The 133911-nt window shown below is 42.6% G+C and overlaps 1 protein-coding gene across 2 annotated transcripts; it reads left to right on the top strand.

The window, feature by feature from the left end:
- The first annotated feature begins 73574 nt into the window (after positions 1-73574).
- Myb (MYB proto-oncogene, transcription factor) lies at positions 73575-110081 on the top strand. 2 transcript variants are annotated; one of them, XM_057761921.1, is made up of 16 exons: positions 73575-73713; positions 77891-78008; positions 79595-79666; positions 81226-81318; positions 81564-81784; positions 83785-84019; positions 85137-85217; positions 85565-85669; positions 87524-87778; positions 88820-89188; positions 90953-91089; positions 91983-92097; positions 92188-92313; positions 93365-93475; positions 94678-94785; positions 108769-110081. In XM_057761921.1, exons 1-16 carry the CDS (start codon positions 73691-73693, stop codon positions 108883-108885), a joined length of 2286 nt encoding a protein of 761 aa, XP_057617904.1. In that variant the 5' UTR covers positions 73575-73690; the 3' UTR covers positions 108886-110081. The 2 variants fall into 2 exon arrangements, with proteins under 2 accessions (XP_057617904.1, XP_057617903.1); XM_057761920.1 differs by lacking the exon at positions 88820-89188.
- The last annotated feature ends 23830 nt before the right edge of the window (positions 110082-133911 follow it).

The following is a 133911-nucleotide window of genomic DNA, read 5'->3' as shown; positions in this document are numbered from 1 at the left end:
GCAGGGAACCCTGACTGCTCCTCGAGCTGATGAGGGAGAGGGACTTGATTGGGGGAGGGGGATGGAAATGGGAGGCGGTGGAGGGGAGGAGGCAAAAATCTTTAATAAATAAATAAATAAACAAACAAATAAATAAAAGAAATATAATAATGAACTAAATTGGGGGAAGTGTGTATATATCCATGCATATTCAACACTCACATCTGACTTAGTAGATAGAAATTTTTACTTTGCCAAGAACATCATTACTTAATTAGTCAGCATTTCACAACCTAGCAGTAGATATTTCTCTAATTAATCAACATGTGCTTCCTCATTCGGGTTGTGCATCTGTGTGCGCGCTTAGTACTTCCTTACGAAACAAGACTGTGCTTTTTGACTTTATAAACATCTAAGGTACCCTTTGTCTCTGGGCAGGGACAGACGATCAGAACTTCCTGTGATGTCACAAAGTGATTAAAGTGCTAATACAGAGTGCTAATGTTGGGGCACACGAAAGTGACAGGACAACCATCTTAGAACACATCTATTGTCTCGTGTGACTGCACGTCTTTCTTAGGCACTGGTGAGCAGACTCGGAACCTTGCATATCCTAGTCTAGGGCTCTTCTGCTGGGCAAGTCATATACTTGAAAGAAACAGAGTTAAGATACTTAGAAGATCAAGTTTTAGAGTTATTTCCAGATTTGACTCTAGTTATTATGTGAGCCTTTTATTCTTTAATCTCTATTATAAAATGCTAATGAAACAAGTGGTGGAATAATAGAAAAATAGTCTTTTTAGTGTAAAAAGTTTCAATTATTTCCCGTCATTTAACTTATCCAATGCTGAGCAAGGTAATATTACTGATTCCATTTTCAGATTAATGTAAGTTAAGCAAAACACTGGGTGTTAAAACGTCCTAATTAGTTCAGTAGGTACACGGGGGCATTCCTCGGAGGTGTAGGCGTGGCTGAAAGGAACCGCACATAGACCGAATGTGAAGAAACAGAACAGCAGTGCTATCCGTTCCCACTGTCGATGTTAAGCAATTAGCTGTGCGTGTTGTTTGATGAGTGCACACGGCACTTAGGAAGTACTAGATGTACCGGAGAGATGTCTCAGTGGATAAGCATGCTGAGTGCTCTCACAAAGGACTCAACGCTCAGCTCCCAGCACCCACAGTAGGCAGCTCACGGCCTCCTTCAACTCCAAGTCCAAGGGATCCGATGCCCTCTGTCCTCTGAAGACACCTGTGGTGCACACGGACTCAGGCAAGCACAAACATATATGCATAATAAATAAACATTGAAAGTACCAAATACCGTTTTAAACACATTAAACACAGTCCTTTGTAACCCCCTTGATATGTTTTGAGGTAAGCTTTGTTTTTGTTCCATTACAGGTAAGGAAGCTAGAATCCAGAGAAGTTAAAGTCAATGTCCCCTCAGTTAGTACATGCAGGAGCTGGAATCTGGGCCCAGCGTTTTGGATGTTAAGTTTCTAAATTACCAAGATTATTTTCAACCACTACATATGCTTGCTATAATAAGTGCAGCACACTGTATTGTTCAGTAAACTGAAAGTTTGTTGAATAGGTTTATGGCAGGCAGGGCATTTGTTTGTTTGTTTTGGTAACTGGTACCAGTAAGTCATTACCTCCAAAATACACCCAAGATTTTTTTGTTTTCTGGGGCAGTCAGGGTTTCAGTGAACTAAACGAACCAGAAATGTCATTACGCCTCACTCCACAGCTTTGAAGCTAGGTAAACTTGGAGGGTTCAGTAGGCTCTCTGGACCTCAGTTTCTCCATCAATGAAATTGAGAGGGGAGGTGTTTAATAGCCTGAGAAAAGAAGTTATGAGGGGTGCGAATAATAAACCACCACAGAAAGCAATATATAGCCATCACGTGACTAATAATAACACTGGTAATTATGATTATGATTCTCATTAGCTCCAAAGCACACCTGTCGCGGAGGGAACAAATGGGGCCGGAACCTCGGTCTTCAGATCTCTAAGCCAGCCCATGCAGACAGCCACTGTTGTTCTCTGGCATAATTGGAGCAAATTAAGTAACTCCCATGCCCTTGGATAGCAGCAGCACACTGCCAGTGCACACCGTTTTTAAAGATCTGTTTGGAAGGTGCTTGTGAAACTCCCTTTTGCAATGTTGCAGGAGAACAAAGCAATTTGGTGTTTCTGATTAAGGGCACCCCTGACAGGGCATCAGGATTACATTCACCCTGGAAAGCAGATGTTGCTGTATCAAAACCACAGAATGTTATCAGGGCGGTTCCCCCTGAAGACACTTACTGGCAAAAACCTTCTGACAAGTACTATCATAAATTCAACATTTTTCTCATTTTAGGGGAGCTTATGGGAGAAATAAAATACAAAGGATAAAAAAGAACGAAGTGAAAGGCTCCCCAAATGGAGTCCCACTGTGTAGCCCTCACTGGTCTAGACCTCATTGTGTAGACCACGCTGGACTCAGACTCACAGTGATCGGCTTGCACTGCCTCTCCAGTGCTGGGATTAAAGGCACCAGCAGATATTCTCCTGTGACTCTGAAAAGCTATGTAGAATCCTCTTCTATGGAGATACATGAATTTACCTCACTAAGAACATAAGTGTTTGTGACCTTTTCACTATTTTTTTTTTTTTTTTTTTTTTTTTTTTTTTTTTTTTTGGTTTTTCGAGACAGGGTTTCTCTGTAGCTTTGGAGCCTGTCCTGGAAATCCCTTTGTAGACCAGGCTGGCCTCGAACTCACAGAGATCCGCCTGCCTCTGCCTCCCAAGTGCTGGGATTAAAGGCGTGTGCCACCACCGCCCGGCCCTTTTCACTATTATTAACAGTATTTCTATAAAGATTCCTGTGTAAAAAATGTAATGACAAATCTTGGGATAAATTCTGCAGGTGGGAGCACATGGTTTTAGCCATAAATTATCTTGCAACAGTAAATAGTCTTGCTAAAAGCAATCTCTTCCCAGTTGTTGTTTTTCTTTAATTGCTTTTAAATCCATAAAGTAGGGACTGAAGAGATGGCTCAGTGGTTAAGAGCACTGACTGTTTTTCCAAGGACCTGGGTTCAATTCCCAGCACCCACCTGGCAGTTCGCAACTGTCTATAACTCCAAGATCTGACACACTCACACAGACATGCAGGCAGGCAAAACACCAATGCACACAAAATAAAAATAAATAAATTTCTTAGAAATTCATAAAGTAAGAAGAGATAGTCAAGAAATGGTCTTCTGACAAATAATAGGTTTTAGAAAACCTGTATTTCCTTGGTTGTTTCTGATACTCTGTTTTTAGGGACATTTTTTATCTTTCTTTTTGCCTTCTTCTTTTGACATACTGGTTTCTAAATTCCATTGTTCTCGTACTGGACATCTTCTATTTTTCTAGATCCTTTATACAGTGATATTTGTACATACAACCATGTTTTCATCAGGCTCCCTCTTTTCCCACATGCTGGGAATCAAACCCAAGGCTATGTGTCTGATAGACAAGCACTCTACCACTAACCCACACCCCTGTCCTTCACTCTACCACTAACCCACATCCCTGTCCTTGGTTTTATTTGAGACAAGTTCTCAACATGTAGCTGCGATGTTGAATTTACTACATAACCCAAGCTGGCCTCCAACTGGTTATCCTCCTGCCTCTGCCTCTGGGTTATTGGGATTACAGATGTACACCAGCCTATTCCACCAGTCTTTTGTTTCTGTTTTTTAATTTTTGATGTTCTCCCACCACCACCCTCAAGGTTATAATTTTCATGTAATTTTTGTTACCTTTAGCATCAAACTTAGAAATTGTTATTCTATCCAAAGATTGTAAAAGGTATTAAGTTATTCTTTGACACAGCACTTTTACTTTTAGCATCAAAAAGCTTGTTGTCTGTTTGGTGGAACTGCTTGAAGCAGGTATACACACACGGGGAGACTCACAGGGTGCATAGGATATGAGTTTCAGATTCCTTTCCTCTAATGAACAGACATTCGTCATAACACTGAATTTCTCTTCTTGTTACTGATGGCTGCATGCAGCGCTCCATCCCTCTCTCTGCATCGGACTGTTTATAGACTTTTTGTGTTCGTGCTCGGCTCATTTCTATGTCAGTAGTGTGCAACTCTTTTAATTACTTATATTTCCTTGGAAACCTTCATTCGACAAACTCTCCTCTTGGTTTTCATTTTCTAACATTCCTTAGCATTCTTTTAAAAAAGAAAATTTTCTTCTAAGTGAATTTATAATATTCTTTGACTGACGTTTAGAGCTAAGGCTCCACAATTTGTACCTCTGTGCTTTCAAAAGATGCTGCTGTTCCACAGGCTGTGCACAGATCCTTAAAGATGTTTCCCATAATGTTTTTGAGAGAAACTTATCAGACTTGGCACCCAAATCAAGCTGCCAGACACTCACCCAGTTCAGTGTCCTCAGGGTACAGTGTACTGTCAGTACACACCCTAGCGATGTCTTCAGCCTTATGATCCCATGATTTTATTTTGTTTGCCCCAATACATTCCTACTTAATTAGTCATATTTTTTGTGGTAGAGTAGCATTGACTTTTACTTATTGTGACACTTATTTGATTTAAAATATTACAGCTCTCATAATTGGCCAGCACCACATTGTGGTGGTATAGGCCATGTAGAAATCTCTGCTTTTAAAGATTTCTGAGGAACATGTTGAAGAATAAGGCAGGTCACACTTCATGCAAATGACTTTACGCACACTAAAACAAGTGATTGTATCATTGTATTTGGACTATAAACTTCCAAAGCCAGTTTTGATGATGATGATGACGTTGATAATGATGTTGATGATGATGAGAGACAACAGCATTGTTGGAGCTTCTAGTTCTTTCCTGGATACCCAATAAGGAGATACAAGTCATATTTTTGTATGACCTAGAGATTTTGTAAGGCATTGTCTATTGATGGGTATCTGTGGATGGCTGTGGAAATAAGAGAAATTCAAGAGCAGAAGCAGCAGAAACTAATATAGACCCTTCGATGAGATAGAAAATTGTCTGTTCCCATCATTTTCCCATCTTATGCCCCAGGCGGTCCAGACAGCAGTGTTGGGCATATGATGAAGCCCATACACAGGGTAGTCTTGTTAAATGAGTGAACCATAGGTTAGGCCATTTGCACCTTCAAAAGACAATGAAGGGTGTTTCTCCACAAGGACTGCACTGCCCCAATTAAACACATATTTCTCACCGTTCAGCTTGTCAGTCTGTTGCAGGGGTGGGAAGCTAGAAAGGAAATAATAGCTAGGTCTCAGGGACATGGAAAGAAACCTAGAATATGCCTACCCTGCCTCACAGAAGGCAGTACTTGGACTAAGTCGAACGTAAGCAACACAGGAGGACTAAGCTCAGCACTGTGGCCGTTTTTGAGTGTAGGAGTCTGTGTCACTGGGTGCACCCAAGAGTGTCAGACAGAAACTTCCCATCTGCATAGCTTGTTCGCTCAGTTCCCCAGTCCCCTCTCCTTGACACCTCAGCAAACATGAACCTTTTTGTCTCTGTGAATTTGACTATTCCAAATTCCTCACATGAATGTTGATCCTACTGTGTTTGGCTTACTTTAGCATGCATAACATTTCCTGGGTTCATTCACAGAACAACTATTAATTTCATTCCATTTTAAGACGAAAGACTATTACCTTCTGTGTGTGTGTGTGTGTGTGTGTGTGTGGTGTATTTGCCCATTTATCTCTTGACAGGCATTTGAGCTTTTCTGTCTTTTGCTTATTATGAGTAACACAGCCAACAAACATTGTAACTGCATCTCAACTTCAATTATGGACGACGCATCTCTAGCATGAAATTGTTATGTACTACGGAGGGTTTGTTTAATTAATTGCTTTAGGAACTGCCGTGCTGTTTTTTAAAGTGACTATGCTCATTGATATTTCCAACCGAGATGTACAACTGTCCCATTTTCTCCACTTCCTTACTGATGTTTTGCCCACTTATTTCCTTGCCTGTAAGTTCTAATGGTCATGAGATGGCACCTCCTGGTTTCACTTGTTTTCCTGGTGACTAGCACTCTTTAGCATCCTTTTGGTGTTGTGTTTGGTCACTTGTGTTTCGTCATCAGAGAAGTGTCTGTTCATGTCTTCCATATGCATTTCTTCAAATAGCAAAGACGTTAGAAACACACATATGAATTTATCTGAAAGTATATGTATTTATTGGGTACCAAATTATATTTTGGTCACTATGTGCATTGTGGGATTTTTAAATTACATAGTTTCAGTTTATGTATCTCCTCAAATTTTAGCATTCCCTTCTAGCTTTTTGTAATGTAAGCCTTATTATAGTTATGGTCACTAGACGGCACAATATAACACTAGAATTTTTTAATCCTTATGAACCATAATTCAGCACATGCTATTCTAACTTCCCCCTCCCTCCTTCCTCCACACTTGCCCCAGTCTCTGCTAGCTACTGTTTTAAGCTTCTACTGGATCAATTCTTTGGAGTTTCTCATATACGTGTTTATTTGTATTTCCACGTGTGACTTATTTCAACTAAGATAACGTCCGTCAGTTCTGCGTGTAATTTTGCTGTTTTTAGTGGTAGATGTGACCCTCGTTGTGGTTTTGCGCCATGTTTTCTTTGCTCATCAGCCAGTGAACACTTAGGCATTCGCCTTTGCGGACAAGGTGAATAAAGCTGCATGCAGGGAGTGCGCATGTGTACACCGTGCAGGAGGCTGGCTGGAACTGCCCCCTGCTTTCTATCCAGCTGTATTAACTTACAGACCTACCAATGGTATGCAAGGGTTCCCTTCTTCCCGCAGCCTCCCCACAAACACTTTTTAGTCCCCTGTCTTATTGGGAACAGCCATTTGAACTGGAGTGATCAAATATCCCACTGCGGGTTTTAAATTTGTCTTTCCCACCATGCAGTGGTGGCGCACGCCTTTAATCCCAACACTCGGGAGGCAGAAATAGGCAGATCTCTGTGAGTTCGAGGCAGGCCTGGTCTAAAAGAGATAGTTCTGGGACAGGCTCCAAAGCTACAGAGAAACCCCGTCTCGGAAAAAAAAAATTGTATTTCACCAAAGCTGAGCATTTTTACATCCTAATTGCCCGCATCTATGTGTTCTGAGAACTGTCCACTGACATCTAGTAATTGAACTCTTGTTGTTTAGCTAGTTGAGTTGGATGCCTTACAAATCTTGAATAGTAACTCCTTACCAGTTCTATCACAAGTTAGCTTTCCAACCCTTACACAATACCTGGAGCAAATCAGGAAGAGGGAAGGTTTCCTTGGCTCCGTTCGGCGGTTTCTGACCATGGCTACCTGACGCTGTTGTTTTGACCATAGGAGGGTATCGGAAGAAGGTGCTCACCTCGTGGTGGCCAGGAAACAAAGAGAGAAATCAGGTGCTCGATTCCCAGCTCCTGCCTCCGCACTTTCCCTAGGGACTTGGCATCCTCCCACTAGGCCCATCTCCTCGTGATCCTGCACCTCCAAGAACCTTCGGAGCAGGCAGCAACCAAGCTATTTAACCCCGTGGCCTTTCCTAAACAGCCCCGATCCAAACTGCAGTTTATAGTTTGAAAGTAGCTTCTCTGTAGGTTGTCTCCTCTGGTCCCATTTCTTTGCAAAAACTGAAGTTTGACATAATCCCATTTGTCTACTTTGGGTTTTTCCCTATGCTTTAAAGGGTCTGATCCAAAATTCCTTGCCCATACTCCGTATCCTGGATATCCCGAAGCTTCTCACTTGTGTTTTCTTCTAGTAGTATCATAGTTTAGTGTCATATCTACATCTTCAATTCATTTTGAGTTTATTTTATACATGGAGAGAGATAGGGTTCCAGCCTCGTTCTTCTGCACATCGATCTCCCATTTTCCTAGCACCATTCTTAGACAGACAGTTCTGTCTCTTCTGGCTGTTCTCTGCTTTTGTCAATGAACTGTTGACTATAAATACACTGGTTCCCTTTCGGGTTCTCTATTTGTGTGTGTGTGTGTGCATATATGTGCACAAACATACATGCATATTTTGTTTTAGGGGAAATTGCTTATGTTACTTCGTTTTGAGATAAAGTCTCTTGTATTCCAGTGTGATCTTGAACTCAGTATGTACTCAAGATCGGCCTTGAACTCTTGATCTTTCTACAGCAGCCTCCTGTGTATAGAGATCACAGGCCCACACCACCAAGCCTAGCTTTTGCATACTTGATTTAATGCTTGCATCATGCTGTCTTCATGCCTATATCTTTGTGGCCTATTTTGGATTCTGGTAGCACAGAGCTTTCTGCTTCTTCTTTTCCTTCGCCCATGTTTGAAGTAGGTCTCCTTGGTGCTCCAGTTTAGTTCTTTACGCGGTCCAGAGGCTAATGGTGCCGATTCACACGCATTTTCTCCACCCTGTGGGTTGTCTTTCCACTGTGCTGGTTTTGTTCTTTGCTTCACAAAAGTTCTTACTTTGATGAAATCCGACTGAGCAGCTTGCGTTTTCGTAGCTTGTGCTTTGGTAGCATATCTCAAAGCATTGCAAGTCTACTCTCACACTGAAGGTTTAGCCAGGGATAGCGCAATGGGAACCTGGCTGTCTCCATGGGTGTGCCTTCATGACATAGTGACCCGGGCTGCCGTGGACCTGGTCTTCCCACTGCCCCTACCGTCACTTCCTGAAGGTTGCTCATGACATGCTTTTTCTTAAACAACTTGAGGCACCTGCCCTTTGAAGTGGTGTCAGCTGCAGATGAGACACGGCTGTCACATGACGTCTGTTTTTAGTGAGTGGAAAATGCTGTAATACTTCACTTATTTGCCTCCCTGCCCGGAAATCCACAGCTTCACAGTTTCTCACAGGGGATACTTTGGCTTCTCTCCAATAATTTTTTTTCTTTCTAATACTTAAATGCGTTGCTGTAAATCTTCGCAGTTTTAAAGGGAGATACACACAGTGGCATATTGGGAAATAGCATCGTGCATATCAGTTGTTAGTCAAACTGTATCCCAACTGGGCAGCCTGATGAATGTTCAATTAAAATGCCACCATCTGATGGCAATGCCCCAAAATAGAATATTACAAGTCAATTAAGATGACCAATCTGGCTTCTTTGGTAGTACTTCATCATAACTTTTCTAATCAGTAACAATTATACTTGTTTCCTAAATTAAACAAACTATAAACGGAGAATACCACATTCATCCAGAATGTTTTCCCAACTTCCACCAACGAATGCATATCGTGAAATATTACTAAATCCCCTGATCCATCTTCCAGCATGGCTGCCATGATCTGAAATGGGAAATAAGTGCTCTGAACACACTCTGGGAAGATCATTGAAAATTCACCAGTGGCTCTGTTTTATAACATTTCTCATCCCAAATTCTGTTCCTTTGCCTAAAGAAAAGAGGGGGACAGGACTAGAGTAAATCAGTGATTGACAGTTCCTCTGTGGCATTCAGCCCAGCGCACAGGGTGAGCATGGTTCATAAATGGTTCATCCTCTAGGGGTTCATGTGTTGCAGACTTGGTTCTCAGTGTAACAGTATTGTGTAGCAGAACTTTAAGAAAGGAACTCTAGGACTGGAGCAGTGTATCATTGTTTAATAGCTCTTCCTGGTCTTCTAGAGAACGCAAGTTCAGTTCCTACCACCAAGTCCAGCAGTTTACAACTACCTATAACTCTAGCTCTGGGGCATCTAACCTCTTCTGGCCCCCATGGACACACCCCACACGTTGAATTTACACACACACACACACACACACACACACACACACACACACACACCACAAAAGGAAAAGAAGAAAAAAACTCTGGTGATGGGAAGACCTCTGTCATTGGAGACATACCCTTGGACAAATGTAGGCAGCACCCCTCATGTTCCTAGGCTTCTTCTCACACATACTCCTCTCGACATGTTGATGTCCACTTCAGGAAGCAATACAGCCGGGATCCATTCATCTGCCCTTATTTGGACTTTCAACTTTCAAAGTTGTGAGTTAAATCAATCTCTTTTCTTTATAAGCTTCAGGTATTTGTTATAATAACAGAAAGCTGTTTAATACTGACAGGTAGACTAGCCCCTCTGCAGTTCCTGGAAAGCATCAAGATTCGGCTTGAGTTTGCCGGGGTACAGTTAAATGGCTACAATCCTAAGAACAAGAACAGTAACAGTAACCGCTTTGTTGTAAGCGCTGTTGTAAGCACTAAGAAGAGAGGTCATATGCACACCCAACCAAGCTCCTCAAATGTCTGTTCTTGGTGGAGCCAGATGGTGTGGCTTGATCTGTGATATATCCAAGCAAAATTGGTGGCCACCATGTTGTCTGTGCTCTTTGCCTACTAACAGGGATGTGTAACAGACGTCTGTAGGCCAAAGGCTGCTTCTTCTTTTTTTAATGTTATCTAAAATCGAACTTCAAAAGCAAACTACCAAAATAGTCAAGTAAACACATGGTCACCCATCCATTCACCCATACATCAAGGAAGCCCTCCGGGGGTGGATAATTCTGGCTGGCCGTCCCCCCAGTGCCATCTGGGACAAGTGCTGTGGGGCTGTGGCATCTAGGGAGTCAGTGCCTACGAAGGGGCATAGGACAGAGTAAAAAAGACAGACAAAGACACTGGCCAACCTGATAATGTGCGGTCAAGGGAACATTGACCTATGCTCAGATTAACTGAAGAACTACCGAGCATCAAAAACCAAGCCCCGCTTGATTTGAAGCAGCGCGCTGAGCCCGGGACCCAATCGTCAACAGGGTAACTCCTGCAAGCATGGAGTTTCCTTTGCATTTGCTGCCTCACAATTTTTTCTTACCACTGGGAAGGATTTCATCAAGAGAATCTTCTGTGACTTAATCGTGTTCAGAAACAGACTGACCTGCGTCTGGTTGGGCTAACTTCAACAAATGTTCTGTTTTGTCCAGAACACAGTTTGAGCATGTCTAGTTGTCAGACTGAGATTCTAAATGAGGATCAGATGGAAGGGCCGTCACTGGGTGAGATAGCAAGAGCATCTTTAGAGATTATGGTTAGAACACACATCAATGATGAGTTGTCCTCGGTGCATAGCTGTTGCCCCTGTCCTCACCGAAGGTGAGAGATGGGGCGGGAAAGGGACATCATGATGACAAATGAGCATTGGCTCATGTGTTAGCTTGTTTCCCATCGCAGTGTCAAAACACCTAGAAGAATCAAGCCAAATGGGGAAAGGTTGATTTGTGACTCATGGTTTTACAGGTTTCTTTCTGAGGCATCTGGCTCATTGCTTTGGAACACAGGGGAGGTATATCTTGGCAAAGAGAGCATGTGGCAGAGAGGGGAGGGGAGAGAGAGAGTGAGAGAGCACAAGCAGTCTTTTTTTTTCTGGGCCACCAACCAGCTCCCAAATCCTATCACAGAAATTTATTATTAGTTTTGAATGCTCGGCCTAGCATAAGCACATTTTTGGCTAGCTCTTTTAACTTCAACTAAACTGTTTTTCTTTATCTACCTTTTGCTTTGGGACTTTTCACTTTTTTTCTGTGTATCTTACTTTCACTGCTTCTTGTGTCTGCTGGCTGGCCCACGGTTGCCTGGATGACCCTGGATAACTCCCTCATTCTCTCCGCTCTTTTCTTCTCCTTCTTCTCTTTTTTTCTTTCTTTTTTCTTCTTCTGTTTATTGTCTCTGCCCATCCGCCCCGCCTGTCCTTTTTCTGCCTAGCTATTGGCTGCTCAGCTTTTTATTAGACCAACCAGGTGCCTTAGGCAGGCAAGGGGAAACAAATGCACTCCATCTTTCCATAGCTAATTACACATCTTTACATCACTAAACAAATGTAGCACAAACAATGTATCACACCTTTACCAGTTAAAATAACATTCTGCAGCATAAACAAATGTAAAATGTCTTTGACTAGTTAAAACAATATTCCATAACAGAGAGAAAGAGAGAGGGAGAAGAAAGAGGAGTATAATAATAGTCACTGAAGCTATTCAAGAGTTGGCAAGATGGGCCGGGCGGTGGTGGCGCACGCCTTTAATCCCAGCACTCGGGAAGCAGAGGCAGGGGAATCTCTGTGAGTTCGAGGCCAGCCTGGTCTACAAGAGCTAGTTCCAGGACAGGAACAAAAAAGCTACGGAGAAACCCTGTCTCAAAAATCAAAAAAAAGAAAAAAAAAAGAAAAAAAAGAAAAAAGAGTTGGCAAGATGGCTTAGAGAGTACAGGAGTAAAGGTACACTTGCTATGCAAGGCAAGTGACCTGAGTATGACCCTGGGGACCCACATGTTGGAAGGAGAGAAAAACTGTCTCACACAAGTTATCCTCTGACCTCAACATGCACCCACCCAAAATAAAATAAAATGCAATTTTAAAATAAAAAGAAATACTCAAGAGCTTTCACTTTCCAAGGTGCCGGTTTTTAAGATTAATTCACCGTCTGCAAATGCAGATGTGAAACAGAGCACTAAACTATGCTCAGATCACATGAGCTGTGGAGAAAGACATGACTCCCTCTGCCCTACACAGACTGCTACTTTAGTCTCTGAACCAGTAGCACTCAGCAAAACGAATGCTTTGTTTTTCTTATGTCTCTTCCAGTTCATAGAAAGCTCATTTTCTCTTCACTCTGAAGAAGGTGGTACCTTTAGGGCCTTGGTAAATATGTCCCAGGGGTTCTACTTAACTGCAACAAACATTGAGTGTCCCCCAGAAAGCATTAGGGTTATGTGAATAAGAATCCAACCACTTATGTGCTAGCCATGGGCACATAAACTATATGAAGCTCACACAGGGAACTCAATGAAATCCTAGAAAGCTCATCTTAATGGATTATTGTGGGCTGAACCATAAGTGACCAGGCATTCTTTGCAACATAAACAGTACACTAGAGACCTCTTCCCCTGAGAAATCCTTCAGAGACTAGAGCAAGGCAAAAGAAAACATGAATGATGAGAAAGGAACATATTTCTATAAACATATACCACTTCATTGAGTGAGACAATGAGAAAGTTAAGGGTCCTTAGTTATTTTTATTTGTGTACGTGTGTGTGTGTGTGCAGTCGCCTGTGTGGATGTGAGTGGAGGCCAGAGGTTGCCATCAGAATGTCTTCCTCAATCATTTCACCTCACATTTTGAGATAGGGTCTTTAACTAAGTCTGAGGATTGCCCTTTGAGGTAGACTAGCTATCAGGAAGCCCCTGGGATCTGCCAGGCCCCTCCCCAAGGGCTGGAGTTACAGACAGTTTCTGCAAAGGTTCTAGGGATCCAAAGCCAGGTCCTTATGTTTGGACAGCAAACACTTCACTCACTGAGCGATCTCTCAAGCCCTAATGGTTATTATTTATGAAGGGCTGATTGTGCACCACATTCATAAATATCCCATTTTAATTAGATAACTAGGCAAGGCAAAATCCATTTGAAGTGACCTTGAGTATTCTGTATCCTGACTTAAGTGCAGCTTATAGTCCATATGAAATTTGGTCATCACCATGTGTACAATTGAGGTAAAGTGCCTCGTTTTTCTTTTCCAAATATTTAATGAATTTCTTGATAATATTTATTACTCTTCTATAGTTTTTCTAAACAGTTAATTATTTATTTAGTTCAAGCATGGCTCACGGGTGGCTTGCACGTGTGGAAGTCAGAGGATAACTTGCAGGAGTCTGTAGTCTGTTCTCTCTACACCATGTGGGTTTCAGGGGTGGGAGTCAGGTTGTTAGACTCAGCAGCAGGCGCCCTGCACCGACTGAGCCATCTTATGGGCCTCTTCCTTTAGATTTAAATTACCTTATTTATCATATCCATGTATTAAGAGGGCTGATTTCTAGACTACATATTCTGGTTGATCTGTATGCTCTCTTCACTAATCACCTGCAATGAATCCCATCAAAGCTTTCTGATGTGATATCATGTCATACACAGTAATATTACTCACTATATATTGCATACATATTGTTTACTATGAGTACAGTAAGACATATTCTGATTGTGATTTCCTATAATCGTTTGCTAAAAACCTTTCACATGGTTTCCTTTTTAATTTTAGACTTACTGTTCTTAAAAATTCTAGCAGCATTTCAGTTTGGTTAATGTAAAGTTATATAATTACAACATAAAAGTGGTTTTTTATAACAGTTTTGAGTCCTCCCATTTTCTTTGTCAACCTGAGGAAAAGCTCTTGATCTTTCCCTTTACATGGGTGTTGTTTATAGTATTAAGTATTTTATAATCTTTTTGTTGTTGCCATTTTAAAAGAGGATTTTTTTCTTTTGTATTTTCTCTTTTCTTCTTCCTTCCTTCCTTCTTTTCTTCCTTCCTTCCTTCTTTTCTTCCTTCCTTCCTTCTTTTCTTCCTTCCTTCCTTCCTTCTTTTCTTCCTTCCTTCCTTCCTTCCTTCCTTCCTTCCTTCCTTCCTTCCTTCCTTCCTTCCTTCCTTCCATTCTTTCTTTCTTTTTCTTGTGGATTTTTGAGATAGGCTTTCTCTGTGTAGCCCTAACTGTCCTGGAACTCACTCTGTAGACCAGCCTGGCCTCGAACTTACAGAGATTCGCCTGCCTCTGCCTCCCGAGTGCTGGGATTGAAGGTGTGTGCACTTGCCGCCTGGCTCTTTTGTATTTTCTTATACATGACATAGAGAATACTTTTTTGATTTGAGTGTGTATGCGTATGTATGCGTGTGTGTCTGTGTGTGTGTGTGTGTGTGTGTGTTGGTGTTGAGGACTGAACCCCATAAACCCCAAGCCTTGGATATGCTAGGCAAATCCCTTACCACTGAAGTTTGTCTCCAGCCTCGTTTCTACACAGTGATCTTGTATGTTGTCACTTTAATGCACTCATGTCTCCGTGGTTGTAGCTCATCTATTGAGCCTTTTCCTAATCTGGGTAAGTTATCTACATGGGTATTCTTTAAAATTTGTATTCTTAACTTATTTTTCAGCATAGTTTTAGTACCTTCAGTATATGTTGAATGTTAGTGAGCAAAAATCTTAATTTTGTGGGAATTTTCTGATATTTTCCCTGTAAGAATGTTGGTTATAGGTTCTTGGTAAAAACCATATTTGTGTACATGTGATATATTATATATATATAAAATATACATATATATATATAAAATATATTCATGTATATAGTGTAAGTTTCTACTTATCAATAAGTACATTTTTTGCATTCATTGGGATAATTGCAGTATATTTTTGTTTTATATCCAGGTTGAATCTTACTGATGATCTAAGAAGTCATAACCATTATTTCCAGAAAAGTCTATGCTGACTTTTACCAGTTTCCACAGTCTTAATTTTTAAATTAGGGCATTATTGAAACAGGGCTATGTCGAGGTCACTGCGGGAAGGGTTCCCTACACTGAATTTGTCACATTGGTCAACACCATGACAGATAGTCTGGTTTCCTTTGCCTCTGTCGAGACAGACGATACAACCATCTCCAGTGTGTGCCCTTGCACCTTGACCCTGTAACTAGTGCAAAAGTAGCCAGCTGTGTGGCTGCAAGGCTGGCTTAAGGGTCAGTTGAACTCTCCAGGGTTCTCCCGTGACTGTGACCCTGTGGATGCACTATCTCCGGCAGCACATCTGCTGCAGCCTCTGTCTGTTGTTGGAGAAGGCTGCCAGCCTCTTCACTGTGCATCCTGATTGTGCTAACTTCCTTCTGTAGCGTCCCGATAAGGAAAAGTTCTTGATTTATCAAGTGTCTTTGTCTGGTCTTACAGCCATTTGGATATTATTAAGGACATTTATCAACATGGTGGGTGATGGATCTTTTAATCTAATGGCTGGTAAAATATTTTTTAATATAAAATGATTCTTTCATTGCTGGAATTTATCTATAGGTTATGTTATTTTAATTTTTAGGCCGACACTGGAACCAAATGTATTTAGAAATGACATAATGGAGTTTACTTCTCAGCCGAAAGTTCACTATGAAAAAGATTTCTTCAATAGGATATTTAAAAAATTAAACATTGGACATCTCTTTTACTTTTTACTTACAAATACACCAATGATTGAAGGCAAATTATGGTGTAAAAAGGGAAAGGTACAAGAACAAAATATCTCCTCATTCTTTACAAGTTTGGGAGGGAAAGAAGCCTTCTTAAAACCAAGTCCCAAACTCAGAAGCCAGTAATAGTTTGTTTAAGAAGAAGAAACAACATAAAACTGGAATGGGGGGACTCTACACACCCATCTAAAGCAAATGAGAAACTGGACTAATACATTTGCAGTTCATAGCGGATCGATACTCTAAAAGCCACTGATATAGTATCTCAAAGGCTCTGAGAAACTGAAGGGAGTTAGCAACCTGAAAAACACTAATATGGCACACAAGAGGGAACACGGAGGTCCCACCGTGTGCTGTGTGTCCCTCTTCACTCTCAGTGGGGAAAATGCACAGTGTGTTGCCCACTTAGAAGAGCTCCCCACAGCCTGGCTAGGGTCAGAGGACAAGTGGAGAGGGCTCCATGAAGGGAACTGGGAGGGGGTCTGGGGAAAGGGCAGTTTGCCTCCCATCTCTGAATTTTTGTACCATAAATGTATCTGCTTCTATATAAAATGCTATGCTTTCAAGATTATTATGTAACTGTCAATTATTTTAAAAGTGGATGGGATAGAGAGGGTTCAGATGTCTATCAAAGACAACTGCTAAAATGTAGTAAGTCCAGAAAGTGGAATAGCAGACTATTTTTTATTGCTTTATAAATAATACCAATCAAAATTCCCACTTCCCTCCCGCTTCCCCCCTACCTCTCCCCTCCAGTTCTAAAAGAGGGCAAGGCACCCTGCCCTGTGGGAAGTCCAAGGCCCTCCCCCCTAGATCCAGGCTTAGGAAGGTGTGTATCCAAATAGAATAGGATCCCCCAAAAAGCCAGTACATGCAGCAGTCAGTCCCATTCCAGCTGGCTTTGGTGAGCTCCCATTAGCTCATGCACACTGTCTCAGTGGGTGGACCAACCCCTCATGGTCCTGACTTCCTTGCTCATGTTCTCCCTCCTTCCACTCTTAACTGGACCTTGGGAGCTCAGTCCAGTGCTCCGATGTGGGTCTCTGCCTCTATCTCCATCCATCGCTGGATGAAGGTTCTATGGTGATATTCAAGATAGTCTTCAGTCTGACTATGGAACAAGGCCAGTTCAGGCACCCTCTCCTCCACAGCCCAGGGTCCTAGCTGGGGTCATCCCCATGGACTCCTGGGAGCCCCTCCAGAGCTAAGCCTCTTACCAATCCCAAAATGGCTCCCTCAATTAAGGTATCTCCTTCCCTGCTCCCATATCTGTCCTTCCTCCATCTCAACCACCCCGTTCCCCCAAGCTCTCCCCAACCCTCCCCCTTTCCCCTCTCTTTTCCCTTCTCCTCTTTCCTCTACACTCCTCCTGCCCCCATGCTCCCAACTTTTGCCTGGCCATCTTGCCTGCTTCCAATTTTTAGGAGGATCTTTGTATGTTTTCATTTGGGTTCACCTTATTACTTAGCTTCTCTAGGATCATGAACTATAGGCTCAATGCCCTTTGTTTGTGGCTAGAATCCACTAATGAGTGAGTACATACCATATTTGTATTTTTGGGTCTGGGTTACCTCACTCAGGATAGTGTTTTCTAATTCCATCCATTTGCATGCAAGATTCAAGATGTCATTGTTTTTTACCGCAGAGTAGTACTCTAATGTGTAGATGTGCCACACTTTCTCTTTCCATTCTTCCATCGGGGGGCACCTAGGTTGTTTCCAGGTTCTGAGTATTACAAATAATGCTGCTATGAACATAGTTGAACAAATGCTTTTGTAGCAGACTATTATGAAAAGAAACCAAAAATCTGTCTCTGTATTGGCATAGAAAGAGCTTCGGGATCATTGTGAACTGAAAAATGGGGCGAAGATGCAGGATACGACAATAGTCTTCTAATGCCATTGGGAGGGTCTCATTGTTGTAACCACCGTGGGTCCTGTGATCTGGAGACCTACCACTCTCTGGAATTAGGTTCAGGTCATTTTTCAAATACCATCAAAAATGTATTGGTCAATCTTGTCTACTTTCCAAACTATAGACACAGTAGTTAAAAAAAATTCCAGAATAAATATTGTTTTGGGTAGATTCAAAATGACTGTCTTAGTTACTTTTCTCATTGCTTTGACAAAATTCCTGGCAGAAGCAACTTAAGGGAGAGAAGAGTTCATTTTAGCCTACAATTCAGAGGGTACCATCCACCACCGTGCAGAGGAATGACAGCCAGGGAAACTCTGTGGTGGCAGGAGCTTGCAGTGTGACTCGTTCACATCTTGACGGATCAGAACACATAAAACAAAATCAGATATTATCTTCATGGCCCGCCCCACTCCTTCCTCAGTATTCCACTTAGGATAGCTAAGTCACACTGTTTCAATGGTTTCGCAGCCTCTTAAAACAGCCCCGCCACCTGGGGGGTGGGTATTCCAACACCCAAGCCTGTCAGGACTCTTTACTTCTAGTTCAAGGTCTCTGTCCTTTGTACGTGGGCCATCATGAACGGCATTTACGTCAAGCTGTGAAGAGATGAATAAGCACTGCCCAGCAGTCCAAGGAAACAGACCACAACTGCTGCCATTTCGAAGCTTCTCTCCAGAAAGAAGGTTACAAATATTAAAAAAAAAAAAGGAGGGGGGAGTCAAAACTGGTTCCATCATGTCAAAATAAAGACTTGCTCCCCCGCCCCCCTTCAGAGTTAAGACAGATAATAAATGTAAGATGTAGATAACATTAAAGGGTGAGGTGAGTGTTTTACTTATTTAACAAATAAATATAGACCTATAAAACACAGGTTTGTGGTCACTGTTAAATGTGGCCAGGCACCAGATGCTTGGTTACAAAGGAAATGGATGAATGACACTCAGGACAAAAGGAAAACATATGACATTTGCTGTTTATAAAGCTGCATAACTATTTCTGAACCATGGTCTCCCAGGCACACACACTGAGCTGTTTTTTTTCCTTTGCACAAGCTAACCACATTTTCATCTGAGATTCTCCATATGACTGATGAAGCATAAGTCTGAGGCTATGATTTAGGGGAATATCTGTGGCCCCAAAGGGCATGGTGTTGACTGGATCCACTCCCTACCACGAGCAAAAATGTGCTCTTGGGTAACTACTAACCAGCTCAGCCCCTCCCTCTTCCTTCCTTTTTTGGGGGCTGGTAGTGGTGGTATTTTGAGACAAGGTCCTGTTACATAGGGCTGCCTACCTGGGAACTTACTATGAAGGCCAGGCTAGACTTTAAATTCATGGCAATTCTCCTGCCTCTGCCTCCTGAGTGTTAGGGTTACAGGCCTCTGCCACCATACCTTATCCTGCCTTTACTTTTTCATAGGCAAGGACAGAGAGTGTTTCTGTGTGTACATGCTTGAGTATATTTGGAGAGAGTGAATGTGCACTCATATGTGCGTGTGTTTGCTCACATGTGGGTACAGGACAAAGGCCAGTCTGAGGTGTGACACTGAAAGGACTGTCCATATTTTTTTTTTGAGATAGGATCTCTTAATGGCTCAGAACTTGTCGAGTAGGCTAAGCTAGCTGTCACCAAGCCTCAGTGGTCTGCTTGTCTCCACCCTTCTAGCGCTGTTGTCACAGGTGCAAGGCCCTTGCTGGCTTTCTAAAGCTCCAGGGATCGGGTTCAGGTCCCTGTGCTCGCCAGGCAAACATTTTCGCAGCTGAACTATCTCCCCAGACCTGCTCTTCCTCTTTTAACGCACGGTTTAAGATTGTTTATTTAACTATAGTCATATGAAAAGTCACGTGTTTTTTTAAAAAAATATATCACAAATTAAAAAAACAAAAACCTAAGTCTTGTTACACTGATTTGTTGTTTTATGCCCTCACCCCACCTACCGTATCGATGTTTATTAAATCCTTGTAATAGCTCAGCCTGGAATGTCCTCCACAGGCTTGTCCTTCAAATATGTGGTCCCTAGTGGGCAGCAGGATTTTAGAATTTTTACTTTTGGATGTGGGAGCTAACAAAGATGTAGGTCATGGAGGGTGGGCTGTTGATAGTTATATCTGCCTTTGATTCCAATCAGCCTCTCTAATTCCCTGATAAGTCAAGGCAGAAAGGGCCTTCGTTCACATCTCTTCTAGTGTGGATGACGTCATTCTCTCCCTACAGTAATGGATCAAAACTGTCAGCCAAAATAAGCCATTCTCCCTTCAGTTTCTCTGTTAGGTTTTCTCTGTTGACAAACGAGAAAAATGATTAATATAATCTGATATAATAATTCTATCTCGTTACTAAGACATAACCTCCTAATTCTCGTATGTAGTTAATTCTTGCTGTCTTCATAGGTCACCTTCTCCAGCAAGCCTGCTGTTTTCCCTCTGTATCAGAGACCGATAGGGCAGCACATCATTGCATTCCCTTCAGGGGGCCCTTCCCTACAGATCAGTACGCTGAACAGGGAGAATGTTGGTACGCTGTGTGCGTATCAAGAACTGAAATGCAAACAGCTGCTCAGTGTTGCAGAGTGGTTCCACTGTTCTGGAAAGAATAAGATGGACAAATGTGTGTGAACTGCAGAGCACAACTGTGCAGTCTTGGTAACTCTGCCGCGGAAGGCAGAATTCTTTCATTGACCTGGAAGGTGGGTTGCGCACAAAAGGAAGGGAAGTGGCAGTATCTGTACCTATGCTTTCAAACTTGAATTTTTTTTCTTTCTTAGTATAGCATTCAAGAGGAAATTTAACAGGCCTCCAAAAGGAAAGAAAAGCCCTTGTGTTTAGGGTCTTTTGCTGCATTTCCCTTGCCTGCTTTTTGAAGAAGGAGTCCTACTGTCTTTTCATTTGGCACTGGGCCTCATGTACCACGTCACATTCTATAGAATGACACAATGACATCCTGAACGGTTCAATAACTATCTGAATGCCAGATGGATAGAAATGTGATACATAGGTTTATTGATTGATTAAAAGACGGTGATGATAAAGATAGATGATTCATAGATAGGAAAACAGACAGACAGACAGATTCATACATACATACAGAGAGACATAGACACATAGATAAAACAGACAGACAGACGGATAGACAGATACTGTTCACTCACTTTGCTAAATCCGTCACGAGGAAAGCGAGTCTGAGCTACATTAGCACATCGCGCCCTCTAATCTGCTCACCAGAACTCCCTGCCTTTACCGTGTTGTAGTCTTTGCTCTGGGGGGGGTTGCATGTTTTTCAGTACTGCGCCTGCGCTGGGCTTTCGGGACTCTGGGGGCATTTTCGTGAGCTCACAGGGTGCTCAATGACCTTTAAGGGAAGATCAGGTGGTTCCTCTGTTCTTCACACCTGGGAAGGAAAGACCTGCTTATGAAATGTAACAAATGTTTCCTGGGTCGAAGCCAATTTATTTTTGATCTTCATTTGATCTTTATTTTGACTAATCCTTTTCTCTTTGTGTGATTTCCTTTTGTTGATATGCCAAAATTCTGCCAACCTGTTTCCTTTCTCAAAGGAAAAAAAAAAGGGCCTCGTTTCTGTGCAGTTTAATTTAGTACTCGGTCCTGTTTGCCAAGAGTAAATTAAATTCCCTGTGCCCCAGAACCAACCCCTATTCAGGGCAGAAGCATATCTTGTAAACGCCTTGACAATGGCTCACCTATGTGCATGGTGCCTTTAGACTCTAAGAAGAGTCATATGTTGGCCTTGAGAGACAGGATTTTATTTCCAGTTATTCATTCTCACAAATAAGAGGTTGTTATGAATGACCTCATATTTTATGTCGCTGTGATTGACTGCCCAGGTAACGGGCCGCACATGCAACTTTACTTTGAACTGCGCCATTAGTCAGGATGCCTTTTGACCTAATTCAGGAGCACGGCGCAGGACTTGACTGGCTTACTCTGCCTGACAATCTGGCGTTGTTGGAATCTGTGCACTCTGCTAGGCAGAGGTGCACCACGAGCAAGTTCGAGGTCTGCAAAGTTTTCCTGAAGCGTCAAAGGAAACCTTTGCAGGTGCGATTCTCTTCAGAGGCTCGGGCAGGGCAGGCTGGGGTGCCAGGCAGCTCTGTCAGCTCAGCACTTTCGGCATGCAAGCGTTGCTCCCAAAAACCTCCCTTTGTGCCTGAGTTTGCAAGAGGTTCATATCTCCTGAGTTTCACTTTGAGTGTCAAGTTCAAACAGAACTAAAAAGAAACTCAAAGCAAAGCCTGCCTTGGACCCTCTGTGTTTCACCTGACTTCCCCCTGAAAGAGCTACCCACCCCCTTCCAGTGTTCTCTTGAAACATAGCCCAGGTTCGCATGCAGTTCAACTCAGATCTAGTTCAGCTGTGCAGAAAGGTTTACCAATCCCATGAGAGGGGCCGTGAATCTTTTATTCGTCTTTAGTAATCTAAGGATGACTTCCCAAGTGTCCGACAGACTTAAACAGGAGAGGTAGGACGTGGTGAAAAACCTAGGCTATTCTTGGAAGGTGTAAACTTTCTCCTGGAAACCTACAAAACACAGAAAATTTGCCTCAAGAGAACAGTTTTCCGTTTTGTATAGTTCTTTTTAATTTTTTAAATTAAAAGTCAATTACGTCATCTCCTCTTACAATTCTCACCATGTCCCACCATTCTCCTATTCTCCAATTTGTAGCCTCTTTTTCTTTAATTATTATTGTTGCATATATATGAATATGTATTGCAATATATAGGAATCGATAAACAAAGGGTCCATTTAGTGTTACTTGTATGCATATGTTTTAAGGTTGAACACTTAGTATGTTGGATAATCAGTTTGGGGTGCATCCCAAAGAAGGACTGATTCTGCTTTCTCAGCAGTTAGTGATTGCCTGTAGCTCTGTATCTAGGGGGTGGCGCTATGTGAGACTTCCTCCATTTTGTCAACACATCAACCAATACCGTCATTGTTTAGGTCTGGCTTCGGCAGCCATCTTGTTGAGATTTCATGAATGTAGCTTTCCTGCCATTTGTTGAAGACAAACTCTCACCAAGCCAAGGTTTCACCATGTAACTCTGCTGGTCTTGGACTCACTACATAGATCAGACTTGCCTCCAACTCAAAAAGACCCATCTACCTGCCTCCAGCAGCTGTGCTGTATTAAAGCTGTGTACCACATCCAGAACCGCTTTGTATAATCGTTATTTTTCATCTCTCCATATCCACTAAAGAGGAAAGATACACTAAAGAGAAAAGTTCCTGGGTGAAAAGACAAAGGGTTGGGGGCCTCTTATTACTTGCTGTTTTAACCTCACCGCAATATAAAATGAACTCCACAAGTTCTGGATCCTTATTGGGCATTCGCTAAAGAGTGACCCTGGGAAACCATCCATTTCTCATGGTAAACAGTTGAGATAATCCAGTATCTCTGCCCAGCACAATGGGTAGGAACAATCTGTCACAGTAGACAAACTTCCACTTCTTCTCATGAAGATAAAACTGCATGTATTCTCTTCTTCAGCTCTTGGGCAGTTTCTGCAGCTCTGTTCTCCATCTTTTCTCTCCACCCTCTCCTCTCACCACAAAGCCCTACTTGTTCTTGCTGATAATCTGCATCCATGCTGTGTTCTCTAACCACCCACCCTCTTCACCTTCTAGCCACTTCGCTCCTGTCTTCTGTACGGCTGGACTCCAGCCAGCAGCCCCCTCCCTGACTTCTCCATTGTCTTCCTTCTGTTCCCTCTAAGAATTGCAGAATGGGTCTCAGACTCCATTCTCCCTGTACTTTCTCAGTCCTGTACCCTTTGTTCTCCAAGATGATGTTCTGAGCCCCTCTCATGAGAGACAGTTATATTATAGCTGTCTTCAAGTCCTTAGAGAAAACACTGAAGCAACTGTGGATGACAGAGCCATTCTATTCCATCAACTTAGATACAAAAAATGCTGTGTGTGTGTGCATGTGTGTGCACGCGTGTGCATGGTGTGTGTCACACATGATATAGTAGGAGGGAAACATGGGTTGGGTGTCAACAGAATGCTTGACTACCATATCTGACTCTATGACCTTGGGTCAAATAGCTGTCCTAAAAACTTCTTGGAGCTTGGCTCTCTCATCAGTGGTAGACAATCATATCCATGAAAATGTTAAAGGAATAAATGAAACAATGATCATCATAGGGGTAAGTTTGTGTAGGTTTTTATTATACAAAAACTCATTAATATCCTGTATCTCCTATTGTAAGCTTAAAGCAAGACAGTTTAGTGGGAAATTCATAAACTGCTCATTTTTAACCCATTCAATTGCTTAGCATGATGAGGGATGTATTGTCTTTACACCAAAGTATAAAGGACACCAGACTCAAAGAGATCTCATTGTTTCCTCTGGGATGGACAATCTAAAATGCTCATTGTGCTGGAGCCAAAGTGTTTCATGCAAGCTACTTAGTTTAAGATAAACACTTATGAAATAAATGAGGGTTGCTACCAATGATATACCCATTGTCCACATCTAGATATTCCTTATATATAAATGTCATTAACTGTTATCTAAAAGGATAAAAAGTTAAAACTAAATTGTGTGTATAATAGTAAACATTTAATTTTGTTACAAACAACTTATAAATATTACAATTAGAAGACCTTAACTCAGTTTAGGGCTGAGATCACAAGCACTCAGCATTGTGCATTGTTTCACTGAGTCAACTGGAAAGCCATTCTCTTTGATTATCAAGGATCATATATTCTTCTCCATTCACTTCGTGTATACAGAGCTTGAAGGGTTATTTGTTATGAATATGTGCACTTTGAGATAAGGCAGATTGTTCCTGGAATTTACAGTATCTTTCATATGCCTTTTTTTGTAAATACATACTTTGCCCAAATAATAACCTGGAAAATGTACATATTACTAATTTTTTATTAGCATTAAATTCCTACTAAATATTAAAACCTTAGGTGAGGCTTCAGACTTAGGAAAGATCAAATTGACCAAATCAAAAACAAAGGACTTTGTCAACTATCTAGTTTGCTTTTGTTTAATTTTCTAAGGGGATTATATTTATTTACTTTGAGTTCTAGGGGCCAAATCGCAGGTCTTTCACATGCTAAGCATATACTTTTTGAAGACACTATACCTGCTGTCCAAAGGACGTTAGGAGGCAATGAAGTTAGGTAACCAAATGTGCAGCATATGGATTCTACCTGGATGTAAAAGGCCTATTGGTTTTATATTTGCCTGAAAAATCATTATCTAGTATGACTTTAAGGGAATTAGATAGATACCTAACACTGTTGGCTTTGTCAGATTCGATGGAACTCACAAACTTGCCAAAAGAGAAGTTAATAAATTAAAAAAGGTCTGTTGCCTTCCCTTCTACTGTCAAAGATAAAGCTTGATAAGTTTTTATTGAATGGATTAATCTGATTAATCGCTGAATTACTCATCCACAGAGACAAGCCTGGCCTAGCATTGGCAGGGAAGGAGTGGCCTAATGAAATGGCTGTGCCATCCTAAGCATTTTGGACAGGCACAGTGTAGGAGGAGCTACACAAGCGACCCAGCAGAGCAAACCCAAATTGGAGTCTACCCGGATGATCTGAGAGACTCAAAAACCACAAACTGATGCAAAGTCTAAGGAGGGAGACAAAGGAACAGTAAAGCGAAAGTAAATCAAGAGTTCAGAGCTGTGCTGGAACCAAATTGTGGAGGTCGGTGAAACAGCCAGGGCAGGAAGGTTCCCGGGTCAGTGTTTGAGCCCAGACCCTTTGTTTCATGAGTAATGGTTTGTATGGGTAGGTTTTCCTCAACTTCAGATGCAGTCACAGCTCAGCAAATCCATCTTAAGCTGAAACCTTCATAAGTCAAAAAACATTAACAATTCTAGGTCAGAGATAAAAAAACAATCAAAATCCAGAAGCTGACTTATGGTTCCAACTGAAGACTTCCACACCGTTGTAAAAACCTAAAAATCATGAACCGGCCTTCATAAAGTGACCGCTGTCTGTAGTTTGGACTTCCAAGCTCCCGTAAAATTGCCTAAAAGAAAGAAATGACGAAGGTCCCAGGTCAAAGTGGAATGGAGAGGAGAGGGAAAAAGTGGAGGAAGACAGTGTGGGGCGAAGGGAAGACACTGGAAAGGAAGCGGGGTGTGTGTATGTGTGTGTGTGTGCGTGCGTGCGTGTGTGTGTGTGTGTGCGTGTGCAAGGGCATGAGATAGGAAAGGAAGAGCTTCCCCAGGGGCTACACAGCCATCTTTGAAGTTTTATGGCTTTGGCACAGAAATGGCTTTAGTCTCATAAGATAGCTCAGAAATAAAATAAGGGGTGTTTCATTAAAACCACAAATCCGTAAGAGCAAAATTCAAAGAAAAGGGAAAATGAAAATAGTGTGTCTGGTTTTAAAAAGCTTGTCCTGAAGTCATTACCTACCCATGATTCATTTTACCCAGCAAGAAAAGTTAGGGGTACCCATATCGTGAGTCAAAATATTTTGCTTGTGAATTTCTTTGTTTTGAACATTTGTTTCTTGGTTTTTAAAAAAATATTAATGTTAAGTTACATAACCAGTGGCAATCAAGCTGATGTCATTGCCACAAAATAAGGTTAAATGCAGGGCCTTCAGCCCTTTAGGGAATATTTGATGGACATCATTAAAATTTTCATCTTCATGGTCAATACATTACTAAGGAGAGTCAAGTGCACTAAGTGCTTTGGTACCATTGCTGAACCGGAATTTGGCTGCAGACTTAGACTTGGTTCTCATTACATTTCCTGATATCACCTGGAATGTGTACTTGATGGAAGTATATTGTATTTCTATAGCACACAGTGAATGTAGGGACACTATCAGACCTAACAGAGGCTTGGGATAATACAAATGGGCTCCACGGGGAATTGATTAAAAATTGTCATGGCAAAGTCCAATATCAACAGGAGCATAGGTTGTCTCCCACAGCACAGTTCTCGGTACCTCCGTCTAAAACGCTATGCTAAGAGAATCATTTCTGCAGGCCACGAGTGCACCTATGAATGATGATAATGCTAATCAAAGCAATACTTGGCGTTGACTAAGCATTTACTGTGGTCTAGAAGCTTTTCAAAGATCTTTGCAAACTGATGGAGTCAATCTTGGGAACAACTCTGAGTGATACTTATAATCTATCCCCATATGAGGGTAAGCTTAGAATAGTCCATGGGAATAAAAAATTCAAATACAGGCTGGGCATGGTGGCACACACCTCTAATCCCAGCACTCAGGAGGCAGAGGCAGGCAGATCTCTGTGAGTTCAAAACCAACCTGGTGTACAGAACAAGTTCCAGGACAGCTAGGGCTTTTATACAAACAAACCCTGTCTCAAAAAAGGGAAAAAAGAGAAGAAAGAAAATAAGAAGAAAGAAAGAAAGAAAGAAAGAAAGAAAGAAAGAAAGAAAGAAAGAGCAAATTGCAACAGATAACAATAATGGTCACTATTGTTTATCTGGCATGGTGATAAAATGATATGATTATTGCATTACGAATCCTTTTTCTGTTTCATAAAAGTTGCTTCTAAGGTTCATAGCATAAACAAATAATAAAAATAAAAGGCAGATAGACAGAAAAGCAGAAAATAAACTAGGTGGTGAGAGGCAGAAGAGCAGCCAGAGCAGGAGGGAAGCAGGAGAGGGTAAAGGAACATAAATATAATAAGAATAAATTATATGTACTTATGAAAATTCCACATTGATATTCATTATTGCGTATGATCAACATATATTAATTAAAATATATAGTTTCACTCTGATAGAAAAAGGATTTATTAGACGATTTCAACAAGCAAAAAATAGATGTTCAAAAGACTCCATCAAAGTATTGTAAATACATTTGAGCATGCAGTCTCATAAGAATTCAATGGTTTATAATTGGATATCTACCTCACTAACTTTCTATAGCCACTGTGTGTTAGTTGGGTTCTTTTGTTTTATTGTTGCTTTGATAAAATGGCTTGGGGAGCACTGAAGGGAGAAAAAAAAAACACATTTTGACTCACCCTGGCTGATTCAGAGATTCCAGTCTGTGGTCACTTGGGTCTGCAGTGTCCCAGCTTCTGTGAGGCATGTAATGGAGACAGGCTGATCACCTAATGGTGGCATGAAGCAGACAGAGGGAGGGAGCAATGGGTCAGGGACAAAATACACCTTTTAGGAGCATGCCCCTAACGACCTATATCCTCCAACTGGGCCCTACCTCCTAGTTTTTCCCACTTCCCAAGCATGCCATCAAGTCACGAATCTATCAGTAGACGAGTCTGTGGGTGATGTCACAATCCTTGTGCTTCAATACTTCCCCAAAGTGACTGATGACCAAGCCTTCAGCATAGGCACTTTTGGGGACAGTCCATCATCATGTTGGCATAGGGCTTTATGTCTTGGTCTCTAAGGAATATGCTCCCTAATGCCAACAAACCTGCACTAGAGACCGGAGTGGACTCTGCTTCGACACCAGTGATGTTACCTTATGCATAAAAATACGGCACAAACTGCTTCCTTGCACCTACAACTTTTTGTGAAAATTAGTAACTCAATGCAAAATTACTTTATAAACCTTTATTATTTTCAGTAGTACTAAGTGTGAGCACAGCAGATGGTGGGAAAATGAAATGCTTAAGGGTGATGTAACCTTTGACTCCCATTTTTAGGACTTAGTCAGGTTCATCCTTGATAAATGAGATATCCCTTTGTCTTTTTCGATGATAACCATTGGATCCTGAGTTCTCACTAAAATATTGTGTATGTGTTAGGCAGCTTAGTGAACTTTAAATCAAATTTGTCTGTGTTCAAATCCAATTTCTACACCTAATAGCCATGTTACTCTAATCTCTCAGTGTCCATATCTGTAAAATGAGAATAATACTAATATCCATCATATAGAATTGCTGAATGACTAAATGAGTTAATATGGACACAAAGGACTTAGAGTAAATGTCCAACGTGCTAACCTCACTAAGGTCAGTGTTTGCTATTGTGATGAACTGTAGTATAAATTTAGATGAAAACAAATTCTACCGCTGTCTTTCTAACTTGCTCCACACGCATAATCAAGAATTTCAAAGGCAAAATGATGTATCCCTAATGAATCAGAGTTTTACATTGCTATTCACCTACTCTGTGTTAGACACTATAACTGCCAGCCACAACAACAACAACAAACCAATGCAATATGTTCTTAGGCCGTCATGGGTTTATAACCCAGTTGGTACTAAATTGGTACTCAAAGGAGTTCTTTGCTATCAAGACAAAAATACGCACTGGTTTTGAGGTGCAGGAGAAAGTCATTATAGATTTAGGGTGGTTATAGTAACACGATGAGAACGGTGTGTGGAAAAAGTTAATTTGGTGTTAGAATGCTCAGAGACCCCGATATCTTCCTTTTATGTTCCCAGACTGAGTTGAAGGTGATACCATGTACCAGATCACTCAGGCAGAATTCCAGAAGTCCAGTCAGTCCCTAAAGTCTGCCAACATAAGAGACAAGAGAGCTCCACAAAGCTTTTCTTGTTCAGAGCAACTTCCCTGTGTCCTACAGACTAGAACCATTGCTACCGCCCCCCACCCCACATACACACACTACCACAGATTTCCCTGTTCACTGAACGGGCTTCCTAACCTACTTAGTGTCTTTGAACCCCTCAAATCAAACTAACTCCCCACTACCTCTCTGAAGTTCACATCTGACCTTTTATCCACAAATGTTTATTTCAGGGTTACTCTCGAGGAGATAGAGTTCAAATGTGGAGGCAAAGCAAATACAGTCTGTAAACATCATAGAGACATTGCAGTGGCTCTCAAATTATTCTCATAACCAATACTGACTTTGGGTTAATGCTAACTATAAATTGAATGCAGTCTCAGTTTACCCATAATTGAATGATGTCAGACATTTCACAAGGTTGTTAGAAGGATGAAATAAGTTTATTGTTACGTGTGAGCAGGAGCACAGAAATCATAACTGAAGAGTAGGGAGTCATTGGGAAGGGGTAAGAGGAAAGAACGGGAGTGGATAACTCTGCAAAAGAGAGGCAGAGGAAAGTAGGGGGAACTGGGAAGTGATTGGGAAGGAGAAAGAGAAGCCATAAAGGAGACAGAATTTGTCAGAAAAAGGACAGAACAAAGGGACCTACTGCTACGTTACAGTCAGGAAAGTTTGTGTCTCCACTCCTTAGGAGTTGGTTTCCTCAATAGTCCTATACGCAATACCAAATGACTTTGTGGGAAAGATTTACAAGTTGTCCTGTGTTTTGCTTTTGTATATGCACCCTCACACAGCCAATAATAGTCCCCAGGTTTTAATGTGAAGGACAAAGATGTAAATGTCATAAATTGCTTAGAGAGATAATTACCTGTAGCTGGTCTACCAAGGCTTCTGATGTGGTTTGAATGTGAAATGTCCCCCCCATAGCCTCGTGTGTTTGAACCTCTAGGTCTCAAGTGTGGCTTTGTTTTTGGAGATTGTGGAACCTTTAGAATACAGAGCCTCACTGGAGGAAGTGGGTCATTGGGAGCAGACCTTGAGGTTGTATAGCCTGTTCCCACTTCCTGTCTAACTCTTTGCTTTCTGACTGTGAATGAATTGGGACTAGTGACCTGCCACATCAGATCCTGCAGCCATGCCCTTCCCTGCCGTGATGGTCTGTGTATCTACCCAGTCAAAATCAATTGTTCCTCCCTCCCTCCCTCCCTCCCTCCCTCCCTCCCTCCCTCCCTCCCTCAGTGCCTCCATCCTTGGTTTTTTGTCTGGTTGTTTTGGGGGTCAGTGTTCGATCACTGACACAAGGAGAGCATTTGGTACATCTCGCCTGCAAGTTCTCTGACTCAACTCAGACAAGATCAGGGGAAAACCAGGCTAAACAAAGACAATCTGCGAGTTCTCTGAAGGGTATTTTAATATTCTGTTTGTTTTGCATCTAGCTAATGACTTAGGTCCAAAGGAGTATTAATTAGCAAACAGGTCCTTCCCAAAGACACTTTCAAAAATACCAAGAAGTATTTTACTAATATGTAAAGTAGACTACATAACTAAGTGATAATCACACTGCCAACTGAAATCCATCTCATCACCCTGCTGTCTTTTATTACAATTACTACCTACTGGATTCATTGAGCAGAAACATTCCAAAGACAATCTTTATCACAGTCTTGTCTGAACCTTATTCTAAGGTAGGAAGGAAATCTCGGAAACATTACCATCAATATCCTCTGGATTTCATTGTTCTAAGAATTTATCCTAACTTCTTTCCAACTACCAAAAAATGCAAAATTGACCAACTAAGGGATTGAAGTTCTACCATACCGAGTGCTCAAGCTGTCTTGGCAATAGCCTTCTATTTAAAGTTCCACGGACAATTGAACAGTTTCTCCATAGTCCAAATTATTCGTGACCAATAAACCCTTTAACCAAGCAAGTGTGTTTGAATTTATGGATGATTTCTTCTGTAGTAAACATGATGTCTTTGTCTCAAAGGAGAAATCTGATGCATTTATCCCATCCTTCCTCCCCTCCTTGTCAGGACTCATCTGAAACTCTATGTTCAGTTCCGAACATCCATTTTAGGAGACACTGTAATTAAATGAAATCTTATTTGCAAAGAATAAAACTTGAAGCCATCTCATATGAGGGGCAGCTGGAAAATGGAGGTGACTGGATCTAGAGAAAATGATGACAAAGGAATAAGAGTACACAGGTGTGTGCTGAGGACATAAACCTTGTCATTTGGCTTCAGAGAAGTGAAATCTAGGGTGGTGGAGACACACACTGTCATTCAAAAGGCCCTGTGATGAGGAAGGGGGAGAAAGCTGCATTCCCACAGGAACCCTGGGTTGCAGGTACACAAAACACTTGCAAGCTCTGCCTCGCCATACAAAAAAGACCCAGAAGCCAAATAATACCAGGAGGCAGACTCCAGCTCGCTGTGTAAGAGAGGACCTTTCTAATCATTCTGAGGTAGAAAGATGTATCCCATGTGGTTGCATATTGCTAAGGTCCAGCCAGACCCCGGGTGACCACAACCGAGTTGCCATACGCATAGCTGGCTACTCAAAAGCCGAGGCCACTCCACATGCGTGGCTTACTCCCTGTGTGGATGTTTGAGACAGAGTCTTCGTATGTACATCTCAGGCTGGTCTGAGATTCTCTGCCTAGTAGTCCAGTCTGACCTTAAACCCCGAACCCTCCCATCTGAACCTCCTGTGAGCTGGGAACTGGGATAACAGGAGTGTGTTACGACTTCCAAACTCTGGGCATATTTATTTGTGTAGTGTTGCTAAAGATGTCAGCTCTGATCATTGTCCCTTACAAAGAAGTTACTTGGTAAGCGAGGCATAAAGGAAGCAGAAGGATTAAAGACCTCTGTTGATTTAGAGATCAGGAAAGTGACACGCCAATTACCTTTTTCCAGAAAACTCCTAAATTATCTTCAACAGTAATTATAAGGGAAAATTCTAGGACTCTTTAATCAATCATTCTTTCAGCTATCTTGGGACTTCTCAAACATGTAAAAAACTTGACATGTGTTGACCAAAGAGGATAAGAAACCATAAATGACACAAAAATCTGCAATACAGAGGTGAGATTGTGGTAGCCCAAGGGAGGGGCCGGGGTCACCGCACAAGTTCCCGGGAGAGAGGTGATGAGAAATGAAGAGACGAGACAAGAGCTGACGCAAAAAGCATCCCTTCAGATGTACGCCACTGCTTTCTCTTAAGCCAAACTCTGTAGCCAGCATTTATGTTCACTTTAGACAAGCATTCAAATTCAAAACTTGAATTGTGAGAAAGAAACAGGAAGAGAGATAACACCTTTTCATATCCTGGGTAAGCCAACTTTGACATTGACGAGGAGCAAGCAAATTCATAATAGGTCAGTTGTGATGGGAAGCCAATACTGAGACATTAGTTCCACTTGTGGTTTGGCTACGAGCTGCCAGGCTGAAGAGTGTGAGAACGAGATGTGGGGCCCCAGTTCACATCCTCTCCTTTCCTAACACAAAATGTCTTCATCTGTAGGGTGTCATGCACGCGTTTGAAAAGCGGGGATAAAGTTCAAGGGTCTGCATGTGCCTCTTCTTCTGCGCATGAGGGAGGGAGATTGTCTCAACCATCAGGACTTTCTAAGACTTGACATTCAAGTTGAACTTCAAGTGACCACAAGGAAATCTCAAAGTCAGGTATGACACATAGGATCAGGTAGGGTGAAAACAAATTCATGCCTCAAGCACAAAAGATTATGCTCCCGGCAAAACAGCGGCTGGTTTGTAAGTTGTGTGTGTTCAGAAGGATCCGTACTGTGGCAACAGGGCTTGCAATATTTCTGAGGCTACAAAGCATATCCTCAGTGTCCTCATGCTAGAGAAGGACTGAGCAGGAGAGGCCACTGGACCTGAGCATTAGCTGGATACACCTTGTATACTCTGACTGAGGCTAGAGCCCATAAGTGGACCTGTGGTTGGGTTATATTACAGGGGATGACTTCAACCGAAGAGAAAAAAGAAAGAGCTAGCAGATGAACTGCTTGCTTTTTCTCCACTAGGACCGTCCATGTTTCGATATGATCAGGCAGCCTCTTAGAGAGATCTTGTGAGATGGGCTGTGATGGTTACAATTCTCATTGTTATCTTGTCTAGGTTTAGAATCACACAGGAGATTGACTGGTAAGGCACACATCAGAGAGAACTAACTGAAGGAAAAACACCCATTTCGAGTGTGGGTGGCACCATCCCGTGGACTGAGACGGGGTGGAATGAAAGCAGGGAAAGGAGAAGGCTGGCTGAGCACCAGCAATTACTTTGCCATGCTCTCTGACTGCAGGCGAACTCTCATTCTCTGCCCTGCTCTGGCCACCACGATGCGGCAAATGTTCTGAAACCATGAGCCGAAACAAGCCTTTCCCCTTTCCAGTTACCACACCAGGTGATCAAGGAAGTGTGTGGTACAAAGAGCTCCACTTTCTCTTATCAAGTCTCTGCACTTCTGACCTACAAGGGTTTGACCGTGTCCCATTTTCAAATTCACATTTCGTTGCCTTGGGCAGTTTTCTAGCAAACTTGTTGTCAAGGTACATGAAATAATCCACTTCATCTTCAAAGGAATCTCGAGAGATGGGTACTCTTATGTTTCCCCTAATGTAAGGACCGAGCAAAGCAGCGCACATCTAAGTACTGTGGCTGACGGTGGTAAGAAGACCAGCCAAGTCCACCGGCTTCTAAGGGTCAGTCCCCAACTCAAGGTCACATAGACAGTCCTAGTTAAGTCCCGCGAGGAACTAACAAATCCACAGCTTGAAAGTGAGGGAAAGAGAGAGGGAATGTGGCTGGTAGGAGTGGGAGAGAAACCAGAGAGGGTGAGGAGGGGAGTCGTGGGAATACATCTTATATGAGTGTCCATTTGCAAAAGAACACAATTTACCAATAAAAACGCAGAACAGAGAAGGGAAGATGCTTCTGTGGATGCTTTTACAGGAATGAAGAGCCAGTTATTTACAGGGTAGTGGCCTTTTCTTCCCATCTCTCAGAAGAGGTCACGAAGCACATTTTTATGGCCTCTTAGTCAATGTTGTTGGAGTTGCTCTATTGGGGACATCTGGCCAAACTGTCCCCTAGTCAGCAGCAGCAGGATTCATCACTCACCCAACATTGGTTCCACACTGAGTTAGCAGGTCAAGCGGTCAGTCAGAGATAGACCAACAGAAACACAGCAATATAGGGATCTGGGGCCGGGAGGCACTTGCCTTAAGTACAAGATGAAGAGGGGTTCCAGTAGACTCAGTAGTCTTGAGAAATCATCAATACAGTGATCTGAAATATCTGAATCAATGTAGAAAACGCCATAGCAATTAGAAATGGTGGCATGCACCTGCAATCCCAGCACTAGGGAGGTGGTAGCAGGAGCATCTTCATTTCAAGGTCAGTGTCAGTTGAGAACAACCTGGGCCATGTGAGAGCTTGCCTATAAATGAATAAGTAAATAGTAAGCAAGTAAATAAAGTGATTGGCTGATGGCTCAGTCAGTGAAGTGCTTGTTGTGCAGACGTGAGGACCGAGTTCACTCCTGAGAGCCCATCAGAAAGACCCAGGTGTCATGGCCCACACTTGTAATCTCAGGCAAAAGTAGGCAGATCTGAGAGGCTAGTATAATGTAATTGTTAAGTCCCAGGCCAATGAGAGACCATGTCGAGAGAGAGAGAGAGAGAGAGAGAGAGAGAGAGAGAGAGAGCGGAAAAAGAAAGGAAAAAGTGGATGACAATTGGGCACACCTCCAGATGTTCACCTCTGGCCTATATGCACATTAGCACATACAAATGCATGTACTCTACATACATGTGCACACATACACATATATATGAACACACATAAAACTGTGGGGCAGGAGAGATGGTTTCATGATTGAGAGCCCTTGCTACTCTTGCAGAGAACCCAGAATCAATTCTGAGCATCCATGTTTTGGCTAGCGACCACCAATGTATCTTGTTCCAGAATATCCGTTGACATCCAAGGGCACCAGGCACACACATGATACACATAAGACATGCAGGGAAGCCACGAATATACATAAAATAAACCTTTAATAAAAAGTAAAAGTATGTATTGTGACACGATAAAGAAATACCAAAATTATATTCACAGATACAGTTGGTTTTGGTGCCCTACGAACCCTACTAAGCACATGTGTGTAGGTGTACATCATCTGTAAGTGGTAACACCAATCAATGCCTTGCTCAACTCTATCAAAGGAATAAATAATTTAAGATGCGTGTGCCCATTTCTTTGACCCTAGGGCTACACTATATTACAGAGCGGAACCAATATCACCTTACAAACACAGTTGCGTATTCTATCCTCGACTAACAGAGAGTGGACAGCTGTAGTGTGTGCCCAGCGATATATTTCCCTACAGGCATCTTTTGAACACAAAGTAATACTACTCAGAATTAAAATTATCTTTAATTGCAGCTATCTTTGAAAAGGGGGGAGGGGCGGGAATCCCCATGGTTTTCATAATAATGACTTTTTGAAATACTAGAGTCAAAAAGGAAATATAATCACAGGTGATAGAAAATGTTAGCCCTTAGTAATATTAGCAATGGCCAGTAAATAAGGAGCCTGAAAATAGGGTATGTTAATCAACCTTATATTTTATTGTGTTTTGCTAGAATAAAGGATAAAATACCTAATAATTTCAGCCATAAAATTATGAAACTAAATTTATAAGACTCATTTAAGATTGCCAAATTGCTCCGAGGCTGCAGTGGTAACATACGTATCTAGAAGGCATGAAGACTTGGATTCTACACAAAGCGCCACCATGATAAGAAACAGAATAAAACAAAATAAAAAATAAAATTCTCTATCTCTATATACCCCGACTTTGAGATAAACAGTTGAGAAAATCTTTTGAGCCTTTTAAGGACAGTCCTCAGAGACATGGGGAACAATTCTTTGAAGGATGGAGTTCTGCCTGAGCTGCTTACTGTATTCAATGACCCCAAAAATGCATGACTTAAGCACGGATCCCACCAAAAGGAGTCAGAGCTCTGCTTGTGAGCAAGCTGTTCCCCAGAGTTCTTGGGGGCAGGTGGCAAGGCAGGAGAAAGGCAGGGAAATTCCCACCTCTGGAGGGGAGCGAGAAGGAACACCCACAAGAACCGGTGATAACTTGGCATCGACAACTTCCTCTTCTTGAACTTGCTGAAACAGTCCTTAAAGTCAAAATAAGACACAACAACAACAAAAAGGCTTTTTCTTCTTTCTCCCACGGAGGAACAACAGGGGTAATTGTGAGACCTCTAAACCGTACTTTCCCAGACACTCAGGCTGTAACTTGACTTTAACTGCTCTTGCATTGGGACACACAGAGAGAGACAGAGACAGAGACAGAGAGACAGAGAGAATCTTCCTTCACCCCATCCAGAGTCTTCTGTTTGGTACTGTAGCTGACAGACATTCTGAAGTTCCTTGAGTTTCCTTAACTCCTTTATAAGTCATGTACTGATAGGAGTCTTGAGTGGGCCAGAAAGATAAACTCCTCATTCTGAATAACGGTTAGGGTGAACTCCTTTCTTTATTTCTTTCTTTGTTGTTTATTTGTTTTTAAATTTTACTTAGATTATATGTACGCATCTGTGCAGGCACGTGCACATGAGCGTAGGTGCTGACTGAGGCCAAGGGTGTCAGATGCCCCCGGACTGGATTCGTGAGCCACCTTGATGTGGTCTGGAAACTGAACTCTGGTCCCTGTGAAAGAGCAGCCCATCTTCTTGTTGTGGCTGTTGTTGTTGTTGTTGTTTTGGTTTAGCGGTTTTTGATTGATTGTTTATTTGTTTGTTTTGATTCTCTGTGTAACCCTGATTCTCCTGGAGCTCCTTCTGCAGACCAGGCTTACCTCGAACTCACAACGATCCATCTGCCTCAACCTTCCGAATGCTGGGATTAAAGGTATGTGCCACTACTGCCAGGCACATGCTCTTAAGTGCTGAACCACCCCCCCAGCCCAGGGGATGAACTTCCTAGTGGGAAGTCAGAGTTAACCAAGCAGTCCAGCTCCTGTGACTGGATTCTGCCGTGCGCATTAGAAAAGTTTGTTAGTCAAAAGCCTGGGAGAAAGAAAAAATAAACGAAATAAGGTTAATAGCTATTATACCTTTTATTAAAAATCTGGTCAGTTAACCATCTCCCTAGGTAACAGCCAGAGGGGCAAGGGTTCACATGTATTGTATCCCCAACACCTGCTCCTCCACACACACACACACATCCTTTAGGAGGGGGGCAAGACAACCTTCAAATCTCAATTCAAAACAACTCCAAAATTTCCCTCAGAGTCTTTGTCCAAAGGAAGATTCTGGAAAGTTTATGTGTACAAATTTAATTTTAAACTTTTAGATCTCCTCACCTCTAGTCTTGCACATCTGTTCTTCTTAGGGAGGCAAAATTTTAATACATTTGATCTGATTCTGATTCTTTTAGTGACCTAAAAAATATTATTTCTGCCAGGCAGTGGTGGTGCACACCTTTAATCCCAGCACTTAGGAGGCAGAGGCAGGCGGATCTCTGTGAGTTCGAGGCCAGCCTGGTCTACAAGAGCTAGTTCCAGGACAGGAACCAAAAGATACAGAGAAACCCTGTCTTGAAAAAGAAAAAATTCTTTTAGGCCACTAAAAGAATTGACATACTATAGTCAATTTTTCCACTTTAAGGATAATCTACATATCTAACAAAAAATCTCAATTTTTCAAGGTTTTGATTTGGACACAGAAATTCTTCAAGAGTTTATATTTTTAGCCAAGTTTCCATTTATGGTGATGTTTGGTTAATTTATATACTCAAGCTCTATAAATACTTTGCTCTGTGAAAAGTCTCAAGCATAACTTAACAGACCTTCAAAACTTTAAGACTGGAACAGTAAGTAATCTTTTAAATATTTCAAGCCAGAAAAGGTAATGTGTCTACACAAAAATCTCTACATTAACGTTTATGACAGCCTTATTCCTAACTGCCCCAATTCAGGAGGCACCAAGATGTCCTGATATAGGATGGTACATCCTGATAATGCATAATATTCAGTGCCAGCAACAAGATCCCGAGCTACATTGCACACTGTTAAGTGAAAGAAACAAGGTTAAAGACCACAGACTACCTGATCGCAACTCTATGACATTCTGGAAAAGGTGCTACTGCAGAGCCTATAGGGAGACCAGAAGTTGCCAGGAATCAGAGGCAGGAGGAGGGATAATGATGCCACCACAGACAGCTGTTAGGAGATGCCTGACAAACTCTGACACCAAGAGTATGAGCCCTAATGTGACCTCTAGGCTGATTGGTGAGGACGTGTCAGCTGTGACAAATGCCTCTCTGATACCGGGGACAATGGTAGAGACTGGGCACATGTGGAGTCGGAGGGTGGACGGGAACTCTACTTTCTCTCAGTTTTGCTCTAAGGAAACAAACAAACAACCTCAAGCCTGGTGGTGGTGGTGGTGGCGCACACCTTTATCCCAGCACTCGGGAGGCAGAGGCAGGTGGATTTCTGTGAGTTTGAAATTAACCTGGTCTACAAAGAGAATTTCAGGACAGCCTGTTACACAGAGAAACCCTGTCTCAAAAAATAGGGAGAAAAAACTCAAAAAGAAAGTCAAATGACTCCTTTAGATATACACCAGACAAAAATTAAACAATTCAGCTTTAAATGCTGCTTTTAACCCTCACCTCCTCAAAAGAAATTGTTTCTCGTGTTCCAGCAACAACAAATTGTCAATTAGTCTTAGTTTATGATCTATAAATTTCATATCTCTGGATGTGAATTGGATATGCAACAGATGGAATGGGTAAGAAGAAAAAAAAAGCATAAGTTAATGTAACCTTACCCCAAAAGGTGACCATATGAGTCACGGAATTCAGACATCTAGAAAAAGGGATCTTGTTCAGCCTCAGATATACAATCTCGAATTCATTGACATTTTGTTTCTCTTTTCATTCGTCTTTATTTGATAGATAAGAGGAGCTGTAGACGGCCACACTTGTCCAGTTGTACAAAACCATCCACTCACTGATTAAACTAAGTTCACAGGTTCATGTTCCCTGTGGAAAATGTCGAGAAAGTTTATAACCTTAAAAACATGATCAAATTGGTTAACTTTAACTTCTTCACCTACCATTTATCAAATCAGTGAGGCAACAGAGTGATGTCCATGTTAGGCTAGGAATCACACGGATTAAAGTTCAAAATACCTCCTGGGAGAATTTTTAAAAAACAAAACAAAGTCATGTGTGATATTGTTTGGGAGTTGGGTTTTCGCTCTTGCTGTGGCATCTGCTCTAAAGAGCACTAGTGATCAGAGAAGAGGGATTTCCAAGTGTCCCATGGTAATTCTTCCTCAATGTTCTCCCCTATTCCAGGGTATCAGGACAGTGCTGCTGCTGAGGCTATCACAGTAAAAAACAAAACTAAACAAAACAAAAAACTTTGACATAAATGTAAGAAGGATTGCTTTATGGGAAGCTATGCTCCGTGGAGACAAGGGGTAGCATCCTGTATTCCTGCTCAGTGACAGCCTGTACTTAGAATGCTCCAGGGGACCCAGAGTTCATGGGCTCTGCATGGGAGGAACCCAGCCCCAGTGCTCTCCATGCCTGGTGACAGTCACCGGGTCTGGTGGTGATGACTTATCACGGGCGCCACAGGCCAAGCAGGAGATAAAAAGAAGTGAGGCGAGAGCCCAGACAGGAAGGAAATGACAGCTGTGTGGCAGTGAGATACTTGTCCGGGATCACAGGTGAGACTTCAGTGTGACCCAGGAATTATGGCTGTGTCTAAGTTAGGGGCATAAAGTCAAAGATGACAGAAAGAACTAAGATTATGTGGACTTTTTTTGGATTGAAATCTTTAGACTTCTACAGAAAAGAAAACAAAAAACCGGGATAGACAATTTGAGCTGAGTCCAAAGGTGAAATAAATTTAAATTAAAAAGTCAATTGGTGATCTACTTTCTTTTTTTATTCATAAATTTCAACATAACAGTCATAAACTCTGTACATTAATAAACTCTGGGACATTAATGTGTTGTGGTGTTTTTTCTCAGGTATCATTACTGAAATGCACTGTCTAAACTAACTGGGAAGTAGGGGCACACACTTCTGACATAGTACCTTTCTTGTTTGTTGTCTTGCTGAGACAGGATCTTGCTTTGTGGCCCAGGCTAGACAGTCTTAAAATGTTGATCCTCCTGCCTCAGCTTCCAGAATACTAGGATTAAAGGCCCGAGCCACCATACGAGTTCTCTTGCTCTATATTAGAGAAAGAGATTCACTCCAGAAGGTCCGACCTCTCTCTCATCCAGTATCACATGGAGAGTCAACACCAGAAGAGGGTGAACTCGATGCTTTGGCTCAAAACCCAGGGCGCCTTGCCCAGCTGCCCGATCTGTCAGGTTCCAGGCTAACTATGGGAAACCCTAGGAGGAGTCCTCTTTGTTGTTGCTCTGCTTCCATTTGACCTTGGGAAAGTCACTTAACATTCTATTTTATTTCCTCACATGTCAAGTGGGTTGGAGAATAATAACTCCGGCCCCACCCCACCTTACTTGAATGTTACGAGGAGGAATTAGATAATGTCTGCCCGGAGTTTTGCTCTCCTTAGAAGAAAGTCCCTATAAAACACAAGGCAGAAATTGAGCTGACTTTATGAGGGCTCCTGAGATCAAAGCCAGCAGTGAGGGCCCAGGCAGCTTTCTCCAGTACAGAGGGCACTTACTGCTTTGCACTCTAATAATGTCCCTCCCTCAGGATCCTACACTGATCTGCAGATAGTCATTAAGTAAATCTTGCTGCCCTCAAGCGAGGTGTAATTTGCACCCTAACAGCCTAAAGCTTCGTATAAATGAAACCTTGGGAACAGCGCAGGGGATACCTCAAAACAACTCAGGAATTATGATCTTTACTTCTGTTTTCTAATTGCATACTCTTATAGACACAAAATAGGATTTATATTTAATACATAGCTACTGAGTGGTCCATTGAAAGTAGATCTCGTAGGATCCTTTGTACAACTATTGTTAAATGCAAACAATATGTGAAGACTTTGGGTACCTCTAAAACTTGCTGCACATGCCTGCGTTTGCTACCAGAATGAACTAAAACTGTTTGGCTTTTCTTCCAGAAAGCGTCCAGGTTAGAGAAAAACCACTGTTTGAGGGAATCCATCTTCCCTGAGCATGAGGATCCATTAAGCAGGTCTTGAGGCGTTTGCAGGATGTTGCATAACCTGCCTTTCTGATGTCTCAACTTGACTGCATTTCGTTTTAATTTGTTAAACTCTCCTGGCAGAGTCTCACAGTGGAGTGCCGTGCTATCTTATTTTTGAATCTACATGTTAATCATGTCTAATTGGCCTTCCTTTCCATTTGCACAGATCGCTGGTCTTCATTTCTGCAATTAGTAGATCAAATTTCCAAACCCAGCCCCAGTCATGACCTTATGACGTCCATGTAACTGTCTCAAAGCTCTTGTCCAAGCCTTCAAATCTAAGCTACCAACGTGAGCAAGGGCCAGCCGCTCAAATGACGTGTTGAGGCATTTCTTCTTTGAATTAGATATGTTGAGAGACAAAGGTTTAAAAGTCCCAGGGGCCCATTATTCGGGAAAGATAGGCATGGCCTGTGCATCTTGTTTTGTGGTTTTAGATTTACTCTAGAGTTCTAAGAGGTGAACACTGTATCCATGGTTAGTGGGCAACACATGTTTTAAAGCAGCAAACTTCTCTCTCAACACCCCCAAAAGGTTGTATATTGTCAGTCTAGTCTTAAATGGGGAAGGCTGGCTCCTTTTGCTTCATGCTTCAAAAAGCAGTACGCCCATCCATGTGTCTGTAGCTCTCTGTAGAGACACACTGACTGTCGCCACCCTGGAACCAGGGCTGATTTTGACAGAGCTCAGTTCTTCAGAAAGGGACCTCCCCACCCCGAGGAACAGTCTCTGTTTCTGCTCCTGCTCAGCCTCCAGGAAGAACCCTTCAAGAGATGATCTTATAAGGGGCAGGGAGGCCCCCCTTTTCACATTTTTTTTTTGCTGTTCCCTTTAGCAGTGTGATTTCTCCAGGTAAACACAAACAATTCCAGGAAGGGTGACAGATTAAGTCTTATCTCTTGAGCAGGTCTGTGGCATTTGAGAGGGGACTGAGAGCCTTGGGATGTCTAGATGCTAAGGAAAAAGCTGTTGAATTTTTCTTGGCCATTTATTTTCTTAAGAACAACACAGTCAGAGAATGCACATGCATGGGGCGGGGGACATTTAGCTAGAAGGAGAAGAGGAACAAGAAAAAGAAGAGGAAAAAGGAGGATGAGAAAGGGGGAGGAAGAGGAGAAGGATGGAGGAGGAGGACAGAAGAGGAGATCAGGTCGGATCTTGAGGTTTAGTCTCCTCTGTGCCCACGAGGGCAGGCAGTGAATAGCAGGGTGATGGGCAGAAGCCTGCAGCAACATGCCTATGTCCAGGGTTCCAGACCTGGGCAAAGGAGGGGTGAGAGCGTCTCATTTTAATTATGCCAGGGAGTCTGCACTGGAAGAAGGAAATCTCAGCAACACAAGGTTGTAAATTGAACTGGGCTTCATCATGGCAGTGGGAGAGCCGCGGTCTCTTCTTAGCGGTAGACCTGCCACAGTGAAGGGAAACCTTGTCTCTGTAAAGTGATGCAGACTGAAAACCCCAGACATCTGCGCTTCGGCCTATGGCCTAAAGTGAAGCCAAATTATAATTTCAAGGAACTTGAATCCTCCTATTGCTAAGAACTTGTCCCTTGCCTTTCTCTTGTCGTAAATACAATCATACAAATACCAAGACCGAATGCCTGGGAAGCAGAGTACTGCCCCTTCACAAACACACATCCCAGACCCGGACTTCTTCCTCCTTCTCGGACACTCTCTTGTGGGAACCTTAGCTGGGATCTCTGAGTCAGTTCTACTCTCCCGGGAAGCTTGCCTCTTAGTCAGGGTTTTGCAGGCACTCTGCCACCCGTGGCTCTGCATCCTGTCCTCTCTCTACTCTGCTTCACCTTCAGTAGGTCCCAAGCCATCATCATCAGGCCCTCAGCCATCTCCCTCTCTTCTCAAAGCAGCATCAGCACCCAGCACACATACCTTGAACTTAGGGCTTGCCCTCACTGCTCTAAGCTCTTGACTTGCTGTTCTTTCTTTCTAGCCTTTCCAAGCCCTAATGTCTGCCCTTTCCTTCCTAGATTCAATAATAGTATGGAGGAAGAGGAGAAGAGAATAAAGGAGAGGGACAGATGATAAAGTCCGGATTCCAGGTGGCACTTTTCAAACTTGATTGGCTGCCTGCTAATTCCCAGAACCCAGGCGCTCTCTGTCTCCCGATGTATATCTCTACCCTGTTGCGAATCTCAGACCTTGAGCACGCCAGATTCTGATTCTAGAAATAGCTCCACGCTGTCCAATACAGAAGAACTGGTCCCAAAGGGAGGGTTTGGGCGATTTTTATAATGCGAATAGACCCACCCTACCCAGCTAACTCCCAGCTACAAAATTCATGTCCCTAAAGGTGCAGCTGGAAAGACCCGAGTGTAGACTGACTTTTGGACATAAATATGAGCCAGCTCCAGCGCATCAGTGGCTTAATCCATTTCTTCCACACTGTCACGGGCCTGGCCACCTGGCTTTCTTTCAATTCCCTTTACTGGATCTGCTTCCTCGTGCAGCAGGGCTTGTGTACTTTCTGTTCCTTCTGCTCATCCCTTCCTTTTCACCTAGTCAATGGCTGCTCGTCCATCTGCTCTCAACACAACCGTGACTTTTAGAGGCAAGCATTCTCTGATCCTCCACCCTACGTCAGGTCAAGTGCTTAATTCTAGACTCTCGCTGTGCCAGGCCCCTTTCCTTTGTAGAATGTCACAGGTATAATTTTACACTTGTTCAATTGATCATTTGATTACTGTCTGTCTCCCTTCCTGGATGGCATGCTCCAGCAGGTCGGGCTGTGCCTGTTTTGGCTCATGCTGTGTCCCCAGCACTTTAGTCTCCTAATAACCTCCATGGGGTAAGAACTGCGGCCGAAGAGATGAGCGTCACACAGCCTTCTCCAAACCTGACACACCACGAGCCAGAAGAGGGGAATCACTTTTCTTCCCTAGTACTACTATACCCTAGAATGCTTTGGCCAAGAGGCACTCTCTTTTTTTTGTTTCCTTATGATTGGCACCCAGGCCCCTGCCTGCTAGGCAAGCGTTCTGTCGCTCAGCCTCATCCTCAGTCTTTAAGAGGTGTTCTCTTGATCAGACTGACCAGAATGTGAATCTGCAGCAAATGCTTCCCATATAAAGAACCACATGCATGCACCAAATGCCTAAAGAGGTTTTGGTCTTAAGATACATAGCGATGCCTTCTGTGAGTGCTGGTAACCTCTTCATTAAATTCCCATAGTTTCCAAACAATTTTTAAATTTTTGTTTATTTGTGGCATATTTGTGTATGTATGAGAGAGAGAAGCATGTGCACACATGCATGGTACTGTGCACATGTAGGGGTCAGGGGACACATTTGGAAGCCGATTCTCTGCTTCCACTTTGTTCTAGAGGCAGAGTCTCTTGTTTCTACCACTGTACCATGTACGTAAGCTTCCAGCAAATTCTCCTGCCTCTGCGTCTTAAAATAAGAATGTGAGATACTACTGCATATGGGTTTTCCCATGGGTTCCAGGGACCAAAGTCAGACTGTCAGGTTGGGTGGCAAGTGTTTTTACTCACTGAGCCATCTCTCTGTTCCCATTCTTTCTATAGCCTGTGTCTGCATGATCTGGATATGTGAATATGAATACATGAACTAGGTATATCCAGTTAAAATCAATTTAATCTAAAGTAGAAGAAGTGTAACTTTTAATGCTACATATGCAAGTTTTAGTCCTCAAATACTAATGTGTCATCAGTGAAAAAGTGTATCAACATTTAGGTGATGTTCATGATATTTAGCAAATTGAAAGGTCTTACAATTAAGCTAATAAAAAATCCATTAAATAATGGCCTTCATAGAACATACAATAAATACTAAATACATAACTCTATACTAAGTCCTCAGGCCCCAGTGAAGCTCAAGGTCAAACAGCCAGAAATACCGGAGGGTTGTGAGGCCTGGCCTTGGACAGTGGTGCCAATGCTCCTAATTGTTAAACTCTAGAACCTAAGGGGAAAAGATCCAGGCAAAAGACAGGGCCCGTCCAGTCCAGGAAACCTAAGGTGGATAGAATCACACAAATAGAATTGGAAGAAGGCAAAGGGAAACTAGTAGGTTCTCTCTGAAGATGTGTTTTTAGCACTTTAAAAATGTCTTTAAAGATTGTTAACAAGTGTTTTTTTCTAAAGAAAAAATGCAATTCTCTGCATCTCTTGATCTATGGCGAGCATACCCATACCCCAGCATTAGCTGTAGCTCAGACAGCTCAGAGGAAGAGGAGGCTTCAGTGTATTCTTCTCCAGTCATGTGAGCTGTGTCCTGGCCTAGTCATAGTCGTAGAAGCATCGTTTGGCAGTAAAATTGCAGTTAAATTCGGTTAAACTGCTTAGCTATGCATCGCAAGTCAAGAGTTGACTATGTGAAGTTTAATATGGTTTTATGAAAGAAGGCATTAGCAACATAAAGGCAGACTTCAACGAAGCTTCAAAGACACCTTTGGAGACCAGCTCAATTCCATTCACTGGAGTGACAACTGGGTACAGTTCCTGTCCTCAGTAACAACTCCGCCTTCTCTGAGAACTTCCCAGCGGCTGCTGCTGGCACCAGACTGGGGGCTAAGTTCTTGATTCTCCTCAACTCCTGGGAGGTGTCTGCCATCACTGCCCACATTTTAGAGCTCAGAAGCTAACAAAGTAGCCGCAGTTGACACAGAAAAAGAAAGAGAAAGCAGAACTCTGAAAGAAATTATGTCTATCTGATTCATTCTACATTTTTTTAATGATTGCACAAACTTAAGCAAAAATTTTTCAGTTCCAGTTGGCTACTGATAGGATTTGATCATGGCGACCAAGTCAGTTCATAACAATTTCTCTCTAAAAAACACATTTATTATATTTAATCTTATCCCGCGAGCTTTTTCCTTTGTAAGAAACCCAATAATGCTATCTCTTTGCTTAGTAAGTGAAGTAAGAAAAGATGCTACCATTAAGATGCCTCAAAAATCATTGCCGTTTTCAACTCTGATATATTCGGATCTTCTGGGGGAATTTTGAAAAGATTGCTAATACTTGGGTTTCATCCTAGACCGTTTCATTTGGATTTCTTAGGGGCAGGAGCTGCACTTTCGTGATTTTTAAAAACTCCCATGATCTAGTGTGTCCTAGAGCACGGAGCCTGTTGCTTGTCTGTGCTCTAAACACCACAGATCTCTCGGGAGCCTTTTTTGCCTCCTCCCCATTGAGCATGCCTGATAAACCCGAAGCTGCTTGTGCAATGACAAAAAAAACACAGCATTTAAAAACTTTTCCCCTTAGTAGGCTTAATTTGTACACACGTACAACAGCGTGTAAGGATGGTGTTTGTAAACCTGACTAGGCTCTGCCACTAGAATTTTCTAGTCTCGAATCATACCAAATGGCACCAGTAGGTGGCTCACCTCTCTCAGAGAGCAAGGGAAAGCCCAGCCGTGTGTTTGAAACTGCAGCCCCAAGCCGTTCGTGCCTTGTACTGAGTGCTCAACGAGAAGCAAACAGAATGAGTTGCTAAAAAAACAAAAATCCGAGTATCCGAGAACAAGTGAAGAGAGGAAGAAATAATCACTTAAAAAAAAATCAGGAGGAACGGAATGTGTGACTGTGATCCCAGGATGGAGTTCGATAACCATAACAAAAGCGGTGAAAGTCAAAACCGGGAAGCTGGCAAACCAGAAAAGCTGAGTGTCAAAGTTCCCCTAATTATGGATTTTTCCCGCACTCCACTTTTGGGGTGAAAGTGGAAATGGAAGGTTTGGGTTGATGTGGACAACTTCTGTGAGGGTTTAGTTAGATCTTTCTCTGGCCACCGATGTGCACCATGCAGAGGGCCCAGGAGGCCAGGGATTTTCCGTTGCACCAGGTCCGCTGAAGATGACTAGCGATTTCACTTTCCCCAATCTGTAGCACACTGTAGCGGGACCAAGTGAGCTACCACTTGGAAATGAATGAAAATAAATGTCCAGTTTATAGGCTACCTTGTATATAGGCCATCTTTTATTATGAAGAATTTGCTATTGCTGTATTACTGCATTTAAAGTGTAATTTTTTAACCAGTAAAAATAAGTGTTATCAATAATATCTCATGAAAATCTTGATACACTGAAAAGGTCACGCCTCTCCACCTCTTGGCTATTTTACCCAGCTTGCTATTCAGCCTTGGCTGGCTTCAAACTCACAGACTTCTGACAGCATCTGACTCCCGAGTGCTTTAAGGATATTCACCACCAGGGGTGCAAGTAAAGAGATTCTTCTTTTCATAAAGTTTTCAGAGAGCTTCAGCTCACAAAGAGACTAGCTGAAGGATGGATGAAGAAGACGGTGTGACCAAGAGCATCCTGTGAAATTGGTCTCAACGCTCGAAATCCAGACTTCTGCTTTGAAGTAACTTTTCCCATCGTGTTTCTTCTGGTCTCATGGAAGTTTCAGGTGACATTGTCATTGCTAGGACAGGTAGTATGCTAGTTCTAAGGCCCTAGCAACTGAAATTTCAGGGTCCAATTTTAGTTGTTAACTCAACTTGTGACCCCAAAGTCAATCTGGACCTCTGTAAAGCCAGAGATCCTGCCTAAAACGCCAAGAAGTGTGTGTGTGTGTGTGCACGCATGCACGCGCACATGCATGCATGCTTGCCCTCACTCATGTGTACATGTGCATGTTTCTGTGTTTGTTTTATTTTTAGTTTTTCAAGACAGGGTTTCTTTGTGTAACAGTCCTGATTGTCCTGGAACTCACTCTGTAGACCAGGCTAGCCTCGAACTCACAGAGGTTCACCTGCCTCTGCCTCCGAGTGTTAGGCTTAAGAACATGTGCCACCACTGCCCGGCCCTTGACAGGCTTTTACATGGGTACTGTGTTTGTCTGTGTGGGGGCAAAGGAGAACATATCCATATTCCAGAACCAGTCTATGCCCTGCTTCTATTGGATTAGACATCAGAATAAAGCATGCTCCTCCATGCACAAGGTTCATATCACTGAAGTCCACATTTAGCATTAATATCTTAAAAACGTGCTGAGTTTGCCCTTAAGCCCAGAGTTGGTATATGTAGCTAGGGCAGTGTATTGCGCCTGCCCAGAGCTGTGGTGGAAAATAATGATGTTTTTTCTTTATGCCCTCTCATTATCAGACCTCTGAGGAGAGAGCAGGGAGTGGTAGGGGTGACCTAAGGTAGACAGCTGTGGCCAAAGCCAGATCGGTAGCCATGATCACAGGTAGGTACAGGTTACAGCTTAAATGCATTCTTCTGACATGACGTCAGCCCAACTCTGACCCCAAAGGTATACAGCTAGGTAAAGTTAAAGCTGCTTCCTGATGCATTGATCCTACCTGTGCATGTCACGTTTTGTTCTGTTTTGGGTGTGCGTGTCTGGGGATGGTACCCAGGGTGTTGTGCCCAAAAGGCATGCACTAAATTCACCCTAGCTCCTCTAGTACTTGCTTGCCTGCCTCCTTCTTTTCTCCCTTTCTCCCTTGCTTCTCTCTTCCTCCCTCCCTCCCTCCCTCCCTCCCTCCCTCCCTCTCTCCCTCCCTCCCTTCTTTCCTTCATACCTCCCTTTCCTTTCTTCTTCCTATTTTGTGAAGGCTTTTTTTTTTTCAGATTTGGGAGCTGCTAGAAAGATTTCTATTAGTGGGATGGTTTGGGCTGGTTACCCTATTTTAACAACAGTCTGTATAAACTCATAGCTCACAGAGCTGTCCGACGGCTCCATGAGCTCTTGAACGCTTCATACGAATAACAGCTTCAAACAAGTAACAGCCCTACTCCTGTGCCCGCTGCCTCTGGGAACAGAAAGAAATATCTAGTTTTGAAAGTGAAAATGCAATGGCTATCAATGTTTTTCAGAAGTTAAGGTAAATTTAATTATCATGGTGTTCTTACTGTTCTTTGTCACTTCCAGAATGAAACCCAAACGGTTAATAAAGAGACAGCGGGCCTTTTATAAAATGTCTCCAAGATGACCTCTGCAACTTTGTCTGCTACCACTTCTTGCCAGCTCTCCTGTCCTCGGGACACGCTTATCTGCTACCCAGAACTAGCCATCCCCATCTAAGAGCAACACTGACAGAGAAGGCTAGTTGGAAGTCAATAGATCCATCCGTTGGGCCTTTGAGTGAAGATTTATGGCATTTTATAGGACTTCTGTATTCTTGTCAAAATTGGAAGGCTTGCCAATGCTGGCTAATATTTGTGCACTGTGCACGGCATCTTCTAGCGACAGATAGGCAAGGGCTCTCTGCTTTACAGAAGATATAGGCTCCGGTTCTCACAATCCCCACCCCTTCCATTTGCATCACTTCCTGTCTGGCCATTCATATTCAGTATCTGACTTGTCCCTGCAGGGACGCTCACACAGCCATATTGTTCCTTCAGGGCAGTTCCTCACTGGCAAAGTGTCTTCTGAGTTTCATTCCTTTCGCATGTACCAAAGCCAACTCCTTCTTTCCAGCAAGTGCCTTCCTCCATCTCCTTAACGGTTGTTCTTATACGCATTGCTATGGTGACACTAATCACACAGATTCTCATGCAGGCTTCAACCACCTAATTCTTGACTCCTGACTCCCTGAACTGAAGACTCTGGTACACTTAACGTGATCCTGCCAATACTTGGCACATGCCGATGAATCAATAAGTACCCAAGAGAGTCATTACTTAAGAAAATGAACTGAGTCCTATAACAAGGAAGGGAGAGTGGTTATTTTTTTTTTTCTGAATCAAGCATTAGTTGCATTAAGTGGCTGAAATTAGGGCAGGACAAATAGATACATACGAAAGAAGACATGTATAATCCTTGCTTAATAACAAATTTAGAGGCCAGGACACCAATTTGTATATACCCATAAATACAGACATATGGAGACAGTGGAGGAGGAAGAGTGAGGAGGAGGAGGAATGAGAAAGGAGGAGACTGCAATGAGCTGGGGTGAAGGAAATCTAGAAGACTGTGTCTCTATCCGCTAGCTAGAAACATATCCGTGTGCAGTCATATTGCTCTTCCAATTAAAGAAAGGCAGATTCAGGAATTGTGGGTAAACTTACTCATCTGTATCTTAAAAGTTTCAAACTGCCAGATATAAATATAGAGACAGACAGCCTCTCTCTCTTCCTCTCCTTTACCAAAGAAAGGACTAAGGAAAGAAAATATAGAGTTTATTACCATTTAAAATGTTTGACTTGTATGTAAACAAAAAGCCAACTGTATTTCTCTCCAAAGCATTAGTTACCATGATATGACTTTAACATCTCTGTTGCTTGTGCCGTAAGTTAATTCCAGTCAGCAACGAAAAGACAGAGAAGCGTGCAAGAGGTTGCTGACTGACCAAGGCATAAGAAAAGTAAAAAGTATTCTGCGACTGTAGCAATGAACCCAATGCCCGTGCCTGTGGATGAGAGTCTGGCCTACGGGCAGGAGGGTTTGTTGCTGCTGTTATTGCTTTAAGATGTGCACGCTCTCCTGAATAACCCAGAGCCACCCTGTTAGCCTTGACCTGAAGTCCTGTGACAAATGCGTGCTCACATTCAAATGTAGCTCTACGGTGCCCACTGTCAGCCTACTCCCACTTCTTTTCCATTACCTGCTTAGACAGGAAAAAGAAAAAAAAAGAAACGTTTAGCAATTGACCTAGAAAGACAAAGTTTTACCTCTTGAAAGGAAGCAGGGTGGCTGAAAGGGGGCAGCTTTGTGTGGGAGGGTCTTTTGAATGGTTAAGTACAGCACCAAGTTGATGGCAAACTCCTAATTATTCATAAAGCAGCTCCTTTTTCTCTTACAAAATCCTTGCTGAAGAAGTAAAACATACCCGTCAGTATATAAGATACATATTTCTTCAAGCATGTTCTGCAGAAATAAAACATACCCATCTATGTATAGGATACTTTTTTCCTCAAGCATGTTCTGCAGAAATAAAACATACCCGTCTGCTTGTAAGATACATATTTCTTTAAGCATGTTCTGCAGAAATAAAATATACCCGTCTATGTATAAGATACCAATTTCCTCAAGCATGCTCTGCAGTTACAAAACTGATGATGAAATAACAGCTTCTTTAAGCACTGTGTTCAATATCTCTGCCTTCAGCTTGTGCCGTTAGAAGGCCCCCGGCATCAGCTCACCCTCCTCAGTCCCAGGCCCCAGACTGTCCTAGGCAATAGGGGGTAGAGGGGTGAAGAGGAAGAGGGAAATATCTTCTGGGGGGAAGAGAATATGCCTCTGTGTTATCACTCTGAAACATCAGTGACTATAGTCAAATCTTTTCCTGTCACCAGTTTTTGCAGCTAAATGCCTTATTTTACTTAAATGAGGTGGAAATATGTAAAAATCTCACAGCCTCTCTCTCTCCCATTTTGTGTGTGTGTGCATGTGTGCGTGTGTGTGTGTTGCATGTGTGCACATATGTGTGTATACATAAACATAATGTCTTCTTGAGCTGTTTTGGATCCTAGGGAGCTAAGTTTTTTTTTTGGGGGGGGGGGGTAAAATTGGCTGAAATTTCACCAAGAAAGTTAAGACAAAGAAAGCAACATGAATTACAAGCTTCTTGTCTTCTATTTCTGTTCGTTGGCATAACCCTTGACTCTTTTTGTCTCATTTCAGACAAGGTCTCATGAAGCCCAGAGTGGCCTCTAATTCACTATACAGCTTAGGATAACCTCAAACTCTTATCTCCCTGTCTCTACCTCCCAACTGTTGGGATTACAGACATGTCTCATTATGCAAATCTTAACCTTTAAAGTGTATGTGCATGTGTATTGATGTGTGTTGGTGTGTATGTGTTGGTGTGTGTGTGTGTGCATGTATGTGTGTGTGCATGTGTGTTTATGTCTGCTTGCATGTATGTCGTGTAGATGGGGTGTGCATGCGAAGGAGTAAGGGAGAACCTCAAGCGACATTTCTTAGGTACTATCCACCTTCTTACTTGACAGAGTGTCTCTGGCCTGGAACTCACCAAGTTGGAGCAAGCACTGGGATTATGAGAGCATGCCACAATGCCTAATATCTTTACGTAGGTTTGGGAATTGAACTCAGACTCTTGTGCTTGCAAGGTGAGCACTTTGCCAGATGATTAATCTCTCCAGCCCCTTGTCCTCTAACCCTTGAGAATACTGAATTCATTGTCTCCTTTTCAATAAATTAGTCAGCAAGAACTCTTGCCCATCATCTGTCGCTGATATGAACCACGTCCAAAACACAACAGTGTCTACCGGAGTTCACCTTACATCACTTACCTTTTTTTTAAAAAAAAAATATGAAATGCGTTATTTTATCATTGAGGCTTCATTCAGTACTTGGACTTGTGACACTGTTTGTTGGCCATTTGGATCCAAACTATTTGAAAGTGAATCTCCTGGATATATAGCAAGTATAGAGCTTGTGTTTCAGTGGACAAAGAAAGAATTGTGAAAATAAAGAAGGGTGACTATATAGCACATTAGAAAGTGATTTGAGTCCTGAAAAGAAACAATAAGCATGGAAGGGCCATTGGGAATGTGGTGGTAGGGAGCTGACATTTTCACTGAGAAGGGAAGTTTAAATGGAAGCTACCGGATGTAGAGGAGCAAACCATGTGAACTGAAAGGGATCTGCAAGCAGAAGAACAAACAAGTGCAAATAGATCTTAGGTGAGCAAGCGCAGCATCTTCCAGGACCAGTCCGGAGGTCACAGGGCTAGGAATGGCCTGGGCAAGCATAATTAAGTCACAGGTTCAAAGCTCTTATGCATAGATGGAAGCCAGTCAATCAGGAAACAGTGCATCCTTACAGGTAGAGATGCTGGTGCTAGACAGAGTGGCAGCAAAGGAGTGGGGAGGTATGATCTTATTCTGATATTAAAGGTGGAGCCAACATGCTTTCTTGATGAATGGTGAAGGAGGAAATCAGAGGATAACAACAAAGCTTTCCAACTAGATAAATTCAGTTCCCATTGCCAAGCGAGGAAAGACAGAAAGAGCCATTGTAGATCGAAGCATTGAGTGTCTAGCGTTCACTTATGTGAATCTGGAGGTCAAAGACACACCCAGAAAGGAAATGCATTTCAGAATCATAAGCAAACAGAATATACTAATGCAGGTGAAAGAAACTCCAGAAGCCATAATGGGATAAACACCCAAAGCAGACCCTGAGTAGGGAAGGGCACAGCAATGTGTTTTTTGCCACTGAGAAATCTCTCCAGCCCCTAGAAAGAATACTTTTTATCCACCTACTGCAAGTGCAAACAAAATGTCATGCTCACAGTGGCCTTTGCTTGTGTTTGTGTGGAATCTTTTCTAGGTTTAGATGGTGGAACTTGAAAAGGTTCATCCCCAAGGTCTGGGGAACCTGGATCTTTAGACTTTTCTACAGAACCATACCGTGTTCTCCATTGCCCTTTCCTATCTCGCCTCAGAAACTCTGCTCTGGTTTGCTCATTCTGCATATTCTTTTGGAAAAGCAAACACTCCATATGACTGTCATGGTCATATGAATATCCCTCATTTCTCATTGCTCAGTGTCACCCGTTCCGTGAAATCAACGCATCGGTCGCTCTCCTCATCGTTCATGGGTATCTCAAAGACCATGCTTGTCCAAACATTATTTTCTTTCCTCCAGACCTTTCTTACATTTTTTTTTCCTCAGAATGTTCCCTCACACAGCGATATTGTCATTGGTGATATCTTCAAAGTAAGCCATCTGGAAATGGCCTGATGCTCTCTCATCTTACCTCCCCTCATCCCATTTCCCAGTTAGTATTGGTCATTCTACAATTGAACATTACTCACTATGACCCACTTCAGTAACTCTTACGTCCATCTCCATTACATATATTACAAGATTTTGCAATTATTTACTTACATGCTTGTGTCCCCTGTAGTCTGAAAATTCGCTAAAACAGTGGTTCGCAACCTTCCTAATCTTTTTTAAATATTTATTTATTTATTATGTATACAATATTCAGTCTGTGGATGCCTACAGTCAGGAAGAGGGCACCAGACCCCATTACAGATGGTTGTGAGCCACCATGTGGTTGCTGGGAACCGAACTCAGGACCTTTGGAAGAGCAGGCAATGCTCTTAACCTCTGAGCCATCTCTCCAGCCCCCTTCCTAATCTTGTTAGCCTTTAATTCAGTTCCTCATGATGTGGTGACCTCCCCCCAACCAGCTATAAAATTGATTCTGCTGCACTCCATTACTGTAATTTTCCTACTGTTATAAATCAGTCTGTGTTTTTCGACGGTCTTAGGTGACCCCCGTGAAAAGATCATTCAACATTCCAGGGGTTGTGACCCACAGGTTGGGGGCCACTGTCTAAAAAACAGTTCCCAGAACTTCCTATGGATGTGATACAGATATCAGTAATGTAGACACGGGAACAGGAATGACATATCCCATAGCAATTAAAAGCCTTGCAAAATTGTTATTGTATGGTGATCGTGGACATGCAGAGATCCTGATTAAAGATCCTTAAATCCATGAATGACAAATTACTGAAAGATTGATAAGTGTCTTATTTAGGGCTGTGGTTGCTATGATGGAACACCATAACCAAAAGCCACTTGGAGATGAAAGAGTTTATTTGGCTTATGTATCTTGAATCAAAATCCATTGAGGGAAGCCAAGGCAGAAACTCAAACCAGGCAGGAACCTAGAGGCAGGAACTGATGCAGCAGCCATAGATGAGTACTACTTACTGGCTTGCTCATCCTGCATTGCTCAGTCTGTTATTTTAGAGAACCCAGAACTACCATCCCAGAGGTGGCACCACTCACAATGGGCTGTCCCTTTCCCATCAATCACTAATAAAGAAAATGCCCTCCAGGTTGGGTGACAACCTCATCTTATGGAGGCAGTCTCTCAATCAAAGTTCTCTCCTTTCTGATGCTTCTGACTTATGTCAAGTTGATATAAAATCTAGCCAGTATTATAGAAACAAGACAGAGAATATCCAACATCATGATAGAAATAAGACAGGTAGTAAAGAAGTGTCAAACCCTGCACCCACAGTAAAGAGTTATCACATACACACACACACATGCATATACAGGAGAGAAGAGAGAGAGAGAGAGAGAGAGAGAGAGAGAGAGAGAGAGAGAGAGAGAGACTCCTTCACAGCAATTCCTATTAAGCTGGGAGAAGAGGTAGCTAGAAATACACAACACTATAGGCCTGATAAATTTACTTGGTATTACTCCAGTATGGCTATGAAGGTAGCCCAACATATCTGTAGATGATAATGTTTTGTAAATGATATTGCATTGTCTTGGACATTTCTGGTCTTGACTATGTCCTAGAAGGTCAAATTCAAGGAAACTAGTGAAAGGTGTAGTTCAGGGGCAGAACCTAGCAAGGGCTATGAACACATAGATTTGAGAATATGTTCATGGGATAGCTGAGGGTCTGACCTGACCGAAGAGGTGTGGGAAGGTGGAAAATGGATAGAACAGGAGGAGGCTAGAGAGCTGGGCACAGGATGGCTCTACAAGCCTACAAAAGTCATTATTTTGAGAGAGCTCTCATCAAAATTTGACTCCATAGTCTAGCAAAAATTAATATTTCTTTTGGCCCACATAATTTTCTTAGCTCTTTTTACAGAAGAGAACAATGAGTCAGATCCATCTTCCAGAGTAAGGGGAGAGAGCAGGCCTGATATCAGTCCACGGAGACACAGAAACTGATAAAGGAGTGGAGTTATTCACTCTAAATGGAGGTGCTGATCACTCTAATTGATCACTTCAAGGGGAAGGACAACACTGGAGAGATCCAAGTGGTGGGCAACCAGAGATCGAACTCCAAACAGTGGAACATTAATTCCAGGTTCTACACATTGGTTCTAAACTATGCTGAACTGGTCCAGAGAAGCATCTGTGCATGACCGTGATGGAAACAGAAGATAGCAGATAAAGAAAAGGCAAGAAAGGAAATGAAAGAGAGGTGTGAGGTTTGTCAAGCCTTTCTCTAGGCACCGTCTCCAGCTCTCAGCTAAGGCAATGACACTGCCCCACATGACACAAAACTCATCCTGAAACTCCAGCCAGTGGGGGACAGAATGAGCAATTTCATCGCTGACAGGCCTTCATTCTGCTGTAGAACTTCAAGAAGGAAGAAAACGGCTACCAAACCTCCAACAGTTGCACTCTGCCTGCCTTAGGAGGAATCAGTGAAGAGCCCACGTATCTCTATACTGAAGTAAATATTTGCCTTTCTACGCTTGCGTAGACACTGATACACACCAGACTCTAGGAGATATTTTTTCTGTAATTTGTTGTGCATTATCAGCTATTTACATAATTACTTTAATTAAGCTAGTTACAGCAGTTCCTGTAAATATGCGAGAGCTCACTGAAACATGTAATTATGTCCTTATATCATTAATTAAACTCTATCAGCTGGGAAAATTACTGTAAATATGTCTGGAGGTGTCATTAGTCTGTGTAATGGAGACACAGAGGTCTTTATTGAACTACAATAAAATGCTCAGCATTAATAATCCATTTAAAACATCATTTGTGTTTTTTTTTTTAAAGTTCAGGATCTCTGTGTAAGTGAAAGAAATACATTTATCTTTCTGTCCTACTGGTTTGAAATACTGATGGGGTTGGGGGGGGGGTTCTTTTCTTGCAGATTTAGGGAAATGGTCAATGCTTTCTTCCCTAGTGGTCATTCCTGGCATTGCAGGAGTGGTCCTTTGGAAGCCCTTTCCTCCTCCCCCTTAGACAATGCTCTTCTGAGGCAAAGACAGAGGAAAGCCCACAGAGGACACAGACAATACACAACTGTTCTCCCAGGTTCTCATTTCCTACCAAGCAAGCTTTTTCCCTTAAGGTTTATGCCCCGAATACACCTAAGCCAAAACATTATATAAACACAAAAGACAACTTTTCAAAAAACAAAAGGTAAAAAGGTGGGAAAATCTACACACACACACACACACACACACAAAAAAAAAAAAAAAAAAAAAAAAAAAAACTTGTGGGGGGAGATAAGTTACTCAAGAGAGAGGCCTCCAGACAGGGTGGCTACCAACAGCTGAGAATCCAGCACCATGTCCCTTCAGGTCGGCTTCTGCCTTCTCCTGTGGTACCTACCTATGGCTCCACCGGGCCAGGCACCAAGAAAAGGTGCCCTGATTCTGTTAAGAGGAAATGTAGATGGCTCCCCCAAGAGACACAGAAGCCCTTGTTGACTCAAAGATGGTCCAAGCAAAGAAAGGCTGCTGGGGAGCCAAGACAGGAGATCCCCAGAGCACGAGAGACACACAGGAAACCCCCTCCTTCAGAAAATAACAGAGAAACCTTTCAGTTCTTCAAGTGCAGAGAATAAGGGCTTATGACTAGAATTCTGATTCTCTTTAGTCGAGTCTATATTTCTGGGAGTGGAAAAGGTTAACTGTTGTTCTTATTTTAAAAAAAACTGTGAGTTTTCATTTTTTTCTTTCTTTCTTTCTTTTTTGGAAAGCAACATCTACACTTTAAAAGTAAATTCTTTGAAGTAGACATTTCTAAGTTTTGGAAAAATTACTACGATTTTATTTTTAAAAATCACAAGGAATAACACTTCCATGTGCTCTTTGCTTTTGCATGTAACCAATACTAGATCTTGACATCGGTTGCATCGGATTCAGTTATGAACTCAGTAGTTACTTAACAACTAAGTTTGGATTTGAATTTCTGCCTTTTAACTTCATGAAGCATAATTAAAGCCAGGCTTAACTCTCTGTCTAATCACATGTAAAATGTCATGTGACAAATGACCGCAACTTCTTACCCCTCCAATGATCTCATGAACCTATGACCACTGTGGAAATGGTCTCTGTTAAACAATGGGAACTTGTACATATTTATTGTATTTTATGTATGTTCCAGCATTTCCTAAAATCTCCACACAAAGCCAGATAACCCAAACACACTTTAATTTTTATTGGATGGTGGGTGTTTTGATTCAGGAACCCTGGGATAAATTGTAAGTTAAGCAAAAACTTTTTCTTTTTTTTTTTCTTCTTTCCTTCCTTCCTTCCTTTCTGTATTTTTGTGTTTTGTTTGTTTGCTGTTTTGTTTTTGTTTGCTTTTTTTTTTGTTTATTTCCAGGATCTTGCCATAAAGCCCAGTATGAACTGTTGGAACTTAGCATCCTCCTGCCTCAGCCTCCAGAGTACAGGTTCAATATTATTTCTAGCAAACGAACATAAGGAATAAAACATGACTGCTAGCAATATGCAATACAGAATGGTGGCAATATTTTGACGTAAATACCATTCAGGAAAAATAGACCAAATTATAGTATGCAAAAATACATGGGCTGATGGTTCCATTCCCCAACCCTCCTTCACTTAATCATTAAATTCAGAACACTTTGTGTGTGTATGCCTCTGTGTGTATGTGTGTATCTGCCTGCCTGTGTGTGTCTGCATGCCTGTGTGCAAGTGTGCATGTGTGCATATGCGTGTGTGTGTGTGTGTGTGTGTGTGTGCTATTTTCCAACAGATCCCTTCAGTAACCTCATCTATCTGGTCCAGCAGTGCCGTAGCCTTGTTTACCTGGTAGCGCCCTAGCCTTGCTTCTTTGGCAAAGTGAAGCAGCCTCAGGAGACCCATTACCAGATCTATATTTCCAACTCCTGTCTTTAATTCAGCATTAAATTCCCTCCAAACGTAATCTTGTCTTCTTGAAGGGAAAGATTACCCATAAAACAGTCTCTCCCTACCCCCAGCAGAGGCAGAGGGGAATATGGAGAGAAAAAGACTGGAGGAGGCCTCCCTTGGACCCCTAGCAGTTGTTGTAACTCACGAAACAGATATCCCATCAGGGACACAGTGTAGTCCACCCGTGGGACAAAACTTGGTTTTCTAGACGTACCTGTGGCTCTCATCTGGCGGTAGCCAAACCATGACCTCCTTTGGAAGCCCTCAGCTGAGCTGCTTGATGCTTCTGTCAGGGTGTAGCAGCCTTCTACCTCTATAACAATGGAGAAACAATGTGGTCACTGCTGGCTGAGCAGTGTTTTGGAGCTGGATTCTTCCAAGCAAGTCATTACTGAAGCAAATCTCCAGGTCACCAGAGTAAACAGATCTTTATAGAGTCACACACTTGGCTGACTCGAATGGTGGTGCCCACTTCTAATCCCAGCACTAGGAAGACCAAGGCAGGAGGATACCTACAAATGTGAATCAACTGGGATCCAACCTGAGTTCCTGATTTAAGAAGAAAATGAAAAAAAGAACAAACATTATATTATATTAATTATATTAATAATAAGTAAGCCTATATGTTAATTTCAAAAGCAACAATTGGGAGAACATTCTGCCTTTCCTTTAAGGTTATTGTCAGATAAACAGAAATAGTTAGTGTCTTTGTTTGGGCGTTGGTCCTAGTTTGATTTCTGTTGCTCTGATTAAGACCGTGGGCAAAAGCAGTTTGGGGAGGAAAGGGTTTATTTTGTCTTATAGCTCATAGTTCATTATTAGGGAAGTCAGGGCAAGGCAGGAACCCAAAGGCAGGAAATCATGCAGAAGCCATGGACAAATGCTATTTACTGGTTTTGTCCCCACAGCTTGCTCAGCTCGCTTTCTTTTATCACCCAAACGTTGTCCAAAGCTGGTGGGCCACAGAGGACATGGGCCTCCCACGTCAATCATTAATCGGAAAAATGTCCCCATAGCCTTGCTTGTAGGCTGATCTGGTGGTAACAATCCTTCCACTAAGGTTCCTTTTTTCCTGATGACTTTAGCTTGTGTTCAGTGGACAAGAAGTAACCAGCACACCGCAGAATGAGTTATATCAAGTTATCATTGATGCCTGAGCTGGTTGTTCTACAATTAAACAGAGCCTCCTCTCTCCCAGATCTTTGTGTGTGAGAACCACCCAGACTCGTCTTCTTTGACTCAACACCTTCAGACCAGGGATTTGGCCACTCAATTTTGACTAGCCGTCTTCTTCTACCACAAGACGAGTCCCAAGTAAAGTTGTGCTATTGACCTCCAAAGAAGTGATAATTATTTTTTTTTACATGAACACAGCACCATGTCAATTCCAAGTCTTTAAGCAGGGTAGGATGGACAGACATACAAAGTCAATTTAAGTTTCTGAAACTGACTGCTTCCAACATTTGGGGTATGTTACAAAGCACAAGTGATTTGTTTAACAAGGGTTAATTGAACCCTACATTCGGTTTTCTAGGAAGCTTACAGTCAAGTACAGTGTTCCTCTATAAACCTTTCTATCAGTATCACCCAATTCTATTGACAATACGTATCCCCAGAGCTCAGTGAGATCTACCAAAGCAGACTCCTGAACATTGCCAACATATGTATGTCATTAAATACCACTCTTCTAAAGGGAGAGAGAGACCAAATAAATATTGGAAATGAAGTTTTGTTTTGCCAATCACTGAAGAACTGAATTTGTCATTGAAGACATTTTGAGCACCAGGCCTCTAATTAAGGTTAGTAGAATAAGCAAGAATTTGTCACTAAAATAAGGATAAGCAAATGGTAAGGCCTGCCTATACATCATAGCCCTGAGGAACCTGAGGTAGGAAGACCTTGAGGTGAGTTCAAGGCTAGAGACCAGGATGGACTTCATAGCCAAATCCTGTTTCAAACAAACAAACAAACCAACAAACCAACAAATGAAAAACCTGGGCACAGAGCTTTATGGTGTTGGGAGGGGGGGTTTATTAGCTGTGACTCGAGACCTGTGCAGATATGATAAAAGATTTTGAAGTCTCTGGGATGTAAATAACGGAGCTAGGATCTGTCTGTCATCTTTGCATCATGATAGAGACTGGTTCTTAAGATGAAGGAGACGTTGATGGAGGCAATAGAAGAGGCTTGTTAGTTTGCAAAGTTCCCAGATGAACTTCCTGTTGTGGTCAAGTCATCTCTACAGGCAAAGTCCTGGGCAACTTGAGTCTTAAAACTAGGACTCCTTACTCTTGAGTAATAGTGTCTATGAGGATGATTTCTGAGAGGTCTAGCCTAGCATCAGGTAGTTGGTAAGAGTCTAGTCTGAAGTAGTTGGTGGCAGGGGTACAAAAAAGACAGACACTCCTGTATAAAGCTGAAGGGAGTAAGCTTAACAGGCCTTTGTTTTTGATTAAACGTTGGGGCAGGGAGAGTTTAGGGTGGCTCTGAGCTTCTGGCTTGACTGCAACCGAAAGGATGGTAATGCCACCGGCTGAGAGAAAGTATCTTCAAGCCAGCCTGCCGTCATTTCAAAACTGTACTTGGCATGCTCAGTTCAGTGAGTCATCTATGCAAAAGCTCTTCACAGTTTTGAAAGATGACCAACTAAGAAATAACATGGCACAAATGTCACAAGCCACTCCCCGGTAGTTCCACTAGTGTTTGCTCCCAGAAACTCTGCCTCGTGTTTAGGTTTCTGGCAAAGGCTTGCTTACTTTTTTGAGACTCTTAATCACAAGTTATGTCCTCATATAAGTTCCCATCTTTACATACTGAAGAGTAACTTGAAGAACATTATGGTAAGAATTCTCCCATGCTTTTAACCCTAGCAACATCTACTTATTATATCCACAGGTATGTCAACTCGTTAGTTAAGAAGAATGTAGCTTGGTATGGTGGTCCAGATCTGCAGTCTCAGCACTGGGCAGAGGCAACAGGAGTTTGACATCAGCCTGGGCTACACGTGTAATAATGTGACGCTAAAAGTCATGGTCTTTAATAAACCATTTTCATATATACTGCTCTCAATGTTTAGGATGATATCATTCATGCTCTGTTATTTTAAAAGAAAGGAACATATCAAAGGGGTTTCTTTATTTTCTCTCAGGTGTGCCTGTATGTGTGTGCAAGTGCATGTATGTATGGCAAAGCACTCATGTGGAGGGTGGACCTCCCTTAGGGGTTGGTTGGACCTCCCTTAGGGTTTGGTTCTTCTACCTTGTTTGAGACAGTTTCTCTTTTTGTTCTTCACTGCTGCATCTGCCAGGTCAGTTGACCTGGGGATTCTGGGGATTCTCTTGTCTCTTCCTCCCATCTTGCCTTAGGAGCACTGGGATTGGAGATTGCATTATTGCACCTGGCTTTACATGAGTTCTGGGGATTAGAACTCAGGTCCCTGTGCTTGCAGGGATAGCACCTTATCTGCTGAGCCGCAACCTCTTATCATCAAAGGCTTTTTAAAATCAAAAACTATGTAATCTAGGCTAAAACATAGACTTCTATCCATATGGCAAAATGCTACCTCCTACCCCATAAATATATCCAGTTATTTACCAAGAATAAATGAATGAGTTAGAACTTGGTTATGGGAACTTTGTGGTTCCTGAAAATTTTTCCAAACAAAGCATTGCTTTTCCACGGCAAAGTGTCTGTCAGGCTCCGAGTTACAATAAAATCAGGTGATCTTCCTCAACTTCTCGTGAGAGTTAGTGCCTTAGAATTTTCTCTAAGTTTTCATGCAAAGGATTGTAAGTGCTTGGCTGCAGTTTCGCTAAAGGCTGCTTCGTTCACGAAAGTAAAACACTTGCTTAACAAAAACACTTTCGCTTAACAAATACTTACAAAATAAGATAACTCTGGAAACAGTTTTTTTCGTAAGCTATTTTTTATTAAATTTATATTACTACTGTTACTTGAAAGTTAAGGTGGTATCTACACACATCATAACTTTGTGGTGTTGGTTTTACATATTTGCAAACTTTTCATTTTTCTACTAATAAGCTTAAATCCAGGATGGGGTGATGGTGTGCCTTATTCTAACAGGGCTCACATTTAAATAATGTCATTTACTTAATGTGAAGGGTCCAAAGTATATATAATAACTTCCTTAGGGTTACTTCCTTATTGAACTGTTTGAGTTAAAAGCATCATGTTTCTGAGACTTTGAATGAAGAGAAGGAGGAGGAACAGAAATGGTACCCACAAGCAGTTAGGACAAACTAGTAATTAGGAAACATGCCAGTTTACCAAATGGTTTTTACAACTAAGAAGCCTTTCTTCAGGTGTTGGAATCAGACATTCATTCCCATATCAATTTTTGTAACAAGCTTTAAATGTATGGCCACTCGCCTTTACATCACAGTACATCCAACATTAGATGAAGATATGTTACAAAAAATAAATGGAGAGGAATACACAACAAAGGAGAAGGAGGGGGAAGCAAAATTCAGAAACGCGATATGACAAACAAGAAGCATCAAAGAAAACCCTTTCTACATCACACTGCCAAAGGACAGCACCCTATAGCCAGCTGAGAAACAGGGCAGAGCTACTTAGATCAATGGCGATGCTGCACAACCTCCAAGTTTACCAACCTTCGCCCGAGCAGAGTATAACGTCCACCCGTGGGTCCCGCTAAAGGGCAAGAGTATATACACAGGGCAATAAAAGTCAGAGGCTGTCACAGAGCCATGGTTAGAGTTGAGGATTCTCACTCCAGCTCTGCCGTTAGGTATCTAGGTGATCCAGGAAACCCACGTCATCTTCCTCAGTCTCAACAATCCCGTGTGAAGATGGAAAAGCAATAATCACAATGGTGAACTAGACTGCAGTTCAGTGGCAGAGCGCCTACCTAATGTGTGGAATGCTCTGATTTCAACTACCAGGACCAAACACACGAAGTAAAGCAGAAGGAAGCGGGCAGTAGACGGGAGAAACAGGACCTGCTGAATTAGATGAAGTAATGACATGTTACCAAACCTGCCGCAAAGTCTGAAATGCAAAGGTAAGGCATTTATTGTGTTTTAAACAGGGCCGGACAGGTGGCTTAGCAGTTGAGCACATGTGCTCCTCCTACAGAGGACTCAAGTTCAGTTCATAGCACCCATGTCAACGGTTTCACAACCTCCTGTAACTCTGGCCACAAGGGATCCAACACCCTCTTCCCCCGCTCGACAGGCAACCACAACCAATTGCACATATTCCATAGATATGCACATCACCATCATCATTTATGAATGCATCTTGTAATTAAGAAAATAGTAAAAATAAGGGCCTGGAGAGATGGCTCAAAAGGTCAAAACACTTTAAGAATCCACGCTCAATTCCTAGGGCCTATATGATGTGTCACAACAATCTAGAACTTTAGTTCCAGGGCATCTGACACCCTCTTCTGAACTCCACAGGCACCAGGGATGGATGTGATACACATATAAGCATTGAGACAAAACACTCACACAGATAAAATAAAATAAGATAAAATTTAAAAAGTCTTTAAAAAATTTAAAAGAAGACAATAAAAATGAAAAAAAATGACAAAATCTTTTAAAGAAGATTTTTTTTTTTTTGATTTTTCGAGACAGGGTTTCTCTGTGGTTTTGGAGCCTGTCCTGGAACTAGCTCTTGTAGACCAGGCTGGTCTCGAACTCACAGAGATCCACCTGCCTCTGCCTCCCAAGTGCTGGGATTAAAGGCGTGCACCACCACCGCCTGGCTAAAGAAGAATGTTTAAAAAAGCAAATATGCAAGCAGTCCCAACAAGTTCCTTGTCAATTGTCAACAGCACAGCAAACATTTGTGTGCATGTGTGTGTGTGTGCTTGTGCTCAAGCTCAGGAACTGAGAGTATAGAAAGATTGAAGGTGGCATGATTCCTGCCATCCAACTTACATTAAAACTCCTGATGAGGTTGGCAAAGCACAGTTATTAAAAACACTAAGAGAAGTGAAGAAATAGCCTCGAAAGAGGCAGGAAGGTGGGAGGATAACTTAGTTGGTAGAGTGCTTTCCCAGCATGCACATGGGCATTTGAATCCCCAGAACAACATAAACCAGACCTGGTAAAGCATGATTGTATCTGAACACTTAGGAGGGTAGAGGCTAGAAGATCAGAAATTCAAGGTCATTTGCTTCACAGAGAGTTTGAGGCCAGCCTGGGCCTCATAGACACTATTTCAAAAGTACGGTAGGGGTTGGGAAGAGGGGGACACACGGGGATTTACAGCAAAGTTAGGATTAGCCTAGCACTCATGAGAGGGTCAACTGTGTGCTACAGAAATCTGGGAAAGTTCAGCAAAACTGAGCTTCAAGGAATGAGCTGGTTTGAATGAGAAATGTCCCCCACAGGCCTGGGTATTTGAACATTCAGACCCCAGCTAGTGGCATTGCTTGAGGAGGCTCTGCCACCTCTAGGAAGTATAGTCCTGCTGGAGAAAGAACTTCAGCAGGGGGTAAGCTTTGAGAATCTATAGTCTCACCCCAATTCCAGTTGGTTCTCTCTTCTTTGTGTTTACACTTGAAGATGTGATCTCCCGGCTTCCTGCTTTGGCCTCCTGTTGCCATGACTCCCCTGCCATTATAGACTGCCTTTTCTAGAACCATAAGCAGAAATAAACTCTTCTCTATGTTGCCTCAGCCATGGATGACCAGCACATACATGAGCCCGAAGGAGGAAGGTCAGCATTTCCAGCTGAAGGCATGCTAGAAGCAGAAACCTCAGAGTGCCAAGGATTTTTTGTTTTATTTTGTTGTGTTAGGGGGTTGCAGACACATTTCGTAGGAGTTAAGGTTGGATGATGAGTTGGTTGTGGGGCAAAATGGCATTGTGCCAGTGTCCCCAGAGGAGCTTTGTAGGCTGTCCACAGCGAAGCCCCTTCTGATTGGCTGGTGCATGAGCCATCCCAATTATTACATACCATCACCCCTGGGGGTAAGGTTGTGTAGGCACAGAGGCCAAGCAAACTCGAGACAGGGAATGCCAAGTTAAGGAGTTCAGATCTTATCTTGTCAATATTAGGCAGCCAGTTATAGGTCTTTACCCAGATGACTAAGTTACTGAAAGTGCTTATAATGAGATCCATCAGGCAGTGGGATGTAGGGACTGGATGGCAGAGAAAGAAGCCATAGGGTGGGGGAATAATTAGGAGGCTGTAAGGTAGCTCAGGGATGGAAAGGAGGGTGTGTGTGTGTGTGTGTGTGTGTGTGTGTGTAGGAATTACGTAACTAAAGGCTCCATTCTTTTCAAAAGTCCATGGCTGGGATGGAGTGTAGTGTTGAGTACACACACACTCTACATGTGTTTATCGGTGATAAGGAGCTATGGAAACGCCGTTAGGTAAACAGAGGTGAAACAAGGACCTATGGATTTCACGAGGAGAATGTTAAAGACGAGAAGCCCTTTTACTGTTGTGATAGGCAGCTTTCTGTTGCTGGGATAAAACGTCGTGACCCAGAGGAACTGATGGAAGAAGGGGTTGTTGTGATAAGGGTTTTCCATCATGGTGAAAAAACACGGCATCCAGCCACGGGCGGGCCTGGTGACCAGAGAGAGCAGCTGGAGAGACTGTAAAGCAGAGTGAGGGCAAACTAGAAGCAGGGCCAGTCCTGAAGCTCCCAAAGCCAGCCCCCAGTGACAAGCTTTCTCTAGTAATGCCATTCCTTCTCAACCTTCACAAATAGTAGCACTACCCCTGAGACCAAGTAGTCACGTGCTGGGCCTACGGGGGACCTTTCTCATTTAAACCATCATGACTTCGCCTTCCGGACTTGAAGGCGTAGAGTATGCCACCCATAGAAATTCCATTCTGCCTTTACACATAATGGGTTTGACCTGGGAAACTTGTTGTTTTTGTTGTTCATTAAGTTCCCTAAATGTCATTGGCTTTTTTCTGCTGCTGTTTCTGTTTGCAGTTATTTCTTTTTAAACGTTCATTTCATGTGTTTGAGTGTTTTGCTTGGATGTCAACATTTCCCCAAGGTCTGGAGTTATAGATGGTTATGAGCTGCCACATGGGTGCTGAGAATCAAACAGAGGTCCTGGGGAAGAACAGCCATTGCTCCTAACCATTGAGTTGCCTTCCCTCAGCCCTATTTGCATTTCTAAGACCAGAATCTTGCATTTCATTAACTGCCTGAAAGCTGCTATTTTACCCTTGTACTGTCTGTAAAGAAAGACTTGTAGAGGAAGATCCCACAGAAAGCAATTGAAGGGGGGGGGGAATTACTTCTGTAAACTGAATTTTAGGATTTTCTTCAAGCTTTAAAAAGATGGCTTGGAGAAAACTCAGTAGCTTTGCAACGAAGGTTTATCAAAAGAGAAATAGGTATGGCCTTCATCGTCTGCGTCATGCTCTCTAAACTGTAGTTTGCCATCTATAAAGAGGGCACAGAAGCAATTTAGGGCTCCCGACAAATGTATGTAGACACACCAGAACAGAGTTCATGGTGATAGAAATCAGTGTCTCTTTTTCTTGTCTTGATTTGTTCCGTTTTGTTTGGCTTTTGGGGCACAATCTCCATAGGTAACTCCAGCTGACCTGGAACTCGCTAAGTAGAGCAGGCCAGTTCGAGCTCTAGATGGTTTTCCTGGGATGGCTTGAGTTAATCACCACCTACACAGCTCGGATAAGCACTGTTTTGTAAAGCATGTATTTTGCTTAGGGAACCACAGAACAAACACTCTACAACTGACCCACAGCCCCAGCCTTAAAACTTATTTTTAAGTGTGTGTGCTTATAAGGTAGGACATAGATGCTTTTATTTTTGGAAAAGGTTTTATTTTACTTTTTATTTATATATGTGTGTATCTTTGTTTGTGGGTGAGTGAGTGCCTGTGTGCATATAAGCATGTGTGTGCAGGTACCTAGGAAGCCCAGAAGAGGGCATCAGGTACCCAGGAGCTGACAGCATAGGCAGTTGTGAGTCCACGGATGGGGGCACTGAGACTCCAGTCCTTTCTAAAAGTGGCGACTGCTGCATCATCCCAAGATGTGCTTCCTGCCAGACAGCTGAAAATGCTTGAAGTCACTGCCCTATAACACCTTTTTTCTTAAAATAAAGGAAAGTCTTCTAAAATCAGTTAATGAAACTATATTAAATGAAAAAAATCTTGGCTGGACATGTAGCTCAGAGGTAATACACATGCCTAGTCTGCTCAAAGTCTTAGGTTCAATCCAGGTTCCACACATTATATACAATAATATAATATATAGTATCACACATTATATTATCTATAATATATGATACTATCTACTATATAATACCGCATATACAATAATATATACCATATATAATAATATACTATATAATACTGCAATATAATATATACTATATATTATAATGTATGTTGTAATATATATAATATCTATTTTATATATGCAATATATATCGTCACCTAATCTCTATTTCTTAGTCTCAATCCCTCTGTCAACCTTTTACATATTCTCTATGGCTTTTCCTTGCTCAACTTTCTGTACATTAGGTTTGTATATTAGCAACTTGTGATAGGAAGTAATTGCGGCCTTCATGCAAACAAACTTCTGAAAACAGCATTGCTGAGTGTGGTGCTTTTTGTAAACAGATGTTAAAGAATGAGTTTTCCAAAGGAAACAGCTTCTACTTGTAGAACGGGCTACTTTTTGAGGTGTGAGCACTGTAGCCATTGTCAATTTCAAGCTAAGGTAATTCACTAAATGCAAAACTGGAGACAGCATGTTGTATAGTATTTCCATCATTGGGATGTATCAGAAATGTAGCTAAGATAACTCTCCAAACTCAGAACTAGAAAGAGACAGCATGTTGTATAGTGTTTCCATCACAGAAATGTATCAGAAGAAAACATAGTAAAATTGGAAGTGGTGAGTTTTAAATGTTATCTTTTGAACGATGTTTACTCATAAGTTACTTATTCATCTCCTTTTGTGTAGGGATCTGACAGAGGGCTTCACACACACAACTGGTTGGTGACATTCAGCTCTAACACATACTGTCCTGGTTCACCTTCTCCACCATCCCTCTACTGCATGCTGGACAGGTTGCTCCAATCTCTTCTACAAGAAACCACAAACTCAACAGACTGAAATCTAAAATGCTTTCCTCTTTGAAATTCCTAACGCACAGGTCTCCTTCCCTCTTGACTTCACTATGTCTATTAACTGGGTCTCCAGTTGTTTCAATGAGTTAGGGACTCTTTAAAAAGGCTGGGCATCGGCAATGCCCTCCAATATGCCTCCTTTTCGTCTCAGTTGGGTTACTGTCCTCCTTCAGACCAACTGACCGGCCTCTTCTCTTTCAGGCTCTTTTCACTCCAATCTGACAATTACTGTGTTAAATTAATATTCCAAATGCTCAGCTCTTATAATCTAGCTTGTCAATTCAAAACACACACACAGAAAGACACAGAGACACACAGAGACACACGGAGACACACACACACACACACACACACACACACACACTCACACACCGCTGGTCTTCAAAGTTCTCCTTAGGCCTCCTAACTGGAAAACTCCATGGTCCTTAAGCTTGGAGTATGTCCTGTGATTCGTGATTCCGTTCTTCTGCCCAAATCACTCTCCTTCTTCCTGTTCCTAGAAAGACCAAAACCTTTGATTCAAGACTCAGTTCAAGCATTGTTATGGGGACATATAAATCAAATTGAAATCTGCAGAATAGAAACAAACGAGGTATGCCTAATCCAATAATCACTGAAAGATGCATTTGATCACCACCCTTTCTGGAAGCTCTGTGACCCATAGTGCACTGAGGCAGTACTTGCTTCATTGTTAGGATTAAAATGTTTGCTGGAGTCAGTATGAGGTTTATCTCCAACCTAGGGATTCCAATTATACACGCCACAGCTGTTCTTCATTACCTGACAGCACCAGGAATTGTCTGAACTTTAACCATTTGGTATTGACTGTAATTATTTCTCTTTTAATAAAGCTATGAGGAAATCGGGTTGAGGGGGTGGGAAAGGTGGGTGGTAGAGACCTGGGACCCCTGGACCCAGGGCTGTGACTAGCACTGATAACGTTTGCCTTGAGATGCTGATTTGATTTTAAAGATCAGCAGCAAAGCACTGGAAATTCAGATCTTTTCTATGCCCTTTTTCCTTTAGCCTTCCTCCAACGTTGAGGGTCAAGTAAAAATGCTCCCGAAGCTTGTTTTTGTGAGAGGGCAAACCACAAAGGCCTGCAAGGGACCAGCGATTCCTTTGCCTTTGTGCTTCAGATAAGAAGCTAAGCAAACAGGTTGGCACAGCCCTCTTGGTCACTGACACTAACTCTCCTATGAAGATGAGCTATGGAGAGCCGGGACACTTGGCGCAGGAGAGATGAAAGGCCGTGGGAGAAAACCAGCCAAGGTGAAAACATATGAACACATCTGAGATTGCCACTAGTGGTCCAGAGATGTCTCCCAGGAGCACTGTCTGAACACTTGCTGAAATGTGGGGTATCTGGTACTGCTCCAAGCCCACTGAAACAGACTTACAGGTCAGATCAGGACCATGCGTTTTGTGTGGGTGTAGCCAGCGATCCTGATGCATATTCACGATTGAGAATCAGCACGGCCTGCCAGTGAACAACAACCTTTGGGTTTTAGAAAGAATAATAATAGTAAGGTTTTGTTGTTTTACATCATTAGGGTTTGGAGAGAAAGAGGAGGAGGAGGCAGAATAAGGCAGGGAACGGAAGAAAATACAGAACAATCATCAAGTCTAAAACTTTTCTTTTTATCATCTCGTCCTTTACAGAAGAAACATTTTCTTTTTTTTTTTTTTTGAGACAGGGTTTCTCTGTAGCTTTGGTGCCAGTCCCGGAAGAAACATTTTCTTACCTGTGTGGAGCAACCCAACTAAAAGGATGTACCTGAACTTAGTCCTATCTCTGTCCTGCCACAGCCGAAATACCCGGTTTATGAGATATAAAAACAAATAAGTGAATAAAAGGTGAGAGTGACAAAAATAAAAAGTTATTATCTAAAATACATTTACCATTCTTATGAGTGGAGGGAGAAATACATAAATACAGCCACAGCAAGCATTTTGCAAAAACTTTAAAAACACTTTTTCACCTAGACAGGAGTTCTAATGATGATATTTGAATATTATGGATTCCCAAAGCCACATACATAAAAAAGTACAAAGGCATTAAAAAAAATGTGAAATGAGTATTTTTTTCTACTTAAACATTTTTTTGTTTGTTTTTTAAGGAATCATAAAGTAGGTAAACCTCCTAAGAACTTTATGAAGGAGGCTGTGAAATCACTGTAAGAAGGGGTCAAAGACTCAGGTGGGAAAACCATTCCAGTTAGATGCAGAAAGTAGCGCCAAGCCAGACTACCATTCCTCTGTGGGTAAGCAGCTCCTAGACGTTTGTCATAGATTTGTAAATGTTTATTGTCAGTGTGCAGGAAACTCATGGTGGGATCTATACATCAGCACTGGCTTCAAGTCCATATGAACCTGCAAGGGACTTGCCAAGATGAACTGTGAACTGCAGCTTCCCCCAGGGGCTTTGTTTTCTTCTCTCCTGAAGAAAAGGTTATGAAAACTTAGGAGCCACCAAACTGCTCTGAATCGTTATGAATCTTTTCATAAAGATTGAACTATATACCCAATTTTAAGAAGCAACGTTTCAAACACCAGATAAAGTCTTGAAACCCAGCTTGCTTCACCATTTAACAAAATTATGACTCATTTCAGTAAGAATGTGCTTTTTTAGTAAGAAAAAAATGCTTTCTGAGCTAAGTTTGAACTGCTAGGGCACTTGGGACACTCACAAACCCAGTCAGCAGAAGTCTCAAACTCCTAAAAGATTAAAGGCAAAATAAATTGGCGTGTATTGAGAATGAAAAGAAAAAAAAATCCCCAAGGGTACTGATTTATAAACAGAAGTAACGCTGAAACTCCCCTGAAATCCCCCAATTGCCAATCCTTATAAATTCAGCACCAAGCACTTTCCTCCTCTGGGAACCTACAGTTAAGGAAACAGGAATGCCTTTGCTGACTTACAGCTGGTAAAAACTTCAAAGCACACCCACCATGACACTGACTCCATCCGGCACTGTGTGGCTCAGTGATTCTCAACCTTCCTAATGCTTGCGACCCTTTCATACAGTTCCTCATACTGTGGTGACCCCCAGCCTTAAAATTATTTTCGTTGCTACTTCATAACTGTAATTTTGCTACTGTTATGAATCATAATGTAAATATCTGATATGCAGGATATCTGATATACGACCCTTGTGAATGAGTCCTTAGACCCACCGGTTGAGAAACGCGGGTTCAGGTTTTAAAATCCTGAGTGCAAACGTGAGATTTCCTGAGAAATGCTAGGGGTTGGTTGTTTGAGATCCAGTGGATCCGTCCAGCAAGTGTGTGATGTTGAAGCCTAGAGCTGGAGGCAGAGGTACCAGGGGTGGGCACCGCCAGGGGTGGGTGGGGCCGGGACTTTGGTCTCATAGAGGGAGGAAGGGCCTGCGTGCGACAAAATGTAAGTGGTGTGTGGGCTGCAGGATCGGGCAGGAGAGCGAAAGATGAGCCCGGGGCCCTATCTGTCAAAGGCCACAACCACAGGTCGTCCAGTATTTAGTATCCTTTGTCACTTATGAATGAATTTAAGATGTCCCTTCAAAACTAAAAGTGGAAAAGTAGACCTAGGCAAACACCTTTAGGGGGAAAAAGTATGTTCCCATTCTCTATTTAACCGGTCATCATACAATCGCACTGTTCCTGGGTGGGTGGGAGGGGGCAGATTAATGCCCTCTCTCCCGGTGGGGGGTTCAACCCTCAACGCAGGAGTTTCCCCCACCCATCCGGGTGCCAGTGAGTGGAAAAGCGCTGCTGGTTCGGGCTCGGGAGCCCTGGAGCCTGCGGAGTGGAGTGACCGCGTTGCGCGGCTGCCGCAGCCCCCCAAAACCGCATCAGCGGGACCGGGCGTGGGTCGGCGCCACCCGGGCCAACGAGCGGGGTTTGCACGGGAAAAGGCGCCACGGCGGGCCCGGGTCACCCCTCTGCAGCTCGGGCTCCCCGCCCGCCCGCCGTCCCAGCCTTGCTACGCGCCAGGAGCAGAACCGCGGCGCGAGAGGCGACTGGGAGCGACGGCCAGGCGGGCTGCAGCTCGGGCGACCGCGGAGGCGGCGGGCAGGGCGCGTGCGCACTGCAGGGGCGCCAGATTTGGCGGGAGGGGGAGTGTCCAAAGCTCTTTGTTTGATGGCATCTGTTTACAGAGTTACACTTTAATATCAACCTGTTTCCTCCTCCTCCTTCTCCTCCTCCTCCGTGACCTCCTTCTCCTCCCCTTTCTCCTGAGAAACTTCGCCCCGGCCGTGCGGAGCGCCGCTACGCAGCCGGGGAAGGAAGCAGGCAAGGCGGAGGGCAGCGGGAGGCGGCAACCGGTGCGGTCCCCGGGGCTCTTCGCGGAGCCCCGGCCCGCCTCGCCATGGCCCGAAGACCCCGGCACAGGTAACGGGGAGCCTGGGTGAGCGGCCTCGGGCAAGGGCGCGCGGAGATCCAGGCACCTGGGAGCAGGTGGGAATTCCATCCCAGATCGTTTGCGGGGCTGTCAGTCGGTACCTTGGTGGCAGAAGCCACTCTGGAAGTGGATGAATGGAAAACTCTCTGAGGAGTGCCCCGGTTCAGTGGGAAGCACCTCCAGAGGCTCATTTCCCCCCGCAAGTTGCATGGGGATAGGTTTCTCTTTCGGGAAGGGAAGAAAACCCGGCACGTTTTCAGCCAAGGACAGAACGGTTCCATCAGACCTGGGGAGCCCACCAGGTGTTTGGCTTGTTGCCCCAGTGTCGGCGAGGGAATCGCAGTCTAATTGCTGAATGCATTGAGATGTTTTTGCACTTGGATTTGAAGAGCATATAGCAAATATAGGAAAAGGCCGGATTGTTTAGTGGCTGCAGGTAGTTCATTTACATTTCATTCATTCATTATGGAGGCAAGAAAGGTGTCAGCTGACAGGCTGCTGCAAAGATTTTAGGCGGATAAAATGGGTTTGCTGATTGTTTCAAACCCGGTTTTTGAAGATGCGAGTACTTGTTCTGGGAGAGGCTTTTATTTCTACTGCAAGCATTGCACGCGCCCGCGTCGCACATGTCACCGCACTCGTAGGGGAGATGGGTGCACTCCTTTTTCATTTCGGCCCCACGTTTGGACGAGAGATCAGAAACAGAAGGGAGCGCTCGTCGGAACTGTCAGTTGCTGGTAGCTTAGGTCCTGCCGACCTCGGGATTTCCCGAGGACACACGGGGCTCCCAGCGAGCAACGGATGCGGGGGGTTGACTCGGTGGCGGTCGTCACTGGGCGAAAAGTGCTGGAGGTCAGCGGCACCCAAGGCAGCTGCAGCGTCCCCGGGGCTACGTCGCCGCGGCTCTTCTGACCGAGGAGAGGTCCTGGCGCCCGGTGCACACGTGGACGCAGCTGAGGTCGCCGCTGCTCCCGGCAGTCCGCTCCAGTTGCCTCAGGTATCCCGCCTTTGGCAAGGCCACCAGACGGCCCTAGTGAAACACACACACACACACACACACACACACACACACACACACCTATCCGCCCGCCTTTCTACCGGTGGTTTGATTTTTGCTAAACTTAATCTGGTTTTTTGGAACGAACAGGTACTGGCCCTGCAGGGCGCGGGCTCTGGGAAGTTGCAAAGAGCGTGGGCGTGGGGCCCTGCAGCGCACCCTCGGGCTGGGCCAGGCGGGGAGCGGCAAACCTCTGGGCGTCGGAACAAGAGGGGGGTGAATTGGGGAGACCTTGGATCTTGGCTCCCAGTGCCTGGCCCCAGGCCTGCTGCGCCGGTCCAAGTGCCACCCCTTAAGACGTTTTGCCTTTCGCTTTTGGGACCTAAACCGACAGCAACCGGGTCACCTGTTGAAAGCTGAAACTGGCACCGGGAGGAGGGAGCTGGGAAAGGGTGCTCGGAGGAGGCGCGGCCCAGGTTCGGAGCCTAAAGGTTTTGTCTGCACGGGGCGTGGCCGCGCAGGTTCCCTGCGGCTTCCAGGTAGTCCGGGGGGGGGGGGGTGTGAAGGTGGCGAGTAGGGGCGGGAGCCTTGAACTTGGCTCAGGGGGAAGAGAAACCCGGCTGCGGGCTCAGAGCCGTTTCTTGCAGGGCGAGCGTCAACTCGGCAGGCATTACTAACCAGGTCAGCGAAATGAGTCTGAACCCCTTTTCTAGAATCAAGTAGCGGCCACAGACACTTCCTCCCGTTCCCCTCCCTCTTCCCAACCCCCAGCAACTCTTTTTCGTTTCTTTGCACGGTTTGTTTCCTTGATAGAATGTAATATTCATAGTTGTACTCTTGTAACCACACAGGCTCTCGCAGGTGGAGGAGCCTAGAGCATCTAGCCTGAAATCAGCCTTTGAAAGTCCTTTGACTGTTGGGTCTGAGATCTTGTCAGAGCAGATAAAGGAAAAGTTATTTCTGCTCCTTTGTCGAAATTAATCATGCTACTGAGGCAACCAGGTCATTTTAGGGCAAGGAAATCGCATGCAAAGCTCGAAGGCGAGCCCCTTGCCAAGGCTGGACTCGCCCTACTGCCTCGAATAGCCCTTCAGGAGCTGCAAGAGTCACGTGCCACGTTTCACCCCCAAGACTTTGGCTTTGCACATCGGTTCAGGGCTTGCTTTGTAAGAGGCACGGAAGACAGTGGAGACATGCGCTCTGGAAAGTACCTTATAAAATAGAATCCACGCCCTAATGTATAAGACAGGATTCACGAGAGGGAGAGAGATTTGTCTAAATCAAACAACTAGGTTCAAACAGGACTGGGACTGGTAGAGCTTTGCTTCCAGAATCCCTAGTCCTGTGAGCCCAATTCTCCCTCACCTAACTCTCGACTGCCCCCTGTGGGCGACTGAGTCTTTTGCTTGTTTTTAGTTTAAACTTTGAGCAGAGGAAAACCCAATTATTTGCTTGGAAAATATCCCCAGTTCTGAGAGCTATATCTCCAGATCTCGGCAAACCTAAAAGGCGAATCTAATGAGAGTTAAGTATATGGCTCCATTTGCAGATCCCGTTGGCGTTCTTGGTATCCCTGGTGCTTCGCAGAAGGCTGCTTCATTTGGAAGGCTTTCCCAGCAGTTCCATAGCAAAAGGGAACCTGAAGATGCTGACTTTACAGTTTGGGGCATATAATTTTCGTTCTTTCCTTTTGGCTCTATAGCACTGTGTTGTATATGAAGCGGAAGTTTTTAATTATTATTGCTCAGAAATTATTTACTGTCTCTTGTTTACTGTAGGAAACAAAGCTGTTCTTGGTTCAAAAGGTTGATACTAAGTGGAAAAAAATGATTGCACATCAAGAATACAGTTTAGTGGGATTTTTTTGGGGGGGTGATGTTATTTTAAGATCACATCCTGCCACCATGCAACCTGAACCATCAGCTTGTTGCCCAAAATAATAGTTTTAAACGACGAGAATCATTATTCAGGGGTTTGGTAGCATTTCTGCTTAACTGGTAGGGGGGCTGGAAATACACATGTAGTGAGTTAGCTCGGGAAGACAAAACCTATTATGAATGTAAGTTTGCTTTTTAAAAGTAATTTTCATATGATATTGTTTTATATCATTTTATTGGACTGACTTTGATGGGTTTTTTTTTGGTTTTACAATGGTGAATTTCAGTGAAGTTGTTAAGTGTGTCATTTTCATATCTTAAGTTTTATGGAGAATGATAACCATGATTAGAAGGCTAATTATTCTGTGTATGACTGATAAGTTTGGAGTTACTTCGGCAGGCATCAGAATCCACAATGTTACTCAACTCAGTAAAGGAAAAGCTGTTTTGAAAACAGTATTTTTTTTTTTAACCTGTAGATCTCGTCTGGGGGGAACCCCTTGGTTTTTAATTAGTTACATTGTAAGATATTTTAGACATCATTCAGTCAGAGACAGAGAAAACAAGAGTAAGTAGGATTCTGACTAGTCATGTGCTTAGTTATGTGCTTAGTTACTCTGGGAACAGTTTTGTAAACACAGCCACGAGTTGGGTCGACCAGACCTTGAGTTTTGAATGATTTATGTTAATCAGAAAACAGACTGATGACTGTATCCTTTCCCAGGTTTTGAAACCATTCCTGCTTAATTTTTTTATAGTATTATGTACTATTAAGGGCTGATCACAATTATGCTTTTGAATGTATTCTGTCTTGATTTTTTTTAGTCTTATTTAATGGAATACCACCTCTATTAGGACATAATTGATTGGTTTGTTGTGTTCAAAAACTATTTAAATGATTTGACATATGCCAGAGAGTTTGAGTATGCACTTGTAGAAAGGACATGGGCTCTTGTTCCTTTTATTGTCCTTAGCATTGAGCTTCACGCTTAGGCGTCCATTGGTTGGGTGGCTGCCAGATGTGTAACTTGTTGCTGGTCTAACAGTAACAGCAGGTTCAAACATGCAGAGCGATGGAAAGAGCCAGGGCTTCTGGTGTCTCTGTGGATACCAGCAACAGCAGAACCAGTTTACAAACACTACAGCAACAGAATGCCGACAACAAGCTCATTGCGCAAGTGTGCCGGGTTTTGTCTTGGTGGACTTTGGAAAGCTTTTGTGTGAGTTTCATAATCCAGTAGTAGCCTAGATCCTATGCTTTCAGCCCATGTCTGTCCCTTCTTATTTCTGCAGCATATACAGTAGCGATGAGGACGATGAAGACATTGAGATGTATGACCATGACTATGATGGGCTGCTTCCCAAATCTGGAAAGCGTCACTTGGGGAAAACTAGGTGGACCAGGGAAGAGGTAACTAGTCATTTTTGTCAAGACATACAAAAAGAAATGAAGAGTGTGTAGTTGGTGAAAACTGAAATTGTAGCTAAGTTACATGTTCTCATCTGAAGACTCTTGGTGTGTTTACCCTGCCATGCCGGACAGAAGGTTCCCCTACCCTCACCTCTGCCAATATGTTCCTTCTGCTATCTCTTTCCAAATCATTTGTTGTTCTTTGAGTGTTCCCAGCTTTCCCCTTTATGCTTTGCCTGTCGATTTCTCATTCTGGAGCCCCACCACTTTTTATGCCTTTTCGTTATATCTTAACAAATCGTCTGTCCTGTGAAACCATTACAGGCTGCTGTCTTAAAGGTTGGTTGTATCCTCTCTGTACCCATGCCACTGAGTGCCTTCTTGACCTCACTGATGTTTCTACGTGTATGTCTTTCCCAACATGCTGCAAATCTCTCAAGGGCTGGGATTAAAGTGTCTTTTTATCTTTATCAAAATCACTTGCTAAAATGTAGGATAGTAACAAATGTTCCCTGGAAGAAAATTAATGCATTGCTTTTTTTCTAAACTGAAATAGTCATAGAATTCATCGTGCCATAATATATTCTACCAATATTCTTTACATATGATGCTTCAGAGACCTATGTGTGTGAAAGGTTATTCTAAAGACATCCAGTAATGGGAGAAGATATTCCCACTTCGTTCTAGAACAAAATCATTAACATACAAACAAAGGTTTCTTCTTGACTGAACTATGGAATTCATTGTGTTCTAAACCTGGGAGCTCCTGAGAGCAGGTGGACAAGACTCCCAGGGGGGCATCTTGGAAATGCATGTTCCACCTGTCACAAGGCTGTCCCCTCGGGATATCAAAGTTTTGTTGTTAACCTTGGTTTCCCGTTCCTGTCTGTCCTGGTCATTATGTGTGAATGGCATCTTTGCAGGACCCTATGAAAGCTGTTTGTAAAGGCACGTGTGACCTACTTGAGTGGTGGCCAGTGTATGGGCTGATAGAGCTGACTGCCTGAGAACGTTTAGGGTCTTCATTCATAAACTCTGACCATATTGAAACGAAACCTTAGTGGCCTTACTGAAGTAAATACACCTCTGAATGAAACATGTAAAATATCTTCGGCTTCTGTACGAAAAAGATTGACCTGGGGGAAATCATCTCCCCATAGTCTCATCTCTTGCCCCGGTTGAATGGCAACTCAGTTTAACACTGGATTTCCCTTTCCCCCATTCAGTCAAAGTGTCAACAGTTACCATCTACTAAACACCAGCACATGCCAGGGTTCACTATTTTGCATAATGGTATTGTGTAATCTCCAGATAACCCTGTTGGTACTACCATTCCTATTTTATAGATGACAATAGGAATCTGTTTATATAATTATTCATCTGCTTTGTCAAAGTAAAAGCTTTAGTGTGCTTGTAAATGAATCTATGTTCAGACCAGCACAGTACATTAATATGGGCTTTATTGGGATGCTTTTGGAAGCTATTTTCCGCATTGGATCATGAAGTTGGTTCCTTTGTCCATTATAACTTGAACAAAGCTATTCAGTAGACAACTGATATCCTAGCATTGCCTTTAAATGCCCTAGGATGAAAAGTTGAAGAAGCTGGTGGAGCAGAACGGAACAGATGACTGGAAAGTGATTGCCAATTACCTGCCGGTAAGTTGGCTCTTGTTTCTCTTTGTGACAGAAAAACCTCGTCTGGATTTAAAGAAAAATTCTTGGAGAATTTATTAAGATACTATGCATTTGTTCATGTAGATGTAAAGGGGACAGATCCAGCCACAATTTTTATTACTGACTACACAACACATAATTGAGGTTTCTTAATATACTATCCAGAGATTTTGATTTTATTTCCAAACATTGCTTCTTGTTTTCGTTTTAATTTATCCTGATAATGTAAGTTAACATTCTGATGGATTGTTACAAGATAGAATTTTAAACTTGGCATTTTCTCCAAATTAATTTCTACATTTCCCATTTTTTGTCAAACCCACATTGTTTGGTATATGGACTTAAAATTCTAGAGTGCCTTTGGAGTAAAACCCTCCCATCTAAATACTGAATTGGGAGCCTAGGATTCCTTTACAATCCTTCTCATCCTTTTAGTTCCTATGTTCTGGCCACAGGGTGGCCGCCCTGCCCTCTCTAGCACAATCACTTCCTACCTTTTCACGTGTCCATCAGTTCCAAGCGCTATCGGCTGATAGAGCTTCCTAAACTAGAGCCATTCCTAACTAGCAGTGTGCTGGCCTAGAGTGTCTGGGTTCCTGAGTTTTTGATCTCCTGCACCACATAAACAAACAACAATTAAACAAAGCCCCACCAGTGGTGACGTAGATTCTCACAAAGTAAACGAACTGTCTTGACCTGACACCCAAAGGCTCTCCTATCTGCTCTCAACTTATGGTCCACTGTTGTCTCTCCCCCCCCCCCTGTTTCCTACTTCCTCCCCACAAGCAGGTTTGGTTGTGTTCATTTCTGCTTTTTCTCCTCTGGGCTTTTCTTCCTGGTGATTTTACCCCCTAGAATGTTCTTTTTTTTTTTTTTTTCCTGTTAAAAGTTCTGAGCATCATCCAGAGTCCACGTCAGGAGCTCCTGGATGTCTCTGAAGGAAGCAGCGTCTCATTTTAAGGGGACCGTCTCTCCTTAATCCCAACAGCACTTTGCTTGGGTCTCCTCTTGCAGATAAATCAGTTTCAGCCTTCTGTGATAATCAATTCTGTGCTTATCTTTTCCTTCTTCTAAGATGGGAAGCTCTTAGAAAGTGAGACCCTTTTATTGTTTTCATTCCTCCTAAACACAAGTGCTTATGGTCCTGAACTAGGCATCTCTCGGTTTGAATGGGAAACCCTTTAGTTCTTTTGGATTTTCATTGAAACCAGGCAGTATGGACTCTCTAGCCCATCTTAAGCCACGGAGTTACAGACCACAGGCTTGGGTTAAGGTTAAATTGGCATATTTGTGTGTCATAAGACGTTCCTTTTATTCATGTGACGCAGCTATTCCCTTCACTAGTCACAGACTCCAATCCTAGATGCAACTTGAATATAATTTTAAGTCTGTAAGCAGTGTGGGACAGGTGGGCTCTCCATACATGCCTTTTAATGTTCTTGAAAGTTTGCACTCTGTGTTGTTCAGACACAATTCATACTGAACAAAGTCTTCATGGGCTCATCACATTTTATCTTGGCCGTGGTGCTTGCTTTGTCTAGAACCGGACGGATGTGCAGTGCCAACACCGATGGCAGAAGGTGCTTAACCCCGAACTCATCAAGGGTCCCTGGACCAAGGAAGAAGATCAGAGAGTAAGTTCTGTTTCCATTAGATGTGTGAACTGTAGTTAAGATTATTTCTAAAACATGTTTCTCACCCCAAGGAAACAATTTGTTGTACAAGCAGAAAGTAAAGGGCTCGCTCCCATATATGTTCAGTGGATGAAAACAGGTTTATTTTTTCTTAAGTTCTCTAAAGATCTTGTAACGGTGAAGCTTGATGACACCGACTCATTCTGTAACATTAAAACACAGATTATTTTTGTCTTTCTCTGAAGGTAATAGAGCTCGTCCAGAAATATGGCCCGAAACGTTGGTCTGTTATTGCCAAGCACTTAAAAGGGAGAATCGGAAAACAGTGTAGGGAGAGGTGGCATAACCACCTGAATCCAGAAGTTAAGAAAACCTCCTGGACAGAAGAGGAAGACAGAATTATTTACCAGGCACACAAGAGACTGGGGAACAGATGGGCAGAAATCGCAAAGCTGCTGCCTGGACGGTAATAATTGGTCAATACATTGATCGGGAAGAGCAAGAGGAGGGTCATTGAACATTCTAAGTGTGTCAATGTATTACAGTCTATCAGTGAGCAGCATGTTGTTAGATAGACCAGAATCATTGGGTTTTGGAGGTGGAAAAGAGATCTTATTTTGTGGAGCACAGTTATTGTCACCTCAGTGGTGACATACATAAAAGGCCTTGGGCCAAGCCTTTTCCCCTCAACCTTCACTTCTTCATTTGCAAAATTACTAATAATCTATTTCATGAGCTAATGTTAGGATCAAGGAAAATGAATGTCAAAGCATTTTGTAAACTGAAGAACTCTACCTCCGTAGAAGGAAACCAAAGACACATAGATTGGTTTGGTCCCAGCCAGTTGAGTGACTGGCAATCATTTTGGTCATTCCTCTGCTGTAGTAATATCCATTTCTTACACCTCATTGTACCATTTGCTTACTCTTTTTTCCAGTGACTAAAAAAGGCTGTGTATGTAGAATTATCATGCCTATTTCCAATTTCTAACCAGTTTCAGTGTAATGTCTTCTTTTTACTGGACGAGGCAGGAAAAGGGTGCTTTATGAAGGATAATTGTGAAAGTTCACCTTTGACCCATTGTCTGTCTATATTTAAATAGGTATATAATTGATTTTATCTATTTTTGAGAAATACTTTTGCTATACATTTTAAAATAAAAGAACATTAAAAATATTTTTATTCATGAGCTTCTTAACCCCGAAGTGGAGAAAGGATCTTTTCAGAGATGGCTTATTTAGTATTTCCCAGTGTTGCGCCAAAGCATCTCCTCCCTTGTGGCTTGAGAGCTTCAAGAAGTCATGGATCTGGTCAAAGGAGATCTTTCCTCCCATGTGGCCTCAGGATATGCTGTTGACTTTTCTAAAAACTTAAGGGGCACCCGAACTTCCTCTTTTTAACACTCATTTCCCCACCCCCATGGAAATAGTATAAGGTAGTCTTTAATGTTTTTTTCTTTCTTTCTTTCTTTTTTTTTGAGCTGAGAATTTTTTCCTGAGGGTGGAAAGAATTTATAGTAAATGCTTTGTAGTTTGAAACTATACTAGGCAGTCAAGTGTGGTAGGCAGCACTTGCTTGTAATCCCAGCAGCTCAGGAGGTAGAGGCCCAAAGATCAGGAATTCAAGGCCAGCCCAGACTACTACCCTGCCTCAGGAACAACCCCCTCCCCCACCCCCCAAAGACAGAAAATGTGCTGGAGCTAGCCTCTTTCTTGTGGGATCCTCTTGAGGCTGGTAGAGAAAGTCCTTACGGCATTATCCAGTCTCTTCTTTGTCTAGTTATAGGAATAATGGGAGGGCCCGGGTGGTGGTGGCGCATGCCTTTAATTCCAGCACTCAGGGAGGCAGAGGCAGGCAGATCCCTGTGAGTTCAAGGCCAGCCTGGTTTACAGAGCTAGTTCTAGGACAGGCTCCAAAGACACAGAAACTCCTATCTTGAAAAACAAACAAACAAAAGACTAATAGAGTGGTTTTCAAAGGTAATAGAGAAGTTTTCACTCAAACATTGTACACAGAGTTATGAGAGGTACAGAGGGGGCACTGAGGTTTTGCTGTTACTGTCCCCAGGCTTGGCTAAGTCCCTGCTGTGGTGTCTTGACCCTGCTAAGCCACACTCTAAGGATTTATAACAGCTGGGACTTTAAGTTGTATTAAAGTCCAGTAGCACATGAATGGGCAGAACCTAGGGAAGGATTATTATATCAAATATCACCTTTATAAAGGAGTCAAAATGCCAAAAAAGAAAACAGAATTTGCAGAAAACTCAATACATTCCAGATTGCAGTAGTAAGAGAAATCTATGGATTGTCAACTAGGCAGCAGGGGAAAGATCAAGACAATTAAAAAGAGAAAATAGCAGTTATTGGAACCATAGAGATGATTTTTTTTTAAGAAACAGTTTTCTGTCAATTAACTGCGATCTGAAATAGAATTGTTGTCGTTTGTCTGGGACGCCTTTCCACACAGGACTGACAACGCCATCAAGAATCACTGGAATTCCACCATGCGGCGCAAGGTGGAACAGGAAGGCTACCTGCAGGAGCCTTCGAAAGCCAGCCAGCCCCCGGTGGCCACTGGCTTCCAGAAGAACAATCACCTGATGGGTTTTGCTCAGGCCCCACCTTCGTCTCAGCTCTCCCCAACTGGCCAGCCGTCAGTTAACAGTGATTATCCCTACTACCACATCTCTGAGGCACAGAATGTAAGTCCTTCCTGAGAACCTAGTGGGAGGAGAAAGATGGTTATGTCTGTTACAGTTCATATGTATGAACTGTAAGAGCCTGGTCACAGGCGGCCCTCAGCTAGACTCTAGCTGAGGGTACACTTGAGTCTGGCTTCTGTTTCTGGAGACTAGAACGGAAATAGTTTGTCCTCTGCATAGACGTAGCGCTAAATAGAGTCTAAGCAGTCTGATTCTCACTCCCTGCTCCAGGTCTGATTTAAAGTTAGCTTTTGGATGTAAATGTCCTTAAAATGTTGCTAAGTCTTAACACTGGGTGAATGCAGATAGATTTATAGTCCAATATTTTGCTTTTTTCCAAAATGAAAAATTAGAAGGCTAAAGAGGAGACTATCAAGAAATGCTCATCGTAGAACCAACGATAAAATGACAGAACTTGCCCGCTGGGTGGTGGCGCACACCTTTAATCCCAGAACCGGGGAGGCAGAGGCTACAGGATCTCTGAGTTCGAGGCCATCCTGGTGTCCTGATCTACGGAGTGAGTTTCCAGGACAGCTAGGCCTACACAGAGCAGAGAAACCCTGCCTCAAAAAAAAAAAAAAAAAAAAAAGACAAAGCTTACCCAAGAATTACAAAGATCATATGCAAATATTATGTAAAACATATTCATGAATAGTTTTTACTTGGCTGTATCAGTTTCTTAGATTTGACTACAGAATTTCCAGAAAGGTCTCTGGTGAATGAATTATCATAAAAGCTTCTGTGCTTTTTATTAAAGCTAAACATTACTCTAAGAAAAATATCCCTGGTGACCAACAGCTAGTGGTAGCGACATCTCCCAAAACTTCTTTCACGTCTGCATGAATCCTTTTCTCCATTGTTCCTTTTTCTGATTAAAGAATGCCTTCTGTTGGGGTAGAAAAACCCTTTGGGCTTCTTTCTCTGCGTTTCTTGAACTATTTAGCCACTTTTAAATACCTGACTAAATTTCAAGTTAGGAAAGTTTTGTTTTGGTTGTTGATCGTTCTGTGAATTTTACCAGCAAAGTACTTTTTCCCTTCGGTCTCAGAAGGAATGCGTTCCGGTGACGCAGTCAGAAGTCTGAATGACTTAGCCTTTGTTGTGCTTCTTGGTCTAGGTGTCCAGTCACGTTCCATATCCTGTAGCATTGCATGTAAATATCGTCAATGTCCCTCAACCAGCTGCTGCAGCCATACAGGTGAGATGATCAGAGGGGCAAACCCATTAGCTGAACAAGGCACCGCTTTTAAAGACACTTTATTTCTGCCACATAAGCACGCATGTTACAATCCCTAATAGAAAGAAAAGCTAGCAGTTTTGAGGACCTACTTTGGGACAGGCGTTTACCACTGGTGGCTTCTGGAATTTTCGGATGCATCTGTGAGCATGCGCACTGGCCTCTGCTTGCCCCTCGTTGCCATAAGTCCCATATTACTTAGCACGAGCAGTGGTGAACTTCGTGGGGGTGGTTCCACCCGGAAGCTCTCGGCTGTGTTCGGTGCCTCCCTCAGACCTTGTCTTTGTTTGCTTCACTTGCCACTCCAGAGACACTATAACGATGAAGACCCCGAGAAAGAAAAGCGGATAAAGGAATTAGAGCTGCTCCTGATGTCCACCGAGAATGAGCTGAAAGGACAGCAAACATTACCGGTAAGAGCATCACCGTGTGCCGGGCAACCTTGTCTCTGCACTCTTCTCTCTTGGGTTTCTCCCCTTCTAAACATTGTATCAGCCAAAATCTGTGGATCTGTGAAAAATGCTCAAACGCCAGAAATTACTGCTAATAAATCTATTAGTCTCAGAATGTGCATTAACTAAATCAGAAGTAGCCTAGCTGTTTGTTTTATAACAGGACCACAGTAACCACTTGGTACTATCAGCTTCCCCTGTTTCCTTCAAAAGGACGTCCATCAATTTAGAGACTAGGAAAGATAGAATGATTGAAACATCTGCCTTTTAGCAAAGCTTTATAGACTTGTAGTGCCCATTTGTTTGAGTCTTTTTCTTTTATTGTTATTTTCTTAGCCTGTATTTACACATGTTATAATCTCAAATTCAATTTGATGCGTATTTTGTCTATGCATGCCTAAAAAGGGGTACATAGGTCACTTCTTTAAATGTTTGCTGCTAACTTTGGCTTGCATGTATGAAAGCTGTGTGGCCCATTTCTATTAGTAGTGATAGTGCACATTTCTGTATACACACACATGTTCCCATAGGTGTGTACACATGTGCATGCGGATGTATGTGCACACATATGTCCAGGCCAGAGGTTGATATCAAATGTCTTCATTGATCTCTAGATTAAAAGTTTTATTATAATTGTGTATGTGCACACATGCTCACATGCACTTTTGGAGGTAAGAGGACAGTTTTCCAGAATCAATTCTTTCTTTCTATTGTGGGCTCTGGGGATCAAATTCTTTTATCTGCCTAGCCATCTTGCTCTTCATCCACCTTATATTTTGAGACAGGGTCTCATGAAACCTGGAGCTTGCCCATTTGCCTAGGCTTACTGGCCAAGGAGCTCGTGGTTCTGCTTGTCCCTGCCCCTCCAGCATTTGGGTTACAGAATCGAACTGCTGTGGATGCTTGGGGATCAAACTCAGGGTCTCACGCTTGCACGGCAATCACCTTTCAGAATGAGACATCTCCCCAGTACCCTTACCCCTTCCCTTTTTTGTACTGATGATCAAACCTAGGGCCTCACATCTAGATAGCACTCTGACCCTGAAGTACAGCCCGAGCCTTCCCGCGGGCCTTTTCTGAAACCTTGATTGGTCAGCAAACTGGAAAAGCAGATTGTACTTTGGAACATATGTAGTTTACCCAAGAAGTGAGCATGAGAGAAGTGGTACCCGGTCGGGATTCTTCAGGTGGAATGTCTTTTTTGTTGTTTTTGTTAAATCATAAAATAACATGAGCGCGGTAGTTCAAACACTTTTGAACTTTTGTCAACATTTTGCAATTTCTCCCCTTGCGCGGTCACAAGGGAACTTCTGTTAACTTGATCCACTTCCTAACCGCGTACACTCTGCAGCCCCACCTTGCATCAGACCACCTGTAACCTTAAAAAAAAAAAAAAAAAAAGCAACAGGCTCTGTGCAGATAAAAGTAGCAACTCCAACCATAGAATCCTTTCAATGGCTTAGAATGCAAATGGGACCACTGACCAGTCACAGCAAAGATGGGCAGTTTGCAAATTAGACTCAAATGGCTTTCTAAAACACTCTAAGACTTCTGTGTTTTCTAGCAGTCCTGAGGTTTTGCATTTGACTAAAATCGTGGCCAGTGAAGCAATCCTGTAGGTATAAATTAGGGAGCTATTGCAAAGCCGTCAAAAAGGAAACATCTTGACAACTGTCTGGCAGGCCCGAGTTTGAATGAGGCAACAACTTTTTATCTTGCCCCCAACAGCACTCGATGCCTTGAGCAATATCATTGCTAAGTTTCTTCTTCACTTCTTCTCCCATCCTTATTTCTACACACCCCTTCCTCCCTCAGACACAGACCCACACTTGCAGCTATCCCGGGTGGCACAGCACCTCCATTGTGGACCAGACCAGACCCCATGGAGACAGTGCACCTGTTTCCTGTTTGGGAGAACACCGCTCCACTCCTTCCCTGCCTGCAGATCCTGGCTCTCTACCTGAGGAAAGCGCCTCGCCAGCCAGGTGCATGATCGTCCACCAGGGCACCATTCTGGATAATGTTAAGAACCTCTTAGAATTTGCAGAAACACTCCAGTTTATAGATTCTGTAAGTAGAAGTGCTAAGGCACGTCGTTTCTGGAAGAGGAATTGAGTACTGATAATGAATCATTGCCATTTTCTGTAGCAGATATGTTCCGGCCTACCTCCTTGCAAAGGGAAAGGACTTCAGGTCTGGCGAGTCCATTTCTCTCAGCAGTCTGATTTCATGTGCTTCCCACACCAAAGACGACTTTCCATATTTTGCCTGCCGCATGTGAATTTTCTTAAAGAATAATTTGACTTACCAGGAAGGGCTCAGGATAAGAACTGTGTCTGAGCTGTGTTAAAACAGAATTTCTTGTATTTTGCTTACTTCTTGTGATACTCTAGAAATTTTTCCTTGCTGTTTTTGTTTTTTTCTCCTTTGTTGTGTTTGTTTTTTTGTTTGTTTTGTTTTGTTTTTGATTTTCGAGACAGGGTTTCTCCGTAGCTTTTTGGTTCCTGTCCTGGAACTAGCTCTTGTAGACCAGGCTGGCCTCGAACTCACAGAGATCCGCCTGCCTCTGCCTCCCGAGTGCTGGGATTAAAGGCGTGCGCCACCACCGCCCGTCTTTGTTTTTGTTTTGACAGCACATTTGGGCTTAAATTTCCTTGGAGCTTAAGACAAACTTTCAGTTTGAGGGTGGGACATAGCTTTCTCTCCAGAATACTGAACATCGATTAGCAACTTCATTGGTTCACTGAAATAAACCATCTTCAGTGAAACAAATTTAAGTTCCTCAAACTCTCACTTTCTTTTCTTGGTCTCCTAGTTGATTAAAAAGCAGCCATTATTACCATAATGTGTCGTCTAGAAAGGTTTTCTGCTTGCTTTAAATGCATACAAAAGAGAGTGCCTGAGCTCCCCACAGTAGATGGGCAAGGCTACCCACATACCCCTATGACCCCTGAGCTAGAAGTCCAGCAGACAGACCCAGGGTTTTCTCGCAGGCCACATTCCTCGCTAGCTGGCTCGCTCGCTCGCTCCGTGCGGTGTTTCGGGTGATGGTGGCGCTCGTCACGCGCACACACCTTGTCTCAAAGCTCTGTGCCTCCCACATTGTTTCAGGACTCTTCATGGTGTGATCTCAGCAGTTTTGCATTCTCTGAAGAAGAAGCAGCTTTTTCACGTAGCCAGCCGCACACAGGCAAAGCCTTCCAGCTTCAGCAAAGAGAGGGCCATGGGACTAGACCTACAGGAGAGCCTGGCCTGAGGGCGAATAGCCCGGTGCTGAGCCCGGAGGCTTCCCCTGGCCCAGCCAAAGCCTTACCTCCTGCGAGGCACAGCATGGTTCCACTGGTCATCCTTCGAAAAAAGCGGGGCCAGGCCAGCCCCTTAGCCGCGGGAGACTCGAGCACCTTCCTATTTGCTGACCTCAGCAGCAGCTCAACTCCCAAGCGTTCCCCTGTCAGAGGCTTACCCTTCTCTCCCTCGCAGGTAGACCACAACTTCTGCACAGCTGTTACTAATTTTCAGCCGACACCTGAGCCTTAATAATTAGAGACTAATCTCCTGAACAAAATGACTAACGACCGCTGTCCTGGCCGATTTAACTCTGTCTCGGATCTAGCTGGGGTGGTTGCAGATGGCCTCCCGAGCGTGGGCTGGCGGCAGGCTGGCCGATGGCTTTGTCGCCGCGCTCTCTCTCTTGCTCCTGGTGGTTTGGAAGACAGATAGCTGCATGAGATGCACTTTCATTTCCTTCTCCAGAAAGGAGCATTTCCGTGCCCTCCTCTTCTCCCATGTCAGCCCTCCCTCTTCAAATTCTAACGTGTTTTCTGCCTCTTTGCTCATTTATTACTAAGTGATTTACTCACCCTCGGGGAGGAGGGAACCAAATTATGGTTACATAACATTTGAATTACAGCTAGAGAACGGAATCATTAGAACCTATCTGTCAGCGGAAGTGTTGTGGGAGACAATGACAACAGATGCTTATGCAAAAATAATTTAACGTTTTCAGCATCGGTTCTTTTAAAATTTGCCAGGGCATTTTTACCAGGGTACTGTTTGCCAAAGAATATTCTTATTTTCATATAGTGCTCTTAAGGCATGAGCATTACAATGCTTTGAGGAGCCATGTGTTCCCAAATTATAATTAAGAGACATTTGTGTCTTTAAAACACCCCCCCCCCCAGTTACATCGTTGAAGGTTTTGCATTTCGTTTTATTTTACTTCATTTTATTTTCTTGTGGTTCTGCGACTCGAACCCGGGGCTTCTTGCATGCTAGCGAAGTGCCCTACCACTGAGCTACACATCCTCCTAACCGTAATTTAAAAAGAACTTTAAGGATAGACCAATGGTCTTCCCATCCCCCCAAATATAGATTTAGTTGTTTTTTTTCTTCCCCCGATATTTTCCTAAACTGTGCTCTGTGAAATTAGTTCCGAAAGACCTAAAATATCTCTCAGGGGGTGGGGGGAGATCTAGATAGGTAGAAAAGTTTGGGACACTGACTCCGGGTTTCAGAAGGCTTCTTTACTAGAGAACCCCCTCAGACTTTGTTTTTGTTTGGATTTTTTTTTTTTTTTTTTTAGCTTTTCAAATTGCATACAGAGTCTTTCAGGCTGCCCTGGCTTGCCTTACACTCCTGTGCTCCAGAAACCTTCCTGCCTCTGAATAACTGTGACTACAGGAAGTAGCCAATGTGTCTGGCTTCCCTTGAGTTTTAAGTGTGCTGGTGTGTAGCTGGTCTTCCCAGGAGTTAAGATCCCTTACATTTCCCAAACCTATTTTGCTTTAGGATTCGGAGAGAGATAGCTTCTTACTCAGTGATTTTTCCACTTAATGCAAACTTTACATAATATTACTCTGGGTTACTAGATCATTGAATTGAGAAAACCAAATATGAAAGAGGAGTAAGATAATGATCTTTTTAAGGTTAATCAAGAGCACGTTCCTCTCACTTTCATGGCAAGTGTCGTTTATGGAGGAGATTTGCCTTTGAATTTTGCAAGGCTTTAGCTTTGACCCTAGATTTTGTTTCTTATAAATAACATGCCAAATTTTGGTCCTCAGTGGAAGGAAGTCAATATCCCCATCAACGCTATATGGTTGTTAGTGTTGTCAGTATTTGGGCTCATGAGTCCCTGGAGTATGCTATCCTTTTTTACTATGTGGGTTTGCCTTCAAATTGGGATGAGCACAGACTCATTATTTAATCTAAGTTAGTTTTTTTCTCTCTTTCTTCTGTATTTAGTTCTTGAACACTTCCAGCAACCACGAAAACTCAGGCTTAGATGTGCCTACTTTAACCTCTACCCCTCTCAGCGGTCACAAGCTTACCACACCATGTCATAGAGACCAGACTGTGAAAACCCAGAAGGAAAATTCCATGTAAGTCCTTGGCTCCCTAAGAAAAATGTTTATATTATTTATTTTAATGAAGACAGTCCCAGAAGTATGACCCCCTTGTATATATGTAATTAATTCACTGTGTGTATTCTGTGCCTTCCCACAATGACTATATCCTCAGCATGTTACAATTAACCAGGTAGGAAGAAGGAAACGAGCAAATTACTTTTTTTAGTGCAGTCTAAGTGCACACAACGGTAGTTTTCATACACTTCTCGGAACCAATTTTTCTCCCCATTGTTTTTTGATGTTCTTTAAAAAAAGATTAAAGCATTCAGAATAGAATTGAGAATGGTTCATAGTTTATATTTTTTAATTTTACTTTTTATTTTTTTATAAGATATATGCATTAGGATCTCTTTAGATACTCACAGGAAAGAATGTATGTATGTATGTGTATATGAATGGATGGGTGGATGGATAGATGGATTTATATGTGTGTGTATGTATGTATGTATGCATGAATATTTCAAAAGCCCAGGGTGATTAAGTAATTGAAAAGAAATACATTCTTTGAAAGAAATGCATTCTTATTACTTCCAAGTAAAAGCAAAGTTTTAGACATTAACATGTTTTCTAGTTTTGGCCCACTTGAGGGAGTAGATAAGACTGATTTGTAAGTGATACCAGATATTCCCAGCACTTTCAGTCCAGGACTATTACCTGTGTCGTCGGGACCATTCTCAAAAGATGGGAACTGTTTTAGAGCTCTTCGTCTTAGGACAAAGTATTTTGAAATATTTGGAGATCTGCAATATAACAATAGATATCCACTATCTCTTAATGGCTATAACGAAAAACTGTGGTTATGCACTGAGGGGGGTATAAACAATGTGTGTCTTTTTCATTGACCTTTTGATGGTTCTCTTTCTCAGCTTTAGAACGCCAGCTATCAAAAGGTCAATCCTTGAAAGCTCTCCGAGAACCCCCACACCATTCAAACATGCCCTGGCCGCTCAAGAAATCAAATATGGTCCCCTGAAGATGCTAGTAAGTTCGAGAAAGGTCCTTAGATTTAGTGCGCTTACATGTGTAGACAGTAAGGGTCCTCTGATCCAGAAATGTCCACTCTTCCCTTAGCCTCAGACACCCTCCCACTTAGCCGAAGACCTACAGGATGTGATCAAGCAGGAATCCGACGAATCTGGAATTGTTGCTGAGTTTCAAGAGAATGGACTCCCACTACTGAAGAAAATCAAACAGGAGGTGAGCCCCCCTAGCCCCCCTGCACTCTGAACTGCGTGGCATCCGTGCTAGGTGACGGTGACACTTTCCTCACAAGACTGTCATGCAAAAATAGTTGAAAGGCACTGGTGTACTGTGGACTCCCATCTTCCATTTGAAAATTCAGTTACATCAACTTCTTTAGACAGAAAAGATGCTAGAGAGGGTACAGGGAGGAAGGGGCAGCAGGTTTATACTCCACTTTCAGAAATTACTGATATAGTGGTAATGAGGTCACCGATCCAAATCATGGCCAAATTAATTAAAGCAAGATTTTTTTATTCATGCATATGGACTGACCCTCTCTATCACAGGGCTCAAGAAGTCAGCTTTGAACATGGGGAAAATAAGGGTTTTTATAGCTCGGGGGTAGGGGCTTACAGAAGCAGAACATAAAACATAACATATTAAGCATACACATGACACATTGGTTATAACAACCTCCTGAAACCAAGACATATTTGCAAGGTGACGGTCATAACAACTTTTTGAAACAAAGGCATGGTTGTTTTTTCCTGAAACATACAATACAGAACCATTTGTACTTAAGGTCATAGGTGGGGCATAGCCCAGTCCTTGAGAAACAGAGATTTAATCATAACAGAAGTGAACCTAGTTTATCTTTACTGTAAGACAGCTTTCAGGCCCAAGATGGAGGCGAGGCTGGTTTATCAATAAGGGGGATGGATAGGTGGACAAAGAGACAGGCAGGCAGGCAGAGACAGACAGACAGACAGGAGGTAGAAATGACAGATTCATTTCTGTCGTACCAAGAAATAGTTTATTCTAGGACAGAATGACCATGGCCAGAGAATATAGATTCAAGAATAGGCATTTCCAAGCCCAACAGAATGAAATTTTAACCGTCAGAAATCTTAAGTGCTAGCTTATTGGGAAGAGCTATTGCCAACAAGTTGAACCCGCCTTTCAGGCAAGGCTTTGTGTTCCAAAGACTGGGGTAGAAATTTACACCTGACAGTAAATGTTTCCTGGAAGTCTCTTCCATAACAAAGCACTTCCTGTTTGCTCTTAGGTGGAGTCACCCACGGATAAAGCAGGAAATTTCTTCTGCTCAAACCACTGGGAAGGGAACAGTCTGAGTACCCAGCTGTTCGCTCAGGCATCTCCCGTGGCAGATGCCCCAGTGAGTATCATGTGGGCTCTTCTGTGATCGTGTGTGTGTGTATGTGTGTGTGGTGTGTGTCTCATGGACTCCTGTGGGTGGTGTGGGGGACCACAGTGCCTTTGGCTCTCACTCTTTAGTGTCGTTGGGTTTCTAAGTATTCACACCCACAGATTCCTTTGCATTTGCTTTGTCTTCTAAATGTCTTATTTCCTTCCAGTTAAAAAGCAATCTGGTTCCATGCTACCTGGACAGTCATGGTGTGCAGCAAATGCTTGGCATTCTAGGTCCTACCCTAGGGGTCCTTCTATAGCCACAGGAGATTGGTCCCATACCAGATGTTCTCATTCTTTAATTAAAATGGCACAGTGTTTTCATATGACCCATGCCGTCCCCCTATATGCTTTAAATCGCTTTCGGATTAACTCCTGTCTCTCATGTTGTGTAAATGCACTTTTCTGTGTCAGTGTTTTGGTTGGTGAACCCATGCACGCAAAGCAGAAGCTCTGTCACCTTGCTCTGGTTATTATTACGTTCTAACAGTTAATCTGTGGATAGTGCCTCCTGCATCTTGGGACAAGCGAAGCCAATGAAAATTGTTCATAGTTACTCAGTGTGTACTAACTGCTAAGTACAAATTCAAAGGCTTTAGGTGAATTCGTTCTCATAATCTTCAAAATAATGTTGCTGACATTTTTCACTTTCATTATACCAACTGCGCCACTGGGTAACTTAATGATTTAGTGGCTCAGTATTAGAAACTTAGCTGAGTGGTGCTGCCTTAGAGCTCGGAGAGTGTGTTTGCCAAGGCCGCACTTTCACCACGTACTGCACTGCTCTTTATTTGTAGTTCTCAAATACTTCTGGGTCAATAGGGAACATAAAGAGCTCTCGTGAGTACGTCTCTTGTTTTTAGAAGCTTGGATTAATAAACTCATCGGGTAGATAGTTTTTTTTTTTTGTGTACATGCTATATGTCTAGAATTAGGTGGGACCCTGCAGCATTTTTATTGTTTGGGAGATGTTTGCAACAATGGGTTGAGAAGCCAGTATAGAGTTGGCTCCTTTTGGCTCGTAGAGGAAGGAATTTCTGGCAGACACTTGCATGTCTTCATGCTAATGCGTGTCATCTTATAGTAAGCTACTCTCTATAGAGTTGGGTTTATGTTCCTTTTTGTATTATCCCACCTCATTTAAATTTCAAATGATTCCTTTCCCTTTAGAATATTCTCACCAGCTCTGTTTTAATGACACCAGTGTCTGAAGACGAAGACAATGTTCTCAGAGCATTTACAGCCCCTAAAAACAGGCCTTTGGTGGGTCCCTTGCAGGTAATGACTCTTCTAACATGTGGTGTCTTAAAATTCACTAACCGCAAATCTGTTACCTTACGTTGTTTTTAATGTTTTAGATAAAAAGGAATGATGCTTTAAAGCAACTTCTTAGTGTCTAGAACTCACCCTGTGGTGTTTTTGTTACTACTCATGTGAGACACTGGAAATTCTTGTAAAATCAGGGCCCCCAGCGTGATGAAGTGAAACATTTTTTTAAAACTGTAACTGAGACTAAAATCATGTGTTACCCTAGAATGTGCTAGTATCTCCTTCTGCTTTTAAACAATCATAAAAATATGTATCTATAGGGTTTTCTATTTAAGAATTTTATTATGTATGCTTGTCCTATCAACCAGTAATCAAGAGCTGAGAGACTAGATCTCTAATGAAATATGAAATTAGTTAGAAAATAATTGCAGTGCATTTGACTAGGAGAACAAAAAGGCAGCCATCAGTGCTACCCAGATCATCTGGGATGACCATCTGCCATCAACTTTTTATATCAAAAGAGATTTCCCTTGTAACTCTGAAGTAGGTGCCTATTGATGAAATACACACAAATTCCAAATTAATCCTGAACCAAGTGTAAATAAGAATGCAAATTTGTTCCCTCAAATTATTTAAAGCAGCTCCCAACATAAATAGCCTAGCACCCAGCCAGCTGCAGCTCCCCCTCCCCCACACCCCCGTTGTTACTCAGAGGGAAATTCTACCTGATAACCTGGTTAGAAGTAAGAAGTCTTGTGTGATGCCAAAGCAATGTAAAAGGAGGGTAGTCTTTGAAAGAACTGATATCTGTTTATACGACCTTCCTACCACTGGGTTAAGCCTGCTCTCTCCAAATTGTGAGATTCTTTTTCACCCCTCTGTGTAGCCGTGATGGGCCCTGGAACTCACTCGGTGGGCCAGGCTGACCTTGAACTCACAGAGGTCGGCCTGCCTTTCTGTGCCTCCTTAGTGCTGGAATCTAAGGCTTGAGCCACCACCACCCAGCTAAGTTGAGAGAATGTTAAAACCTGTCTTCAAGTATTTGTGATAGTTGCTATCATCTAAATATAGTTTTATCATTTCTTTGGGTATTTTATGCATTATATCTGGATCATAAGCATCTGCAACTCCTCCCCTTAACTCCTCTGAGATCCACTCCCACCGCCCTACCTCCCAAATTCTCATCTTTGTTGTTGTTGTTGTTGTTTTATTCGATAACCTATTGACTCTAATTTGGTCTATCCATAATACTTCCGGGTATGGAGCCATGATCTGCAGCATGGCCAAACTGCCAGACGTCTCATGCTCTGAATGAAACTGACTCTCCCTCCCTAAGAAGCCATCCACTGCCCACGACTCACAGTTAAGGGTGAGGGCTCATGCACCCCTTCCCACTGCATCCTAGACTGTTGACTGGTGTGGGCTGGTGCAGTCAGCTGCAGCTGATGTGGGTTCGTGGGTGCCATGGTTCTCTCATGCCCAGAAGACACTATTCTGCTTGGCGTTTCCTCAGTCTCTGTCTCTCACAGCATTCTCATCCTCTGCCCTCCCCACTCTGTGGTGGTTCCTGAGTTTAGAGAGAGTTGTGATGTAGATATTTGTGGCTGAGCACTTCTCAGGCACTTATTCTCTCTCTTCCATAACTTACTGGCTCCAGTTTAGCCAGTTAGGAGTGTCTGTTAGCCACCCATCCAACACACAAAGAAACTTCTCTGATAGGGTCTGGGGCTTCACTAATAGACTGGTAAAGAGATATGAATTTAGAGTTTAATACTGTGTTCATTTATCAAAATAATAGTAGATTTAAATATGGGCCTGTAAACTCCCCAACCATGGGTTCTTGAACAAATCTGTAGTACCCAGTATATGCTTACTCCTATGAAGCTGGCCTTAAATTTAATAAGAAAACAGTTGGTTACCCCCTATACATCTATGCCACTGTTGCCACCATGGGTGTATCTTGTTATGTGGGTCATTATTGCATTTCACGGCCTAAAACTGGGTAAAACTGATGCTAACTCCCTGCCCTTTCACCGTTTTCATAGCATCTTTCAGTCCTGTGAAAACTAACCAGTATGGAGGAAGCTTCCTGGTTAGTACTGATCCAGAAAGACAAACATCGCATGTAGATTTTATTGTTGGATCTTTTTATTTGTGTGTTTAATTTGGATTGCCTGTATAATCTAGGAGTCTAGAAGTGGTTCATTGGTGTAGATGAGGAAGAAAAATCTTAAGGGGGAACAGTAGAACAAAGGCGATATGAAGGGGAAAATAGGGATAATGGGCGAAGGTTTAAGTGGAGAGAGGGATGGGAGGATAAAATACAAGGTGCGGTCAGGAGAAAGACAACCAACACTAACGATGTTTGAAAAAGCCATGTGGAATCCTAGCCGTATAGTGGTTTTATCTATATAATTTAAGTTACCCTACAAAGAGGATTATGCTCATTTCAGAAGCATAGGTTGCTAAATAAAACATCCAGTGCTAATTGGGGGATAACTCCCCTCTAGATGCCAATCAGAGGTACTGTGGCAACCCCCAAACAATACAGGCTATTGCCGTTGGGCTCGGTTGATATTTAGACTCCATTGGTGAAGACACTGTGCACGTTGGTCACAAGACTCGGAGAAATCAAGTTGGTCCTTGTTAATCACGTTTTGGGTAATACAGACAACCAGATGAGTTATAGGTACAGTTATTCATTGATTCAGTTGGATCACTTTCCTGTTGCTTTCCTCAGATACTAACTGCTTTGATGAAAGATGGGTGTGGGCAAGAGTATGGGAGAAGGAAGGCCAATACTTATGCAAAGTCAGTTCTTGGGGCAGTCACGCTTGAGTTGGCTCTATGTAGTGCAAACTCAGAACACCACAAAGGTGTGGGAGGTGGCCTGGTAGGACACAGAAAAGGGATTAAAGGATGTCAGGGCAAGGGGCAGTCATTTTATCAAGAGAGCTAATCACTGGTGTAGAGGGGAACCCTTGCTTTGTTCCTTGGCCCTTGGTTCCCAAAGCATTGGATTTGACGAATGCTATTCATACTTTAAGCTGCATTAAGTTTCACGCACATTTTACAGCCTAGTCCCAAGATTCAGTCGATGTTTACTGAAGCTATACAAAGTGTAACCTGGTGTGAAGTTGCATGGCTTTTATCTGAGCACTTTGGAAGCAGAGGCAGGCAGATCTTTGGGTTTGAGGTTAGCCTGATCTACATAGAGTTCCATACCAGCAGAGCTGCACAGTGAGAACATGTCCAAAAAGGAAAAAGAAAGAAAAGAAAAGAGGGAACATTTTGAACTTCACAGCAAATGTGTATATTTGGTGGCAGCAATTATTTCATATATCGAAAACTCATGATTATGCTCCTAAAATTAAATCCTATTGGTTTTTGCCTTAATCAAACAGCGGTTAGGCCAAACTATTCAGAACTGAACATGGATAGATATAAAACTTAATAAAAAAAAATAGGTCGTCTAAAGTGTGAGTCTGATCTTTCCATGTTGTTTGAGGCCGGGTCTCTTTACCACTGTGTAAGCCATGCTACCTGGCCCATGAGCTTTAGGCGGAGGGGGCGGGGGTGGGAATCCATCAGTCTCCAGCCTAGTGTCTCCAAACGGGGATTGCATGGGTTCTGGGCATCTAAATTCGAGTTACCAGGCTTCTGCAGCGAGTTTTTTTTATCCACTAAGCTCTTCAGTCCCTACTGCAGCATTATTAGTGCTATGAACATTTTAAAAAGCCAGTATGGGACTTTGTCACCAGGGGCATCTAGTATCTAAGACTACAGATGTACACATGTGATTTCTAAAATGTTTCAGACTTTCATGATAGAGATTGAAGAGTACATAAAATGAGTCTGAATACTTAAACACATCACTAATGTTCTTATTATCTCAACCCAGCAACATTTGAGCAATATTATTCCTTACCTATGAGCCTGTGTTTTTCTCTTTCCCTTACCCCCACCCCTAGCCAAGTGGTGCCTGAATTGTGGCTGATCTCAAGTATTACATACACTATGTTTTTATATACCTATCATAAACTCTCATGTATAAATTGGGCAGTGAGAGTAACTACAACTAACAATGAAATACAGTAAATATAATGATATACTGTAATATATGTTATTTTAATCCCATGAATGCTTATTTCTGGATACTCTGGTACTTTCTGACCACCATTGACCACCCCCCCCAAAATAATAACAGAAACTAAAAAAACACAAAAAACCCAGAAAACAAAACTGAGGGAAGTGCATAAGTCGATCTGCTGTTTTCTCATACAATGGTGATTTTGTTTATTTAAACATAGTTCTATTTCCTGCATTTCTGCAGGAAATCCATTCAGAGCTATGGGTGAACATATCGAGCATGTATTAAATGACCTGGCTGTTCGACTGCCTTAGACAGTTCTCTGGCTGTGAAATAAATAATCTGACAAAAGCAAATTACGGATGGAGGTGCGTGTTGGCTCATAGTTTGAGGGTACCATCCGTTACAGCAGCAGGAGCTTGAGGCTGCTGGTCACATCCACCCAGGAAGCTGAGAGCAATAAACGCTGGTGTTCATCTTGCTTCCTCCTTCATAGGCGATCCAGGACCCCAGCCCAGGGAATAGTGTTGTCCATGTTTCAGGTGTATCCTCCCTGTTCAGTTAACTAACCAAGATAATTCTAGAGATACTCTAGAAGCTAGCATTCATTAGATAATCCCTCCCAGAGCACCCAGAGACTTGCCTCCCGAGTGATTCTAGATCCTGTCAAGTTGTCAATCACTCTCATTGAATAAAGCACATTTTATATAATCTATAACTTTTTTAATTCTTACCCTTAATAAATTAAGTATCAAATGGTTCTTTAGCCAACCTGTCTAAATATGTGATAGCATAATGTTTTTGGTTTTACACCATGTTTTTTGAAATGGGGTCTTACTATATACTGGGTAGCACAAGCTGGCCCCAAATTTGTGGTGATCCTCCTGCCTTTGCCTCCTGAGTGTTGGGATTACAAATTGTAATTCACTGTGCCCAATTTTCAACTGAAAAACAAATTCCCCAAATATTTTCAATTTGAATGTTTTATAAAATGCAAAATATTTGCCACTCATATAGTATAATTAATAATAAAATATAAAATATTTGTAATTAGTTACAAATGTAATTCAACATAGTCTTAATAATACCAGGCTGGATTATGACAACACATTTTTAGATATCATTTAGGGGTCCATATACTGAGTGCCTTATGCCTTTGTTTCTAATATATATATTATTGAATAAACATGCCTACATGCAAAACATTTGATATTTCAAGGTTAGAAATATAGGAAGCTAGGATGGAGGTATAGCTGATGGCATTCTTTACTGAGCATGTGCAAGGCCTTGGGTTCCATCCCCAGAACCACTAACGGAGGAAGGGAAAGCGAAGTGCAAGAAACTGGAAGTATTAAACTTTATTATGATGAATTTCAAACATACAGAGATATAGAAACTATTGTGTTCTCAGCAGTACCTAACAATTTGCCACGTTTATCTATGTGTAGCATTAACTGTAAGCCCAGATATAATATCTTATTCAAATGTATTTCCAGGCTCTAGAAATCGACATTTTCTGCGTAACGCCACACAGTTATCATACATCAGTAACAATCATTCCTGAACACTCTGATTCTCAGGGCATAGTTAACTTTCTCTAGCAATCAAAGGAAAGCAGTCTCGTTTACTTGCTTGATTAAAACTGAAATAGTTTCACTCATTGAGGTCGATTTTCTCGTTGCTCCAATCTCCTTGGACCGCATCATCCAACGGCCTAGCTGCCGTGGCGGTGACGTCTGTCGTCTGGGATTCCTGGAAAGTTGTGCGACTCGGAACTGAATATTCAATTCTATCTATTTGTTGTTCGCCCCGTGTCCTTGCTCTCCTTTGGACTCATTATTTCCCCGAAGTGCTCTGAATCCTGTGTGGGGAAATGATTGGTAGAGGTGAAAACCCTGGGACTGGGTGTGTGTTTTGTTATGTGGCTTTTTATGGAGACAACACAGAACTTACCATGGGGCTCCTATAGTTCAGGTTGTGAGCTGAGCCTTTAACAGCTGGGCCATCTCTCCAGCCTGATTAAGGCTTATCTTCTATATGTCTAATAAATTAATTTAAGTAAACAGAAACATAAAAAGTTTATGAGCTATTGTACACAGCCATGTGCTCTTTCTTCTTCTTCCTTCCTTCCTTCCTTCCTTCCTTCCTTCCTTCCTTCCTTCCTTCCTTCCTTCCTTCCTTCCTTTCTTTCTTTCTTTCTTTCTTCTTTCTTCTTTCTGGTTTTTCAAGACAGGGTTTCTCTGTGTAACAGCTCTGGATATCCTGGAACTCTCTTTGCAGACCAGGCTGGTTTCAAACTCACAGAGATACATGAGCCTCTGCCTCCTGAGTGTTGGGATTAAAGGCATGCACCACCACGCCCAGCTGGTATTTGTTTCTCAAATTATAGTTTCTTACCCTCTTTTTCAGAAGGACTTTGTTGAAGCTGCAAAAGCATAACTGTTGGGTTTCTTTCTCTATTAGACTTTTTTTTCTTTAATTTTAAACTGAAAGTGAGTGCACTCATAACTAGTTTGAGACACTTTGGTGTCTGTGTCTTTCATGTGGCTCAGTAGGTGTGAAACTTTCTCGTTTTCTCTTTAGCAGTCCTTAGCCTATTCCCCAAGTTATGGGGTTAGTGGGCTGAAGTCTAGATGTGTGTACAGGGATCACAAAGGGAGAAGCGGAGAGAATACTCATTTATCTTAGAAAACTCAGTTTGGGGCAGGAAAGTCGGATTTGTGGGAGGCCACAGCGTCCCTCCTACTGCTCAGCGTTTACCCTGAGAGAACTGAGGTAGATAACCCAGAGAAAGCTCCTCCGCGGGGGAAGACTCGCCTGCTTTTCTGTGTTCTTTCAATTTCCTTTAGAGGCTGAAAAACATACTCTGTGCTAATATACACATCTCATGGTAGACATTCATATTACCTGATTCAAAACTGTACTCAAGCTATAAGTTGCCTGAGTTTCTGTATTTTTCTCTTAAATTATGTTTCCTTTTATTCCTGTTTCAAACTTGAGTGTAGAAGCTGTGTTTGTCGGCTGTTTCACTCACTTTCCTCTTTTTTTTCTGTAACCACAGAATGACAGCCTTAAATTTTAATTTCCTGACTTGGTTTGGCAGGGCCTTACTCTTTTACTCTTTTTTTTTTTTAAGCACACAATGAGTTTAAATAAATTTATTACATAAACACATTCTCAGATCAGAGAATTTTACAGAACTCTAACCAACAATTGAGACTCACTTCTCTCTCTTTTTAGATTTAATTTTTGTTCTCTGTGTTTCAGCTGGTGCTGATCTTTCTGTGACTTGTTTATTAATGTCTGTACTGTTTAAACTGCAAGGCAAGGCCAGCCCTTTCCTTGTGACAGGCACTGCACAGAAGCTTCATGAATTCCCATGTGGCTCTCCTGTGGGCTTAGCACTTCCTATTTTGATGCCTTCAGTTCATTAAATGAAGTAAACTGCTCCTGCCTATGAACTGAGGACTGTGGTATATTCTCCACTCATCTCATAAGGTCGCAGTGAAGAGCAATTGGATATGATGCTGTTCCCAAGATGGCAGTACACGAGTCAATGTGTTTCCATATTTATTATCAGAGGAAAACTGCACACTCTCTGTCCTTTAAAAAGGACATAGTTCAGTTTGTAGAGTGCTTGCCTAGCATGTATGAAGCCCTGGGTTTGAACCAATGCCACATAAACCAGGTATGAGACCTCATCTTAAAATAATCATAGTAAATGAATGAAAGATCAGGTAAAGAGGTCTCACTCTTGCCAGATCTTCTCGTATTGCATTTTTTCCTGCCAGCACACCCTCTCCTGTGCTACCTTGCAGAACCATGGTAGTGGGTCACTGAAAGAAACAGGCTGATCAGCCCTTCAGAAACTCAGGGAGTCAGGCCTCTTGGGACTGTGGAGACAAGTGGATGATAGATAGACTGGGTTTCTTTCCTTTTCTGCAGTTGTGTTGGTAGCAGGAAGGCCTGTGGACAGTGCACATTCTGCACATCTTTCTACTGTGCTGTGGAACACAGTCACTGCGACTCCATCCGGTCACCATTTTTTCCCCTTACATTGGCAGAAATTCATGTCACTGTCAGAAGCGTTTCGGTGACCTGCTTTCAGTGGGTGATATAAGTCAAGAAAGTTTTCTGTGTGCCTCTCTGGAATGGAGCTGAGAGAGACCCAGCAAATGTGGCTCTCAGATGAGCTGAGCCGGCCTGCCCTGCCCCAGTCATTCCAAGATGGGCACAGCTTTGTTTAGAATAAACACTGAGATAGAATCTGCCCTGGGGAGGCCAGGGAAGATAAATGGCTTTAGAGTAATTTGGCAGTTGTCTGGATGTTAATAATCAGATCCTAGGAGGTGTCCAAGAAAAGAGCTGTTCTTCTAAAAATTTGGGGTATCCCAAGCTATAGGATATAAATGATTGGAACATCTATAAAAATGTAAGAATGCAAACCTCTAGAGACAGGTGGGTCAGAGCCCATATCTACAAAAGACCCCTGTAGGCTAGCACTTGTTAATTTAGCCTAGGAAGTGGAGGCACTGGTGGATAGGGAACGTCCATTCGTCAGCTGCAGAGTTCGCTCCTCCCTTAGGAACTCTGAAGGCATAAGCATTTCATTGTGCATTTAATTGACCTTACCTCAGCAACATCTTGAGTTAAGATACAACCCAAATTTTCTGTGATATCCTTTATGAATGACATTTTAAACAGATGTCCCTCTGGCAAGGAATTCTGACTTTCAGAATTTCATTCAAGTTAGGATAAGTAATATTTTGTTTGAGTGAATGAAATAGAGTCAGAGAATTCTTGCTTCCGATTCTTTAAGCACCATCCATCTATGCTTATTAGTTAAAAAATTAAAAAACAGAGAGTTTCTGTAAGAGCTAGCCAATAAGAGGCTGGAACTAATGGGCCAGGCAGCGATCAAAAGAATACAGTTTCTGTGTAATTATTTCGGGGCATAAGCTAGCCATGCGGGCGGCCGGGTGCCGGGGACGCAGCCCCGCCGTTCCTATTACAACAAGTTTCCTGGACACCTTGACCTTAGTAGACACTGTATAAATGTAATAATGCTAGCAGTTGTTCAGGTGATGGCAAAACTATCTGGAGTCTAAGTGAAGATGCTAAAATAATCCAATTCTGGCCAGGCTGTGGTGGTGCAATACCTTTAATCCCAGCACTTGGGAGGCAGAGGCAGGTGCATCTCTGTGAGTTCAAGGACAGCCTGACCTACAGAGCTAGTTCTAGGACAGCTAGGGCTGTTACATAGAGAAACCCTGTCTTGGAAAGAAAGAAAAAAAAAGATAATCTAATTCTGGCAGAAAACCACCTGTGGACGTGGTCTTGTTTCCTTTCATTTATTCTGCTTCTGCAAAGGGTCTGGGTAATTTTTTTTTTCCAAAGTGCTTTAACAGGATATCCCAGTTAAAGTTTTGACAGACTGTTTATAGTTCACTTCTGCCCAGGGGCAATGGAAGATGCATTACAGGATAAGCAAGGTGACTCTTGGGTAGGATTATTAACAGTGAAGTAACTTCAGACAGGCTGATGTCTGTGGAAGGCCAAGGGTTAGTAACAGAGCAAGAATTCATGAGAGAAGTCTGCAGTGCCTACTGACTTCCTTAAAGTAAATGAAACAAAAATTTAGGCGGTGAAAACAAGAACACACAGACTTGGGTGACGGTATTAAAAAATAATCCTAACACTAAAACACCGAATCCTATGTCAGAGGTGACATCTGCTTGAAGGGTTTCTGTAGGGCCCTGGGTTCAAGATCATAAGACAAAGGGGAAGCTCTGTTTTTTCCCTTTTTCTGGTGTGTGTGTGTGTGTGTGTGTATTTTGGGAGAAGCACACACACCTCAAGTGCTGTTCACTCCACCTTATCCCTTACCTTTTTTTTTTTCTGAGACCTTGGCCTGGAACTCATCGAATCATCCAGTGAGCTAATCTGACTGACTGGTGAACCTCAGAGAGCCACCTGCCTTTGCCTTCTTAGTGCTAGGGCATCAAGTTCACAATACCATGCCTGGCTTTTTATTTTTTTAGCACTCCTGCCTATCAAACTTGGGCTCTTCCTCATTGCAAAGCAAATACTTTCTCCACCTGGCTATCACCCTAGCCTGAAGAACTTCTTCCTTTTAACCTCAGACTCCACCTATGTGATCTTGCTTTCCTTTCCCGCCACTGGCACCTGTCTGTCCTCAACAGTTTATTACATTCCTGTGGGGTGGGCCTACTGTGTGCTCTCCTAGTACAGAGAGCTGCTGGGCCCGTGCTCGCTGGCCTTTCTGTCCACAGTGGTTCTCACACACAGTAGCTTACTGCACCCTACTGTGTGCACACCAGAACCAGGTGTTCTGAGTCCTCTCGGTAGCCCTAGGCTGCAAGCCTCTGGACACGTGCTGAGGAATTTGGATATTTTTGTTGAGTTTTAGCTTCATAAAATTCTCTTTTGCTGTAGGAGAGGCTGGCCATTTGAAAAGTTCCCACAAAGTACTCATGAAAAATATATGGTACCTTTTTATTATAGCGATTCCATGTTAGATGTCTAGTCCTGGAGGAAGAACAAAGGGTGAGTCCAGGGATAATCATGTAGGGGACTTGTCAAGATCACAATCCTATTCAAATTGAAAATAGAAGTTAATAAGAACTCCTGAGCACACTTGAACAGTCTGAGTCACCCACCCTACCATTCTACAAAGGCTCAGAATGTGGCCATCACCAGAAGGCACAACTAAATGCAAACAAAACTGATTTTGCTGTGGGACTTTAAGATAATGAATCTGCATGCTTAGAAATTGCATTCCATATTAATTGAAGCCTAGTAGAAGAGCTCAATTTTTTTTAATAGAAAAAGCAGAGAAAAATAGAAATAATCTTTTTTGCTTCTATTTGTTTTCTCCGTTCGTTCCTCTTTCTCCTCCATTTTTTTGAAGATACGTGTTCATTGTTACTATATATCTGTATACTTTAAATCTACATAAACAGTATCATAGGGTCAGGTGCTGTGTTAGACTCCCCCATTGTTACTATATATCTGTATACTTTAAATCTACATAAACAGTATCATAGGGTCAGGTGCTGTGTTAGACTCCCCCATTCATCATTTGATTCCCAGGATCCTCTCTCCTTGTTCTCTGAGGATCTATTTAGTCATTGATCTTAAGCACCTAGAGCTTTCTCTGTAAAGGATGCACCCATTGCGTTACTGCCTCTCAACCACTAATTATTATTCTGTAATTTGCTCAGGACTACCAACACTAACTCAGTCATTGAAAATAAAACATAAAACTTTAATATTTTAGGTGATTTCACGTGTCCGCCTGCATTTCTGTGCTGCGCTGGGGAAATTTCAGCTTCAGCGAGTAAGCAGTCGATAAAACTGAAGCAGGGGCTTTGGGTGAAGAGAAGCGCTGTGCAGAGATATGTGTGCTTGTCTGCACATTTGAGTCCGAGGAAGTATTCATTTTACACCTTCCTAATGCTGTGACCCTTTAATACAGCTCCTCATATTCTGGTGACCCCAACCATACAATCATTTTCACAACTCTAATTTTGCTACTGTTATGAATATGAATATAAATATCTGTGTTTTCTGGTGGCCTTAGGGGACCCCTGTGAAAAGGTTGTTCGATCCCCCCCAAGGGGTCTCCATCTACAAGTTGAGAGCCACACTGGTTTAGGACCATTTCAAAGAATGTTGTAACTAAATTAATTGCCTAGGAAAATATTAAATGTGACTTTGTGTTAGAAGCCAGGCTACAACACGGGCCTTCTTTGCTGCATCATGTCTGGGATATGCCATTCCTCGAAAGCCTGTAGGCTGACCCATTTGCTGTGGGGCATGTCAAGTCGCATGTTGTGCCTCTGATTACTTAGAGTACACTGTGCACTTGACTGTGCCGTTTACATGGATGGGGAAGCAGGGGGTGGGCTAAGAGGCTGTGGCCCTGAGGAATTGAGAACACTGCAAGAACATTGCGCGCTACAAAAGTTAAGTCGCTGGAACCAGGAAACCTCAGCCCAATGGCAGCAGTGTTCATCCAGGGCTGTCGTTTGCCAGCAAGCATGCCACTTCTCACTCCACATCCCCCTGGCTCTGTGTGCCTTGGGAGGTCCTGGTAATTGAACCCCTGAATTTTCTTATCAACTTCCTCACTGTGTTCTTGGCAAGATGTCTGCTAGGCGCAGCCTTGCATACTGCTTAGGGGCGTGGCCTCTTGGATCCCTTCAGTTCAGATTCTTGCTCCTTTGTTTCTTAGCGGTGCAATCCTGAATGTGTTGCTCACACGCGCTCTTCTGTGTTAGCTTCCTGATATGTAAACTATGTGGGAGACTACAGGGTAGCTATGCCATGGGTATTTAGTGTGGAGACTACAGGGTAGCTATGCCATGGGTATTTAGTGTGAAGACTACAGGGTAGCTATGCCATGGGTATTTAGTGTGGAGCTAACATGGAACGGGGTTGTGGGCGGTACACAGTAAGGGTCTGGTCCGTGCTGTTGTGTAACTACTCTCTCCTTCATCTCTCTGTAGCCTTTTAAATGAAGACTGTCCAAATCACTAACTCCCCACCCCCACTAGGCTTTCCCTCCATAAATTTTCTACCTATGCTGCTCTCGGTGCCCCCTGCCCTTTTCACTTGTTTGTGGCTCCGCAAACCACCACAGACTGTTGTTACATGTTATAAAATCACATGTGCAATTTAGCTCTCTAAAGAAACGCCAGGTTCTGGAGGGCAGAGCCCCTGTTGTTGGAGACAAGGCATGGCTATGTAGCCCATTGCTAGCCTGGAGCTCACTGTGGAGCTTAGACTGGCCAAGAACTCTTGATGTTCCTACCTCTGACTCAGCTGGGGTTACTGTGGTTCACCACTGTTCCTGCATATGGTCTTTCTTACTTTTCTTTTGTCCCATGGAAAAGAATTCCTGTTCAATGTCAACACCAGGAATAGTGTGTTTCCTAAACTGCTGGCTTCATTTTTGATTTGGGAGATTATGTTCATCTTCTCCGAAACGGCCGCTGGGAGCTCAGAGACTGAGCGCCATTTTGCCTCTGTCCAGGCACTGTGCTGTTGAAGACATAGTTTGTGTACAAGTCTTTCCCCTCTTCAGGCAGACCAGTGCTCAAGCTCCTGTGTGCACACCATGGCATGGGCTTGGGCATCCAAACCCCACTGCTTCATTTTCCAGTCCAACTAAAGTTTGTCTGGACCTGCCTCGTGGAGCGGATGTACAGTGTACATGTATGACTGAGTCTACATAGGCCCCAGTACTGTCTTGGGTGTCTGGACATTGTTCTTTATTAGTTCTGTCCCGTGACTTCCAATGTATCCGTACAAGCTAAGCTAAAGTAGGGCTGGAGGGGCTGGAGACATCGCAAACTACTTCTGTGCAGTATGGGAAGGCCTGAGCCAGCACTTGGGAGGTTGAGGATGGAACCTTAGAAGTTCAAGGTCAGCTCAGCTACGTAGTGAGTTCATATTAATAAAGTGAATTTTGAAATACAATGTGTGTATATAGTTTACATTTGTGTATCAAAATGTGTAGGCTTTATCAGGAGTTGATGCATTACAGAAGTTAAGTCAAATTTAATTGACTTAATTAGGTAGTTGGCTCATGCACTCATCAGTTTGTGAGTGAATAAGGCCTAGAACTTGCCTTATGTATCTGGAGAATGACGCCCAGTCCCTCTCCCACCGTGTAAAACTGCCAAAGAGGCGGAAGGCATTCCAGTAACAAGATGTCACGTTGTAAGAAAACATTGGCTCTGAGGGTCCCATTCTATCTGATGACAAATGGCTTCCTGGCATGGACAGCATCCCACTTGACTGCCCAGCTGAGGATGCCCCTTTGGGCCACCTGCGCTTCCTGCTCTGACCCCTCTGTCTCCCTTTCTCCCCCTCAGCCCTGCAGTGGTGCCTGGGAACCAGCCTCCTGTGGGAAGACGGAGGATCAGATGACGGCATCTGGTCAGCCTCGAAAATATGTGAACGCGTTCTCGGCTCGCACTCTGGTCATGTGAGACATTTCCAGAAAAGCATTATGGTTTTCAGAACACTTAAAAGTTGACTTGTGACATATCATTCCTCAGCATGGAACTCTTCCTGACTGAGAGAAGAACCTATTTTTGTTGTGGTACAACAGTTGAGAGCAGCACCAAGTGCATTTTAGTTGCATGAAATCTTACTGGGTTTCACCCAACTAAAAAGGATTATTTTTTAAAAAATTAATGAATAACAGTCTTACCTAAATTATTAGGTAATGAATTGTAACCATTTGTTAATATCATAATCAGATTTTTTTAATAAAATGATTTATTTGTATTATAGAGGATCCAACAGATCAGTATTTTTGACTGGGGTAAATTTAAAAAAAAAATTATACAAAGAAATTCCCCAGTATTTCACATTTCTCAATCACTAAGAATACATACAAATATTTTTAATAAACAGTGAAAGCATTATTCTGAATGTTGACTAAATACCAAGTAGCCGTTCACAGAGCCTATAAGACTCATTTGTAGTTAATAATATTGGAAAGACATTTATTGTGCTAAACCAGTTCATGAGGAGTTTTTGTTAGCTTGCTTTAAAAATTATTACTGTATGAAATAGTTTTATAAAAAATTATATTTTTATTCAGTAATTTAATTTTGTAAATGCCAAATAATAAAAAAAAATGTGTTTCGCTGCTATGGTCTTAGCCTGTAGAGATGCTGCTAGTCAGAGAGGCAGTAGAGCTTGGATGAGAGAAAAGAAACTTGGTATTAGAGAATTGATTATTCACTAGTATTTCAGACTTTTTTATTTTTATATATATACCTTTTCCTTTTTTAACTGGAAAACTTATTTGGGAGATTTTTGCATTTGTTGTACATTTTCTTTTTTTTTTTTTAAGGAAAGTTGTTTCTTTTTTGTTATTGTTGGTTTATAAAAACATGCATTGCACTTCTTTTTTTGGGAAATTTATGTTGTTCATGTCATATGTTTTGTTTTGAGTTCAGTCTGACTGTTCATCGACTCAGGCATTCTGAGTCTGCTCAGCTTTCCCAATAGTTATTAAGTGTATGGACCAGAACTGCCTCGTGGTTCTTGTGTTTGGGGGGAAGACAAACGTGGAAGTCAACAGTCGGTTTCTGCTTCGAGAACACTGGGTACAAGATGGCCGGCCCTGAGCTTCTGAAACGACAGTGTACTTACTGCCTTGTAGCAAAATAAAGCTGTGCCCGTATTTTACATACTTCCTGGCCTCTCTTTTGTGATTCGGGGTAGTAGTTACACATCTAAGAAAATGGAACAAACTCAAAACACCATTTTCTTTCCAAAATATGCTTGCCATCTAAAATGTATATGGTATCTTTGCCACAGGAAAAGTAAAGACAAGGCAAGTTAAGTCGTTCATAGAATGATCACAGTGACAATTGAGTAGACTCTTTCATGGTGTGTCAACCAAGGGCTCAGAAAACTCTTGAATTGGGGGGTCAGGGAGCACACTTATAGAGCTACTGATATCTGGGCTGGGGAGATGGCTCAGCATGTAAAGTACTTTCTCCATCGCATAAGGACTCTAGTTCCAATCCCCAGGACATACACACAGTCAGACAAGGCATCCACGTGTGTAGTCCCAGGTTTCCTATGGCAAGATGGGAGGTGGAGACAGCGGAGGGAATCCCCGGAAGTTTGCATCCAGTGAAAGGACACAGAAAATGGCAAACAACGAAGAAACCCTGTCAGCACCCAAGTGAGAACTGAGAGCCAAGGTTGTCCTCCACCCTCAACGAATGTGCTGTGGCATGCATGTTCCCATGCCCCCATCACACACAGGCATATAGGTGCTCATGGATACACAGAGTTTGTTTTTAAAGTGATATTTAAATAGATATAATAAGGGGATACTGAAGGGTCATGCTGTATGGAAAGGGAGAGGCATGAAAGACTCTTAGAGAGTCTTGGGAGACATTGAGAGATGCAATAGCCTTGGTAAGGTGGAGGCTTTCTCCTGCTTCCCAGCTACTCTGACATAAATGGCTCTGCTCTCCCATCATAAGGGGCTGACATCTCTGAGGCTGTGAACCAAAATAAAGCCACCTGTCCTCAAGCTGCTTCAAGATTTTATCCCAGTGATGAAAAGTAACCAACACAGACTTTCCATTTAGCCCAACTCCCCCGTTTACAGATGTATCCCCATGCCATGTTCAATATCTTTGAGCAAACTCTACTTTTCACCCTAGGCACTCAGATCCAAACTCTAATTTTATGAGGTTTCATATGCATAACACAGTTGGTGCTCATAAGGCAAGGATGAGTTAGATCTAATGACTAGTCTTTGGGACCATTTTACAATCTTTTTTTGTTGTTGTTGTTGGTATTTTGAGACAGTCCTCTGTGTATTAGCCCTAGCTGTCCTGAAACTAGCTCTGTAAACCAGGCTAGCCTTGAACTCACAGAGATCTGCCTGCCTCTGCCTCCCGAGTGCTGGGATTAAAGGCATGCACCACCACTGCCTGGTTTCATTTTACAGCCTTTGGTTGTCCTGAAGAGTAACATTTCCTGAACAACCGGATGCTTTGTTGATCTGGCACCTGGCTGCTGAGGTCAGAAACTGGAGCCTTGATGGCCACTTGGTCATCTCAGTGTGCCAAACTAAGTAGTAGAGATGGTGAATGTGGGGCTAAACGATGAAATTCATCTGTGAGAGGGATAAGAGTGTGGCTCAGTAGTAAGGCAAGAGCTGAGCAGGCGAAGCCCTGGGTTTGACCCACTATAAACTGTGATCTCTGTGGATACCACAGTTGCATGGAAGGCAACTGTAAATGTCTAGTCTACTATCCAGACTTTTCTAGTGGCTTCAGGAAGGCAGTGGTCAGAGATTTCCAGTTCATTGCTTTAAAGTTTATCGTTCTACAGTTCTGGGTGCTAGAAAGCTTAGAACCACTGTCCTGTGGGTAGATGTGGTCTGACTGAAGCATGCTTCCTGCTTTATAGAAGATACCGTTTCATTGTGTAGTCTATCTTTACATGACAGAAGGACCTGATTTATTTGGTTGGTTGGTTGGTTGGTTGGTTGGTTGGTTGGTTGGTTGGTTGGCTTATTTGAAGCAGGGTCACCTGTGACCCAGGCTGGCCTTGAGTTTATTATGTGGCTTCAGATGACCTTGAATTCCTGAACCTCTTGCCTCCCATGCCCAAGTGTTGGGATTACAGGCATTAGCCAGTACACCCAGCTCTGGCTAGTTCGTTTTTGTTGTTAGCTTTGTTTCTTGTTTTAGTGATCCTTCTCTCTGTGACAAAATACATGGAGCAAAAAGTGCTCTAAGTTACTGTGTAGTAAGTTACTGTAAAGTGACATCTGAAGAACAGGAAAGATACCGAGAAGATGAATCTGTCCTTTGTCCCCTGTCCTCAGATGCGACTGGTGGATTCAAGAGATATCAAGGAATAGGATCCTGAAGGGACTTCAGCATCACCGGGGTCCTTCTATTAGAGCCCCCACATTGCCTCATCTGTTCTGGAGTCTGATGACATTTGGTTGTAATTCAGACTTGGCCTTTTACCATCTTTGTGACTTTACACCAGTTTCATATTGCCTCTTTAGCTTTGTTTTACTTACATTGGATATTAAAGTGCACCTCAAGGCTGCTGAGCAGTGTGAAGATGATGTGAAACAGGACATCCATTCATGGATCTCTGTAAGTCTCTGGGGTACCTGTCCTTAGGATGCATCATTATGACATATGAACAGCCAAGAGCTGTCAACTGCCCAGCGATAAGGTAGGAAAGAATTCTGAGGTCCACGGTTGTGAATTAAATATATTTAAATATAAATATCTCTCCCTAATATTCTCTGCCATTCTACCATACACTAATCCTTTTTACATAATATATATGCAAGTGGGCGATTTTCTTTCAACTTTTTGGTTTCTTATACAGCGCATCTTACATGTGCTCTTTCTCCTCCGTTGTTAGTAGTGATAGAAGCAGTGATACTGTGCTGGCTAAGTGCTTGCTGCATGCTGTCAACGAGGACAGGAGGGGAGGTTTCCAGCAGGGAAAAGCCTAACAGTGAAAACCAAGGGGTCAGAGCATTAAGAAACTGAAAGGGAAATCTGGCCAAAAAAGGGGAAAGATAGGAGGCCATGAATTGAGGTGTGAACTTCGTCCTTTGTGATATGGGGAGTTATTAAAGGCTTTTAGGTAGATAAATACAATGATTAATTTTTATCTGGCTTATAGAAACCATCCTGTTCAAACTCTTTATTCATATATAGTATAAAATTAATCCTCAAGCCAGTAAAAGATGATCAGAGTCCGGATTCCATGACAGTTAATTTCTTTTTCAAAAGCGTATTTCCTGCTGCTGGATTTCCAAGGGATGTGTGCCTTAATCCCAGAAAATCAGCCTGGTCTGCATTCCATTAAAAGTTTCACATTTTATAATCCATAAAGTCATAATTGACTCAGGAAGAAGTGATTGCATAGGGCACTTTTCTCCTTTAGAAGCAAGATATTTTCAACCAGAATTTTTTCTAAAACCTTCCCTACCAAACTTTTCACCAAATCCTTATAAGGTATAAACCCCTTATTTTTTTATATAGTTGATGCATTTTTTTACTCATCAATTAAGGAATCCTGCCAACATTTGTTCCTAAAGATGTTTCAGCTTCATTTCATACCGTATTCTGCCCTTAACTATAGAACATATTCCGATAACCACTGGTTCTCGAGTTTTATTGAACATCAGAGACTTAAAGCTCTGTTAAATTGGAAATTCTCCATCTCACCCTCAAGAATTTAAGTAAGGGATGATATGTGGGCTCTAAGACACCACTGTTTAACAGCCACCAAATGATTCCAATACAAGCGGTTTCAGGGAATGGAGCTCCAAAAATCCTGTCTTACCAACAAATTTACAACCTGTGCTTTCTATCTGAACATTCTTCAAGACTTCCAGTTTCTAATGGGAATGCCCACTAATCTACCAAACATTAGAAAAACAGCCCACAGCTATAGGATTTTCTTAACTCTAGAGATTCAGTATGTTACCAGTGTTGGTAATTAGACCTTGGCCTTCAGGTCTGTCTTGGTCTGGTTTTGCAGCTTTAGAGGACGCATAATTCCATTCACAGTGCATTTGGACCTCTTTTATCACGTGGTTCTATTGCCTACGTTCTTTCAAAAGGGATTATTGATGAATTTAACACAGAAACAAAGCAAAGCTGTCATTCACAAGTCCTGTTTCTAAACCAGACTATAATGAGCTTTTGATCTCCCTTGTGTGTCTAAATCTCTGTGCTTTGCCCTTCTGTTTAAATGGAGGAAATATTTATTGCCCATAAATAGTTACATTGTATACAGAAGTCCTCAGATCAACAATAAGCAAAACTCAAAGAAAGCTTCAGTAGCCTAAAGACATTGGAACATACACAGTAGATTGTGAGGTTTTTAGGTAACCTCTGAGATGAACCTACAAGTTAAGAAGACACCCTCAAACTGCATTTAGAGAAGACATAAAAACAGAATTTGCTCTCATTTGTCTGATCTCTTTAAAAAATTAGTCTACCCACCTACTTTTAAATAGTACTAAATATCTAACTACGGCCAGACCTAACTCACCAGCTCTTCAGGTAAGAACCTAGCACTCATTTAGTCAGAAATTTCTTATTGGGCATTTCCAATACAAGGCACAGTTCTATTGAGTATATATATCCTAAGTACACACACGTATATGTGTATATAACATTCATGATTACAGACAGGAGCATTTTCTTGGATATCTTCAAACGTACTAAGAAATAATAGGCTTATACTTTGGTAGCTGTATTTCTTTAAATTTAAGATGTCCCATTTCTTACGGCCTACTCCATGAGATGAAACCCAATCCAACACTGCTTGGGGGACCGAGAACCAGACTAGATAGACTAGAGACCTACAATAAAACCAAACACTACTGGTCTTCAAAAGATAAAGTAGTGATGAAATGGCTCCCAAATGACCCCTAATGAGAATCTGCTATACTCATAGATTAATGCCTTACTCAGCCATCAGCCAACAAGCATCCTCTGACACCAGATGGGAACACACACACAGACCCACAGCCAGGCATCATGCGGAGAGACAGTCCTCGGAACACACAGCTCTAAATAAGATGTCTCCCACAAATCCCTCCCCCAGAGCTCAGGGAACCTCATGGAGAAGGAGACTGAACAAGTTCAAGAGCCAGAGGAGGTGAAGGACACTAGGAGAACGAGGTTCTCTAAATGAACACCAGCGAAGCCGTATGAACGCACAGATGTGAAAGAGCAAGCACAGGGCCTACGCGGGTCTGCACCAGATTCCCTGCATCTGTGTAATAGCTTTTCAGTTTAGTATTTCTGTGGGATTCCTGAGTGTGTGAATGAGCGGGTCTCTGCTTCATTCTTGTGACTTCTCTTGGACTCTTTTCCTTCTGTTGGTTTACCCTTTGGGTTTTTTTCTGTTTGTTTGTTTGTTTGTTTGTTTGTTTGTTTTATCTTACTACATTTTATTTGGTCATGTTTGGTTATTATCTCTTTAAAGCCTGCTCTCTTATTTTTGGGAGGGAGGAGCAAAGGGTTTATTTTGCTCAGAGTTCCATATAACAATTCACCAACAAAAGCAGCGAGGACAGGAACTCACACAGGGCAGGAACCTGAAGGCAGGAGCTGATGCAGAGGCTATGAGGGGTGCTGCTTACTGACTTGCTCCTCATGGTTTGCTCAGTCTGCTTTCTTACAGGACCCAGGACCACAAGCCCAGGGACGGAAGCACCTACAATGGGCTGGACCCTCCCACATCAATCACTAATTAAGAAAATATTCTACAGGCTTGCCTACAGCCCAATCTTTTTTATTGTCATTTTTTTTCAACATAATATTTTTATTAATCATTTGGGAATTTCATACAATGCACCCCTATCATACCTGCTTCCCATTCCTCCTAGGTTCACCCTCCTACCTTTATGCCCCCCACAAATACTCCAAATCCAATTTGTGTTGACTTTATACTCATTGGAACGTATTAAAACTCTCAATGGCCAGCCCCTTAAAGATGACTGAAACCTTTTCCAATCCACTTCCACCCCACCCCCACTCCCTACCTCCACCAAAAACCATCAACTGTGAAGAGCTACATTTCAGCTTCTTTATACAACTTTTAAGGACTCTCTTCAATAGCTTCCTGTCTGGACTATTTCTTTTTCTTTTTCCGGGGTGGGTTTGGGGGGGGGGTTCTCACAGATGCCTTCAATGTCTCTCATTCTCAATTATGAGTCTGCAGTCATAGATACCACTGCAGAAGGAGCTTCCTTGCCCATAACAGCTGGCAGCAGCATGGATCGTGGATTTCCACACGGTTTCCAGCAGCAGCAAAGAACAGGGACCTCAACCGGACTAGAAGCCTGTTCTTGTCTAATGAGTGACAGAAAGGAAGTGGATCTGGATGGCAGGGAGGGACAGTAGGGGACAACTGGCAGGAGTAGAGGGAGCGGAAACTGTTATCAGTGTCTATTTTGTGAGAAAAGAATCTATTTTCAATAGCAGGGGAAAATAAATCTAAAATATCCTTTGTGATGTTTTAAACGTCCTGGCATCAGGCTCTGTCTGTCCCTCGGTCTGGGTTGCCTGTCACTGAAACAGCCACAGACTCATATTCCTTCTAGTTTTCATCATCTCTAAGTAAAAATCATTTTAAAATGGGAAACTATTGTGGTTTTAGAATATTTAGCACGTACATTGCTTATGATGGTGATACTTAACAACACTTGCTAAACACAATGTACATGAAGGAAGAGGGGGTTACCTTATATTGACTCTCCTCCCATCGTGATCCCCCAAGTCTTGCATTGCTGCTGAAATATATTCTAAAGGATCCAACAACATCTGACTGTGCGTTGGAAGGCTGCTCAGCACATGGACGTCCTGCGTGTTCAGTGACCAGTGGGTACCCCCAATCACTTAGCCAGCTGTTCATTACAGAATAAAGCCCACTTAGATCTACTTCCTACCATTCATGACAGATCGAGAACAAGGGCAGGCAAACTGGAGCCCCAGACCAGATCTGGGCTTGTGCCCGTTGAAGTGAAGTATGTTCCACCGGAACATAGCCCTATTCTTTCATTTCCATATTGTTTATGACCGATTTCAGCTGCTACAGTGGCAGAGTTGAGCAGTTGGGGGAAAATGTGTCCTGCAAAACTTTAATGTTTAAAATCGAGAAAAGTCTGTGATCCCAGCCCTAAACGGAAAAATAATTAAAAATCATGATAACAATATTAGTGAAGATGATGGCTTCTGCTTCAGTTAAACAGGCTGATTGAGTTTAAGATCTCCCCATTTCCCAGGCTTTCTTTCTCCTGTCTGTAGACCATGGCTGCTTCTGCTTGGAAGCTGAGAACATCAGGTGTGTTAAATCTATGGAATTTCCAATATTTGATCGATTTGACATACAAACACAGCAGCTTTGTTTGATTCCACTAAATATTGGTCTCCTTCAGGGAGTTCAATTTTGTCTCTCTAACCCCTTTGGTTTTTGTCTGTTTATGTGTATGAGTATTTTGCCAGCATGTATGTATGTGTACCATATGCATGCCTGGTGTCCAAAGAAGTCAGAAAAAGGCATCAGACCCTCCGGAACTGGAGTAACTGATGGTCGTGAGCCACCACATAAGCCCTGGGAATGAACCTGGGTCCCTTGCAAATATAGGTGCTTTGACTAATGAGTCATTTTTCCAACCCTATCTCCAGCCCCTTTATAATTCCTCTACTAGCCCAGTTGTTACCAAGTTTACCTACACATTTCAGTTACCAAAAGAATGTTTTCTCAAAAAAAAAAAAAAAAAAGTAAACACCTGAGCCACACCCAGGATCAACAGAAATAAACTCTCAAGAAGGAGCAAGCCTGGAATTTTATTCTTTTGAAAAGTATCTCATGCGATTCTAAGATGTAGCCAATGGGTTGGGACCCCAGCATCTCAAAAATCAAAGCAGAGCCAGGCTTAAGATCCACCTAGCTACTGAGAGGATGCTGTATGTTATAGATCCTCCATCCCTGGATAAAAGAACATGGAAAACAGAAACAAATAAGTGTGGAGATCCAAGTGGTCCTTAAATGCTGCCCGGCATCATGTCATTGCAGGACTGTGAACTCAAAGAGCTACGGAGTCCTCAGGCCTGAGCTGGGGCTTAAGATTTTATATTTCTAGTGTGTTCCCAGGTGGCGCTGATGCTGCTGTTCCAGGATTCAAGTCAAGAGCTACTGCACTGGTGCTGAGTTCGTGGGCACAGTGCTTTGCTCTTAGCAAGTCCCTCATAACTGTTGATCACACAGTAGGAGAGTCATGGCAGGCAGTAAAGTCAGTGAGAGAGTTCTGTTAGAGATGTAGGCTGGGAACAAATGCTTTCTAACCTCGTGGAATGTGTTCTCTAGGGAAAGTTGTGTCGTTTCAACAGCTTTGAGTACAGGGGACGGGAAGCAGGGCTACTACTGGAGCTGACATGGGAGTCACCTGATTCATGGGTTTCAAGTATTCTGAAACCCCTTTTAGAAGCGGCTTGACCAAAATTTATCACCAGGCTAGCTGGAACCCAAGAGCAGAATGACCTCTTGAGAAGCAGAAGGCAAGAGAAGGAAGAGGAAGCAGATTTCAAGAAAAGGAAAAAAAAGTAAGCCTACCAGGACTCAGATCTGGGGCTCCTCTGACTTGTTAATGCTAATTATACACACAGTCCTCCTTAGTCAGGTATAAGATTAGATGATCTCTAGCCCTAGCCTATCTACGGACCTAACAGTTACCAGGAGGAAGGGCTTGGAGATACGGGTGAAGATTACATAGCTCCTTTCCTGCCTTCTCTTAGACTTTATAGCTTCCGAGATGCTGATACACAAGTCTCCATTCCCAGTTACTTGAACTACAGAGTGCTAAGAGCCATATACCTATAATCCAGCACTCAGAATGCTGAGGCAGGTGACTCATCAGTTCCAAGTGAGTCTGGTCTTCTTCGTGAGCTGTAGGCCAGGGCTACATAGCAAGACCACGCTTCAAAAAACAAAGACTGCTAAGGTCAAAGCCACATTCAGGCCCTATCTTAGTTAAGGTTTCTATTGATTTGAAAAGACACCATGACATGGCAACTCTTATAATGGAAAACATTTAATTGGGTGGCTTACAGTTCAGAGGTTCAGTCCACTGTCATCATAGTGGGACATGGTGGCGTGCAGGCAGACATGGTGCTGGAGAGGTAGCTGAGGGTTCTTTATCTTGTGCAGACAACAGGAAGTGAACTGAGACACTGGACTTGGCTTTAGCATACTTGGGACCTCAAAGGCCACCTCCACAGTGACACACTTCCTCCAACAAGGCCACAGCTACTCCAATAAAACCACACCTCCTAATAGTGCCACTCTCTATGAGCTTATGGGAACCAATAATATTCAAACTACCACATTCCACTCCCTGGCCCCAAAAAGCTTGTAACAATATCATAATGAAAAAAAAATGCATTTAGTCCAACTTCAAAAGTCCACAGTCTATCACAATCTCAATAATTTTTAAAAGTCCAAAGTTGAAAGTCTCTTCTGAGATTCATACAATCTCTTAACTATAATCCTGTATAAAATCAAAATAAAATAGATTGCATACTTCCAACATATAATAGTACAGGAGATACATCACTGGTATGGAAAGTCCTTCTGTATATGTGTTGCTTTAATTGGTTAATGAATAAGCCAGGCTGGAAGAGATATATACAGAGAGTAGGTGGAGTCAAAGAGATACCACGTAGCTACCGCAGGAGACAGACACATCAGAACCTTTCCTGTAAACCACGAATCTCGTGGTAAAATAAAGAACAATAGAAATTGGTTAATTTAAGATGTAAGAGTTAGCTAGAAATACACTTAAGCTATTGACCAAAAAAAATTACAAATAATATAGTTTCTGGTGATTATTTTAGGTCTGGGTGGCCAGGAATGAATGAGCAGCCCCCGCCTATGCATTTCCATTCCAAAATGTAGGAAAGGGAGCACAGTGAGGAAATACTGGACCATAGCAAGATCAAAAAACAGCTGGGCAAACTCCAAACTCTGCAACTCCATGTCTGATGTCAAAATGCTCTTCGAATCTTTAATTCCAGCAAAGATGAAAGCATCTTTGTTGACTGCAACACACTTCTTTCTCTCGGGCTGGTTCCACTCCCTGTTAGCAGCTCTCCTCAGCAGGTACCTCATGACATCTCTAACATCTTGGAGTCTCCAAGGCAATCCAAGCTTCTCCTTCACAGCTTCACAAAATGGCTTCTCTAGGCCTGCATTCAGGGACACCCCTGATACATGCATGACCTCAGTGGTTTTCTTTACTTGCAGAGGAATATTCCACAAATCATTTCATATATCTTTGATTTTAAAACCAGAATCATGTGGCCAAAGTTGCCAAGTTCTGCTTGCTGGGATTGTAACATGCCACCCCCCGTTATTCAACTGCATCTTCACCAACTTTCTGTTTTTGAATGGTTTCCTTCACTGCCTAAGGTCAGCTGTCCTAGAACTTGCTCTGTAGACCAGGTCAGCTTTAAACTCAAAGATTTGCAAGTCTCTGCCTTCCACGTGCTGGGATGAAAGGCATGTACCACCATATCTGGCTCTAACCTTTTCTTTAGAAGTTGGAAACTTGGTTGGGTGGGATCTTGAGCCCTGAGGTCACCATGACCTTTATTCCATTTCTTAATCTGTGTATCTCTTTGAAAACAGGATTTAGTTCCATTCCACTTCCTGGTGTTCCTTTTCTCCTCAAATTTTACATTTTGTATTTTTCCTTGTTCAGTTTTCTCCTTTTCATTATAAATCTTTATATTAGAGTTATTACTAATAACAACACAACAGAGTCTATACTGAGCTGTTTTGAGATTGCCTCTGCCAATGGAATTATTAGAAAACTCTTTACTTTAGCTTCTGGAAGACTCTTTGAACAAGAGCAAAAGCAGCCACATTTTTCACTAGCATATCTCAAGACTGTGTCAAGGCCACACACATTCTTCCCTAAAACCTCTTGGTCCAGGTACCCACAGTTCAAATCACATTCAACATCACGGTCTTCCATGCTCCACTAGAATATGCCCCATTAAGCAGCACTTAAAATGTTCAACTGCTTTTCTAATCCATAGTCCCAAGGTCCACATTTCTTCAAAAAAAAAAAAAAAATCATGGTCAGGCCTATCACAGCAATATCCCAGTCCCCGGTACCAACTTCAGTCTTAGTTAGGATTTCTATTGCTGTAGAGAGACACCATGACCATGGCAACTTCTGTAAAGGACAACATTTAACTGGGTAGCTTACAGTTTCAGAGGATTAGTCCATTATCATCATGGTATGAGACAGCAGTGTGCAAGCAGACATGGTGCTGGAAAGGCCATTGAGAGTTCTACATCTTGTGCAGGCAACAGGAAGTGAACTGAGACACTGGGCGTGGCTTGAGCAATATGAGACCTCAAACCCCATCTCCACAGTGACACACTTCCTCCCATAAGACCATACGCAGTCCAACAAATCAAACTTTCTAATTAGCTCCACTCTCTAAGAGCTTATAGGGGCCAATCACATTTAAACTACCACAGACCCGCATGCCCTCCACTGATGGGCATTTTTGTAAAGATGCCAAGGGAAGTGTGTAAGAAACAGACAAGGCTCCAACAGGTGTTGTAAGAACTTAGGTTGTCTTAGGTAGTGTGACCCTTCCATTGATCAAATAACTTCCAAACATTCATCTAGTCCCAGGGCTCAATCCTGGTTCCTCTCCAGCCACTCCAGCAATACTGCCTTTCCCACAAAGAACTCTCTGTCCAAGGTCTCAGCTTCCACTTTACTATGGTTATTATCTTGACAGTAATTAGAAGGCCATGACTAATTTTCCTGGGCGTGATGTTTCAATTTTTTTTTCTCACAAACTGTTATCAGAGGCACTAACAAGTAGCCCAAGGCTCAAGTAACCTTATCCATGAGAAAATCCATGAAAAATATACAGTGTGAGCAATAGACACTTCATCCTTACACTAGCATTCTTCAAGACACTTTCCTGCGTGGTCGTTTCCTCCCACCCACCTAGTCAGCAGTCACAACCTGTGGGTTGTGACCCTTTGGGGATCACATATCAGATATCCCTCATATCAGTTACTTACACTACAACAGTAGCAAAATTACAGTAATGAAGGAGCAACAAAATAATTTTATCATTGGGGGTCACCACAACACGAGGAACTAACTGTATTAAGGGTCATAGCATTAGGAGGTTGAGAGCCACTGTTCTAAGTCCTCTTCTGGCAAATGCTAACTTTAACCTCTGCCTGTCTTCAGGCAGGGAGAGAGTCAGTGGGCTATAGCTCCTGGAGATGCACTGATGGCCGAAAGTGAGATCACAGGAACCCATTTCATGCTCTGCACAGCCAGTATCCACTAGATTTGTGGGATTCTTAAGCCATACATCTCGAATACATTTATAACGCTCGTTATGGATTCCCATTTCATGGATAGACTGAGGCACAAGGTCACAGGTGCTTGAGACCCGTCATCAACCAAAGGGTTTAGGGGCCTCTATTACAGTTTTCAAACAGTAATGTAACATTCCCATGGTCCTACTTCCAAACCTCTGTAGCCAGCCACTCCTCCTCCATCTTCCTGAACTGCACTGCCTGCCTTTTCTATCTCTGTGTGTTTCTTAGTCTCCGGTGTTCAGTGTATTTCACCTTTTATCCTGTATATCTACCCTACTGGAAAAGCCACAGGGCTGGTTTCTGTCATCCTACATCCCGTAAGTCCTTGATCTCCTTCCTTGATTATATTTGATTTTATCACAGTGAGAAGGAAGTCCCAGAAGTCTTTTTCTCTTCTTAATAAAAGGGGGGAGCTCAAAGGATGACTCAGAGTTAGAACATCAATATAGGAACTTTTTCTAGGCCAGTAGTCAGGAGTTGTATTCTTGCCAATCCTTACTAAGAGCAGCTAGACGGTACCTCCATTCATCCTACCTAAGTCATCTTGAAACCGAGGGTAGTCAATGCTTTTATTGACATCCTTCCTGTGAAGCTGACTTTTCAGAGTGCCAGTGGTTTTGTCTGCAGACCCTAGTGATGGGGCAAAGAGGCATAACTTTGCACCCAGTGCAGCGTTCTTAACCTTCCTTTGTCTCTGGTTAATGAATGATCCGACCGCAGATGGATACAAGACAGGTTGATGAATGGATATGGAAGCAGACGTTTGAGAAGACAGAACAATTACAGATCAGTGCTAACTGCAGACTCCAGACAAGGAGTGTCGTCGTGTCTGCTTTGACTCTCATTTTTTTCTGAATCTTTAAATTCCTCAAAATGTAGAGCTTGGATGCAGTGATGCACATCTTTGATCCTAGCACTCAGGAGGCAGAGATGGGTAGATCACTGCCTGGGTTCTAGCCCACCTTGGTCTACAGAGTGAGTTCCAGGACAGCCAGGACTACACAGAGAAACTCTCCTTGGAAAAAGAAAACGAAAAACAAAACAAGAACAACCCTCAAAGTGTGCAGAGGAAATTCAAATACATCAGCTGTGAAAAGTTAGTGGCAGATTAAAACACATGGAAGTTGAGCAGACAGGTGACTACAAGATGATGTTTTTAAAAATTAAGTGGCTTTTTATGATTTTGCCATTCAGTGTTTTCCGGATTAAAGACAGACGTTATACAAGAAATAAATAGCATTTTGAAGGCCTTTGATAAAGCATACTATCAAACTCCATTATCCATTGCCATTTATTAAGATTTGTAAAAAGCATGGGTTTCGATGTTGGATAAGCAAAAATCTGAAGGGTTAGACACTGGCAGACTCACTGAAATTCCCTCTGATCTGAAGGCCTTGAAATTCACTGCACAATTCGGTGCTGTTTGGTTTTTGTTTTACCCTTAAGTATGTTCCTGTAACCACCCAACCTTGAAACCCATGCTTTTACTAAACTCAATAAGCTGGTGGCTTTGAATTTGATGGAAACTATAATTTTCCTACTACAGTAAGATGATTCGCATGCTACCGAAACGCATAGATTACGATATACTTGCAAAGTTCCTGTGAGGATATTGTCTCAAGTTACTATTTAATGTCACCAGAAGTGGAGTCAGATTTGCCTTTTAATCTCCCGTTTAAGAGGAATAGAGACCTACAGCAACAACAGAGTCTTCCAAAATTGGGCATCTGCGGTGGTTTGAATAAAAATGGCCCCTACAGGTCCACAGGGAGTGGCACTATTAGGAGGTGTGGTCTTGTTGGAGTGGGTGTGTCCATCACTAGGGGAGGGGTCTCAGAAGCTCCAGGCTGGCCAGAGTGTCATTCCTATTTTTTCGTGGATCCAGATGTAGAATCCTCAGCTACCCCTCTAGCTCCAGGTCTGCCTGAGCCACCACGCTTCCCGCCAAGACGATAAATGAGCTAAACCTCTGAAACCGTAAGCCAACTCCATTTAAATGTTTTTTTTTGTTTTGTTTTGTTTTTTTTTTTAAATAAGAGTTACTGTGGTTAAGCCAGACAGTGGTGGAGCACCCCTTTAATCCAAGCACTTGTGAGTTCAAGGCCAGCCTGGTCACGAGAACTAGTTTCAGGGCAGGCTCCAAAGCTACAGAGAAAACTTGTCTTGAAAAAAACAAAAACAAACAAACAAAGGGTTGTTGTGGTCATGGTGTCTCTTCACAGCAATAAAGCCCTAACTAAGACAGCATCTTTATTTTTTTCAGAGACAGAGCCCTGGATGACCTTGAACCTGTGGCTGTGAATCCTCAGCCTCAGCCTCCTGAGTATGTTTGGTTATACATGTGAGCTACCAGTCCCAATTAAGTTTGTCACAACAACAGCCAAAAGTAGTCTCTTCTGAGTCCATAGCCCTCCTGACCTTAGCTGGGTTCCTTCGCTATCCATCTCTTGCCCAGTTTCTGAACGTGGTTGTGCACTTGGTGAGAGTTAGGAGAGCTCCCCAGGGGTAAGCAGAGGTACAGTCTGGAGTCTACTGATGGAGCTCAGAGCACTTCAGCACCCCAAGATTAGCTGAGTATCATAGAGGGGCCCAGGATTCTGCCTCCTAATGGTAAGCAATAGACGCTTGTTGCAGAGGAACCAGAATGGCAGCGGCCTACTCTGAACTCTCTCAATTCAATCACCTCCTAGACAATTCACCTTTAAAAATATTATTAAAGGAGCTGGCTCAACTGAAGCGGGCCATCACTTCTAGAGGAAGTGTTTGAGTTTAACATGCACCCATTGCAACGAGAAAGACATGATTGGCAGAAAGACACTGGCAAATACAGTTATCAAATTTAATGTTTCCTTCCCGTCCGTCTTTCCTTTAGATGTATATAGATGCTTGCATATATATATACATATATATATATACACATATACATATATATATGCATCATATATACATATATACAATAATCTTCCTTCTTATCTTTCATTTTCTGAGGCTTACTTAAGCTTACTTGAAGTCATCCACAGACCAAAAATATTAAAAGAAAAATTCTAGGAATAAACAAATCATTCATTTTAAATGGCTTTTATTGGAGTATACTGTAACAATTATTATATGCTGTTGTTGATATCACTGTATCTAACTTATAACTTAAACTTTACCTAGGTTTGTAGGTACTACAAAAAAATATATATTATAGACAGGACTTGCTTCTATGTGAGCACCCATTGTAGGTCTCATATTATATCTCTTATGGATAAGTAAAGGCTAAAGTTATGAAAAGCACAGGTTTTCTGTTATCCACGTAGTGAATGATAATACATTTGGGTGGAGATCAAGCTTCCTTAGAACCTCAAAGTTGCCCAGAGGGCCATGCAGCTGTTACTACCAACTTCTCCTGTGTTAGTTAGGGTGAAGACGACCATTAAGCGTGAGAGCCTGGACTCCTTTAGGCCAGCTCAGTCCTGATGGAGCCCGGCTTTCCTGCCTGCTCACTGCAGTGAGTGCTACCGGATCCCGCTTTCTCCTGAGCATCTGTGTCCACTGAAGGGAGCTCTTCCCATCATGATCCCACACTCCCACGGCTCCTTGATTTTAGAGGAAAGCACATGATGTGTAGATAAGCACCAGGTCAGAACGAATGAGAAAAAGTGGAGTCACATGTCTGAGACACTGCCACCGTGGCCTACCAGTGTTCATCCACCCTGTCCTACAAGTGGTACTCTGTGCCAGGAGGGGGACAGACCACTAAGCAACATATGATGTCTAGTAGACAGGCACCCTGCAGCCACCTTGAGACGAATGGTGCTTTCCCCTCTGAACTCGTGAAAGACGGGCATATATAAAATCAGGTGGGTGGAGCATAGATCGTGGTTCTGTGGTCATTTTAATGCTGCAAGGAACTCTTTCTTTAGCAAGGAAATGCATGGTCAGCCTGCTGTTGCTTATATGATGGGATGCCCAAGGGTATCAACTCTTCCTTATTTGCCCACATTCCCACAATTGTGCGTATTTTCTCAACTTGGGAGCGTGTTTTCAAAACTTTATTTATCTGATATGCATTTTGGCAACTGTTTACTTGGAGGGGCATGAGATTCCAAAGTTGGTTCGCTTTTTTTTTTAATTAATATTTTCTGAGTTCATCCAACTAGGCTTAGCTCTTCTTCCAGGAGTAACGAGCTGCCCAAAAGGGTTTCATTCTATATAAGCATCAATATGCTTGCATTGTGAACACAGCCTGGACTGAAACAAAAAAGGAATGGGACTGTGAAGAGCTCGTGTGGAAAGTTGTGTGTCGCTGCGTGACACATGTCACTGTGTGACAACATGCCCAAGAGAATCCCAAAGGAGGACAAAGTTCATCTTGGTGTCTGCTTTCAGAGGGTTCAATACGAAGTTGGCTGGCTCTGTTGCTTTGGGCCTAGTTCAAGCAGAATATTTTGTGGCAGGAGTGTATGGCAGAGGCTGCCCAACTTGTAGCAGCCAGGAACCATAGTGTGAGACAAACAGCCGAGAACAACTGGAAGAAGTCAGGGACAAGGTATGACTTCCCTCATGGCCTGCTTCCTGTAACTAGCACACCCACCCATCCCCCACCCACTCCCGGCACTCCGTGGTGGCCTTCTACTAACATTCTAGCATTCACATTGTCGCCCTCCCCCAATAATCCAGTCAAATTATGAACCCATCAGTACATCGGTCCATTGATGAGGCCAGAGCTCTCAGGAGCCAATCAAAACAACTAGGAACCAAGCCTTGAACACTTAAATTTTAAGGGGCACTCTATATCCAAACCATAATGCCTCCTGTGGGTTTGTGTTTTGTTCTGTGTTCTCATGAGATGGTAGTCAGCATTTGGGAGCTTTAGTCTTAACTGTATTAGGATTTTCTTGGATGCAACTGACAGGAATCTATCCTAACTACATCTTCAAATGAGTAGGAGAGGAGACAGACTGAAGGACACCCTGAGCCAGAGCCTACAGTACCAATGCTGGCTCTTTGTGCTTCAGTCCGCCCACCCGAGGATTCCGAACCAGCAGCAGCTGCAGACACCCAGCCTGATAAGACTCTGTCTTGTAGCTCCAGGCAATCATCTCGGTGGGCCAGGCTCAACCAGGGCTGGTTTGGGTCACATTCCCTGGAAGCCAAAGCCTGTGATAAGCCTGCCTGTGCAAAAGAGATGGATAAGGAAAGGTCGGGAGGAAGGAAATGAATGGAAGGGGTAGGAAGGCGGTGATAAGGAAGGGTGGGACTTCAGGTAAAATCCTGATCTTGACCTGATGCTGTCTGGGAGCTCTACTGTATAAATAGTGTGCTGAATTTCTCCAGACACAGGGCCACATTGCTGGGCTTTTGAACTCCTAGGTCAACCGTTGGCTAAGGACCACACTGAGAAGCGAAGGTTCTTCTGACTCTTTGCACTTGGTTTCAGGTAATGCATAAGGGAATTGTCTCAAATAGTCTAAGACAGCCCATGAACGTCACAGGTGTGAGCTGTCGGATGCACAGTGCTCCAAGGCCGAAGGCTCAGGTGTGCGGACACAGTACCCATAGAGGATTAAAGAACCAAGAACGTCACTAACATGATTTGCAGGATCAAACTCTCTGATCAGTATCCACAAAGTCTGGGATGCTGCATATTCCTGGTTGATTATTGCTCTTGACCAGTCAGTCAGCTGTGGCCAAAGTGATGGGGTTACTCATGTCAACGACGGCAGTTACTACCAACTAGATCAGCCGGCGATAGAGAGGGAGAGAAGTTCCCCCAAAGGAATGTGATGGACACCTGACCTATAATCGCACATGTAAACTGTTTCCCCAAAGAGCCGTGAAGCATTTTCAAAGCATGACTCAGGACACAGCATGGAAGTCATCTGAGAAACCTGGTGTTGAGGGTTAACACTGGGATTCAGCATTAGGAAGGACCCAATTCTTCTTTATGATACTTCTTCTTTTAAATGTTGACTCATGGAGATGTCATTTATAGAAAGTATTTGAAATGGAAATCAACTCTAGAGAATTTCAGAAAGTGTTGCTAAAATATATTTGAACACCAAGCAATGTTTGAGCACAGAAGAACTTATCTGATGTGCAATTCTGTTTATCTGGAGCTGGATGTCAGAAAAGAGAATACACCAGCATACTTTTGTTGAAAAGTCTTGATCCCTCACACTTACAGTCAAAAGAGGAGCATGTGTCTTTCTGATTGTTTTTTCAAAGTTAAATTGAAAGAAATGGCAATGGCAGGCATTATTATTACTCCACAGTTGATTCAAAAATAAGGCATGCTCCTGAACAAAAGATGGCAGAAATTTCTTTTTCAGCTCACTCAAAACCTATGCACTGCATCAACACCAGTCCAGGCATCCACTGGTGTGGAGTTCCTACACCAGTCATAGGAGAGATACTTGGGTTCAGTGATGCAGACCATGTGCACGGGCACAGAATCATAAAAGTTTGCTGCCTGTGGATAACAGGCACAGTCAGGCCCATGGCATTGCTTCCACTACCGGGAGGAAGCAGAGTCTGGGATGTTCCCAAGACCATCACTATCTGTTTCCTGAGTTGTTCTTGGCTTCTGATTGATCTGACACTTACCCTACATTAGAGCGGAACACATTCCCCTTGGACCTGAATCTTGACATTTCCCTTGGATGTGGATTGAATCTTCAAGCCCTGGGCAATAATTTGTGTCAGCCTTTAAGTTCAGGCTGTTCTGAGCAAAGATTCATTAGTTCAGCTTGACTCAGAGTGTCTGGTGCTAATCCTTTGTCACCTGTCCCAGGCAGCTCATGAGTCACTCAAATGAAGCCGGCCAGTGGTGGCACGTGCCTTTAATCCCAGTACTCAGGAGGCAGAGGCAGGCAGATCTCTGTGAGTTAGAGGCCAGCCTGGTCTACAAGAGCTAGTATGAAAGCAATGTCATCAAACTCTGATGTGATGCTTTCAAATCTGATGATATGCTTTCAAATTTCACTTAGAAGAAGGACGAGGAAAAGATATCAAAGAATCTTCTAGAAAAGAAAAGAACCAAAAGGAAAGCTAGCACCGTCCTATATTTTAACACATTCCAAAGCATCCATACATGATAAATACATATGAAGCACTGTGTTGGAACAGGTGTCAACTGTCAGCTTCACAGAACTTAGAACCACCTGGGGGACAGACCCATGGGGAATTATCTTGATGGTGTTTATTGAGGGACAGAACCACCCCTGTGTGTGGTAGTATTTCCTGCATAGGGTCCTGGACTGTGTAAGTGTCATGAGAGCTAAGCAGAAGCCAACATGTGTCCACTGCTCTCTGCTTCTGGTTTGTGAACGCAGTGTGGTCAGCTGCTCTAAGTCACCTTCCATCCCCTCCGTGATACACTCTTGAACTGGGAGCCAAACTCCTTCTCCTGTAGGTTGGTCTTATCAGAGAATTTTTTTTTTAATCACATCAATAGGAAAAGAACTTAAGACAGGAGAGTTTCAAGGTTTTAAGAATTTAGTATATTTTAGAAGAGGTGATGTGGCATTCGCCTCTGTATGCTATGAATATGTTTTATTACCATTGATTTGGCCTATGGCAGAGCAGAATAGAGCTAGGCAGGAAAACTAAACTACACGCAGGGTGAAAGAAGGCAGAGTCAGGGATATGCCATGTAGCGACTAGAGGAGAAAGATGCTGGAACCCTACTGGTAGGCCACAGCCTCATGATGATACATAGATTATAGAAATGGGTTCATTTAAGATGTAAGAGCTAGCTAGGATATATCTAAGCTATTGGTTAAACAGTGTTGTAATTAATATAGTTTTGTGTGATTATTCAAGTCTTGGCAGCCAGGAAATGAAAACCCAGTCTCCATTCACAAATGGCACCCTCTGTCTGGGGCATGGATTCACATAAGACCCAAAAAAAGCCTAAGGAAAAAATAGGGCTTCTAGACTCACAAAAATGGGAGCCAAGTGCAGCTTCTTAGTAGCTACATTTTTTTTCCAGATAGGCTCTGTTTGCTGGTTTCAAGCAAAGAAGTGGCTTCTTTAAGAGATAACTTTCTGGTTTGTAATGGTGGCAAGAATGGCTCTGGCTCTTTCAGGAGGTCTGGCTATGGAGAACTTAAATGGGATTTGTGAGCAGAGTGCTACAAGTTCCTTAATGGCAACATAGACCCACTGTGTCTCTGGAGCTGGGGTGGTGAGCATGGCTCACAAAGGCAATGAACCTACTTCTGCCATATTGAAAGACCAAGAGAGGTGGAACCAAGAGAGGTGGAGGTAGCATCTAGTGCTGGCACGACCACACTGATTACCATTTTAAAATGCTCCTTGTCAGAAAAGGATTTCAGATACACAATAGACAGATTCAGACATAAAAGACCACTAAACTTGTGTTTTAAAATGTACATAGGCTTGGGAGAGAGAGGAAAAAGAGTATAGACAGTTATAAAAAAAGTAAATAGTTTTGAAAATAAAATGGAGTCTTTAAAGAGATAGTAAAAGTAATAGAAAAGACTACAGACAGTCATAGATTAAAGGAGTAAAGATAATAAATATTAAAAAGTAATAGAGGAAAAAAGCCACATAAAGATGGAAAATACACAGAGAGTCTGGATTATATATACTATTGTATTTTCTTTAATTTTTTTGAGAGGTCAATGGACATTGAAGAAATTTGTTATGAAATTTGCCTTCAATGTGACAAGGCCAGTCATTTGGTCAAGAAAGTGTGCTTGTCTGGACTCCTTGATGGTATGCTGTATGAACTAGACATGCAGAATCCATAGGAAAATGACTGCTGAACTTGTAAAAAGAAGATGGGAGAGTCCTTCAGGGTTCCTGCTTCATGAAAGAATCTGCTGGACAGCCTACAGGACACAGAAGAAAGTGACTAACAAACTGCCAATATAGGCAAAACAGTCTTTGAAATTTCTTGCTTCATGGAAAAGTCTGTCAGATACTATGGGCCTGTAGGTTGAAGATGAATGCCCCGAAATTACAAAAGAACTTTGGGTGACTCTCCATGCAGCAAGATGTCTCTGTCAACTCTAGAGTTTTGGAAATTTTACTTCCTGTTTATTTAGGTAGTATTAAATCCTTCTGGGGTCTTTGATGGAGCTGAAGACAGATAGTTATAGTTTTCCTTAGTTATGATTCTTGCTTGATACCTGTTTTGTTATATGTAATTTTACTATGTTAAAGTTAAAACCTTCCTTTTTATTCAGACAGAAAAGGGGAGATGATGTGGGATTCCCCTCTGTATGCTGTGGTTATGTTTTATTATCATTGATTAATAAAGAGGCTGCTTTGGTCTATAGCAGTGCAGAATAAAGCTAGGCAGAAAAGCTAAACTGAATGCAGGGAGAAAGAAGCCAGAGTCAGGAAGATGCCATGTAGCTGCTGAAGGAGAAAGACACCAGACATCACAACCTCATGATGATACATTGATTAATAGAAATGGGTTAATTTAAGATGTAAGAGCTGGCTAGGAATATGTCTAAGTCATTGATGAAGTAGTGTTGTAATTAATATAGTTTTGTGTGGTTATTTGCGTCTGGGTGGCCAGGAAACGCCTGGTCTCTGCTTACAAAGAGGCTTCATAAAATGACCAGGAAAGAAAGGATAGTGGTTCATAATGACATGTAGGAACAGAGAATCTATAGTGTATTCCATCATAATAGAGCAAAAAGCAAAATACAGTTTTTTAGAAAAGTAGTTGAATATTTATCAAATATCTAAATACTAGTTTGCTATTAGTGTTTCGCTTAAGAAGAGTCAACCATAATACTGGAAGTTAGTATATTTGCTAGAATAGCCTGAAAAACATTTTCATCTCTTAAAATTTTCTTGTTTAACCAAAGTAGAAAATCATACAAAAACTTATGAAATCTAAAATCTAGACAGCAAACTCTTTGATATTTACAGAATATTTATACAAATTGGAAAGAAAAACAAAGACCTAGTGGATAGGTAATTTATATACTAGGAAACATAATTAGAAAATATAAAGATTTTATGATATGAACCACACTATAAGTATGTTCATATGAATGACGAAGAGACCTGTTTGACAATTCACATGTGAGAGGAGGCATGTAGAATTTGGGGCATGATCCATCTACCGTATTTGTGTGTATGTGGTGGGGTGGGGGGAGCACTCATCAGGGTTCTCTGTAGCCCAGGCTAACCTAGAACCTAGATGAAAGTGACTCCTGATCCCCTGCCTCCACCCTCCTAAGAACACCACCAAGCCTGACTGCTACAAATGTTTGGGGAAATTACTTTCATCACTATAAGTAAAAAACAATAAAACATTGTATTTACCTTGATACCAGTATCCCACTTCAGGAGTTCAGGAGAAAAGCAGGCAAAATAAAGAAGAAATATTAGAATTTTATACAAACAAAGAAAGGAACAGGGTAGGAAGTTAAGTTTCCGAGACAAGTAATGCTCCTGGTTCAACAGCAGCGCAGGAATGAAACATTGGCCAGTACAGTCATTTGAGGTCCTCGGGAGCCCCCAGAAAACAAGGAACATGCTTCCACTGAAACTGGGAAAGAAAGCAGGCTACGTCCTTGCACATAACAAATACAAACACGGGAAACATAAACGAAATAAACTGCTCTGCTTATCACATATTTATTTCGTGGTGTACACAACCACAGCCACCGTCTACACCGGGAGACGTATACGTGGTAAGGGATTGCTGTATTTCCATGTGGGCCATGAAAAGGCACCTGATGGATTCTGAAGACACTGACATTTGTGCGGTGACTCAGATTGGCTCTTTGTTGCTAATCATCTCCATCAAGTAGTAACCTGTTGTGTTCAAGTCTATAGTTGCTACACTGCCCTTCATTTAGTAACAATGTGCTTCCCCTCATTAAAGAGATACTTTTTCTAAGAAAATAGGGGAATTTGACTTTAGGGAGAGCTTTGTCCCCACCCCCACCCCATCCCACCATTCACTTGTCTGTAGAGGTGCTGGGACTGGTCAGAGGGAGGGAGCGGAAAGACTAAGCCCCCTGCTGTACGGAGTTCACTGCTGACATGAGAGGGCATACTTCCCTATTTTCATGATTAATAATTGTACGGTGGGATTTTCCCATTGTTCTGCTGTCATTTCTAAGCTCTGCATTGCTCTCGCCCTGGCAGCCGAGATTCCCCTCTGACAGCCCCCAGTGTCACTGCTCTGGCTTGGGACCCATCAGTGAGCAGCAGGGTTGGAAGCTGACAGCTCGCCAGGGAAGAGCTGTCAGTGGGAGGGGCTGTACCTGCTCTCACCTCCTGGCCTGTCTTCACAGCTGTGAGGGCCTGTTTCCTTTCAGGATCTTAGCCCCGTCCAAAAAAAAAATCTTTGTGATGGGTTATTAAAATCTCCAAAATGAATACAAGGATTGAGGTTTTCTTCCTTTAAAAAGAGCTCATAGGGAGAGTTGATAAACATTTAACTTTCTTTTAAAACATTTATGTTTATTTATTTATGTTGCTTGCTTATTTATTTATTAAGGTGGGAGGCAGGCTTTGCTCTTTCTCCTTCATGCTTGCTGTTAAGGATCTCTCGGCGTCCTGTTCCT

This window comes from Chionomys nivalis, chromosome 2 (genome assembly GCF_950005125.1).
Source record: "Chionomys nivalis chromosome 2, mChiNiv1.1, whole genome shotgun sequence".
NCBI classification, from domain to species: Eukaryota; Metazoa; Chordata; class Mammalia; order Rodentia; family Cricetidae; genus Chionomys; species Chionomys nivalis.
This window is presented reverse-complemented; position numbering and strand designations above follow the sequence as displayed.

Bases quoted from the DNA above. Each gene is read 5' to 3' on its own strand.
- Myb (XM_057761921.1), top strand. From the start codon at position 73,691: ATGGCCCGAAGACCCCGGCACAG. The intron at 81,785-83,784 runs GTAATAATTGGT...CTTTCCACACAG, and splicing joins GCAAAGCTGCTGCCTGGACG to GACTGACAACGCCATCAAGA. The intron at 92,098-92,187 runs GTAAGTTCGAGA...CTCTTCCCTTAG, and splicing joins ATGGTCCCCTGAAGATGCTA to CCTCAGACACCCTCCCACTT.